The 144,179-nt window shown below is 44.7% G+C and overlaps 2 protein-coding genes across 15 annotated transcripts; one reads left to right on the top strand and one right to left on the bottom strand.

Annotated features, from left to right (window-relative positions):
• Positions 1 to 37,530: 37,530 nt before the first annotated feature.
• MPRIP (myosin phosphatase Rho interacting protein) lies at positions 37,531 to 121,959 on the top strand. Of its 9 annotated transcripts, none has more exons than XM_069984265.1 (25): positions 37,531 to 37,866; positions 53,780 to 53,857; positions 61,564 to 61,629; positions 79,502 to 79,650; positions 81,723 to 81,807; positions 82,689 to 82,884; positions 83,043 to 83,472; positions 91,281 to 91,416; positions 91,761 to 91,865; positions 92,659 to 92,715; positions 95,119 to 95,187; positions 95,269 to 95,358; positions 95,818 to 95,927; positions 98,684 to 99,254; positions 99,382 to 99,498; positions 100,722 to 104,222; positions 110,493 to 110,640; positions 110,763 to 110,880; positions 115,483 to 115,642; positions 115,726 to 115,833; positions 116,148 to 116,234; positions 116,361 to 116,523; positions 116,801 to 116,886; positions 117,856 to 117,917; positions 119,352 to 119,439. In XM_069984265.1, exons 1-24 carry the CDS (start codon positions 37,747 to 37,749, stop codon positions 117,886 to 117,888), a joined length of 6,783 nt encoding a protein of 2,260 aa, XP_069840366.1. In that variant the 5' UTR covers positions 37,531 to 37,746; the 3' UTR covers positions 117,889 to 117,917; positions 119,352 to 119,439. The 9 variants fall into 9 exon arrangements, with proteins under 9 accessions (XP_069840366.1, XP_069840369.1, XP_069840368.1 ...); XM_069984268.1 differs by lacking the exon at positions 117,856 to 117,917 and adding an exon at positions 117,616 to 117,653 and having other exon boundaries at positions 119,352 to 119,385; XM_069984267.1 differs by lacking the exon at positions 119,352 to 119,439 and adding an exon at positions 117,616 to 117,653 and having other exon boundaries at positions 117,856 to 117,913.
• On the bottom strand, positions 59,140 to 143,007 carry PLD6 (phospholipase D family member 6). 6 transcript variants are annotated; one of them, XM_069984274.1, is made up of 4 exons: positions 142,325 to 143,007; positions 140,348 to 140,843; positions 96,946 to 96,975; positions 59,140 to 59,849 (listed from the first exon to the last, which is right to left on the bottom strand). In XM_069984274.1, the coding sequence occupies exons 1-2, from the start codon at positions 142,719 to 142,721 to the stop codon at positions 140,593 to 140,595; spliced, it is 648 nt and encodes a 215-aa protein (XP_069840375.1). In that variant the 5' UTR covers positions 142,722 to 143,007; the 3' UTR covers positions 59,140 to 59,849; positions 96,946 to 96,975; positions 140,348 to 140,592. The 6 variants fall into 6 exon arrangements, with proteins under 6 accessions (XP_069840375.1, XP_069840377.1, XP_069840379.1 ...); XM_069984276.1 differs by lacking the exon at positions 96,946 to 96,975; XM_069984278.1 differs by lacking the exons at positions 59,140 to 59,849; positions 96,946 to 96,975 and adding an exon at positions 71,725 to 71,783.
• Between the last annotated feature and the right edge of the window lie 1,172 nt (positions 143,008 to 144,179).

The raw sequence follows: 144,179 nt of genomic DNA, 5'->3' as shown, positions 1-144,179 counted from the left end.
ATTCTGCGGACACTACAGGGGCTCTGCAAACGCACCTGGCGCTCAGAAACTTCTTCAGCAAAATCTGCATTAAAAAAGCCAATTGTCGCTCCCTTCCTTCTGAGCCCTGCTGTGTGCCCATACAGTGGTTTACACCCACATATGGGGTACCGTTGTATTCAGGAAAACCTGCATTACAAATTTTGGCATGCTTTTTTTCTCATGTTCCTTTTGAAAATGAGAAACTTTAATCTAAACGTTTATATTATTTGAAAATTTAAATTTTCAATTTTTTTACGGCCTGATTGTGAATACTTTCCTCCAGCCCCTGTAGGGTTAAAATGCTCATTATACCCCTAGATTAATTCTTTAAGGTGTCTAGTTTCCAAAATGGGGTCACTTATGGGGGTTTCCAGTATACAAGCCTTCTAAATCCATTTAAAAAAAGAACTGGTCCCTAAAAAAAAATCAGTTTTGGAAATTTTCACAAAATGTGATCATTTGCTAATAAATTTCTAAGCCCCGTAACACCCTTAAAAAGTAAAATATGTTTACCAAATTATGCCAGAATAAAGAGGACATATTGGTAATGTGATTTAGCAACTAATTTATGTGCTATGACTTGCTTTTTTAGAAGCAGAGAATTTCAGAAGTTCATAAAATGCAAAATTTTCAAATTTTTCATGATATTTTGATATTTTTCACAAAAAATACACAAAGTAGTGACCAAATTTTGCTACTAATATAAAGTGCCATATGTGAAGAAAAAACGATCTCAGAATCGCTAGCATACGTTACAGCATCACTGAGCTATGAGCGCATAAAGTGAGACAGGTCAGATTTTGAAAAATGAGCCTGGTCATTAAGGCCAAAACAGGCTTTAGAGGCAAGGGGTTAATATGCAGGGAAAAGGGGGCTTAGGGTCCTATTACACGGAGCGTTTTTAACGATTAACGATCACAAACGAGATTGTTTATCGTTAACATGAAACCGTTCACCATATTACACAGAACGATGGTTGTTATGGTGCGTTTACACAGACAGATTTATCTGACAGATTTTTTTAAGCCAAAACCAGGAACAGACTATAAACAGGGAACAGGCCATTAAGCAAAGACTGAGATTTCTCCTCTTTTCAAATCCATTCCTGGCTTTGATAAATCTCTCTGTGTAAACGCACCATTAGTTACAATCATTATTGCCATCTTAACTATGATCGTTTATTCCTTTTGATCCCAGCAAAATAATGAACAATGTGCAATTACACTGAACGGTTATTGAATGCGGAACTTGAGCGTACGAATGTGGAATTACAGCGAACGATAAACAAACGATTAACGATAATTTTAGGTTTAGATCTAAATCAACGATCAATGAAATACAAACGAATTTTCGATCAGTGCCTGCAATTACACAGAACGATTATCATTTAAATTCGAACGATATAACGATTTTTCACACGACAATTGTCCCATGTAATAGGGCCCTAAGTTGCGATCATCACATGTGGGTGACAACACTATCAGAGACTGTACAGCTTACGATCTTACGATTGTGACTTAGCCCCTCCATGTCCCGGAATGCTTACTTGGGAGCAGAAGGCCTCAGCCATCTTATGCTCATTGGACAACCCCTTTAAAGCGACTCTGTACCCACAATCTGACCCCCCCAAACCACTTGTACCGTCAGATAGCTGCTTTCAATCCAAGATCTGTCCTGGGGTCCGTTCGGCAGGGGATGCAGCTATTGTCATAAAAATAACTTTTAATCTGTCAGCGCTGTGTCTAATGGCTGGGGCTTACATTTGTATATGCATTAGGCTGGCACACCCTCTCTGTTGTTCCTTCCCACCCTCCTCAACATTTACTGCTGTTTGAGCTTTGCACAGGTGTATTAACAATCCAGCCCATGTTCATTATGCACGCAGCTGAGGAATAGGAAACAATCTGCCTGGAGCATTCCTAATGATGAGGAGGGTGGAGAGGAAGGACAGAGAGGTTGTGCCAGCCTAATGCATATACAAATGTAAGCCCCGGCTGTTAGACACAGCGCTGCCAGATTAAAAGTTATTTTTATGCTAATAACTTCATTCTGTGCTGAACAGACCCCAGGACAGATCTTGTATTAAAAACAGCTATCTGAAGGTACAAGTGGTTTGGGGGGTCAGATTGTGGGTACAGAGTCTCTTTAAGGTGCAAATGCACCTTCAATAGCTGAAGCTATAACCCCATACACATAAACACTTGATTCAGTTGTGCATTCATGTGTTCTAAATAGAGAGAAGGGAGTAGGCCGCTGTCAACCAGCTCTAGCAGCTGATAGTTCCCCTTTAAGTGTGTCTATGTCTACACAGAGGATTGGGAGCTCTGGATCAGAAAAACCTTAACAAAGATATTACAGGGAATCAATCATCACAGAATGTGACAAGGTGTTGAAAGGTGAAAAAAAAAGGCTGCAAAATCTATAATGTGACTTCTTTTTTATTTCGGGAACATTATCCTCACAATTACCTCGGTCCAGACTGCTGTGAGGACATGCTGGGAGTAGAAGTGCACGGTTGGGGAACACTGGCATACACTGTATATGCTTAAAGTATTACAACAGTGCTGATCACAACTGTGTAAGGGAACTGCCGATTGGCTCAGTTTAAGTGGCTATCCAGCGTTAGAAAAACATGGCCACTTTCTTCCAGAAACAGCACCACTCTTGTCTACAGTTCAGGTGCGGTTTGCAATTAGGCTCCAGTCCAACCTGCACCCAAACTGAATTATTGTCATAATGGTGTTGTCTCTGGAAGACAGTGGCCATGTTTTTGTAGGGCCGCATAACCCCTTTAAATTGTATTGGATTGGTGAGGGTCCAGAGATCAGACCATAAATCAAATATCATAAGGGTGCGTTTACACAGATTTTTGAAGCCAAAGCCAGGAATGGATCTGAAAAGAGGAATCAGTCTTTCCTTTATGACCTGTTCTTTATTTATAGTCTGTTCCTGGTTTTGGCTTCAGAAATCTGTCAGATAAATCTGTCTGTGTAAACGCACCATCAGGCAATATTCCATCACTTAAATTAGAGTAATGGTGCGTTTACACAGACAGATTTATCTGACAGATCTTTGAAGCCCAAACCAGGAACAGACTATAAACAGGGATCAGGTCATAAAGGAAAGACTGGGATCTATCCTCTTTTCAAATCCATTCCTGACTTTGGCTTCCAAAATCTGTCAGATAAATCTGTCTGTGTAAACACAGCATAAGAGGTGGGAGCACCATAAGAAGAAAGGCTGACACTTGTAGTACCACAGCTGTTAGAGTCTTATGGTGCGTTTACACAGAGAGATTTATCTGACAGATTTTTGAAGCCAAAGCCAGGAATGGATTTGAAAAGAGGAGAAATCTCAGTCTTTCCTTTATGACCTGTTCCTGGTTTATAGTCTGCTCCTGGTTTTGGCTTCAAAAATCTGTCAGATAAATCTATCTGTGTAAACGCACCCTAAACCATTACTGGCTTTGGCTTCATAAAAATCTGTGTAAACGCACCATTACAGAATATACTAACACTCTCCACAATCATAAAGTGTAAGTACTGGGACTTCTTGAGTCCCGACAAAAGCGAGACTTTGCCATTTTGGCCAGATACAAAAAAAAACAAACACACAAGGTGGGCAGGGGGTAGTGGGAACTTAATAAAGATGTTATACTTACCTGTCCCTGTGCCCCCGCAGCCGCAGCTCCACCACATCAGTCAGCCTCTGGTCTCCTGAATCTCCCGGGTTCCTGTGTTTTCAGCCAGTGACAGCACAGGTGTCCCACCTCAGTCACTGATTGGCAGAGCGGGCAATGTGGGGTTGTGCTGCCACAGGACCAGGAGGTACAGGACACTGGTGGGCGACTTTAGCAGTGGCGCTGCACTGGTGATGGGGAAGTATAAGGTCTTTATTATGTTCCCACTACCCCCTGACCACCCTGTTTTTTACATTCGGACGGAGTTCCCTCTTAACACTGACAGATTCATGCAGAGAGCTGTAGTGTGTAACCTCTGGAGGTAAGGTCACCACTGGCAGAACATGATGGGACATGTCGTCTTATAACCCCGCTCACAGATGGGTGCTGCCCCTCCGCCATCACATATGTCCATGGCGTCGTCCAGGTCTGGCACCTTCAGGAATATGTCTGTGTACATTAAAATGTATGAGGCCGGCCGTCACCTGGTGATGGACAGTGCGGCCCAGAAGACGAATCTGCACATGTCATTAGCGCTAATGAGGGCAGAATGTCACATCCACCGGGGAGAGCGGCAAGGAGACGGCTGGAGCCGTGCAAAGACCTAAAAATGTCACCACCGCATTACTAACATAGTCATTAGGCAAATGTGACCTTAAACCTGCACCGCCATCAACACCGCAATTAACTCAAATAATTAGTCCCGGTATTTACTGATCACAACCTGGAGACAAAGACGAAGAAGTTCACGCCAGTTTTTCTATTTTTTTTTTTTTTGCAGTTTCCCATAAGACCCCTGAGGGAAGCGGCTCGGTCCTCCTGTCCGGGGATCTCAGCTCCATAAGATGTATAAGTTGTCACAGATTACAGAAGACTCATCGGACAAGATGTTATCGCCTGGAGTCATCGCTACTGGAGGAGGTGGAGTAAATCTAGAAAATGTCAAACGCTTCAACCTCTTAATAACACACACACAGTACCTAATGCAAAAGTATGTGCCCCCTCTCCTTCTGATGAGGAGAATCTGACAAACAGCCATGTCATAGGTACATACAGGCCATGTGGGGAACTGGCACTATAAGGGTACGTTCACACTTACCGGGTCCGCAGCTGATTTTCTGTTGCGGATCCGCAGCAGATTCGCAGCATATTTCATTTGAATAACTGAACACAGCATCAAATCTGCACCATCAAATCTGCTGCGGATTCTGTAGGTGTGAACGCACCCTAAGGGGTCACCTTTCCTACAAGGCACCTATACACATTACAGACAAGGCGGCTGAGCTCACTATCTTAAGCAGGACTGTCTAATGTGTATGGCAGCATCCTGACCCCCCGAGAGAAGTGTTAGATGTGTTGGGCTTTAACCAGGGCTGTGGAGTCGGTAAGTGGCAAGGCAGTGACTCACAAAATTCTCCTCGGTGTGTGCAGTGGATGCAGCTAGTCTCCAGCCTCCATGTCCTGAACAACTCACAACTAACTAAATATCCACCATATACAAAGGAAAACTGCTAACAATGCCGGATACCTCTGATACAGGGGTCAGCCATAGGCCCAGATTTATCAGCTCTCTATAAGCGTCCGTGCTCCTGAATCATCATGGCCGCCATTTAAAGGCAAATAACAGCTGTTATTAAAAAGAAAAAAAAACAGTGTTACTGCACAACTACACGACCATAACTCCACATTTTTCCGGACGTGGTTCTACTGGGACCAATTCACGGAGACGGCTGAGTACCGGACTCTTCTGGCTCAGTGAGGTGCGGACATCCTAGCCCTTTCTTCCCCTCCCCCCCCTCTCTCTCCCCCCTCCCCTGTCCCGTTTCTCCCACTCCTTTTCCTTTCTCTTCTTTTCTTCTTCTTATAAGTGCTCCTTCTTGGTCATTGACCAAGTGGCAGCCCACTCCTCCTTCTTCGCTGCTTTCACAAGGTTGTGAAGTGCACATGTTCATTTTCGCATAAATGTTTGCCGTTGATGGATGTTCCTTCCATGTTTGTAACTTGCTTGTCATGATTGTTCTATCTTGCCCATTTGGGTATGCTTGGATTGGTTGTTTTTTCTTTAAAAAATTTGAAAACTTTAATAAAATTGAGAATTAAAAAAAAAAACAAACAAAAAAAAAACTGTTGCTGTTTTAAAATAACAGCAACTGTTTACCAATAAATGGCAGCCATCCACTCAGTTTTAACAGTGTGTGAACATAGCCTTTCAATCCACACTGGTTTTGGTAGCAAAATACTGACCAAAATACTGTGTGGGAACATAGCCTTGTACAGTATCGGGAGAGATCCCTGACGGCTAGACAAACACTTCAAAAATCAGGATGGGACCAAGAAGCCATGAAATGCATAGGGCCTGCAAATGGAGGCTGCCAAACTGTACCCAGAGTCAAGGTCAGGACCCAAGATGGAGCTTCATGGATGAGGTGCCAAAGCCAGAGGTCATTTGGGGAGGTAAAAAGCCATCAGCTCTTGCTCAGTGCTATATTGCACTTCATCAGCTGACAACCTGGGCTTCAGAGCCGGCTCCAGGTTTTTGCGGGCCCTTGGGCGACAAAGCCTCAGCGACCCCTCATCCATCCTCTATGCGCCCATCATCCACACACTAGACACTGCCTGACTAACACAGGCTCTGACTGACTGACACACACACTTAGACACAGCATACAGCTCAATCTTCTCCCTCTTCCTCTCCGTCAGGTGCTTTCCACACTGTGAAGTTGAGGACCTTCAGGTCATGTGATAAGGTCCTACACCCTTTTCTCTCTCTGTGCAGGTCCTGCTCCATCTCCTGTGTCTTTCCCTATAGAAGACTCTGGGGGAAAACGCTGTGATTTTTATAAATCTATTTCCCCGGTGACAAACAGCTGGCCAATGTGTTTGAGTCCATAAAAAACGCCATTCGACACATTTGCTATTTTTAGTGTTTCCCCCCTTCCCTAGAAAACCATCAGATCTATATGTGTTTGACACTTTTGCATCTTGTTCACCAAGGGGCGTGGCTTAAAGAAGAAAGTCTGGCCATTATTTTTTATTTGGCAGCCAGTAGGGGAAAACTTAATACAGAACTTGCGTCTCTACATGCCCGCGCCTCTGCACCGGCCCGGGGACCCCAGCCAGTGTAGCCTGATAGATTGCACGCTCAGCCAATCTGTGACTGCAGCGGCGTCCTGCCCCAGTCACTGATTGGCTGAGCTGGTAGTCAATCAACTGGGTTGTGACTTCAACTGAGAAAAGAACCCAGAGCCTGGCGGGGGTCACGGAGCCAGGATCCAATGCTGGAGAGGTACAGAAAGAGGTGAGTTAAGATTGTTTTTTATGTTCCCCCTGCCCCTGCCTTTTTTTTTTTTTTTTTAAAAGTCCCCTGGCCAGACTTCTCCTTTAAAGTTGGATAGATGTGAGAAGGACGGCACTTCCATCAGCAATGGTGCTTGAGGTGGTGGGTATCCAGACAAGTAGTAGAGAAGACAAAGAGTTCCACCGATTTTGCTCAGTGTGAACATACTCTTATAATCCAAATGGACAGAGGCCCAGAGGTATTCCTATGTGATGTCAGAGTCCCAGGGTGTGATTGGACCGGTCCTCTGACATCCAGACCACACAGATCACAGGCTGGTAAGAAAGGAATATGAGAGATGAAGGAACTGTCAATCACAACTAGTTAACCATCTGCTGCCCAGAAAAAAGTCAGCAGGACAAACAGATGGGCGTGGTGGACTCCAAGTAACAAAGCAAGGAGTGAAATAGAGCAGTGTTCAGACCAGTGCAAGACAAAATACAATATATGTATAAGATCACTGTCAACTGCTATTACGCACCCCATTACTGGTAATACAAATCCATTGTTTATCAAGATGTAAAGGTGTCTAAAACACACAATAAATTCATGAAAGTCATGTAAGCCAATTCTTACGGCTCAAATTTTGCCAAAATTCTAGCACATTTGCAATAGTACACCTGCCCCATAGTATCTATTTGTAGTTTCTTCAGCACATTTTTATTTACTCTTTTGCAATTATAGGGCCCCATAATCTAATAAATATATATATATATATATATATATATATATATATATATATTTATTTATTTATTCCTTAGGGTGTTGTGTTCGCTTTGTAACCCAAATACCGCCTCCATGTGGTTGGATAACTGCAAGACACACTAATGCATTATTTAGATATGTGGGCCGATAGAAGGGAACTTGACACCTATTTGTCTACACTGCAGAGGGCACCGTGGTGCGGACTCACCAGTCAGAGAAAAAAAAGAATGTTGCGCCTCCCATTTATTAGTGTAGCAGTCAGTGCCCACATTGAAGTGCTGTTCAGGAATGTACGGAAACAGCAGAAAGCCGCTCCTGCTGCACTCTCAGTCAGCGCCCACATTGAAGTGCTGTACAGGAGTGCATAAATCCAGCAGAAAGCCGCTCCTGCCACACTCACATTCAGCGCTCACATTGAAGTGCTGTACAGGAGTGCATAAATCCAGCAGAAAGTCGCTCCTGCTGCACTCACATTCAGCGCTCACATTGAAGTGCTGTACAGGAGTGCACAAATCCAGCAGAAAGCCGCTCCTGCTGCACTCACAGTCAGCGCTCACATTGAAGTGCTGTACAGGAGTGCGCAAATCCAGCAGAAAGCCGCTCCTGCCACACTCACATTCAGCGCTCACATTGAAGTGCTGTACAGGAATGTACGGAACCAGCAGAAAGCCGCTCCTGCCGCACTCACAGTGCCCACATTGAAGTGCTGTACGGGAATGCATAAATCCAGCAGAAAGCCGCTCCTGCCGCACTCACAGTCAGCGCTCACATTGAAGTGCTGGACAGGAGTGCATAAATCCAGCAGAGAGCAGACTCTGCTATAATAAATAAATTGTATTGTGGAAGCTAGACTGGCACACAACAGATAAGCACCATAACTGTATAGTGTACTGGCCTGGGACTCCTTGATAATGTGATGTGAGGGCCATGTAGGAAGGCCAGTAGGGGCAACACACAGTGACCTCCACTTTGGTTTGACCTCTGTATTTTCTGTATTCAGCTTAGCTGATGTCTTTGTATTATAATTATTATTCCTAATTCCACTAAGTGATTGATTATAAATTATATGATTAATGAGTGTACAAACTCTGTCTAGACAATGCCTTTTGTTTGTGAAAGGTTGTTCCTCCAAGAGCACTTCTCTTCATCCACAGGAGCTGGTCAATGTTTCACCGTTACCCAAACGATTTATTCTCATGACCTCCTCAGTTCTCCATAGTCACATATAGAAGCTTCTCCATTTGCCTTACAGCAGCTGCTCCTGCACCCATGGACTGCAGAAAAACCTCATGTACTGAAGAAATACGGTTGAGAAAGTGATGTTGTGTCGCCATCTCATGGCGGAGTGTGGAAATGCAGGGGTTTATTACATTTGTGCAGAAGGAGAGTGTGCTGTTTGGTTTATGGACCTATGCCCCAATACACTGAAGATTTCCATCAGACAGCCTGGATGTAATATTAACCCTTTGAAGACGGACCGAATTTTTGCACTTTCGTTTTTTAAAAGGCCATAGCGCTTGCTTTATTTCACCTACGGACCCACATGAGCCCTCCTTTTTTGCGACACCAATTGTACTTTGCAACGACAGACTTAATTTTTGCATAAAATATGCTGCAAAACCTTTTTTTTATTTCAAGGGTATTTTGGGTTTACACTGTTTGCCCTATGGTAAAGTTGACATGTTATTTATGTTCCTCAAATCAGTCCGATTACAACGATATGTAACTTATAACTTTCATTTTATTTGAAGGCTTTGTAGACTTTAAAAAACTTATAACGCTTTTATTCTTTGGTCTATGGGGCCGTGTAATTTTTTTGCGACATGATCTGTACTTTCTATTGGTACCTTGCTTGCGTATATGCAAAGTTTTGATCACTTTTTTGTTACAATTTGTCTGGATTTAATGTGACTAAAAATCTGTTTTTTAGGTATTTTTTTGCACTTACAACGTGTACCGTGCGAGATCGGGAATGTGATTAATAGTTCCGGCGATTACACATGCGGCGATACCAAATATGTTTATTTCTATTTATAAAATGGGAAAAGAAGAGGGTGATTCAGACTTTTTTTTGTGGAGAAGACATTAGTTTTTTTTTTAACACACTAACTAGAAGTTCCCCTGCGGTTAGGGCCCTGTTACACGGAACGCTAATCGTCCGAATCGGCCCTATCTGACCGAATATCGGTCTGTGTAATAAATACAACGATTAGCCAATGACAACGATCATCAGCTGATCGTTGATTTAGGTTTGGGCCTATAATTGTCGGGCAATGACCGTGCATCGCTACGCCTAATAGCGATGTGCGGCCAGCAGCTAACGTTTTGCAAAGTGCATACATTACCCATCCATGATCCAGGGCTTCCCTTGCGGTCCGCTGCTCCCCGCATCCTGCACTCTGCAGCTTCGGTGCAGCCTGTCTTAGCTGACAGACTGCTCAGCCAATCATTGACCAGGACCGGCGCGGCCAGTGATTTGGTGAGTGGCCTGTCAGTTAAGACAGACCGCTCTGAAGATGCAGGGCGGGACTGGGGAAAAGGGGACCGCAAGGGAGCCCTGGACCATGGACAGGTAATGTATGCAGATTAAGCAAGGGCTGCAAAGACATCGGTAACGATGTCCCTGCAGCCCTTGTTAAAAGATTATCGGGCCGTGTAATAGGCCCAGTAAACGAGTGCCGATCTAACAGATTGTCGCTCGTTTACAGTTATTATCGGGCCATGTAATAGTACCCTTAGGGTTATTCTCCTTGGGGAGATGTATTGCTCTGGCCTGCTGCAGCCAGGAACAATAAATCGCCAAGCAGTGATCAACGCCATTACAGGGCAGAGCCCCAGCCAAGCAAGAAGCAGGGGCAGTTCCTCCAGGTGGTTGTGCTGGTTTTTTTCGGCCACTAGACCACCAGGTATGAAGGAAAACCGCCATTTAAATGCAGCTGTCAGCTTTGACAGCTGCATTTAAATGGCTAATTAGCGGACCTCAGCCCCGGACCACAGCAGTTAAGAGCGCCTGAACTCCTCTAGCCCACCCAGGGTATACATGTACGCCCTAGGTCGTCAAGGGGTTAAAGCCAATGTACCATCAGATACATAGATTTTTTTTATTTTTTTTTTACCTTAATCGATCGTTGCCAGCACAGGGATGCTGGTGGAGCACTCCTTTTTTTTAACACCGCTCGGTGCTGGTCTTTTACTGAACATTGTAGCAATACGATTGGATTTCTCCAAATCCAATTTTTCTTTTTTTGATCTGCTTCTGACCATCTGTACAGGAGCAGGGACTCCTTTCAACAGGTCCAGTCCAGCAGGGGGTAAAAGTGAGAAGAGGGTCACCTCTTAGGGCCTGTCCACTCTTGATAATAGAAGGGAGTATACAGGGGCGGTCTTGGCATTTCTGGGGCCCCAAGCGAAGTTATGTCTGGGGGCCCCCCCTCGACACACGTTCCAAAACAATAGACCGCTGTGTGTTGCCCCCAGTAGTATATACCCCTTGTGTGCTACCGCCAGTAATATATACTCCTTGTGTGCTGCCCCCAATAGTATATACTCCTTGTGTGCTGCCCCCAATAGTATATACCCCTTGTTTGCTTCCCCCAGTAGTATATAGACCCCTGTGTGTTCCCCCAGTTATATATAGCCCCCTGTGTGCTCCCCCAGAAGTATATAGACCTCCTGTGTGCTGCCCCAGTTGTATATAGACCCCCTGTGTGCTGCCCCCATTTGTATATACCCCCTTTGTGCTCCCCCACAAGTATATAGGCCCCTGTGTGCTCCCTCAGGGGTATTTAGCCCCCCTGTGTGCTTCCCCACTTGGATATAGACCTCCTGTGTGCTCCCCCACTTGGATATAGACCCCTGTGTGCTCCTCCAGTAGTATATAAACCCCCTGTGTGGTTCCCCCAGTAGTATATAGACCCCCTGTGTGCCCCACCAGTATTATATAGACCCCTTGTGTGCTGCCCCAGTAGTATACAGACCCCTGTGTGCTCCCCCAGTTATTTATAGACCACCTGTGTGCCTCACAAGTAGTATATAGACCCCCTGTATTGTCCCACAGTAGTATATAGACCCCCTGTGTGCCCCACCAGTAGTATATAGACCCCTGTGTGCTCCCCCAGTAGTATATAGCCCCCCTGTGTGCTCCCCCACTTGGATATAGACATCCTGTGTGCTCTCCAAGTTGTATATAGACCCCATTCTGCTGCCCCCAGTAGTATAGAGACCCCTCTGTGAAGCACCAGTAGTCTATAGCCCCCTTGTGTGCTCCCCCTGTCATATAGCCTCCCTGTGTGCTCTCCCCATTTAAATAGACCCCCGATGTGCGCTCCCCCAGTTAAACAGACCCCTGTGTGCTCCCCCACCCATATAGTATATAACACAATAAAACAAACACTTATACTCACCTGGGTCCGGGCGTCTCCTCTTCTCTTCACTCGTGTGGCCGCAGGAAGGGTTTTACCCTGCGATCACAAGAGGCCGCACTCCCCTTGTCCTGTCGCCGATGCTCCAGTGATGTCACTGGAGCGCCGGCACCACAAGGACAAAGCTGCCACTTGTGACCGCAGGGAAAACCCTTCCTGCGGCCACACGAGTGACTGACAGGAAGGGAGCCAATGACTCCTGCCCTGTCAGTGCTGCTGCATGTAACTATGAGCGCTCATTATGAGTGCTCATAGTTACAGTTCAGATGGCAGCAGCGAGCGGGGCAGCGGCCCTGTCTTGAGCACAAGAGCGGGGCGTGGGGGCCCCCCTGGATGTTGGGGGCCCCAAGCGATCGCTTGGAGTGCTTGGTGCCAAAGACCGCCACTGGGAGTATATATACCCGTACTAAACACTTTCACCCTAACTCATACCATCTTCTCATATACTGGCTAGGAGTATAGATGGTCAGCGGGGAGGAGCACCATTGTCCCCGCACTTTATTGAACTTATTGGCACAACCTCTATTTTTATAGGTGACATATTGATATGGTGACGTAAGATTGATGAGTGACTTCCACTTTCTAATTGTAGGCGGCCTACTATCCATCCATCTTATAGCTATAGTTTTTCTAGCCATGAACAACACTTCCTTCAGGAATATTCTCTGGAGATGTGACCATTGTTCCTCATTTAAAATTCCAAACAGGCAAATCTTTGGGTCATATAACACCGGCATCTCCATTACTTTCTTCAGCACATCCACAGTCCAGAAGTCCTGAACCTGTTTTCTTTCATTTATTTCCTTATTCACATGAATGCAACTTAGAAACTGTCCACCAGATGGCGCCATATATTAATGAAATGAAGTGCCATAGAGTAAAAATATAAGGAAAATCCAGGAATTTGAGTGGTCACATAGCCAAACTTGTGGACATTAAATCTGCATTAGAGATGAGCGAAGCAAATGTTTGCTAAATTTGTTAACAAAATTTCCAAAAGAAAACTTTAATCCCCTGTCAATGCTCTGTGTTTTCAGCCATGAGCTCAGCCAGTGATTGGCTAAGTGGTCTGTCCCCCTTGTGTCTCAATAATGACAGCCCGGGGAGTAATTTTTTGCACCATGATCTCTAGTTTTTATTAATACCATATTTGTATAGATCGCATTTTGATCACTTTATATTAATTTTTTTTATATATAATGTAACAAAAAATCGGCAATCATGGCGTTTTTTTCCCTCTTTTCATTTACGTACAGGATGGCAATTGTTATATTTTAATAGATCGGACAATTACGCACGCTACGGTATATTATATGTTTATTTATTTAAATATTTTTATATGTTTTAGTTATAATATGGGATAGGGGGTTCATTTTAACTTTTATTGGGGGAGGAGCTTTGTGGTATTTTTAAAAACTTTTTTACTTTTTTTTTCTTTTACCCATTTTAGGTCCCGCCTGCCTGTGGCAGACTCAATCAGCAGAGCGCAGATCGGACCGCACGGAGGAAGGTAAGAGACCTCCGGCGGCCTGGCAGAACCAGTGTGACTCTGGGAGCCCGATCGGTAAGTGACAGGAGCTGCTTTTGTCACTTACACTTAAACGTGGTGGCATTTAAAAGGTTAATGAACGGCTGCAGCCGCCCACCACCTGCTTCATAGCAGGATATACACCCAGGACGTACCTGTGCTCCCAGGGTCGTCTGGTGAAAGGCGGCCAGGGCGTACAGGTACGTCCAGGGTCATCTAGGGCTTAAATGGCGCTGGGGGGGGGGGGTTGGACAATAGGTGGAATGATACTATATGGAGGCTGCAAGGGGGATTGATATTATATGGGGGTTGCACAAAGGGGCTAATACCATATGTGGGGGCTGCACAGGGTGGAAGGACTGATACTATATGGGGACTGCAGAGGGAGGTCTATACTATTCAGGGACTTTACTACCATATAAGGTCAAAAAGGATTCCTAACTATTATATGGGGGAACAGAGGGGCCTAACTACTATTTGTGCTGGAGCCTAAAATGTTTCTCTGGCAGATTCTAGAGAGCGGATTTATGGCTAGGAAAAGACTTCAAGATGGCCCTGACTGGATGAAGAGAAAAAGTAAAAGCGACAATCAGAGAAGATGCCGCCTGTGAGTCACTGAATGTACTCTCTTATAGGGTCGTCAGTGGTAGTGGTCATGGTGTCGCGGTATTATGTAGTGGTATCATTGATAATATCTTTTTTTTTGTTTTGCTCAGAAGCAGTGTGGAGGCCATATGTAATCACTGTATGGTTTTGATTTTTATCAGCTACAGTGTTATAAGAGAACTTTGTGTGTATTGGGGCTAAAGCTTTGGCTGTCCAGGCATGACGGGACTTGTCGTTTTGCAACAGCTGAAGGGCCTGAGTTGGACATCCCTGGTCTGGAGTATTATCACTTAATCTACAATGGTGCAGAGGAATAAATTTGAACCTATATTACAGATATTACAGACCCCAGTATAAGACCCCTAGCATATTATAGACCCCAGTATTAGATTCTCAGACCCCCAGCATATTATAGATCCCAGTATAAGACCCCCAGCATATTATAGATCCCAGTATAAGACCCCCAGCATATTATAGATCCCAGTATAAGACCCCCAGCATATTATAGATCCCAGTATAAGACCCCCAGCATATTATAGATCACAGTATAAGACCCCCAGCATATTATAGACCCCAGTATAAGACCCCCAGCATATTATAGATCCCAGTATTAGATTCTCAGACCCCCAGCATATTATAGATCCCAGTATAAGACCTCCAGCATATTACAGACTCCAGTATAAGACCACCAGCATATTACAGACCCCAGTATAAGACCCCCAACATATTATAGACCCCAGTATAACACCCCCAGCATATTATAGACCCCAATATAAGACCCCCAGCATATTATAGATCCCAGTATAAGACCCCCAGCATATTATAGACCCCAGTGTAAGACCCCCAGCATATTATAGACCCCAGTATAAGACCCCAGCATATTACGGATTCCAGTATAAGACCCCCAGCAAATTATAGACCCCAGTATATTACACACCCCAGTATAAGACCCTCAGTATATTACACACCCCAGTATAAGGCCCCCAGTATATTACAGACCCCAGTATAAGGCCCCCAGCATATTATAGACCCCAGTATCAGATCCCCAGCATATTATACACCCCAGTATAACACCCCCAGCATATTATATACCCAAGTATAACACCCCCAGCATATTGTAGACCCCAGTATAAGACCCCAGCATATTATAGACCCCAGTATAAGACCCCCAGCATATTATAGACCCCAGAATAAGACCCCCAGAATATTATATACTCCAGTATAACACCCCAGTATAACACCCCCAGCATATTATAGACTCCAGTATCAGACCCCAGCATATTACAGACCTTAGTATAAGACCCCCAGCATATTATAGACCCCAGTACGGGACTCCCAGCATATTATAGACTCCAGTATGAGTCCCCCAGTATATTATAGACACCCTGATATTAGGCTGGCAGCATATTATACACATCAGTATCAGACCCCATCATATAATGCACCCTCCTAAATCATAGCTAGACCTTGGGATAACATAATCACTAAAGTAAGGGTGTGTTCACGCATTCTCTACTAACTGTCCGTAGTACGGATCTCGGAGCTCCCCGCATCAGATGTCGGGAGCTCCCATACTGTTTTAATGTTCACGCTGGTGAAGGCTCACTGGTTGGGAGACACTGCTATAGCTGGTGCCACTAAGATAGTTCTTTATAGAAAGGATTTGCTGGCAGCTAGTGGTAACAAATGGTACTGCATGCTCTGTATAGAGATAAAAGTAAGATCATAGACAAGTCTCAGAAAATGTGCCTAGTTATGGAGTATACAAGTAGATACGGCAGTCAGTAGTATGGAAGCTATAATGGCAATGTATTGTATATATCTAGGGAGGAAAGACTCTTCACTGATTTTCAATAAATTTTACTTTGGATGGGAATTAGATTGTAAGCTCTTCTGTTACCAGGGTAGATAGGATAACTGAGTCCTTTGTACAGGACTACACAACAGGTTGGTGCCATATAACATATGACATTAATCAAGACTTACGAGGCCCATTCATCATCTCTGGGTAATTGCAGTGCGGCAGCTGGCGACATTGATAGAATTGTGCAGCAAGAGCTGACAGCCGGTAACCACGGATACCGCATGAGAAATGTATGTAAGATTACGGAGAATTCCGCCATCTTACAAGAAATCATCTGTTCTTAATAAGTGAGTGACAGATAATAGTTACTCGTATGATGGAGGGGAAAATAACAAAATCACAAGCCTCCCTCATCTAAAACCAGATGATGTATACTGTGAAAAATCACTGTTCCTCTGACAAGGCCCCAGCAGGTGCCGGATTATCAAGCGTTCCGGATCACATTAATAAAAAGATTCTGCGGACCCCAGGGGCAATAGAAATTAATTTTACTTACCAAAACTGACTCCTTACCCCAGAAAAAAAGACCTTAAGGGTGCGTTCACACCTACAGGATGTGCAGCAGATCTGCAGCAGATTTGATGCTGTGTTCAGTTATTTAAATGAAATCTGCTGCAGAAAATCAGCTGCAGATCCTGTAGGTGTGAACGCACCATAAAGGAGTATTTCGCAAAAAAAAACTTTTAAATCAGCTGGTGCTAGAAAGTGCCAGGGATTCGTAATTTTTTTCTATTCTTCTAAAAATCTCAAGTCTTCCATTACTTATCAGCTGCTGTATGACCTGCAGGAAGTAGTGTATTCATTCCAGTCTGACACAGTGCTCTCTGCTTTCTATAGGATTTCTATAGGGATTTTCTACTGCTCTGGACAGTTCCTGACATGGACAGAGGTGGCAGCAGAGAGCACTGGGTCCTGGGCCACTGCCTCCAGCTAGCTACGCACCTGACTCTTATCAAACATGAAGTAATTTTGCAAATAGCTCTCCTACTGATGTGTCTACAGCTCCTAAACAGATTTCTGTCTCCATGGTAACAGACTACAAACAAATCACGTGTAGTCTGAACCTGCAGTCTTGTGTAATAAGGAAGAGGAAGGGGAAGAAGAAGAAGGGGAAGAAGAAGAAATCATTGATGCTTTTCCAGAACACAGTGAGTATACTCCTGCCAGTAGATAGGGCATTCACTGCTCTAACAGTCATAATATACATAGAACAGCAGATATAAGCATGAAGAGTATACAGAGTATATATTGCATCCATTATCTGCTGGTATACCTGTGTAATAGCCAGCTGTATAAAGTCAGGGACAGATACTATAGAAGGAGAGGGGCCTAGTGTACATCTATCAGTACACCATTTCAGCACCAGTAAAGGGGGGGGGGGTTGTTTACTGAAGTAGGCTCCACCCCTTTCTGGGATTCAGCCAATAGCTTTTTACCAAGGACTTATACTTATATTAGGTGACACATCTTATATTTCTTGTTATTTTCCAGCAGAGGCGAGCAGCTGATAGCGACATGTGGAGGAATCCATGGACTCTCCATCTCGCGATTAGTAACGGCTATCATATTCACCTCCCACCATATAAAATCATAACAATAATCTGGGAGGCTCGCTGGGTGGCACAGAAAGAGAGAACATCACATGGCTGCAGAGAACAGGTGAAAGTCCACAATAGGCTTCGTGCCAGTCCCTTGAAGTGGATATGTGTGAAACGGAGCGATTCTCACCAAAGACGCGGTCCAGCTGGCCACAGATGTGCCCTGAGCGGCTACTATTACAGTTCACTAGAATGGCAAAAGGCTAGGATATCCCGCCAAGCCCCATCAAACCATGACTCTGCCTGAGCGCTACAAAAGCCATAAGACATCTGGATGAAGTTGGTGATGAACATGGAATAAAAACATCTAAAATAAGACAAAAAATATATCAACAATTAATATAGTCTACAACTACATAGACTGCGTGTAAAATGGAGTTCATCTCTATTTCTTCATATTTCCTTCTCTTTAAAAGAAGTCAATTGAGAAGCGTGAAGCAACGTCATCAAACTAATATTTTTAACGAAATTTATTACATACAGAGGCACAGCAGACTTGGTGGTTACAATCTCTGCAAAAGTGGTCACATTCACATCACATGATGCTACAAAATAACTAATAAATAGGGATATCTAATGGTTTATCTCCTCACTTTATTGCCCATTTAAAGGAATCGATAATTCGCCCAATCGATCGTTTGACGATTTGGAAGCAATAATTTGGTCTTTATAATGATCAGCGTTTAGACGAATAAATCGTTAGAAAAATCGTTATTGCAATCGTTTCTAAGATTGCTTAAGCCCATCTCACACATAGGGTGAATCTTTGAAAGATTTTTTGCGAACGGCCAACGACGATTTGAGAACATGTTAAAAGATCACTATGAACGATTTCTCACTCTTCGCTTGATCTTTCGCTGTGTTTACACGAGCCGATTATCGCTCAAATGCGATTGTTATTGCGAAAATGTGAACGATAATCGCTCCGTGTAAAAGCACCATAAGGGCCCTATTACACAGGGCGTTTATCGTTTTATTGTACGAATTTAAACGATAATCGTTTTGTGTAAATGCCGGCAACAATTAAACGATCAATGAGAAATCGGTCATTGTTCGTTTGGTGCTGACACCAAAATAATTGTTAATCTTCACTAATTGTCTTGTTTGCTGAAATTACACCTTCGTTTACTAATTGTTCAGTGTAAATCCACATCGTTCCTTCATTTATTGGGATCAATCGTAACTAACGACTATTGTTCTGTGTAATATGGTGATCGATTTCAGTTTAACGATAAACAATCCATTTTGCGAACGTTTATTGTTAAAAAAATCTATCTATCTAATAGGACCCGAATGGTACGTTCACACGTACCGGATCCGCAGCGGATTTCACGCTGCCAGTTTGCAGCGAAATCCGCTGCGGATTCAGTGCTGTGAAGCTGAATGGGTCCCATACATGAAGCATATCCGCTGCGTGTATAGGACCCGGCCCGGGGTTAAAGGGGCCGGGTCCCATACACGCAGCGGATCTGCTTCATTTATGGGACCCATTCAGCTTCACAGCACTGAATCCGCAGTGGATTTTGCTGCAAACTTGCAGCGTGACATCCATTACGGATCCGGTACGTGTGAACGTACCATTCGGGTCCTATTAGACAATTTTTTTTTTTAACGATAAACGTTCGCAAAATGGATTGTTTATCGTTAACCTGAAATCGTTCACCATATTACACAGAACGATAGTCGTTAGTTACAATTGTCTGATCCCAGCAAATGAAGGAACAATGTGGATTTATACTGAACAATTAGTGAACGAATGCGGAATTGCAGCGAACGAAACAATTAGCGAAGATTAACAATGCCTTTAGGGTCAGCTCCAAAGATGCGATCAGCGACATACAATTTTTTTCGATCATTCCCTGCATTCACACAAAACGATTATCATTTAAATTGGAAGGATATAATGATTTTTCACACGATAATCGTCCCGTGTAATAGGGCCCTTACTGAGCCTATAACACAGCTAATAATCTTCCAGGGAGCTGCATAGACGTCGCTTTGAGGGTGTAAAATAATGGAGATGTTACCTCCCACCTTCCTCCTGCCATGGATCTTCATCTCCTGCTGCCTAGGGATGATCGAACTCGAACGATTGGCTTCCCATTGAAAATGAATAGGAAGCCGATGGTTCGAGTTCGAACGAACTTTAAAAATCCCGATGTTGGATCATCTCTACTGCTGACCAGTGCCTGAGCAGTGACAGTCCGCTCAGCCTGAGACGGAACTGCACTGCGGTCAGTGATTGGCTGAGCATGCTGTCACTGCAAAGATGAGATTTGGCTACGGTCAGCCAGGGATGCATCGACGCGCCAGGACACAGGGGGAGCATGAGGAGGTAAGTATATGTGGCGTCGCACAATGGGTGTTTTGTGTTTCTTTAGTACACCTGTCACAAAAGCCTCTCGTTCGAGCTTTTGTGGTGATGTAGCTCACTTTAAAGTTTCACCACCAGATGTCAGTATTTTATATGTATTCTCCTAACCTATAGGAGATGCTCTCTACTCTCAGCCTATCTTCTTTCTTTGCACACATTCTTTTCCACCACTCACAGGGTAAATAACACATCCCCTGAAGGAAGTTACTTCGTGGGAGGAGGTGTAGCGTCAGTTCTGATCCAGTCTCTCTTGGAGGAAGGACACTCATAGCAAACGTCACTGCTGTAGCCAAGCCAGGACCTGGCTCTGCCAGGACCCTCATCCGGGTCAAGTCAGTACATTGTGTTAAGTGAGTTGGTAAGAGACACACGTGTGGTCAGATGCAGCTAGAGAAAACTAGTTCTTTTAGTACTTATCCTATATCTACTATGCAGTGCTAAATGCTACAAAAGGGAGAAGAGTCTGGGAAAAATCTAGCCCACTCTGTGAACCACTCTAGAAAGTGCAAAACAGTATCCTGATATCCAAGAGGAACTAGCCTGGATAGGACAAAGCAACCAGAGGGTCTATGTATCCAACCCCGGGAAGACTCGGAAACTTAGCCTCACCCAGGTATACCAGGCTGGGGCTTGTATCACCCTATTAGGATGAGTACCTCGACACTGTGAGGCAGAAGGTGGTCAGACTATAGTCTATACACAGGTACAAGTAAACTTATCACTTTAAAGTATTCTCTTCAAAGTTCCGGCAGAGCACATTACTACATTGGGTTGGGACTTCCTTGACAAACTCCTCTCCTCTCCTCTACTCAACTCTTCAAGCACCGCTACAACTACTTCTACTTTACTCTATGTCCTCAAGCATCTTCTTTGCACAAACAAGTTGAAGCACTACAGTCTATGTAAAGATCTATCTACTGCTACCAAAGTGTTATGTACTATTGAGAGACTGTACAGTAATGCTGTTATATTTTTACATCACCGGGACTGGGTCATTATTTCCTCCGCACCAGCACCTATACACACTAGCCGCACACACCTTGGGTTATTTTTCCTCTTCCTGTGGGCGGTAACAATAGTCCGAGTGGGTCATTTGCCATTTTGACGTGACTCTATGGCTTACAGTCATGTCATCCACCCCCTACCATCTCCTCCCTGCGATATAACAAAGAGTGAATAAAGTTTGTATACTTCTAAAAAGACTTTAGAGAAAACACTACCACGGCCCATACGAGCAGCGGAGCTACCAGTTTCCACAAATGGGCGCAACCGAAATATCCAGAGTAAATTAAGGTCCAGTTCACATGGAGCGGTTTTTCTATCTATTGACGCAAAGCGTTTTGGCTCCGGTATCAAGCGGTGTCTTCATCAGACATAACCAGCAAAAAAAAACAAAAAACATACACTTAAATAAAATCCCCAAAACCAAGATACCAAGATACCAGAGCCGAAACGCGTTGTTTCAATAAATAGAAAAAAATATCCATATGAACTGGACCTTGATTTACTGTGGATATTTCGGTTGCACCCATTTGTGGGATCTGGTAGCTCCGCCGCTCATATGGGAACGCAGCTGTGGGAACGCTGGTTTTGTCCCTCAAGGTGCTGCACGGAGTTTTTGGAATATGCTGTATAGAGTTGAGCCTATCAGTTGCACAACGCAAAAAGTTGAGTGTAGTAGCTTCACCTTTCCTCCAGCCTATATCTGGTTAATGTATGGTATACCTACGATAATACATTAGGAAGCGCCCCTCGCTCCTTTCCTTTCTCTAAGAAGACTGGTGAGTGCTGGAGCTATTTCGCCTCATCTTCATTCTTAACTGTTACCGTTTTCTATCCGTGCACCACTGATTATAGAAGTGACTTCATCCACACGAATAGCGCCTCGCTGCATGCCGCAGACCAGAGGCGGATTAACTTTACCATAGGCCCTGGGCTGTTCACCAAACCTGGGCTCCCCACCCCCCCGTGGTCCGGTGCGTGGAGCAGCACCAGGGAGCAGGGGGAAGGAAACAAACTTTTTTTTATTTTTTTAATCTTCCACCTCCAGTTGGCTCACATGAGTCCCTACACTAATCCAACACCATGTCGGTCGGCGATCACCAACCCCGCAAAGAGATCACAAGCAGGTCCTGGCCCTGTGACATTGGGGTTGCAGGGCCATTCCGTGGCCTCTCCTTTCTGCTTGCGCCTGCTTTGCGGTCGCTGACTGAAACAGTGTTGATTTAGTGTATAATCTCATGTGGGCCAGGGGACCTGCACGTGGTACATGGGGCAATATGGTTTGATCAAATTATATACCAACATCCTGGCATTAAATGTAGCCGAGAGGCATTAGTGTCAGCCATAGGTGTGATGTGCAGCAGCTCCTTTCTCTCCCTGTCGTATAACTACTATAATACTGCTACTATATACAAGAATATAACTACTATAATACTGCTCTTATATACAAGAATATAACTACTATGATACTGCCCCCTATATACAGGAATATACCTACTATAATAATGCTCCTATATACAAGAATATAACTACTATAATACTGCTCCTATATACAGGAATATAACTACTATAATACTGCTCCTATATACAGGAATATAACTACTATAATACTGCGTCCTATATACAGGAATATAACTACTATAATACTGCTCCTATATACAGGAATATAACTACTATAATACTGCTCCTATATACAGGAATATAACTCCTATAATACTGCTCCTATATACAGGAATATAACTACTATAATACTGCTTGTATATACAAGAATATAACTACTATAATACTTGTCCTATATACAAAAATATAACTACTATAATGCTGCCCCAATATACAGGAATATAACTACTATAATACTGCCTTCTATATACAAGAATATAACTACTATAATACTGCCCCTAAATACAGGGATATTACTACTATAATACTGCCTCTGTATACAAGAATATAACTACTATAATACTGCTCCCTATATACAAGAATATAACTACTATAATACTGCTCCTATATACAGAAATATAACTACTATAATACTGCTCCTATATACAAGAATATAACTACTATAATGCGGTTCAGGGAAGAAAAAGCGCTGCACCTCACACCTATGTGTGGACTTAGTGTAGGGACCCATGTGTATCAGATACCGGCACGAGGTACATGGGGCAGTGTGGCTTGATCAATTCATACACAAAATTCTGATGTGTTTTTTATTTAGCCTAGGGGCACTAGTATCAGCCATAGGTGTGAGGTGCAGCGCTCTTTTTTTCTTCCCTGAACCGCATTTTGTTTCTCTCTTTTCTCCGTGTTTTGCACTCCTCCTGGTGAGACCCACATGACCGCAATTAGCAGGAGACACCTGAGTGCACATGGTTTTAATCCCTCCTGTCTTTTCCCATTCTGTTTGCAGCAGCTATGGTGAGCGCAATACCTCATCCAGACTTGTGCTGTTTGGGGGCAACCTTCTCCGCCGGCGGTGCTGGCCGGGTTCTGGTGTGGTGTTTTTGGGTCTGGTCCTGTGGCATGGGGGTCGCAGGGCCGTCCCATGGCCCCCGTTCCCTGACTGTGCACGCCTGCGGGGTTGGTGGCCACTGACTGGCACGGTGTGGACTTAGTGTAGGGACCCATGTGTATCAGATACCGGCACGAGGTACATGGGGCAGTATGGCTTGATCAATTCATACACAAAATTCTGATGTGTTTTTTATTTAACCTAGGGGCACTAGTATCAGCCATAGGTGTGAGGTGCAGCACTCTGTTTCTTCCCTGAACCGCATAACTACTATAATACTGCTCCTATATACAAGAATATAACTACTATAATACTGCTCCTATATACAAGAATATAACTACTATAATACTGCTCCTATATACAGGGATATAACTACTATAATACTGTTCCTATATACAAGAATATAACTACTATAATACTGCCCCTATATACAGGAATATAACTACTATAATACTGCTCCTATATACAGGGATATAACTACTATAATACTGCCCCTGTATACAAGAATATAACTACTATAATACTGCTCCTATATACAGGAATATAACTACTATAATACTGCTCCTATATACAAGAATATAACTACTATAATACTGCTCCTATATACAGGGATATAACTACTATAATACTGCTCCTATATACAGGAATATAACTTTGTGTATTTGTTACATAATGTTTCAGTATCTCCTCTATACGTCAGGCTGCCCTTTGGTTACTGTAATGTACGGTGTATTTTGGGGGCACATCAGGTGTTTTGCAGGGTATTGTGATGGTACGTTCCTGCGGTGAGCTGGTGTGTAGTTATTATCCCACTCATAATCCATTCCTGGTGATTCTCTTGCGGCATCTTAACTCCCATTTCCGTCATCTCCCTTAGGAGTCTCGTACAATAGGTTGAACCTGTTCTGTTTATTATGAATTTGGCGTCTGACGTGGTCATGTGACCTTGTGAATCACGACTATTTGCGTCTGTACCAGATGCAAACGTAATAAGTGGAGCAACATGAAACCAACTGATATAAAAACAATATTTTACAGCGAGCAACATAAACATGGATCCCTCTCTGTACGGATGAGTCACCTTCCCCCAGAGGCAGAGATTTATTGCTTTAAGTCTAATCCGTTACTTTACACAGAAAACCATTTCTCCCAGAGCATTTCCAGTCAGAGACGAAGATGATGATGTGGTAGATGTTCCAAAGTTACACTGGAATGACATGCCTCAGACAGAAGCACAGAATGTACAACCTCTGTATCCTGGAAGCAGCTCTGCCTATACTCAGTATCGCCCCCTGCTGAGCAATGTGTGTGTATGACATAGCAAGAGGAGGAGGAGGAGGGGAAGAAAAATTAGAGCAACAATAATAAGGGCCCTTTTACACAGTCATTATGCTAGAGCATATCGGCGCTCGCATACACTGCTTATTGGGCTGTGTAATACGGCTCTAAGTGTATTTTGATCACTAAGTCACTAAGTTTCTTTAAGGTTCTATCCCAACAAATTATACAGAATTTTGTTACTCTGCACCACTATGAGGCTGGGTTCACACACAGTATATTTCAGGCAGTATTTGGTCCTCATAGCAACCAAAACCAGGAGTGGATTGAAAACACAGAAAGGATCTGTTCACATAATGTTGTAATTAAGTGAATGGCCGTCATATAATGGCAAATATTTGCTGTTATCTTAAAACAACGGCCGTTGTATTGAAATAATGACAGTCATTTACCGTTATATGGCGGCCATCCACTCAATTTCAACATTGTATGACCATAGCCTTTCTGTGTTTTCAATCCACTCCTGGTTTTGGTTGCTATGAGGACCTGATATGAGGACCAAATACAGCCTCAAATATACATAGTGTGAACCCAGCCTTAATACTGCTCCCCATGTATAATAATATAATTACTATAACACTGCTCCTACCGTATATACAAAAATATAACTACTATAATACTGCTCCAATATACAAGAATATAACTACTATAATACTGCTCCAATATACAAGAATATAACTACTAAAATACTGCCCCCTATATACAGGAATATAACTACTATAATACTGCCCCCTATATACATGAATATAACTACTATAATACTGCTCCTATATACAAGAATATAACTACTATAATACTGCTCCCTATATACAAGAATATAACTACTATAATACTGCTCCCTATATACAGGAATATAACTACTATAATACTGCTCCCTATATACAAGAATATAACTACTATAATACTGCCTCCTATATACAGGAATATAACTACTATAATACTGCCCCCTATATACAGGAATATAACTACTATTATACCAACTGGAGAGAATGGAACGGCTGCACATCCCATCTATGGCTGATACTAATGCCGCTAGGCCTATATTAAAAATCAACACCAGAGTGTCTGTATATGAATTGATCAAGCCATATTGCCCCGTGTACCACCGCGCAGGTCCTCTGGTCCACACGGGTCCCTACGCTAACTCCACACCGTGTCGGTCAGCGACCGCCAACAAAGCGTGCACATGCAGGGAAGGGAGGCCATGGAACGGCCCTGCAGCCCCAATGTCACAGGACCAGACCCAAAAAGCCCCACCAAAACCCAGCCAGCACCACCGGCGGGGAAGGCTGCCCCCAAACGACACAAGTATGGATATGGTATTACACTTACCATTGCTGCTCTTACAGAATGGGGAAGCCTTCCCCGCCGGTGGTTATATACAGGAATATAACTACTATAATACTGCTCCTATATACAAGAATATAACTACTATAATACTGCTCCTATATACAAGAATATAACTACTATAATACTGCTCCTATATACAGGAATATAACTACTATAATACTGCTCCTATATACAGGAATATAACTACTATAATACTGCTCGTATATACAAGAATATAACTACTATAATACTGCTCCTATATACAAGAATATAACTACTATAATACTGCCCCCTATATACAGGAATATAACTACTATAATACTGCTCCCTATATACAGGGATATAACTACTATAATACTGCCCCCTATGTACAGGAACATAACTACTATAATACTGCTCCTTTATACAGGAATATAACTACTATAATACTGCTCCTATATACAGGGATATAACTACTATAATACTCCCCCTATATACAGGAATATAACTACTATAATACTGCTCTTATATACAAGAATATAACTACTATAATACTGCCCCCTATATACAGGAATATAACTACGATAATACTGCCCCTGTATACAAGAATATAACTACTATAATACTGCTCCTATATACAAGAATATAACTACAACTCCGGTAGTATTAATAGCACATCTCTAATAATAGTACAGGGTTGTGGGGTGTTCCATATATTGCATCAGGTCTGTACTATATGCGTCACTCAGCGAGGTTATATTATATATATATATATATATATATATATATATATATATATATATATATAATAGTACGGTTGGTTTACAATGCAGATTAGTGTAGTTGATGCAGTGCGGTATTCTAGTAATGTCACATACAATGCAATGAACTGTAGATGACCCACACATTGTGTTATAGAGGTAGTAATCTACCTGCACATTGAATCGCCCTGCCCCACAGCTATGTGGTGTATATAAACACTGTACTGTTGTGGAGGTATACATTATACTGTGGATGGATCTAATAGTTGCCTGAACATAATATTCTATTGTGCTGGGAATCCTGTATACAGTTATGTACACAATGTAGTATATAGCATACAGCGTGGAATGCAATAGGGGAGATTTATCAAACATGGTGTAAAGTGAAACTGGCTCAGTCGCCCCTAGCAACCAATCAGATTCCACCTTTCATTTTCCAAAGAGTCTGTGAGGAATGAAAGGTGGAATCTGATTGGTTGCTAGGGGCAACTGGGCCAGTTTCACTTTACACCATGGATGATAAATCTCCCCCATTGTATATACAGTAGTGATGCACGATGCACCGAAATATCGATAGTAGTATCGATATTTCGGGCAGAAAAAAGGTTCGGTACCAGGATTTCCTGGTATCGATACTTTATGTTAAACTGCCTAATAACGCAGCTTAACATAAAGTATGGTGCAGAGAACACGGCCGGCGGCTACCTGAGCGCCAGCCATGTTCTCTGTGTGCCGCCCCCTGCCCCCTGGTGTCCCCTCCTCCGCCCGCGCGCTCTCTGCTCCCGGCGGCGCCAAATTTAAATAGCCGGCACATAGCGATCGCGAGTGCCGGCTATTTTACAGGGTAGATGCCGCTGTCACACCTGACAGCGGCATTAACACCTCCTGAGCCGCTCCATATGCAGCGGGAGTCTGCTGCATATGGAGCGGCCCCCACTGCTAATGACTGCGGCCCGCGACCTCGCGGGCGGCAGTCATTTAACTATTCCCCCCCCCACTCAGGACCCACTGCTGCAGCCGGGTCCCCCGTACCCACCAGTTCCCGCTGCTGCAGCCGGGTCCCCCGCGCCGCACCACCCCCAGGACCTGCCGGTGCAATGCGGTCCCTCGCACCATCCGGTGTCCACAATCCTGCCCTTCCCTCGGGGTCCTCCGGTACAGTGGCACAGCAACTCCCAGCATACCTTCTTGTGGGGAGTTGTTGTGCACAAGGAGGTATGCTGGGAGTTGTTGTGTCAGGAGGCTGCTAATGCACTACAACTCCCAGCAGCACACCTTCTTGTGCACTACAACTCTCAGCATACCTCCTTGGGCACAAAGGTATGCTGGGGGTTGTAGTGCACAAGGAGGTATGCTGCTGGGAGTTGTGGTGCATTAGCAACCTCCTGACACAACAACTCCCAGCATACCTCTGTGTCCACTACAACTCCCAGCATACCTTCTTGTGGGGAGTTGCAGTGCACAAGCAGGTATGCTGGGAGTTGTAGTGCACAAGGAGGTATGCTGTTGGGAGTTGTTGTGTTAGGAAGCTGCTAATGCACTACAACTCCCAGCAGCATACCTCCTTGTGCACTACAACCCCCAGCATACCTCATTGTGCACTACAACCCCCAGCATACCTCTTTGTGCACTACAACCCTCAGCATACCTCTTTGTGCACAATGAGAAGTTGTGCTGCTGGAAGTTGTGTCAGGAGGTTGCTGCTGCACAACTGCAACTCCCAGCATACCTCCTTGTGCACTACAACTCCCAGCATACCTTATTGTGCACTACAACTCCCAGCACACCTTCTTGTGGGGAGTTGCACACAAGGAGAAATTCTGGGGATTTGTAGTGCACAAGGAGGTATGCTGAGGGTTGTAGTGCACAAGGAGGTATGCTGGGAGTTGTAGTGCATAAGGAGGTATGCTGGGAGTTGCAGTTGTGCAGCAGCAGCCTCCCGACAAAACATCCCAGCATACCTCTTTGTGTACTACAACTCCCAGCATACCCCCTTGTGTACTACAACTCCCAGCATACCTTCTTATGCACCACAACTCCCAGCATACCCACTTGTGCACTACAAATCACCACAAGAAGGTATGCTGGGAGTTGTAGTGCATAAGAAGGTATACTGGGAGTTGTGCACAGGGAGGTATGCTGCGGGGTAGAGAGGAATTAAAAAGTGTTTAAAAAAAGTTTAAATTAAAAAAACAATAATCATAATAAAGGTTCTAATAATCCCTGTTCCCTTTTAAAAAAAAATAAAAAATTATATTTGTATTTTTACATATTTTTTTCCAAACTTTATTTAGTTTCGAATTAGTATTGAGTATCGAAATAAGAAAGCTGGTATTGGTATTGGTAAATTCTGGTATCGTGACATCCCTAATATACAGTGTATGGAGAACAGTCATGGGCTTGGCTCCTAACCATTGAGTTCAGGGGCATAACGTCCATCTCTGATCGATGCAGGCGCCTTTACAGACATTGGTGAGAATGGGCCGTTCTATAGAGCTCCCTGATACCAGTGCAGGGCTGTAATAGGAGTCACTGCCGCTTAAGCGATTTTAAACGATTAACGACTAATGATAAACAATCGCAAACGAGATTGTTTATCGTTGACCTGAAATCATTCACCATATTACACAAAACTGACAGGCCGCTCAGCCAATCACTGGCGGCTCTGAAACTGGAGTGTGCGGGACCCAGGGAGAAGCGGACCGCAAGAGGAGCCCTGCAGCCTGGATAGGTAATGTATGCACTTTGCAAATCGTCAGTCACCGGCTGCGCACCGCTATTGAACGTAGCGATGTGCGGTCAGTGCCCGACAATTATAGGTCCAATCGGCTGATCGTTGTGTTTATTACACAGAACGATAATCGGCTGGATAGGGCCAATTCGGCCGATTATTGTTCCGTGTAATAGTGCCCTTAGTTCCTAGGATTTCTTCCCTCCTGGATCTTCCTCCATCAGCTGTGAGTGATATAATAGAGAAGCGGAAGCGTTCAGGAACTGCAGCGACTGAGCACCAAAGTGGAGACTGCGTAATGTTACAGAGCGGGGTCACCGAGTGCTGAGAAGCAGAGAGCAGAAAAGTCACCAACACTCAATGACTGCGGAGTCCAAACCTCATCTGGTATCAGCACAAAGACTGTGCCTGCCAGGAGCTTCATGGCATTGATGTCCTTGGCCGAGCAGCTGAATGCAAGCCTTAAAGCCCTATTACACTGGATAATCAGCACTCGCTTGCTCCTCTTTCCCCGCTCCTGCCCGCACTATTACACGCACCGACAGCGAGCATGTAAATGGAGGGGGGAGCCCATAGGAGATAGCGGCGGTCTGCTGCTCCTGTTACATGGAGTGACGGCAGCAGATCATTGCTATCCCCGTCTTTTGTCTTTCAACATTTTGAAAGACAACAATCAGCCGACATCGTGCATGTCGTCTGACTGTTGCCTTTTATTACATAAAGCGATCGGCCGTGATGGCCGATAATTGCTTAGCCTTTACATCCCCAAGCAGAGTAGAGGTGTACAGCCGCCACCACTGGATTCTGGAGCAGAGGAGACATGTTGTGTGGGGAGATGGATCACACTCCTCTATCTGAACGTTACCTGCCTGACTGCGTCACACTGGATGTATAGTTTGGTGGAGGAGGGATAATACTACGGGGCTATTTGTTAGGGGGCAGCCTCAGTCCCTTGTAAAGGGAAACCTTAAAGGGTTAGTTCCCAGCTCAACTAATACAGTTATATTAGTAGGACTCGTCCAGGTAAGTATTTTTGCATATACTTTCATTTAGCAAACTTGTCTCCTTCCCCTGAAATGCCGCTCTTCCCCTCCCATTGTTGACAGCTTGTTGTCTAGGTGACCCACCACCACTCTGCTCTAAAAACAGTGCTCTGTAACCTAGACAACGAGCTGTCAACAATGGGAAAGAGCAGCATATCAGGGGAAGGAGACAAGTATAACTATATTAGCTGAGCTGGGAAGCAGGGGCGGATTAACTTTACCATAGGCTCCGGGCTGTTCACCAGGCCTGAGCCCCCCCCACCCCACTGTAACTATGGCAGCGCTAGCGTAGTGTTCATAGTACAGGATAAATAATGCCATTGTGCCCTGATTTGTACAAAATTGCAGTAAAAAAAAAGCAGCATTTGTTTGCAAATCATGGCAGAAATGTAGCCAGGAGACAATACATCACTGAAAGTATAAGTCTTTTTGGGGGCCATGGGCCCCCCAGGAGCTCAGGGTCCCGGGCTACCACCCGAAACTGACCTATTATAATCCACTACTGCTGGGAAGAGATGAGAACAACTGGAGCGTGCCCGTGTCCGATTGTTTGGCATTTGATTACCGGTGGCTGAAGAAGATGGATGCAGCTAAGACTGCCTGGAAAGCATGGATACAGATATAGGCTATGTTCACACAACGTATGTTTTGTATGAATCACTGTGATTTATACAAAACAAACATTGTATGTGAATGAATGGAATCCCAGCCAGAGCGTATACACATAGTCTACGCTCCAGCCGGATTCTATCCCGCCGCACGAAAAACTGACATATCAGTTTTCTGCGTCCGCTATTCATTGAATAGCAGCCGCAGATAACATGGCAGTTCACACAATGGAGCATGCGGCTCAGGCTGCACGCTCCTTTGTGTGCAGTGGTGAATTGGGATGTGGGCGTGCACGAATGCGCCCACATCCGAATTCACCGGCAATGAAGATCATCTGGCCCATACTGCAATCTTTAGGATGATCTTCAGTAACAGCGGCCGTTCTGTGACCCGGCCGGGTCTCAGAATGGCCGTTGTTATCTGTAGTGTGAACCTGACCATGGGCTGGATCCATGTTTTCCAGGACTCCCTAGGGTGGCATCCAACTTCTTCAGCCACCGGTAAATGCCGAACAATCGGACACCAGCATGCTTCAGTAGCGCTCACCTCTGATCACAGCCAAAAGATTGGGGACAATTTTCGCCTCCATCATTTAACGATTAACAATAAATCGCAAACTAGATAACGATAACGTTCACCATATTATACAGAATGATAGTCGTTAATTACTATGACCGTTTATTCTATCTGATCCCAGCAAAAGAAGGAACAATAAGGAAGGAATAATCAATGAACGATGAACGATTTTTCATCGCCTGCATTTACACAAAACAATCACAGTTTAAATAAGGACAATATAACAATAATCTGCACGATAAGCATCCTGTGTAATAGGGCCCTTAGTTTCATACAGACACAGAGGGGAGTCTGGAGGAATATGACCCCCACATCATCTAACACCTTAACTATAATGGAGATTATAAGTCCGGCCCCTCCCCAACATTAATGTCTGATCTCACTAATAGTCAAAATCCCCACAAACACCTCCAAACTCTTATAGAAAGTCTTTCCGGAAGAGCGGAGACTGTTACACCTGCAGAGGAGGAGCGACTCCATATTAATGTCTACCGTGCTTCCCTGACAACAAGACAGTACCGTATATTATTTTTTCCTCCCAAAAAGGCAACATGTCTTATTTTCGGGGGGAGGGTGTCTTATTTCTTTCCCCCGGCCTCCCCCCTTGGATCTCTCCCCCCCCCCCCCGGCCTCCCCCCCTTGGCTCTCTCTACCTCCCCCGGCCTCCCCCCTTAGCTCTCTCTCCCTCCCCCGGCCTTCCCCCTTGGCTCTCTCTCTCCCTCCCCCGGCCTCCCACCTTGGCTCTCTCCCTCCCCCGGCCTCCCCCCTTCTCTCTCTCTCCCCTCCCGGCCTCTTCCCACGTCTCTCTCTCCCCCCTTGGCTCTCTCTCCCTCCCCCGGCCTCCCCCCTTGGCTCTCTCTCCCTCCCCCGGCCTCCCCCCTTGGCTCTCTCTCCCTCCCCCGGCCTCCCCCCTTAGCTCTCTCTCCCTCCCCCGGCCTTCCCCCTTGGCTCTCTCTCTCCCTCCCCCGGCCTCCCACCTTGGCTCTCTCTCCCTTCCCCGGCCTCCCCCCTTCTCTCTCTCTCCCTCCCCCGGCCTCCCCCCTTCTCTATCTCTCTCCCTCCCCCGGCCTCCCCCCTTCTCTCTCTCTCCCTCCCCCCTTGGCTCTCTCTCCCTCCCCCCTTGGCTCTCTCTCCCTCCCCAGGCCTCCCCCCTTGGCTCTCTCTCCCTCCCCCGGCCTCCCCCTTAGCTCTCTCTCCCTCCCCCGGCCTTCCCCCCTGGCTCTCTCTCTCCCTCCCCCGGCCTCCCACCTTGGCTCTCTCTCCCTCCCCCGGCCTCCCCCCTTCTCTCTCTCTCCCTCCGCCGGCCTCCCCCCTTCTCTCTCTCTCCCTCCCCCGGCCTCCCCCCTTCTCTCTCTCTCCCTCCCCCGGCCTCCCCCTTGGCTCTCTCTCTCTCCCCCGGCCTCCCCCCTTGGCTCTCTCTCCCTCCCCCGGCCTCCCCCCTTGGCTCTCTCTCCCTCCCCTGGCCTCCCCCAACATACTCACAAGACACCAGGACGTGGTGCAGCAAGACCCCGGGACATGCCCGGGGGGCGGGATGTTCGTTGGTGCGGTGGGACCTTGGGACGTGCAGGCCATGGAACAGTGTGTCTGCATCGCCTGCTGACAAGATTCACGAGGGCATTAGGAGAGGGGGGGTCAGGTGGGTGGTTAGCTGCCTTACTTTTAGGGGGTGCCTTATTTTAGGCCAGTTGGTAGGATAGTGGGAAAACGAGGAACACGGTATGCATATAGACTAGAATGTTTTGGAAGATCTTGGAGGTGGAATGTAGAGAGGACAATACTTCCGTCCATATAAACACATCATACCATTTAGTATATAGATAGTATATAGTATGTAATATGGTGTATACATTGCAGTATATACCCTCTTTCTAGCTTGATTTTGCTGGGTTTTTCGAGGCGACATGAAATATAAACCTTATAGTCTCCGCCTCCAGCGCTATGTGATGTCACAGAGATGGAGAATAGGCGTAGCGTAGCTCTGCAGGGCAAAACCCGCTCACCCGCCTCCGAGTCCCGCAGATTTGGGAGGAATCTATGAATACTCCAAGACAACACGAGGTCAAAAAGAAAAAGCTTCTCTGTGCAATACGAGAAAGGGATGGAGCATAATGGGTGATTGTCGTTCATGGAAAATATAAGCCCTAGCATAGGGATAAGCAACATCTGGGGAAGTTGGATGCTGCCCTAGGGCTGCCAGGATAACATCGATAGAATGTTCACACAACGTTTTTTCAGCTTTTTCAAAATGACGTCCGTCGTTCTGAGTGTAAAATAACGGACGTCATTTAGCAGCCTGGCCTTCCCTTAGTGTAATGCCTGGTGTTTTTACATTATTCTAATTTGGGGTTACTGATTGGCCTTTGGCTGCGGCTTAATTGAAAACTTTCTTGAATTTAATAGTAAAAACAGAGAAAGAACGGTGACAAAAGTAAAAACTGTGTGTGAACAACTAATAAAAAACCTATCGCTGTTTGCGAAAGACGTCCGAAAATAATGATCATGTTCATTATTTTGACATCTGCTGTAAAAACGTCCATTATTCAATGCATTGGACGTCCGTCATCCCATTGCGCACGGATGCCCCGCAGCAGAGCTCTGCGGCCGGAAAGATACTTAAGTATCGGCCGAGAGGATCCGGCCAGAGACCGGCTCTGATGCGGGCGCATCCGTGCGCATGCCCGCATCAGAGCTTCCCATAACACACAGTGAAGCGAGCGGCCGGAGCCGCTCGCTTCACTGTGTGAACTGATAGGCCTTTCTGCGGCCGGAATTCAGTGAATTCCGGCCGCAGAAAACTGACCTGTCAGTTATTTGCGGGGCCGCACAGATCCCGGCCAGAGCGTATACGATGTGTGTACGCTCCGGCCAGGATCCCATTGCTTTATAAGCTGTGTTCCGCTGCACAAAAACTACGGCCGTTGTTGCCATCGGCAACAACGGCCGTAGTTTTACGTAGTGTGAACATAGCCCTAGGGAGTCCTGGAAAACATGAATACAGCTGTACCCAATGTTCACACAACGTCAAAAAGAGAGAAAAGGCATCCGATTTTGATATTTAAACAAACGTCCGTTTTTATGACTGCAATGCATTGAAGTCAATGGGATGACGGACGTCCAATGCGTTGAATAATGGACGTTTTTACAGCGGATGTCAAAATAATGAACATGATCATTATTTTCGGACGTCTTTTGCAAACAGTATATACAGTAGATTGCAGTGCAGTATATAGATTACAGTGCAGTATATAGATTAGATGGCAGTATATAGAGTACAGTGCAGTATATAGATTAGCTGGCAGTATATAGATTAGCTGGCAGTATATAGATTGCAGTGCAGTATATAGATTAGCTGGCAGTATATAGATTGCAGTGCAGTATATAGATTAGCTGGCAGTATATAGATTGCAGTGCAGTATATAGATTAGATGGCAGTATATAGATTAGCTGGCAGTATATAGAGTACAGTGCAGTAGATAGATTAGCTGGCAGTATATAGATTGCAGTGCAGTATATAGAGTACAGTGCAGTATATAGATTAGCTGGCAGTATATAGAGTACAGTGCAGTATATAGATTGCAGTGCAGTATATAGAGTACAGTGCAGTATATAGATTAGCTGGCAGTATATAGAGTACAGTGCAGTATATAGATTAGCTGGCAGTATATAGATTAGCTGGCAGTATATAGAGTACAGTGCAGTATATAGATTGCAGTGCAGTATATAGATTGCAGTGCAGTATATAGATTAGCTGGCAGTATATAGATTAGCTGGCAGTGTATAGATTAGCTGGCAGTGTATAGATTGCAGTGCAGTATATAGATTAGCTGGCAGTATGTAGATTAGCTGGCAGTATATAGATTGCAGTGCAGTATATAGATTAGCTGGCAGTATATAGATAGTAGTGCAGTATATAGATTAGCTGGCAGTATATAGATTGCTGTGCAGTATATAGATTAGCTGGCAGTATATAGATTGCAGTGCAGTATATATATTAGCTGGCAGTATATAGATTGCAGTGCAGTATATAGATTAGCTGGCAGTATATAGATTGCAGTGCAGTATATAGACTGCAGTGCAGTATATAGATTAGCTGGCAGTATATAGATTGCAGTGCAGTATATAGATTAGCTGGCAGTATATAGATTGCAGTGCAGTATATAGATAGCAGTGCAGTATATAGATTAGCTGGCAGTATATAGATTGCTGTGCAGTATATAGATTAGCTGGCAGTATATAGATTGCAGTGCAGTATATAGATTAGCTGGCAGTATATAGATTACAGTGCAGTATATAGATTACAGTGGAGTATATAGATTAGCTGGCAGTATATAGATTGCAGTGCAGTATATAGATTAGCTGGCAGTATATAGATTACAGTGCAGTATATAGATTGCAGTGCAGTATATAGATTAGCTGGCAGTATATAGATTGCAGTGCAGTATGTAGATTAGCTGGCAGTATATAGATTGCAGTGCAGTATATAGATTAGCTGGCAGTATATAGATTGCAGTGCAGTATGTAGATTAGCTGGCAGTATATAGATTACAGTGCAGTATATAGATTGCTGTGCAGTATGTAGATTAGCTGGCAGTATATAGATAGCAGTGCAGTATATAGATTAGCTGGCAGTATATAGATTGCAGTGCAGTATATAGATTATCTGGCAGTATATAGATTGCAGTGCAGTATGTAGATTAGCTGGCAGTATATAGATTGCAGTGCAGTATATAGATTAGCTGGCAGTATATAGATTGCAGTGCAGTATGTAGATTAGCTGGCAGTATATAGATTGCAGTGCAGTATATAGATTAGCTGGCAGTATATAGATTGCAGTGCAGTATGTAGATTAGCTGGCAGTATATAGATTGCAGTGCAGTATGTAGATTAGCTGGCAGTATATAGATTGCAGTGCAGTATGTAGATTAGCTGGCAGTATATAGATTGCAGTGCAGTATATAGATTAGCTGGCAGTATATAGATTGCAGTGCAGTATGTAGATTAGCTGGCAGTGTATAGATTACAGTGCAGTATATAGATTGCAGTGCAGTATGTAGATTAGCTGGCAGTATATAGATTACAGTGCAGTATATAGATTGCAGTGCAGTATGTAGATTAGCTGGCAGTATATAGATTACAGTGCAGTATATAGATTGCAGTGCAGTATATAGATTAGCTGGCAGTATATAGATTACAGTGCAGTATATAGATTAGCTGGCAGTATATAGATTGCAGTGCAGTATATAGATTAGCTGGCAGTATATAGATTACAGTGCAGTATATAGATTAGCTGGCAGTATATAGATTGCTGTGCACTGTACACAGACCCCTCCCCAGCAGCTGTCACTGGATCCCTGGGGAATGCTGCGCGTCCACCTACCCTGCCCTCAGGCCCCGCCCCCTGCTTTCACAGCCTACCCTGCTGGCCGCTGCTGCTCGGCTTTCTTTTGTTATCCTGCAGGATGAGGGGGTGGGGGGAGGGGGCGGCGCGCTGTGATTGGCTCTCCTCGCTGTCACTCACGCTGCCTGTTGGCCCCGCCCGCCGCCTCTCGCCCGGTTCGTTCCAATGTCTCAGTAAGCGGCGGAGAGCAGAGCGGGGGGCAGCGGCCGGGATTATAGGAGCAGCTCGGCTCCCGGGGATGTGAGTGCGGCCCCGAGTGATGGGGGAGGACCCCTAAGTCTCCTCTCACCGTACCGCAGTGCGCTGCTCTCACCCCCGCCCCCACCGGCCTCATCATGTCGGTGAAGGAGAATCCTTGTAAGAAGTTCCAGGCCAATATCTTCAATAAGAGCAAATGTCAGAACTGCTTCAAGCCCCGGGAGTCCCATCTGCTGTCAGACGAGGACCTGAACCAGGTGAGCGAGCTGCCCGCAACCCCCGGGCTCCAGGCTGCCATCTGGCGGCCACCGGCTGTGTGACAGGACACGGCCAGCAGGTGGCGCTGACTGCTATGCGCCCTACAGCTGCACCCCACATCCTGCTGAGACTGGGGGGCTGTGTACAAATGTGTGGGGGAGGCCTGATACTCAGTGTATAGGGTACCCCCCCCCAATGGTGAGGGGCTGTGTACAAATGTGTGTGGGGGGGCCTGATACTCAGTGTATAGGGTACCCCCCCCAATGGTGAGGGGCTGTGTACAAATGTGTGGGGGAGGCCTGATACTCAGTGTATAGGGTACCCCCCCCCAATGGTGAGGGGCTGTGTACAAATGTGTGGGGGGGCCTGATACTCAGTGTATAGGGTACCCCCCCCCCAATGGTGAGGGGCTGTGTACAAATGTGTGTGGGGGGGCCTGATACTCAGTGTATAGTGTACCCCCCCCCCCCAATGGTGAGGGGCTGTGTACAAATGTGTGGGGGAGGCCTGATACTCAGTGTATAGGGTACCCCCCCCCAATGGTGAGGGGCTGTGTACAAATGTGTGGGGGAGGCCTGATACTCAGTGTATAGGGTACCCCCCCCCAATGGTGAGGGGCTGTGTACAAATGTGTGGGGGAGGCCTGATACTCAGTGTATAGGGTACCCCCCCCCAATGGTGAGGGGCTGTGTACAAATGTGTGGGGGAGGCCTGATACTCAGTGTATAGGGTACCCCCCCCCAATGGTGAGGGGCTGTGTACAAATGTGTGGGGGAGGCCTGATACTCAGTGTATAGGGTACCCCCCCCAATGGTGAGGGGCTGTGTACAAATGTGTGGGGGAGGCCTGATACTCAGTGTATAGGGTACCCCCCCAATGGTGAGGGGGTGGGGGTAATATTCCCACCTGGTATGGGGTAATCCCTTATGGTATGGGGGTGATACTCCTAACTGGTTTGGGGTAATTCCATCTGGTGTGGGGGTGATACTCCTAACTGGTTTGGGGTAATCCCATCTGGTGTGGGGGTGATACTCCTAACTGGTTTGGGGTAATCCCTTCTGGTGTGGGGGTGATACTCCTAACTGGTTTGGGGTAATCCCTTCTGGTGTGGGGGTGATACTCCTAACTGGTTTGGGGTAATCCCTTCTGGTGTGGGGGTGATACTCCTAACTGGTTTGGGGTAATCCCTTCTGGTGTGGGGGTGATACTCCTAACTGGTTTGGGGTAATCCCTTCTGGTGTGGGGGTGATACTCCTAACTGGTTTGGGGTAATCCCATCTGGTGTGGGGGTGATACTCCCTAACTGGTATGGGGTAATTCCATCTGGTGTGGGGGTGATACTCCTAACTGGTTTGGGGTAATCCCTTCTGGTGTGGGGGTGATACTCCTAACTGGTATGGGGTAATTCCATCTGGTGTGGGGGTGATACTCCTGGTATGGGGATGGTCCCCCTCCTTTCCTATTTGACCTGGGGTTCCCCCTGTTACCATCCCCTATGACACATGGGGTAGCCCTGTCGGGGGAGGGGGGCCATACTGATACGTTGCAGCCTCTCCCGCTCTTACATTGTATCCCCTCCCTCATAATATTGTGATTGTTTCCATTGTTGCATATATAACATTAACCGTCCTATCATGTGACCTGTCGGTGTATTCTGGGCCTCCAGGCTTTATTGTTCGGCCTGAACTTCGGCTCTGCATCTGCTACAAAACTACAACTCCCATCTTGCTCCCCGGCAGCTGGGGGATGTGGCGGCATGCTGGGAGTTGTAGTTTTGCAGCAGCTGGATGGGAAGCCCTGGCTTAGCAGGCGGACGGGCTGCGGACATGGCTCCGGCCTTGCATTAGGCCCCTGCTTGTTTACCCCCCTTCCTCTTTCTGGCATCTCAGGAGTTAATCCGTGACCCTCCAGCCTTGAGCAGCTTTATGGGTCGCACTTAGTGGTGGAAATTGCATATTTCCTGGATGTGCGGCAGGATTTCTGTTTGGAGCTGGAATCATCATCATCATCATCACCACCACCATGATTGTACAGGGAGGATTCCTCTGTCTATACTGAGGAGGAGGATGATCCGGAGCCAGCGACCATTTCATCAGCTACGTCTGATCGCTTCCAGACTACTTTTCTCTTTTTTCCCCCCTCTCCTTTTGGTGTCTGTATTTTGGGGCCTCCCTGTGATAGGAGGCGGCTGTCAGGGCATTGTGATGGCATGAATGGCTGTAGTCATGGCGCCTGCTCTTGTCTGCCTGTATGCTACATGGGGTCTGGTGACAGTGCAGGTGAAAGGAGGCCAGAGGCGGCTGCTGTAATGTTATAGCTGTCATGTATGTCATGTATACAGCCGGGTCATCACATGGGCCCGCTCATCAGCTACCGGGGACTTTTCTCTATTCTAAAGTATTAATGACAAGTCCATCTCTGTAACAAAAGATTACAGATTATGTATTGATTTTAAGCTTTGTAATATACCTGAATTACTGATCCTGTATTATACTCCAGAGCTGCACTCACTATTCTGCTGGTGGGGTCACTGTGTACATACATTACATTACCAATCCTGAGTTACATCCTGTATTATACTCCAGAGCTGCAATCACTATTCTGCTGATAAGGTCACTGTACATACATTACTGATCCTGAGTTACATCCTGTATTATACTCCAGAGCTGCACTCTCTGTTCTGCAGTCCCATTGTATGTGGATGGTGTGGTGCTCCCTGTCAGTATATCGGCAGCCATCATCCCTTCAGTATCAGGTAGCGGTGTGGAGCCCCCTGGAGGCAGAGTCGTCCTTAGCATTGACCCAGCATGCATTAGGTGACGTGTCTGGTGCCCGGGGCGCTGTATACTCGTCGTGCCCCCACAGGCCCGCTCTGTATTCTCACACCTGAGCCGGGCGCCCGGGGACAAGCAGAGGAAGCATTACCAGGGTTGATTGGCACGGCCGCCTCTGTACGCTGCCATGACTCCAGGAGTTACATAATGTTATTACAGGAAACTATGAGGAATACAGTTTATTGTTCTCTGTTATCAGCCAGCAAGCTTTCTATCACTGTGACGGTGACAACCACTATGGGCCCAGCAGATGACATCCCTATAGAAGCAATATTGGATGCCATGTGATAGAAATGCAGACAATCGGTTCCACACCCCAAAAATAATGATTTATTATTCTGAATAACGTGTAAAACAGATGAAACAAACAATGAGAATCAGCAGAATATGTGATATTATAAGTTACTGTACAGTATAGCAATCAGCATGTGGTATATAATGTATAGTAACTGTATAACCCTGATAACACAGCTGCAGCTGGATATGTGATATGTTACTGTACAGTATAGCAATCAGCATGTGGTATATAATGTATAGTAACTGTATAACCCTGATAACACAGCAGCTGGATATGTGATATATAAGTTACTGTACAGTATAGCAATCAGCATGTGGAGTATAATGTATAGTAACTGTATAACCCTGATAACACAGCAGCTGGATATGTGATATATAAGTTACTGTACAGTATAGCAGCATGTGGTGTATAATGTATAGTAACTGTATAACCCTGATAACACAGCTGCAGCTGGATATGTGATATGTTACTGTACAGTATAGCAATCAGCATGTGGTATATAATGTATAGTAACTGTATAACCCTGATAACACAGCAGCTGGATATGTGATATATAAGTTACTGTACAGTATAGCAATCAGCATGTGGTGTATAATGTATAGTAACTGTATAACCCTGATAACACAGCAGCTGGATATGTGATATATAAGTTACTGTACAGTATAGCAGCATGTGGTGTATAATGTATAGTAACTGTATAACCCTGATAACACAGCAGCAGCTGGATATGTGATATATGTTACTGTACAGTACAGCAGCATGTGGTGTATAATGTATAGTAACTGTATAACCCTGATAACACAGCAGCTGGATATGTGATATATAAGTTACTGTACAGTATAGCAGCATGTGGTGTATAATGTATAGTAACTGTATAACCCTGATAACACAGCAGCTGGATATGTGATATATAAGTTACTGTACAGTATAGCAATCATCATGTGGTGTATAATGTATAGTAACTGTATAACCCTGATAACACAGCTGCAGCTGGATATGTGATATATGTTACTGTACAGTATAGCAATCAGCATGTGGAGTATAATGTATAGTAACTGTATAACCCTGATAACACAGCAGCTGGATATGTGATATATAAGTTACTGTACAATATAGCAGCATGTGGTGTATAATGTATAGTAACTGTATAACCCTGATAACACAGCAGCTGGATATGTGATATATAAGTTACTGTACAGTATAGCAATCAGCATGTGGTGTATAATGTATAGTAACTGTATAACCCTGATAACACAGCAGCTGGATATGTGATATATAAGTTACTGTACAGTATAGCAGCATGTGGTGTATAATGTATAGTAACTGTATAACCCTGATGACACAGCAGCAGTTTATAGATACAGGATGGAGCTGCAGATCCCCATTATGCAGTTGTGTAGTACAACAGGCTAGAATAGAGAAGCAGGGCTGCTGTCAGAGGTCTGTGTGGTCACATGACAGCAATGGGGAAGGGGGTGTGTGTTCAGCATGGACCAATCAGGAAGTGAGAATCACAGAGCTGTGCAGGAAGACAGTGACATAAACTTTATATACAGTAGTGTGAATGGCTGAGTGTAAGGGCAGCCACATTATACCAGTAGTGTGTATAGCAGAGTGTGAGTGCAGGCAGATTATAGCAGCAGTGTGTATAGCTGAGTGTGAGTGCAGGCAGATTATAGCAGCAGTGTGTATAGCTGTGTGTAAGTGCAGGCACATTATAGCAGCAGTGTGTATAGCTGAGTGTGAGTGCAGGCACATTATAGCAGCAGTGTGTATAGCTGAGTGTGAGTGCAGACACATTATAGCAGCAGTGTGTATAACTGAGTGTGAGTGCAGGCACATTATAGCAGGAATGGGAAACAAAAGGGCTGACAGATCTGCTATGATTTGGAAGGTGAGGGAGACTTCCTGGGTCAGAGTACAGGGCTGTAGACCCCGCTATGCAGACCATGTCCCTCCCCCACTCCCCCTCCCACCCAGTACAGGGAGCTCTTACACCAAAGCAATGCTCTTAAACCAAGTTACAATTTTGAAAATCTGTGAGCTCTTCTTGCAAAATGCTCTTAATCCAAGTTACTCTAAAACCAAGGTACCACTGTCCTCCTGTCGCAGCCTCTTATCCCCTATAACGCTACAGCATGGACGTGGCCCCGGCTTTCTATGGGATCCTGACATGCCGGCTTTGTTGTTATTTCCTCCTTCCTGCAGAATCCGGTTGGGAGTCTTTGATCTGGCGATTATTTTGGGAGTGCCTCTGTTGCGGCGGCCTCTGTCTCTTATCCGGGAGGATGCACAGTGTTGGTGGGTGTCACGTGATGCTCCGAGGAAGGATATGCTGGGATCGCTAGTTCCCCCAGAAGCCTCGGCAGTGGTGTAAAGCCCTCTGTTTACTTAGGACGCTGTTGGCGATCTATCTTGTAGAAGGTGGATGAGGATTATGCGCGTTGGCAGAGACCACTGTGTACATAGCGTGTCAGTCATCCCCTGCAGCTCCTGCCAGAACAGGAAATACTATACGGAGCTGCACAAGTAATCCCGGGCATTACTGTACCCGGAGCCAAGACATTGTGCACCGGGGGGAACCGAGCTCCTCCTGACTGTAAAACATCCAAACAAATATAGTACAGCCCACCAACGCGTTTTGCCTCAAAGCGCTTTTGCCCCGTTATTCAAGGCACCGCTGACGCGTTTCTGAACTGAAGCCTAACTTATAGCCGTAGAGTTAAGCCTAAATCATCTCTGTGATGGCCGCTGGGATTATAGACTGAAACGCATTAGATTTTTGGTTTCCTATGTGTTCTGTTTTGGAACAAGTGCTGACACATACGTCAGATATTGTTTAAAGCACCAAGGCATTTTGATTATTGATTATTGTCGTCCTAAGTGCTGACATGTTTGGATCCTTGGTTAATGTAGATCCAAGCGCTGACGCATTTCATTTATTGCAATTCTAAGCACTGATGTTTTGTCCTTATTGATGAGAGATTTGGATCCTAGGTTACTGTAGTTCCAGGTACTAATGCGTTTTAACCCTATGTTTTTGTAGTTCTAGGGCTGGTATTCTACGGGCCAACTGAGAGGAGCTCGTTCCCCGCTCGCTGCCACCTCTATTCCACGCGGCAGCAACGAGCGGCTGAGTCCGTGAGGGGCCGCGGGGAGGTGCAGGGGGGCTGTCCGGGTGGTCTCTAGATCGCAATTCCACGGAGCAACGGCAGCAGATCGTTGCTGTATGAGTCGTTTGCCCTTCATCATGTTTGAAAGACAAACGATGCAACGATCAGCCGACATGAACGATGTCGGCTGATCATTGCCTTCTATTCCACGGGGTGATTATCGTCCGTAGCGGCTGATATCGTCCGAATGCGGCCGATAATCGTTCCGTGGAATAGGGCCTTTAGTGCTGATGTGGTTGTAAGCACTGACGCGTTTAGACTATAGGTTAATGTCATTGTAAAAGCCGATGCATTGGGACCCCGGTTATTATGATTTTAGGGACTGACGTGTTTGGACCCTAGGTTATTGCGGTTGTAATGGCTGACGCATAGGTGGACCTATCACTTGTGCAGCCTGTTCAGCAGCACAGGGGCCCGCCAGGCTCAGACTCTAAACTGTCAGCTCAGCTTGGCACATGTCTGTAGTGCCCCCCCAGGTGGCATCAGCACCGGGAAAGTGCGGGCCCCATGGTCCTTTGGGGCCTCTTTAGTGACTGGATTCTGTGCCCGGTCGGGGCTGGTTCTTTTTCCTCCTCGCCTCCTGCACGCTACTGCTGCTGACAGCCCCTCCCCCTCCTGTGCTCCACTGTCCGGCATACCTTGTATGAGGAGGAGAGAAGAGAGAGCATGTGGTGACAGGGGATGGCGGGATCCTGCAGGGTTATGGCTGCCAGGGAGGGGACTGTGAATAGGAGCAACAACAGCAGCTCTGATAATGAGTGATTGTCAGTGTGTCTGTCAGGCTGCTGGAAGTTGTAAGATAGAAGGTGGGCTGTGGAAGAGAAAACAGAGCCCCCCACCCTCTGATGCTATATGTTTTATCATAGGTTTATGCCTTTTAGCCAATATCTGTGCCCCCTCCCCCTGCAGCATGGTTGTATTTCTCTTTCATCTCCCGGTGCACGTATCCCACCTGTGCAGCCACATGCGGTGCACGTATCCCACCTGTGCAGCCACATGTGGTGCATGTCTATAACCCCTGCATCAACAGTCATTAATTATGGGCCCCTTTGTTCTATCCCGTATTAGTGCTGTTCTGGGGTCACTTCCACACTATATATATATATAATATTCTCACCCCCCACACAGCATCCAGTGTATAATGCATCCAGGACCCTCCAAGTACAACAGCTGCAAACACTACAACTCCCAGCATTTACTGCAGTCTGCAGCCCTTAGGATGTGCTGGGATTTGAAGCACAAATGAGCAGACAAGTCAAGGGGTTGTCCCCTTAGAAACTACAACTCCCAGCATTCTCTGAGAGCTTCATAAGTGTAAGGCATTCTGAGAGTTGTAGTTATTGTTATTCAGGGAGTTGTAGTCACAGATACATCAGTACAGTATAGGACCAGGTCAGCATGTCACTTCTGACGGGTTCTTTATTTGGGTGCCCCCCATGATCAGTTCTATTAGTGGCCACAGATACCCCAGTCCCACACTGGGGCCAGCACAGACTGCAGTACAGTCCTTTAGTGGGCCCTGGTATCTGTGCTGTAGGGCCCTCCCGAGAAACCAGGACACATGTACCGGATACCTGGGCGTACATTTGTGTGTGCCTTCAAGGCAGAAAGGTGAAGAAATGAATGGGTTATGGGGGCCCAAACACATTTTTTGCTCAGGGGCCCTTTACAGTCTCTGTCCGCCCCTGGGCTGACGCGTTTGGACCCTAGGATATTGTGGTTGTAATGGCTGACGAGTTTGGACCCTGGGTTATTGCGGTTGTAATGGCTGACGCGTTTGGACCCTAGGTTATTGCGGTTGTAATGGCTAATGCGCTTGGACCCTAGGTTATTGCGGTTGTAATGGCTAATGCGCTTGGACCCTGGGTTATTGCGGTTGTAATGGCTGACGCGTTTGGACCCTAGGTTCTAGTTCTAAGCCCTGACGCATTTTGCACACGTTCCTATAGTACTAAGCTCTGATGCTTATACGATTCCATAGCGTTTGGAGGTAACATTGTCCGGGATCATAGGACCAGTGTTTAGGCATGAAACGCATCCGATATTTACGTATTTTTTTTTTTCAGCTTTTGTAAATGCATATTCTCCCTGTTATCAGCCACTATAGTCTTTATTATAGCTTCATGTCCTGAGCTGCAGCAGGTTGGGCAGAGGCTTTTATTATAGTGTTCATACGTTATATAACATTATATATATATTGCTCCGGCTCCAATATAAGTCACTGTGGCCCTTTAAGATGCTGACGGTGGTGATGGAGGTGAGCTCTGCGTTCCTCTGGCTCTCGAGGAGTTGACCAGATATTGAGGAGGAGACTCCCATTTTGCACTTCTGCTCCGTCGCTCCTTTAGGATGGTTGGGGTCGTGGGTAGTGGTCAGGAGGGTGGTGGTCGGGGGTGGGGGCGCTGTCTCCACCGTTCTCTGGTTTTCTGTGTGGGCCCGGGCCGGTGACATAACAGCGTAATCCACTCTGGTGATGTAACCTGTAATCTTATTGCTTTAATGGGTCTCTGCCAAGTGACTCACTCAGGGAATGTTGGCTCTCGTCTCCGCTCTGGGCGGCTCGTAAGAGATCTTGTCGTCTTTTTGTTTTTCTTAATGGGTTAAGTACCTTTAAATGTTTAACTCCTTTGATGCTGAGGTGAGGTGTCGAGCCAGCTAGTATTATAGCTATATAGCTGCTGTGATATTAGGCTGCACTTGGGTGGAGGCCTGGTGCTGCAGGGGTGAGCGCTCTACCGCTACATTGTGCTCCATATGGCACCGCAACACCTAGAAATACTAACATGTCCTTCATACAGTATCAGATGGGGAGTTAAAAGGATTGTTCACCATTTTTTTTCTTTCAAATCAACTGGTGCCAGAGATTTCTTCTTAACTTCTATTAAAAAATCTCCAATCCTTCCTGTACTTATCAGCTGCTTTTTGTCCTGCAGGAAGTGGTGTATTCTTTCCAGTCTGACACAGTGCTCTCTGCTGCCCCCTCTGTCCATTTCAGGAACTGTTCAGAGCAGCAGCCAATCCCCATAGAAAACCTCTCCTGCTCTGGAGAGTCCCTGGCATGGACAGAGGTGGCAGCAGAGAGCACTGTGCCAGACTGGAAGGAATACACCACTTCCTGCAGGACATACAGTAGCTGATAAGTACGGGAAAACTAAAGATTTTTTAATGGAAGTAAATGACAAACCTCCGGAACTTTCTTCCATCAACTGACCTGAAAGTGACTCTTTAAGAAATACAGGCTTTAAGGGAGTTGTATTCTCTGAGAGAGAATGAAAGGGCAGCGCTGACCCCCCCATTCTTGTGGTCGCAGAGGGTCCCAGTGGTTAGACCACCATTGATCAGATGCTTTCCGCCTGTTCTGGAGATTGGGGAGAAGTTATAATTTGGGATAACCCCTTAAAACAGGAACGGGGAACCTACGACCCTACAGATGTTGTAAAACCACAATTCCCTCAAATCTGTCACGGCATGATGGGAATTGTAGTTTTGGAACTGAGCTGCAATACTACACATAGACAGAGGACAAGAGTGGCGCTGTTTCTGGAAGTGAAGTGTCATGTTTTATCCAATCTTGGACAATCTCTACTTAGGCCTCATGGACTTGTTCCATGAATCACTGTGAAGCTTTCTCCCAGCATCATGTAGCATTATGATGCTGGGAGCGCCAAAAGTATATAAATCTTTGCTGGAGTGTACACAGCCATACATGATGCCAGAAGGTCTGGGATTCCAACCTCCAACTTTACGGTCCGCACGTTCTGTGATTTACGGAATCGTTCATTTTGATCTTTCAACATGTTCTCAAATCGTCGTTGGCTAAAAATTCGCAGGTCGATACGTCCAAGAGTCTTTCACCGATTCATCCTATATGTGAGATGGGCTTAAGTGATCTTACAACGATCGCAGTAACGATTTTTTCAAACGATATATAGTTCCGTCTAAATGCTGATCGTTACAATAAACATCGTTATTTCAAAATCGTTAATCGTTCGATTGGGCGAATTATTGCTCTGTGTAAACGCTCCATTAGGGTGAATCTTTCTGTGTATATCAGAGTCACCTGTAGGGTGAATCCATAGGGCCGGGGCTGCTGAGTGTCCCGGATTAGCATAATGAGTGGTTTCAGGAGCCTCTTAAGTGTCTCATGTCACAGTAAGAAGGTAAGCGTGGCTCCTGGAGAATCGGGAGAGGTAGAGGAAGCGGTGACACCATCGTGTGCGGACAAGAGCGATGAGACGGGGACGTCCAGGTGATAAGTGCGTAAGTGTCGCTATATGCAGTGGAGCTCTCTTTAGCGCACACTGAGAGTTGTAGTTTTGCTACAGGTTGGGGCACACTTTGTATGTGTACAGCTGCAGTTCCTGATCAGTGGGTCAGCGCAGTTCTCTTGACACCTTGACGTGTGCCATTTAATTCCAGGTACCTCACATGACCTTCACTTATCGGCTAAAGACATCTGAGCTTTTCCCTCACGTTGACTTATAGATTGTATATGTATAATCGTGGCTCCAAGTTTTCTCTCCTGCAGTGTAAAGCAGGAAGGACAGAGCTCTGATGAGGCTGGAGAAAATACCAATGCATCTAGGTTGGAGTCTCTCGCTCCATATTAGAGGAAGATGCTTCTTGCAGCTTTGTTGGATATAAGTTTAAGGGGTTCTTTAGGATTAGAGAAAAAAACCCTTCTTTTTTGCAACAACAGCGCCACCCCTGTACTCAGGTTGCGTGTGGCATTACAGTTCAGCTCCATTCACGTCAATAGAACTGAACTGCAATAACACAACCAAACTGAGGCCAGGAGTGGTGCTGTTTCTGGAAGAAAGTGGACATGTTTTTCTACACCTACATAACCCCTTTAACAGCAGAATCTCCAGCAGCTGATGAGGGTGGTGGTCCTCTCTGGGTACACAGAGCATTTACAGCCAGGGGTAGCGCTCACATTGTCAGGGGACGTCACAAACCTTGTTTTCTGCACTTCTCCCATTCCCTGTCTCCACGTGAAGATGGTGGGATGTATCTTACACAGTAACCTCCTATCAGTGTTTTTAGGGTGTTTCTATGGCTCCTCAGCTGTTGCAAAACTACAACTCCCAGTATGTCCAGACGTTCTAAGGGTCCTATTACATGGAGCAATTTTTAACTATAAACGATCGCAAACGAGATAGTTTATCGTTAACCTGAAATCGTTCACCATATTACACAGAACGATTGTCGTTACTACAATCTTCATTGCGATCGTTACTATGATCATTTATTCCATCTGCAAAACAATGAACAATGTGCAATTACACTGAACGAGTAGTGAACAAATGCGGAACTTGAGTGAACGAATGTGGAATTACAGCAAACAATTAGCTAACGATAATTTTAGGTTCAGATCTAAATCAATGACATACAAACGATTTTTTGATCGCCTGCAATTACACAGAACGATTATCGTTTAAATTCAAACGATATAATGATTTTTCACGATAAGATTTGTAGTTCTGCAACAGCCAAGGGTTACAGACTGCTAGTGTATCCCACCAGTGACCCTAGAGAATGAGATTATTAACCAATAACTGTCTGGGCATGCTGGGGCTGGTAGTTTTGCAACAGCCACACGTTGGATACCATTGTGGTATCTCAGTAACACAATCTCAGTCGGTCCCAGGGAACAGGGGGCAATACGTCTTTCTGGCTGAGCTTGCTGGGAGTTGTTGTTTTGTGACAGCCAAGCGTTGTAGACCACTGTTCTATACCAAAAATTATCCCGGGGACTGGGAGTCAATGCGCCAATGACTGTCAGAGCATCTTGGGAGTTGTAGTTCCGAAAGAGTCACATAGGATCCAGGGCACAGGAGACTATGCTCGCTGGGAATTGTAGTGTTGCAACCATTGGGAGCCACAGGGTGCAGACTATTGCCCAATATCTTAGTTCAGGGATGGGGAAGCTTCAGCCTTCCAGCTGTTGCAAAAATACATTTCCCATCATGCCCGGAAAGCCAAACCTTTTAGCTGTTCACGCATGATAGGAAATGTAGTTCGTTCTGCAACAGCTGGAGGACTGAATGTTCCCCATCCCTCTCAATGGTTCGTAGGGCATGGGAGCTATGTGGACATGCTGGGAGTTGTAGTTTTGCAGGTTGGAGTCCACTGCTCCATACCATAACTGATGGGGGGGCGGGAAATAACATTTTTAACTTTTTTTTTAACTTAAATCTGAGCAGCCTTGATCCATGTGCTGTGCGGGTGACCTGTACTGGAGGCCATATTGGTTGTCACCTTGTCTGTAGGCTTGTTAAAGGGTATAAAGTGATGGTGTGCTGCTCAGCATTATGAGATGGGAGTCCATATGGTATATGTGACACAAATCATGCTGGGGCTCCCGGAGAGGGTCCGGCCTTAATTCAAACAAGATGGGTGGGAATCGGCCCTAAAAGGGGTAGCAAGTGTAGGGCCCCAATTCACGTTCGCACATGGGTCCCTCTATCTTTGGGGCTGGTATGTACGGCGTAGGCCTCGCTGTGTGGCGGCATCATTGTTCTAGGGATCCCATCATGTTTTCCGATGACACCAGCTTTCGGCAAAGACACAAATTGTATATGGATTTTTTTTTTTCTCGCTGCCCTGACTCATGTGCAGTGAAGCTGTGCACATTACGTCAGCTTCAGAGCGGCGCTCATTGTCTGCTCAGCTCTGGGATGTGTTACCATGTAGCAGAGCTGAACTTGTCCCTGTCCGTCACATAGAACACTTGTTTTATCACAGCTGAGGGTTTGTTACTGTTGTATCCAGTCTAGACAATGCTCTGTGAGCCTAACCCATCTCTTCTCTCCTGATGTGTATGAGTGCTGATACAACATGGAGGATCCTGTACTGGCCTTGGGGGTGACTAGTAGACGTTTCCTATGGTCGCCCACGGGGTTTCGCTGTAAGTGATGCTGGCGTCATTTATTTATAGCGGTGTTCTTCAGATGGTTTTATGGTGGGGCTGTAATATCAGCGGTGATGGAGCTTCTCCCATTCTATAAATGTTAAACACCTCACAAATATTCCCGGCGGGTTTCACGACTCCTATAAATGCTGTCACCACCTTCCTGTCACTGTACACACTGTACAGGAGATGAGGGCCGTGTACCACATGTTAGCGCCTCTTGTAAACCTGCCTGGGTGGATCCTGCTACTTTACTGGGGTGTAAGGTTATAATGTATCAGACGCATTTCTGGCACTGTGTCCGTTTATATGGAGGCGTGGCCTAAGTAATAGCGGGGGGGGGGGGGCATAAAACCAACAAATACCTTAGCCTCATAGTATGGCCAGTGTTATGTCAGTAATGACTAAGATGGCTGCTATCTTCCAAAAACAGCGCCACCCCTGTTCTCAGGTATTGTGTGGTATTACACCTCATCTCTATTTACTCTATTCAGTGGCTGCAATACCACACGTAAACTGAGGACAGGTGGTGGTGGTTTTTTTTTTTTAAGAAAGCGGCCATGTTTTTCTCATCCTGGATAACGTCTTAAGTGGACCTGAGGAGTGAGGATTAGGGGAAGCGGCGCAGAAATTCCGTTCGGAGGCCTCGCGGGCCTCTGCTCTCCGCGTCTTTCCACTGAAAGAATTGACATAAGTGGAGAGGCGGAAAGAGCGGTGCCAAGTGAAGCCTTCCATTGAATGAGATAGCAGGTGGGATACAGAGCCGTTCCGCAGTGTGAACGGGCCCTTACAGAGAAACGGCACAACGTAAAACAGTAAGAATATATGTTCTATATATATGATATGTTCTAAAATTGTTATTCATGCTGGAATAAAGTATTTACTAAAACGGGTCCTGACCTAATTCTTATCTTAGGGTTTGTTACTGTCTGGTTTGTCTCTGTGTGTGTGTATACATATATACATTCTGTCTTCTGTGTGTCTGACGTCACTCTTGTAGATGGTCAGTACTAGGCTCTTGTATGTGGAAATTGTAGGGTTTCCCAATAAGCCCCTACATAAAATCCTGCGGGCTGAATCACCCTATTCCCTCTCTACGTCTGCCCTTAGTGCCGCCATACTGGTTCACTGCGTCTTTTGCACATAGTTTATAATCAGGTTTTTTAATGATCTTGCTGAGAATAGAAACTTTATGGCACTGACTTTTTATTCTCTAATCTGATGAGTAGTTAGAATCGTATCCAGTCTGGACAATGCTCTGTGAGCTAAACATAGCAATAATGAATCTGTCTCTTGTCCTGAGGGTTTGTTACAGTGTGTCGGCCCAAGCTTGGGATACAATTGAAGCAAAGGCTTTGCAAGGTCAGGTCTGCAAATGAGAATATTCCAGTTCACGGAAACAATAAGACAGTAAGATAAAGTATATTGGATTTATTTTCTTAAGACTGAAAAAGTTCCTGTAATGTTTTTTGGGTCCTTTGGAGTTGCTGACAGATCAGGTGAAATGATCTTTAGCGTTTACAGGGATCTGTCACAACATGGCGGCCTCCATTGTGTATAATGCACTAGTGCTATGGTCTGTGAGCCGCCTGATACCAGCATGTAGCCTGCAGAGGAAACATAAGACGCGGGTAAAGGAGGCGACTGCCTTCGAGGATGTCAGCTGTCAGAGAGGTCTGCAGACTGGTGACCACCATCTCTATCCGTACCCCTTTAGGATTGTATGTGATGTGGACTATAGATGTAATATAAACATATAAAGAGTCTTATAACACTTATAACACAGTTGTCAAACTTACGGCCCTCTGGCTGTTGCAAAACTACAATTCCTATCATGCTAAAGCTTTGGCTGTCTGAAATTGTAGTTTTGCAACAGCTAGAGAGTCATGAGTTTGACACCCTGGTCTTACAGTAACTTATTTCCCATCCATTCACTCATTTTTCAGCCAAAATGCAGGTTTCATCTCCCAGAAAGCCGCAGCTAACCTTAACTTAGCCCAAAACATTTGGGGCCTGTGTTAAGTCTGGTGATGCCGACTCACCGCTGCGGACGTCTTTAAGTAAACAGTTTATGTTGAGCACGCCCATCACTTTTCCCTTATATAGTCATGTGGTGCCGGCCCAGACCCCAAGGTGACTGATGGATCTGAGGTGCGGCCTCCAGGTTTTACTGTACTACCCCGTGAACAGGTGACTTGTTATATCCCCCCATACTTCGGGATCTAGGACGGCGGCCATGTTACCCAGCACCAGAGCGGCTGCTGCTCAGGATCACTATGGCAGATCTTCCTGTTACGTATAAACTAACCCTAGGACTTCCTGCTGGCCTTTCTCTCACTGTCATCGGCTGGCTCGTGTTAAGGTGATTCTGTCACCTCTGATTCTGAGCAGGCGCTGACGCTGAGCAGAGCAACCTCCCAGCGCACACTGTTATTAATACCATCCGTCACAGTGTCTGGTTATCGCTCAGCTTTCCCAGAACACTGAATGGCTAACCCGCCTCATTATACAATATTACATCTCGTACGGCCTATCTCTAGGAATGATTGGTCACGTTGATCACAGTGATCCTAGGAACAGTACAAGGTCGACCGCTGGCCTTTTCCTGCGCATTTGCCCATCTGATATGCTTTGTCTGTTGTCGGCCTCGGTAACTGACTGATCCTATAATTCCATTTCTTTTGTGTTTTACAGGCCAAGCCCATTTACGGAGGATGGCTTCTGCTCGCACCAGAGGGCACTGACTTTGACAATCCAATGCACAGATCCCGGGTAAGAGAAAACATGATTCAAACATTCAATGGCTGTAAAGTTTTTACGTATGACCTATTGTCCGCTCCGCTTACGGTGGTGAGGTGGCTGCCCATGCTTGATCACTCTGTAAGATAGCAGAGATATCATAATTTCATTGGAAAGTAGATTTTTACTGATCATGTGATACTTGGGGGTTCCAGTTGTCAGACCTCCACCAAACACAATTTAAAGGAATTATCCGGGGCTATTTCATAAATGGCTTAATCCTTATTCAACTGCACTGGAGACAAAAAGATGAAGGAACCCTAGGGGTCTTGTTACTATTGGTTGGTCTTGGTGGAACAAAGACCTTAATGATTAGCTACAACGTTATAAGATCAGATTATCCCATAAATAAGACTGTAAGATTCAACAATGGCAAACATAGTGGTCATTTTGTCTTGTCACAATGAAGTCTAAACAGATGAATTTGCCTAAATTCTTATTAAAAGTGGTAAAGGTTGCCCCAAGGTATTTCCTCCGATCCTCATGACCCTACTCTTCACGCTTGGTTTTGCCAAGTGTGCATGCTTTCTATATGTGAAGAGAGGAAGGGGCTACTGCCAACAAATATATTGGGCATTGAAATTGAACATGCCCGATCGTCCTGTTTTCTGAGACCATCTTTGGGATAGTCAGTACAACCCCATACACAAAATTGTTTTCAAGGAAGATAAGCCACCACACCAGAAGTGTCTATTATTCTTGTCGCCTCCTTTATAAGGGTGGGTTCACACTGAGGAGTTCTTGAGGAAATGTAGAGGAAAGTTTTCTGCTTGAAATTCCTCGCCTATTAAGCTCTGGCAGAGTAGAGGTGGGCTCAGACTACAGAATCTGCTCGGATAAATTCTGGCTGATACCATTGCTAGAACGCGCTCACGGCCGTGCTCCTTTCCGCCGGTTCCATAGATGCCATTCTATTTGCGGGCCTATTCCGCTTTCCGCCGAAAGAATTGACATGTCAATTCTTCTGACGGAATGTGGAGTCCACCCGTGCCTAGAATGGTGTGTATGGAACCGGCAGAAAGGCGCACGTTCTAGCGATGGTATCCACCGGAATTTATCTGGGCGGATTCCGTAGTCTGAACCCACCTCTACTCTGCCAGAGCTGAATAGGCGAGGAATTTCAAGCATAAAACTTTCCTCTACAATTCCTCAGTGTGAAGCCACTCTTATAAAGGAGGCGACAAGAATAATAGACACTTCTGGTGTGGTGGCTTATCTTCCTTGAGAACGATTTTGTCCGGCAGTAACTTCCTTTAGAAGAAGTGTGTTGGGTGATGAAATCGGACTTCTTCTAATTTCATCTTCAAGGTAGAGTAGAAACGCCCCCAACATAAGGGGGTTGATTCACTTAGACCTTTATTTAAAAAAAAAAAAATCTGATCACTATGGCAGAAAGGGGTAAAGTCCTGGGGTAACAGCCTCCTATCTATACCCTCTGTTTAGTGAATTGTTCCCACAAACTGAAGACCTAAATAAACTTAAGATAGTATTGTTGCCTGTCAACTTAAAGGGAATCTGTCACTATATGAGGGCAGCATAAACTAGGGATATAAATGCTAAAGAGATCGGTGTATTACTTACATTTTGTTTAGCTGGTCTTCTAATATGCAGGAAAATAGGATTCTTGCCACACCCCTCCCCCTCGCCCGCTAGTTGCTGATTGACAGTTGACTGCCTATACACAGCATGGATAGATAACTGCCAATCAGCAGCTGGTGGGCGGAGTTTTATGCTTCTCATGAATATTGAGTATTACTGAGCTCATGCACATAATGGAGAGGACTACTTATTGTCCATGTTATTCAGGAGGAGATCCCTGGGTCAGCTGCACAGAACAATGTAAATGGTACATCATTCTGTTCAGCTTCTGTCACTAATTTATGCTTATGTTAGATAGGGCTACATGAACCTGCTGACAGAGTCTCTTTAAAGGTAGTGTATACAGAGCTGGCTTGGCACAGTGCTGACAGCAGAGAAGGCAGCAGTCACACCATGACATTGCCCATCTCAGCTGGCTTTACTTATAAGATTTTTCTACTTAGGAAGACAGGAGATCAAGTCCATTATCTCTGACCTTCCTGTTGGGGATTCGTCTTGTGTGAGAATGTTGCGCTCTGACATCTGCTACCAATTGTGTAAGGGTTAATGCCTTCCCTGCTTTTCCCCTTGGAGATGTTAGTCGGAGAAGTATCCCATCGCGTTTCGCCTGCGTATTTTTCCTGTCTCTGATCTCATCGTTTAATAACAGATTAAATATAGAAGGTTAACCAATAGAAAACTCAATCATTTGGGGATTAGAGGACATCAAACAGGCCCAGGAGCCAAACCGGCACAACGCCATAGGTTTTTCAGCCGCTCCGGCACGCTGGGAGTTAAATGCTGCGATTTTCGTTTATCTCTCACATAATCTTCCGACACGTTGTGTGAAGCTTGTGTCATTCCCAAAAATAGCAGCGGAATATGAGAGACTTCGCCTTCTGATTAAGGTTTAATAAAAGAAGCACGGTCTATAGTGCACAAGAAAATATTCTCTTATAAGGAAGAAAGTGCGCCCCTGGGGGAAGGGGGGTCCGGGGCCACGTAGCCATCATTATAAGATTACTCAAAGGGTATTTCTGTGTGATTAGGAGTTGATTTCTTTCTGTAGTTTATGCTTGTGGCAAAATCAGATCTTTTTGTACTTCAAGGGCGATGTTCTGCGTAGCCTCGATCCGGTCACATTGGGACTTTCTTGGCAGGACTTAAAGGGATTTTCCATTTTCATGTGAATAAAGATTATAATTGTGTAGTGAAAAGTTCCGTAACTTTCAAATTTTTATTGGCCTGTTAAAGGGGTACTCGGGGCTAAGGTGGTTTTAACTGTATGGCCAGGGAGGGGTTGGATATAGACACCGCTGTCCACTTACCTCCCTGGTTCCATCTCCGGGTCTTGGACCGCGCCGCCCTGCTCTCCTGTCCCGTTGCCACTTCCTGGTCTGAGCTGCGACTTGAGATGTGATTTCTCAAGGCAGCTCAGCCATTCAGCGGGCGAGGCGGGATCCCACGACGGCCGCTGGATATCTGAGCTGCCTTGAGACGTCACGTCTCAAGCCACAGCTCAGACCAGGCAGCGGGACGGGAGAACGGGGTGGCGCGATCCTGGGACCCGGAGCTGGAACCGGGGAGGTAAGTGGACGGCGGTGTCTATATCCAACCCCTCCATACAGTAAAAAGCACCCCAGCCCCGAGTACCCCTTTAAGGTAGCCCAAGCTGGGCTGTAAATGAACGCTGATCTAGGAGAGGTTCACTATTGTTTGCCAGTTGAACAATGGCCCCAATAATTGAGGCCATATCTGACTCTTTGCACCAGAAAAGAAAAGTATTAAGTTAAACAAAAATTTCCCACCTGTAACTTTAAATAGTATGCATTAAAAATCCCACTTTTTATACTATTTTCTAAGATCCCAGTATCCAGTCGCATCCAGTGGCAACAGAATACGATATGTACCATGTAACGTGCACCACAAATGCAAAAAGTGAGGTGATGGTTAATGATAAAACCAAAACACCACCCTAATACGTAATTCAGAAACAGAATAGTAGGGTAGCAGGGAGCATAATTGGGGTCTTCTATTCCTCCAGACCCTTAGTCCAGACCACATTCCAGTCTTAAGTCTTAGACAAGCAATTCTGGATCAGAAGCCTGCCCTATGTGCTCTTCTCTCACTCACCCTTAGCGGAGCACCTGCCCTAAAAACGGCAACACCGCAAACCATTCCACTATTATGCCCCTACTCTCTCCCTAGTTTACACCCAAATGCGATTCTTCCCATGATGTGTGGGAATCCTCTGTGGATCAAACAGAGTGAATTTTAGCAGCACTAGCTGCCAACAGTCGCATATCATATCGCTCGGGTCGCCTATTTTTAGGGTAGATGCTCAGGTAAGGGTGAGAGTGAGAGAAGAGCACATAGGGCAAGCTTCAGACCCAGAATTGCCTGCCTGAGACTAAAGACTGTAATGTGGCCTGGGCGAAGTGTCTGGAGATGACCTGAATTATGCTTCCTGCTACCCTACTGATCTGCAATGTACCAGTAACGTTCTGAATAACATACTGGGGTGCATTTTGTGACCCAGGTACATGGTATTAGAAGTTACATTTTAAAAGTGGGGGGTTGTATATTTATTTTGGAAGTTGCCCCCCCTGAGTTATGTTAGCTGAATTGTTTGCATTATCTATAAAAGGTGCCATGTCTCATTGACCTAATAGCTATCTGTTTCAGCAATTTGGAATGTGAATTTCAGCTGACAGATTAACAGACTATACGGGACATGTCAGTCCCCTATGATATCTATGAAATTCTTTGAGGACATCAGTGCGGAGCTTCTTAAGGAGGATTGTGTATCTAAGCAGAGTTGTTCTGGCAAACCATGAGAATATGTCCTCCCCGCAGGGCCCAGGACTATGTATTGTTGCTTTCTATACAGCACTACTGTACACATTGGCATTTGAAGAGGATATTGTCTTCGTGTGAGTGAAGACGTCCCTCTGGTTCGGTTGTATGTATATGTACCCCCCCTCCTGTGAACCCAAGGCTTCTGTTGGTGACAGATTGCAGGTCTTGCAGTGTTATGATCTGGAGAGCGATGTGCTGCAGCCTGCGATGTGACCAGGTGATCCTCGCCCCCCTCCCCCACCGCTCGCCTCGCTCTCTCTCTCTCTCCCTCAACTAGAAGAAAGTTGAAGCTGCAGTTTATTGGAGCAGAATTTGCCTCCTGGATAACGCTGCCTTAAATGGGCATCAAAAGAGCAGCCAGCGCGGGCGAGCGCCCAGAGGGGCCTGTGCTCTATCCTGGGTGGTGACACACAAACCCCAGCACTTGGAGCCACAGCCTCAGCAGCAGATATAGGGTTAAGCCCTTGGCTGTATGCTACCCCCCTCCCCTCCGCCTTCCCCCTAAAGGCAAAACGGGGTTATTCTAGGGAAACTGACGACTTTCCAAGAATAATATGGATCAGTCAATTGCATTTACAGTAGGCAGCCTTCTCTCTGCCACAGCTCTGCATTTGTGCAAATCATTATCCAGCCACGCTTTACAGGCAAGGAGACTGCCGGCAACAACAGCGAGGCATGACGTACCTCCTGCATATCACTGTAAAGAGGCCTGACAGATCCTTTAGCCACATAGTCCTATGTCTTGGTGGGTGCGGGGGCAGGTTGGTACCTTCAGCATGGGGGAAGCATGTTATTAATTTGTAAGGAAAAAAAAATAATTTCAGGTAAAAACTGGAATTTACCAATTTCAGTTTGCCAATGACTGACATCATAGAATGAAAGCTATTCGGTAAACCTAAATTTGTGGCATGGCTGTGCCCCCTGCCTCTTTCTGGCCTATATTATTAATGGCCCCTCTTGCTGCCGTCCGCTCCGTTTCCTAGTTGTTGACACTCAGTAATATTCAGGTGATGTATGGCGCTGCCTCCTGCCAAGCGGGTTCTGCCGATGTGTTATTAACAAGTCCGGTGTCTGCTGCTCCCACAGATCGTCTGCTCAGCCTCAAGATGACAGCCATGGCGGCAGCTCCATAGCACCGGGGGGGTGCCCTGCTATCAGTATAGGGGGTACAGGACCCCACCTGTCGGCAAAATTGTGTGCCCTATAGGAAGATAAATAAATAGAATATATACTTTATAAGAGGCTGCCGCCCTCTTATCCTGGGGTGCAGTATAAAAGATTGGTTAGTGTAAAACCCAGCGATCAGGTTTCTATATATTGGTCTCAGTGTGAATTCACGTTAGGTGGGAAAATCCAGTAATCTTGGAGTAAGGTCTGGTCATCGGGAATAGACTAGCCGGGGCCAGGATCTTACTGCCAGCCAAGTCGGCTTTTCTACTGTAATGGTTCCATGGGTATAGGGATAATGGTGCAGAGCGTATACGGAGAATGGTGCGATCAACAGGAAAAACTTCCGGAGAAAGGGATCCTGTGAATAGAAACAAACAAAAAGAGATCAAACGAAAATGATAGAAATTGTTGTGAGGAGCAAAAAACTGCAGCTGAATACAACACTAGTGTCCAAGTCCAAACCCACAATTCTCTGCTCAGGCTGCCAGAGCCATTGGGGGAAATTTATCAAGGACTTTGCACCTATTTTTAGGTGAATAATTGGATTTTTCACCCATTTTTGGTCTAAGTCCTATTTATATTCAACCGGCGAATATTTTTTAGCTGCGACTTTTAAAAAAAAACGACCTGTTTTGAGTATTCACCAAGAAATTCGGATAATCTGGGATTAGCGCCCAATTTATCATTTGCGACTTTTTAAAAAGTCGAACACACAAGTGCAGGCCTACGTTTGGTATCAGGTAAATGTGCTTGCACACTTTTTTCATTTTTTCGCCTTTTTCTGTGCCTTTTTACTTTGGATACATTCACTAAGACAGTACAACGTTTTAATAAATCAGTCACAAAATATTGGACCAAAATATACACCAAGAATAGTTGAACACATTAGACTTGTTAGTAAATGTGCCCCATTGTGTCTGAAGGAAGCAAAGCAAAAATAGTATGGCTGAGGAGTGGAGAAACATGGCCGGTCATATGGATCCAGATCTCTATGGAGAGACATGGCCGATCATATGGAACCAGATCTCTGTGGAGAAACATGGCCGGTCATATGGATCCAGATCTCTATGGAGAAACATGGCCAGTCAGATGGGTCCAGATCTCTATGGAGAAACATGGCCGGTCATATGGATCCAGATCTCTATGGAGAGACATGGCCGATCATATGGATCCAGATCTCTATGGAGAAATATGGCCAGTCATATGGATCCAGGCAGAAACATGGCCGGTCATATGGATCCAGATCTCTATGGAGAAACATGGCCGGGTCAGATGGATCCAGATCTCTGTGGAGAAACATGGCCGGTCATATGGATCCAGATCTCTATGGAGAAACATGGCCGGTCATATGGATCCAGGCAGAAACATGGCTGGTCATATGGATCCAGATCTCTGTGGAGAAACATGGCCGGTCATATGGATCCAGATCTCTGTAGAGAAACATGGTCGGTCATATGGATCTAGATCTCTATGGAGAAACATGGCCGGTCAGATGGATCCAGATCTTTGAGAAATATGGACAGTCAAATAGATGATTGAGTCATGATTCACACGGCCATATTGTCACCTGTGGGCTGCCCACAATCACAGACTGTCCAGTGTGAAGAAGGTCTAAAGTCTGTAAGTCTATGGAATCCACAGTCTTGTCCATCAGCCCATAGACTAGACTAATGCAGGTCTGTGATTGGTCGCTACTGTGGAAGAACTTGCCTGTGAACCCTAGCACCCAATCAAAGCTCAGCTTCCATTTTTTGAGCTGCTCTGCAAAACTGAAAGCAGCTGTGTGATTGGTTGATATGGGTAACGTGGCCTGATGACCTCTGTGAACTTGCCCTAAGGACTGTTGCCTACACTAGTGATCATGGGGTCAGGAAGTTCGTGGACTTCCTTCTGTTCGTCCCATTGAAGAACACTATAATCATTGGCTGACAACAGAGAACGATAGAATGTATTCAGAGCAGTCTGAAGTGAGAATGTGGGTGCGCGGCTGGTGAGGGTTGTCATTGTGATGTTATCCATGCACTTTGTGTTTCTTATGCTAATCCTTCCTCTTCATTATGTTCTCTCCTCAGAAATGGCAGCGGAGATTCTTCATCCTGTACGAGCATGGCCTGCTGCGGTACGCCCTGGACGAGATGGTGAGTGCCCCACCGTGTACGCAGCACCCGCTGTCACCTAATGTCATGTTAGTGCAGGGACAGGGGAATGTTTGATGTTCTTAGTAATGTATGGCATGTAGGGAACGCGTCCACCGAGTAACCTCACCAGGAGCCGGAGGATCAGGTTTAGCGCTTGTGTTGCTCACTACAGGTCGCTGCGGTATTTACTTTGAGGCTGTTATTATAGGGCGGCATTGTGTGTGATTTCCTGGTGTCATCAGCTCGGTGCTGCTGCTTTTGTTCCATTCTGGTGATTGTTCCACTCAGGGCCCATGAGAATTACCTGTGAGCGTTCTGTAGAGGGGTGTGTATAGGTATATACAAGAAGAGTGTATGAGAAGTCTGTATGCGTGTATAGATGGGTATATACAACAACAGTGTAGGAGAAGTCTGTATTGGTGTATACAGTAAGAGTCCATGAGAAGTCTCTATGGGTATATACTGTGAGAGCCAATAAGCATTGGATAGAGGAGTGTGTATAGGTTTATACAGGAAGTGTCCATGAGCAGACTATATAGGTATATACAGTGAGAATCAATGAGCTGTACCTATAAGTATATAGATGGGTATACAGGAAGAGTCTCTATAGGTATATATTATGAGAGCATATGAGCATTCTGTAGAGGTGTATAAAGACAGGTATGTACAGTGGAAGCCTATTCTCTAGAGGTGGTAAATAGATGGGTATATACAGAAGGAGCCTGTAAGCTTTCTCTAGGTATGTATATAGATTTATATACTAAGAGCCCATGAGAATTACCTTTGAGCATTCTGCGGGAGTGTGTATCGGTATATAGAGTAAGAGCCTATTAGAGTTTAGTGTTGGCATAACCTAGGATAGATAGATAGAGCCTATGAGAATGACTTGTCAGCCTGGCGCTGTATTTCTGCGCTCTTCACAGGAGTTTCCATTCAGAGACTTGGAGCACTCCGGCGACTATCAGGGCATGATGGGAATTGTAGTTTTGCAACAACAGAAGCAGACATGGTTGTGGTTGTATCTGGTCTGCACTATATGGCCCAGACAACTAGAAGCATGCAGATTAACTCTCATGTGCCCTCTGTGTTTTCATTCACTGATGGAAAGCTGAGGGCTTTAAAATGCTGAAGAATGGATAAACCCATAACAGTGCTCAGTACCATGACTTTGAGAACATAGCGGGGGCCTCATCCTAGAGGTTGACGGTGACTTTGCGGTGTACAGCGGCAGGCGTTTTGGTTGCCCTCAGGCGTGGCCCCCGGACCCCTCATACAGTGGGGTCCCTGCTCTCTTGTGATTGGCTGTTTGCAGGCTACGTGTACGTCTCTTCTCTGCTTCATCCTCCTGACAGATGGTGAAATATTTTCACGCTAACGTTATGTTGTGACTGAATTTCAGTTGTGCCCCGGGATAGAAGATGAAGCTCAGACTCAGCACTTACACATACAGACATGTTCTGGATTTCTGCCTTCGGATGGTCCAGTGCTCTATGGGTGCATACAGCTCAGTGACTGAAGGACTAAAACTCCCAGCATTTGGGGGATATCTATAATGCCACTTTCCCCAAACTTTGGCTCTCGGGGAATGTTTGAAGTTGTAGTTTTGCAACAGCAGAGAGCCATGGTTGGACAGCACAGGTATAGTCAGATCTAGAGCAGGATGAGAGTTGTAGTTTGTTGTGGTTGGACCAGTGTTGCCCAAGCTGTGGTAGTCCGGCTCTTGCATACTCTAGATTTAACAAGACCTGTATTTTCCAACCCATAGGTCTACCACAACCCTCAGCATGCCCTGCAGTTTTGTATAGTATTGTAACGATTGGGAAAAAACCTCTTTACTGCATGGCGTTCCAGGCTGGCACCATTGGTACCACTACCCAGCCCTGGCTGCATGCACCCTCTATACTACATACACGGTGGGGGTTGGCCTGAGGATAGCAGGTCTGGAATAGTTTGGTGACACAAGGTGCATGGCGATATCAGTGCTGATGTAGAAGGTCATTCAGGGTCGGTGGAAAGTCGGGTGATAACGCCCTATTAGAAGCACCTTGTTTGTCAGGACATTTTTGGAAATGTGCTTTACAGATCCATTGAGGGACAAGGGCTGGATGTGAGGGGGTTAAGCAGTTTTATTGTCTCCAGCAGATACGGTGAATAGAGAGGCGTGTCGCTACGTGCCGCAGCCAGTGTATAATGTGCATTCCTCAGGCCCTGTGTTCTACCTGAGTGGCGGCATTTGTCTGTAGGCGCCAGCCACCCAAAAATGTGTCGGCCCCACAAGAAATAATTAAAAAGGGGTCAAAACAAAAAATATATACTCTTTTCTCTCATCTCCGCTCTGCAAGAACTGAAGCCACAACACTACAGAACTACAGATCTGGGACGACGCCAACTCCCCCTCCCCCACCGCTGAGAATACTATACCAATAGCAGCCAGGGACACTCTACAAGGGGTTGACAAACTTGTCTAAATGATTAATGATTTGTGTTGCTGTGCACAATGATGCCCTATAATAGCCTCCCTGTATCCAGGCAACCAGGGACAGGTAACAGGCCATGATACCAGGGCACCAGTGACCCATCATGCATGTCTGAGGCGAGGGGGGAAAAAGAACCCAAACCTTTGTATAGTATTTCATCCTCTTCAATGATTACTGTAATTCGGCAGTTTCTCTTTTCATGAACCAGGAAGCTCAGGATGAACACAGTTCCAGTTGGTTAATAAACAGATTCAGGAGAGAATAGCAGCAGAAAATCGTGGGTGTGATGGTACCAATTACCCCCCTGCCGTGTCAGTTTCTGGGCACAATGGGTTCCCGTCCAATGTTTGCTGCAAACAATATTTTTTCTGTCCTGTGCAGCTCGGTTGTAGTAAATAACCCGGGGCGCAGCCATTCCTGCCTCTTTCTTCCTTATGCATGGCATGTAAATGAGAGGGGGAGAGACTTATAGGCAATTACGGCGACGCTGCACGTACAGTCGTTTTGATAAAAGAAACAAACAAACGGGTAATTATCAGCGCTCATCCCCCTTTTATAGAGCTGTCCTTCAGACGACTTAATAACTTGTTGTTGGTATAGAAGCGGCATACACTTCTGGAGTAATAGGCGTCTGTCCAAATAACCCAGCAGAATTGCCTGCAAAAGACTTTTGTTGTGGCCCCGGGCCCGTCCGCCTTTTTAATCTTGGTTCAGACAGTGTTGTGTAGACAGAATTCACAGTCCTGGTGTAAAGTTACCTCATCTGTCAGATAGCATGCCAGTCTATAGCTACCAACTGCACTGTGTCCTGGCATTTAAAGTGTACCTGTCATTATAACTTTAAAAATCTAAATCAACAGTAGATGTGATATAAAGCAAGTTTGCAATATACATTCATTATTGTTTTTGTTGTTATCCTGCTATAAAACAAATCTTAACTTACTAGAAATCCAGGTCCAGTCTCCTGAAGGCAGATTTTCTGACTTAATGCTGGTTGAAAAAAGAGACTTCCAGCCAGTACATGTCATATAACGTCTCAATGTGTCCGTCAGTCCCATGTTTGCCTTCTCTCTGTGAGTGCTCAGATGTCCTGGGAAACACTGGACGCAGGAACAGTTTTCTGACTGTTTACTGTTTTTTGAGAAAAAAAGTCAGAAAACAGGAATTGTCGTGTTCTCCATGATGATAAAAAAAACAACAACACTTAATTGCAGACTTTCTTTATATCACATCTACTGTTGTTTTAGATTTTGAAAGTTATAACGACAGGGACACTTTAAACACGCTGAGCCTATTACATTTATATCTTCTCCAATGTACAGGAATATAACTACTATAATACTGCCACCTATGTACAAGGATATAACTACTATAATACTGCTCCTATATACAGGAATATAACTACTATAATACTGCCTTCTATATACAGGAATATAACTACTATAATACTGCTCCTATATACAAGAATATAACTATTATAATACTGCCCCCTATATACAAGAATATAACTACTATAATACTGCCACCTATGTACAAGGATATAACTACTATAATACTGCTCCTATATACAGGAATATAACTGCTATAATACTGCTCCTATATACAAGAATATAACTACTATAATACTGCTCCTATATACAAGAATATAACTACTATAATACTGCCCCCTATATACAAGAATATAACTACTATAATACTGCTCCTATATACAGGAATATAACTACTATAATACTGCTCCTATATATAAGAATATAACTACTATAATACTGCCTCCTATATACAGGGATATAACTACTATAATACACGGAAACTGGAGAGAAATAACGGCTGCACATCCCATCTATGGCTGATACTAATGCCGCTAGGCCTATTTTAAAATTCAACACCAGAGTGTCTGTATATGATTTGATCAAGCCATAATAGCCCCGTGTACCAACGTGCAGGCCCTGGAATGGCCCTGCAACCCCCATGTCACAGGACCAGACCCAAAAAGCCCCACCAGAACCCGGGCTTTTGGGTCTGGTCCTGTGACATTGGGGTTGCAGGGCCATTCCATGGCCTCCCTTTCCTGCACGTGCACGCTTTGCGGGGGTGGCGGTCACTGACCGACACTGTGTGGAGTTAGCGTAGGGACCCGTGTGAACCAGAGGACCTGCGCGGTAGTACACGGGGCTATTATGGTTTGATCAAATCATATACAGACACTCTGGTGTTGATTTTTAATATAGGCCTAGCGGCATTAGTATCAGCCATAGGATGTGCAGCCGTTCCTTTCTCTCCAGTTTCCGCGATAACTACTATAATACTGTACAAGAATAATACTAGTCAGGTGTGTAGTGAACAGGGAATAGTGTTGTGGTGCTATATCGTAGGATTATGCACTTTATCAGCAAAGAGAAGTCTACACATTGCTGATAATCTTTGACTTTATGACCTCCTATGATATATGGGTCTCTCAACCTCTTAGTCGGTGTTTATTGGGAAGTGACAGTCACTGTCATGGATTATGAAAGTCTCTTTTCTCCTTCGGTCGATGTGTTTATCATGGGAGTATTCCTGCTGATAAGCTGCGTTACCCAAGGACTTTGTATCCATCCTGGTTTGTAGCCTGGTATTTCCTGGTGCCTTTTAAGGGCACAGTCTGCAGGCGCAGTCGGTGGGCAGCCATATGCTTTATACCCCCTGTAATTGAAATCAGATGGACAAGAGCCGAGGAATCTGACGTCCCCACGTCCGTCCCCTTCTCCCATCAACCGCAGGCCTGTGCATCGTGGGAGCATCTGCCTCACTCACTGGGTTAATAGTGGACTCTATATCTTCAGCTGCTTCCCATGGACTGTGTGTTGTGTCTCCAGGAAGTATGGGGGAGGGGGTCCGGCCCTGAATAGTTAAATTAACACACAGTCTATATATAAATCGAATAGATGGCAGGCGCTCCCAGGATGCTGCCGTATTTTCATAGGTTTTTACAATGATTCGGATGAAAAAAAAAGTTCCAGAATTTATCGTTGAAGTGATCTGTAGGGAGGCTCCAGATCCGGGGCTGCAGTATATGAGGAGGACAGACGAGTATGGGGCAATAACCCACAGCATCTGTAGGCATACTGACAATAAGCAACCCACCGTCCCACGCACATGGGGTAAAGAAGTGACCTAAAGGCTTGGCAGGACTCTGAGTAGTAGGATTGGGCAAGCAAGGAAGATTTTGCCAGATGAGCACTTTGTTGCCCCCTCGGGACAGTTTTAGAGACGTCTGCTCCTGTGAACCTCTGGCACTCTTCGGTGCCTAAAGATGATTTTATGCAAAATTTCCCATAAACTATAAAATATTTGCCAGTAACTACCCGGTAATGTTTTGGACTCATCGTCGTCTTCCATCACGTTGTTAAATTCTATTCAGCCCTTTCTTATGTCTTTTTCTTCCTTGGCTGTTAGCTGCCATTACAGTGCCCAGCCTGGACTTTCGTCAGCTGAAGTAGGCACATCTTCTATGGTTGGCAATCTGTGTTAACCTGCTGAGGGTGGAGTAGACGGGGAGCTCGGTATAATATTGGTACATCCTTATGCACGTCCACATTAGACATTTGGGGGCTACAGGAGAATTGAGTATCGACCCCCACAGGTGATGATGTAGTAGCTACACAGTTAGCTGGCTATACACATCCAACAGTGGCCACCTATCATTTGTGTGTTGGAATATAGGGAAAAGGGAGAAAACCTCATCTGGTTAACTTTGGCGAGAGTTTATCAGGAAGAAAACCAACATTCAAGATGTCGGGACAGTTGGGAGGCCGCCAACACATGGTCGCTCTTGTCCACACCACAGGGTTTGGCTGATACGTCTAATGTGTATGGGGAGCCTTTAGGTTGATATAGGCTGTTTGACCACTGATTTGCAGTTGTTCAACCATCATCGGCTGGAAGATCATTTTGTAGACAGGCCTTGATTTCCATGTTGGCTGTTAGTTGTTCAGAGTGGCGGTATATGATCAGTGGCTCCAGGCAAAAGATGACTTTTTGTGGGAATGTACTGAGACTGTTCCTCCTTCATGGATTGTTGATTGATGAACCAATTATCGACCGAAAAATATTGGGAGTCAGTGGTCTGTCTTTGGATGGCTAAAGGTAGCCGCACGTTAGCTTGTGTGGTGCAAGTTTATGAGGCCATGCCTGCCAATATTCACCATTCTCCTGAACACTCTGGTTCAAATTGGAGATTGGAGGTGCTAGTCGCTCTCTGACCTCATCCCTCAGGGTAGAGTCATCAGATGGTTGAGTGGTCCTGCAGAAATTGGTACATTTGTCCGAAACATGGCTATACACATTAGCAGTACGGTTGTCTGGCTGTTTACTGTTTATGGCAGCCTACCAACTCGACTTGACTAATGATTGGGTAGAGGAGGACTGAGCTTGTTAGATTTCAACTGCCTGAACCTTTCGTGTTTGGTGAGATAAGCCACTGCCAGGGAATCTGGCCCCCTTCTTCATTCAGAACACATAAATGCTTGGCTGAACGCAAGCTGAACATTCATATGTATGAAAGGATTGATAGCTATAGTTGAGCAGACAGCTATCGCATGAATGTGGGTTCCTCATTGGAGGCCCTTTAAACAATCATTTGAGATGAGAAAGTTTACAGTAAGTTAGGATTAATCTTGGCCACAGTCCTAGCAATCCTTACAGTCTTATACCAGGCCTTGATGTAGCATTAAAAGCCTTCTCCCCCCCCACACACACACACAGAAAATGAAATCAATTGCCAATCCGTTCCGGCATAGTTGCTGGTTTATTTTTATATTTATTTTTTTTTATTGACATTGTCCGTCATCAGCTTTAATGTGATGTGTAAGGGCACCTTAAGAAGTGCCTGATCATTGCAAATCAAAGGTTGAGATTTACAGGTTTTTAGACTCTTACAAAGAGACCTAAAAAGCCTTTGAGCGTTGCGCTCATGTGTCGCCCATGTGTCCTGCCCAGCGAGGAGTGAGGGAGTTAAACCCTGATGTCATTCCTTCACCTCCATCTGGTCCTGGTAGCAGAAACAGCTGTTCCTCGCCTGCGTCTGGGAGTGTGAGACTCCTTTGGTAGCTGCTATGTGTAATTGCAGTGGAAAATCGCTCCCCGCAAAGTCCTCAAAAAACGCCTCTTTGAACCACTTCCCGGCCATTCTTGGGCAAATTGCAGCAAATCCTGTGTAATAAGTGAGAGCTTTCTCCTGTTATGGGCAAGGTCCCGCGCTCCGGGTCATGACGTTCCCATTCCAGAAGCTAAACACGAATTGCTGGTTCTAGACTCCTCATCAACTTGGGAGCTGCTTCTTCTTTTATGTGTAAAAGTCTACAATTAGGCCAATTCAGGCAGATATCGCTCTGTGTAAAAAAGACAATGAACAGCTAAGGAGCTAACCTTTGGTTGGTCGAGGTCTTTCAACATGTTGAAAAATCATTGGCTGCGCATCACTATATGTAATAGTCGCGGCTGACGAGAATGAATGTTTTGGTAATGCTTGGGGCGGAACTTGTGTTATTTCCAGGGTACTTAAATGAGCAAAACTGATGGAGCCATTACATTGGGGAATTGCTTTGTAGGCAGTTGCCTGGAGGGATCAACCCTCCCTTATGATCTACAGAAGAATCATCAGTGCTATGGACGCCCATATAATAGATGCGCTATTTGCTATTGCTCATGGCTGGGACTCTACTTTATGGGCAGAATTGTTGTTGTAGCCCTTTAATTAAAGGTGTATCCCACTTACTGAGCAGGTTATTATAGCCATTGTGTTGCTTGCTGTAAAAGAGAAGAGTCATCTTACGTTCCGGCTTCCAGCATTGTGCACTTTTTTGTAGTCAAATACAACACATGTATATGTTTGTGTATGTACGTGTATAATCTGGTGCTGGACATTTTATGCACCGACATGCGGGTGCATTAGTAGGCCCACAGACTTGCACACATTCCCCCCATCGGGTCTGGCTTTCTTATGTAGAATTCTCTGCTTCGGCTCGGTTGTCTCTGCTTTGGTTCTATTAAATTTTTATTAGTGTAAAGCCTTCAGTGTCCCAGGGACCAACCCCGTCGCCCCCCGCTGTCTGTGGGAAGCCTAAGCCTGAGGCTCTATTCTCAAGCATTCCTAAATTCGTATATATATCCCCCTTCTACTGGCAACATGCCTAATTGTTCCGTTATTTGTGCTTTTTATCCCCCAGTTGGAACGGGCCGAGGAGTGGATATCCTCAAGCTCAGTGACTTCTAGAGCAGGGCTCTTTGTGACACCACCTCGGGGCCAGAGGATGTGGAATCTGGATGTAAGAGCTGGAAATCAGACCCCGAAGCCTATAGAACTGTGAACTCCAAGATGGGGCTCTTCAGCTGTCGCTAAACTCCTATAATGTACTGACTGCCAAAGCTGGAAAGGACATTACAGGAGTTGTAGTTTTGCAACAGCTGGAGAGTCACAGGTTGGTAAACAGTCATATGGCACAGATTGTGGTTGTTGTGGAAAAGATGGTCAAGGCATGCTGGGAGCTTTAATTTTGCCACAGGTTGGAGAGCACTAGGACATACCAAATATAAAGGCATTGTTGGTGATTTTTTTGGAGATGGCAAAGGCTGCTGGGAATTGTAGTTTTTCAATAGCTGGACAGCCATAGACTGGGAAGCATTAAGGCATATTGATGGTGGTTGTTGGGGATGCCAAACACTGTCAGTACATGATGGGAGTTTGTATTTTTGCAGCATGCTGGGGAACACTTCAAGAAAGCGACGTGTATAAGGAGGTGCAGTGATGACTGCACAGTGTCAGATCTAACCTGTGCCATCCGGTAGTAGTCACCCAGCATCTGTTACCCATATAGGAAACCAAGGCTTATCCAAAATATGGGCATCTCTTGACAACTCTGGTGCTTTCAGAAGCGATTACACTGAGGTTTTTGTGGGTTTGATCAACCAGATCTCATCCAGGTTCACTTACTGTGTCTGTGATTTGAAATCCCCCGCAGAGCTCGCAATCTACATCGGCAGGGGCAGCACATTCGGCTTAGATTAGTGGGGTTGGCCGGGTACATTGTGCTATGCAGCAGAGTCGTATTATCACAGGAGTAGGGAGCAGTTTCTTGGAATATTCGCAGCGGTGGCAAAGTGAACCCCCCTCCTTCATACACGTCTTTACTTACGAAACAGAAGCGGAATTGCACAATGCGAGGAATGAGGTCTTGCCGATAACACCTGGATACAGTCAGGAGGCTGCCAGCATTGTCACTCTGGGTGATTTAGGGGCCGAACTACTGCCCAAGTCTCGTCTCCTGTGGAGCCTTTGCATTAAAGGGACAGGAGGGTGGGCAACGTGAAGAGAACAAGGTCCATCAACCTTATCGGCCTGTGATTTTCTTTTCCTTCTCCTCGGCTGACGATGCTATTTTTACCTGTTTTTTTTATTTTTTTTTAGGCTTCTCTGTTTTATAATTTAGATTGTGGAAATTAATTTTCTGAACATCCTGATCACAAGTCCAGTGCCTACTTTAGGAGGCCACATTGTGTCTGCGTAGATTAAGCGCAGCCCCTCCCGTCCTCCGCCCAGGAATGAATTCACCGGCCCATGCTTTGTCTCATTGTGGCCTTGGTATATTTTGGATATTCAACGCCAGGCTCACAATGTAGATGTCTGACAGCAGCCGCCGCCTGTGGGAATAACGGGAAAGGAAGAGGGGATTGTGTTTAGACATTTTGACATTTGTTCAAGATGGTGACAGTGAACCCCCCACGTCCCTTCGAGAAACGTCCTTTGTATGAATTAAAAACGCATTGAGAACACTGTTTGCATTTTTATTCGACTTCCAAAGCTGCATTCACAATTGTGTTTCATGATATCATGCAGATAGAGCAGACCAAGAGGTTTTTTTAGGACAAGGAGCAGAATTTACCTGTAAGAAAAGCTATAGTCACAAATTGGCATAAGCTTTAAAAAGTAAAAAAAAAAAATCTCTATTACACGTAGGAATATTTGCTGTATATAAAATGTAAAAAATTTGAGTTGGCTTTCAATGACTGCTTGCTTTGGTGACCGCAAAGCACATTCGATAGTTGTCGGCTGAACCCTATAATTTTGCCAACCATCTGATGTCTGTAGGGGGCTTCCAGTTCTCTGCAGACAGATGATGTCTGGGGGGATCAAGCCAGTTGGAATTCAGCTGCCCAATCCTTCCCTCCATTACCTCGCTACATGCACACTTGGTTGAGCTGAGCATGCATGTGTATGGAGGAATAGAGAGAGTGATAGCTGTCAGCCAAACAGATACTGGACTGACTGCTATCTTATGCGAAGGGCCAGTTTATCTTGACTGTCTTCCTTACAATGTAAGCAGTCCACCTTGAGCTGAACTTAAAGGGGATTTCCAGGGATAATATTTTCTTTCAAATGAAATGGTGTCAGAAATTTACATATTTGTAATTCACTTCAATTTAAAAATTTCCAGTCTGACACAGTGCTCTCTGCTGCCACCTCTGTGCGTAACAGGAACTGTCCAGAGCAAGAGACGGTTTTTTTAATGGGGATTTGCTTCACATACAGTCAGAGGTTTCTGTCACATACAGTGGTGGCAGCGGAGAGCTCTGTCAGACTGGAAAGAATACACCACTTACTGCAGGACATACAGCAGCTGATAAGTACTGAATATTTTTAAATCTATGTAACTCTCTGACACTAATTAGTTTGAAAGGAAAATCATTTAGCTGGAGTTCCCCTTTAACCGCTGCTCAGTCCTGGAAGCCAAACTCTTACATACGGTGACATTGTGATAAACTGCAGCTATGTGTTTCCATGCATGCATTTTTCCATTCACTGATTGCAGATGGAGATCTCGAAAATAGTGAGAATTGAAATGGAGAGAAATTTGCGGGACGTCTATTTATACAATGATGAAGCTTCATGTGCCGGGCAGTACAATAACAATGTATAATCTTGAGGAAATAGAAAGCCTTATAAAGCGAGGGCCACGCGTGTAGCGTTTTACAGCCTGCCGAGTGTTTATCCGGGGCCCGGGTTACAGTCCGCTTTACATGCCTAGTAAAAGTCGGCACCTCTGTAACCGCTCCCTCTGTTCCATCATTCATGGTTTATACTACATATACTATACAACCCTCGTATGCCAGCTAATGCAACCTGTCAGCAGAGAGAATCCGCGCTAGATACAATTGAAGGAAACCAAACAAAAATGGTTCCGTTTGGTGACTGCAAGCAGAGGTCTTAACAATGAAAGAATAGAAGTTGTAGAACTGTCTGCACTTGCCTGCTGTTGTGGGCGCACTGAGGGCGATGCACGGTTGGCCAGTTATAGAGGAGGCCGTGGTGTGCAGAGATTACAGTGTTATGAATGTAGCATTGTGCTGCAGATCAGGGCTGTGTGATGTGGGAACCTCTGCTAGTGAAGGTCAGGGGTATGAATGCTTTGTTCCCGCCCGCACGCCCTGTGCATATTTCTCAGCGTACACACACAGTCGTCTTGTTGGCATGTTGGTGTTGACATCTGCTGGCACAGGTTCGTCCTGTTTCAGTACTCGAGCTTATACCTGTACGTCACTGATCCGACCGGCACAGACTACTCCATTCATGCGCTGCACACTGACGCTCACTACAGCCATACTGGCCTGGCTGGATTACTGCTACATAACAGGCAGGTTGAGAAGATCATTAGCAGATTATATCGAAAATGCAGAAAATCCATGGTTGATATAATGCGATTTAAAAACGGTGAAAAAAATTAATAAATAAAATCTGTCATGATGGACACTAATATGCTCAGCCCAGTACAGTAAGAGTGAGGGGCCATGTTATGGCTGCTGGGTGTACTTGTTCATGCACACATGATGGTGAATGGGTGTATGATTTTGCTGTTATAACTCAGTAGTTGGATCCCCCATGTGAGTGCAATGTAGTTCTCATGCAACAGCTGCAATATAGGCTACAGTCACATGTAGGGCTGTCTGTAGCCATGGACCTGTAAGTATTTTTTTGCAACATGGATCATAACTAATAACACTCATGGGAGGTGTGAATGGGGCCGTTCAAGTGGGTTCCGTCGTCCGTCAACAATTGAAGAAAGAAATTACAGACGTAAAAAAGTAGCATTAAAATAAGATGTCAGCCAAACACACGTCTGATGGCCATCTTTTCTGATCCCCTGACATCTTCTCCACTCATTGAAACACCTTCCAGGCTGTCGTAAGCCATTGGAATCTTTTGTTAAATTTGTAACACGCAACCAAGTTTGGTTGGTTAAAAAAAAAATTGTGGATATGAATATTTACAGGCTTAAAAGGGTTAACATCAAGAGGCTTCTGCATAGATCGGAAAGGAAGTCTACAATCGGAGGGCCTGGGGGCATCAGAACTTGGTCCAACTGGAAGGAGCGCGACCCTGGATGAGTTACATGAAGGGCAAGCGAGTCTGTGATTGAGTAAAGAGCAGCGTCTGCCGGTTAAGTCCTCTCACATAATAGCCTTATAAGGACACAGACGGACCCGCTACGCTGGTGGAATCTTAACTTTTTTGTGTGCGCTTGAAGCAGACAGATTAGTTATTTTGGGTATAAGGTCGTGTTCCAATTACACCCTCCTTCCCAGGCATTTGTTTTAGGGAAATTTGGAAAGGGGGGGGGGATTTAACCCCTTTCAGACTTTAACGGCTGTCTGAAGTCATTGGCCCGCAGGCCAAGTCTCTACATCAGACACTTTAAAGACAAAATATATAAGTGATAAATGAGTGCTAGGTCCGGTCTGAACTGTAGCTACTGGCATCATTGTATGGAGATGATCTCTGGTGTCCCAAGCCTCGCTGCACCCTTGTCTCCAGTGACTTTCCCTGAGATAGCCCTGATGTCTCCTCCACTCATTGAACTCATGTCACTGCATCTCAATTGCTCGCTTCCTTCACGACGCCTTCACTTACCAAAGGAGAAGCACGTCTGAGTTTGCTTTCATACTTAAGACTGTCAGCATAAAAAATAAAAAAGCAATATGCATGTCTCCTCCTGCGAAGGTTTTTTTCTACTCAGACTTAGACTTCACTTTAAAAAAGTTGAAAATTTTTTTTTGCTCCTAGAACCTTTATTCACGTTTTTTTTTAGTGACAATATATCCATTTCTGTGGAAGAAAAGGGTTAAAACCAAAAGATAGAATCTGAACCAGTTGCATAATCTAATTTATCAGAGACCTTTCGGGGGACTGGAGGGAGCCTTAATATTGGTGGGACATGGCTGAACCTTGGGGGGGGGGGGGGGAGGACATGGCTGAACCTTGTGGGGGGGAGGACATGGCTGAATCTTGTGGAAGCTACCAGCCAAAAACTAGACTAATGCCTATAGCTAAGAAGCAGAGAAGATGACAAATCGCCAATCTAAATGGTCAGCTTGCTCACATTTCTGGAATATCATGTAAAGTAGTCTGCTCTATACATAGTATATATTTAGGTCACTACACAAGAATGTCACTAATGTTGTGAGTATATAGGTCACTCAATGGTTGTTATGCTGTAGTATCTCCCCGAGGGAAGCTTTCAGCGTGGAGTGTCTCAGCTGATGGTGCTGGTTACGGATCATTGATGATTGCTCTCACGCCATAGTATAATTCTCCTGGACCTGGGTAAACTTTCTTGTCTTCACCTTGTGTCTTGGCTTGTATTGAGCATTGCGCATAGTGATGTCCATGGGGTACGGTTGATGGAACTTACATGGTGGTCAGCCCTACGTCACAGAGTCCTAAATCCGTCTGTTTGTACATGACATCTCTTTTGGCCAGGGTTAGAGGAAATGCATGCTCAGAAAGCTCATTCTTTGCCTAAGGCATTGCTGGAGATGTTACTGAACTCTCACGCTCTTCAGCCATTCATCATCTCCACTTCTGTCTAATAAAGAGGCCTCTTCCCCGTAGACTGCTTCTTGACACACTGAATAGCAAGTTCTTCTACCTTGTTACCTGTGAACCTCACTTCTGGTTTCTAAATCTGTATGACTGCCGCTGGTGCAGTCTCCATGGATGTATGAGAGTGACTGTATGTGTTGTAGACACCTGACTCCTCAAAGAGGTGTGTTGTTGGTGACTAGGACAGTAAATCATCTGAGTGGAGTGACTACACCGACCAGCAACCATGACACAACACCGAAGGAGCCAACTGTGTGTGACCTGTCAGCACCAAGACAGTGGATTATATAATCCTAACTAAAGTATGTGATGACACTGTGACGAACCTCCTGCTCTATTACACTATTACAGGTCTTTTGTATGACGGTCACATATATCTGACCTAATATCACCTTGGGTGACCCTGGATTAGTGCATTCCTGATGGCAATGTACATAACTAGGTAGTTAAATGCAAATAACAGGATGATTTATAGGGATTGTTGGGACGCTTAAGATTTTTTAACTGCTCGGGATGATGTAAAATAAAATTAATTTTATCGATCCTCTTATGCTCCACTACTGTGGTCCTCCCACTGGTTACTATATTTCCCATTCTCTCTCAACACAGCCATGTGACCACTGCAACCAAACACTCGCTGTAGTAGTGGGTGACAGCTATAGGCAGTGGTTGACTACATCATCCCTATTCTGTACATGTGTACATAAATATAACTACTATAATACTGCCCTCTATGTACAAAAAGAATATGACTACTATAATACTGCCTCCTATATACAAGAATATAACTACTATAGTACCTGTCCTATATACAGGAGTATAACTACTATAATACTGCTCCTATATACAGGAATATAACTACTATAATACTGCTCCTATATACAGGAATATAACTACTATAATACTGCTCCTATATACAGGAATATAGCTACTATAATACTGCTCCTATATACAGGAATATAACTACTATAATATTGCTCCTATATTCAGGAATATAACTACTATAATACTTCTCCTATATACAAGAATATAACTACTATAATACTGCTCCTATATACTAGAATATAACTACTATAATACTTCTCCTATATACAAGAATATAACTACTATAATACTGCCCCCTATACACAGGAATATAACTACTATAATACTGCTCCTATATACAAGAATATAACTACTATAATATTGCTCCTATATACTAGAATATAACTACTATAATACTGCTCCTATATACAAGAATATAACTACTCTAATACTGCTCCTATATACAAGAATATAACTACTATAACACTGCTATATACAGGAATATAACTACTCTAATACTGCTCCTATATACAGGAATATAACTACTATAATGATAAGGTAGGAGAAAACAAGTTCCGCACTCACCGGATCCAATGCAATCAGGCAAATCTTTATTGTGTGAACTTACACATAGCGGGGAGGGGATGGAACAGGGTGCTCAACGCGCCTCTTGCGGCGACGGCCGTTTCAGGCTATACCAGCCTATCTTCTGGCCTAAGAGTACTCTTAGGCCAGAAGATAGGCTGGTATAGCCTCAAACGGCCGTCGCCGCAAGAGTTGCGTTGAGCACCCTGTTCCATCCCCTCCCCGCTATGTGTAAGTTCACACAATAAAGATTTGCCTGATTGCATTGGATCCGGTGAGTGCGGAACTTGTTTTCTCCTACCTCATCATTGACTGTTTGCTAGCCTCTGCTCCGAGCACCCCGGGAGTACGGCATCTTATAATACTGCTCCTATATACAAGACTATAACTGCTATAATACTGCTCCTATATACAGGAATACAGATAAATATTGTATGTCTGACTGCAGTTTATTGGTCCCCGGGCTGTAGGTGGAGGAGCATGAGGATGGAAATTACGATTGTACTCTTAGAATTGTCAGACGAATGTAAATTTTGGCGTCTTTGTGTTGGTCTCTCACAGTTGGTCTGTGTCATGTAACCAGGGATTTCTCTGCAGACTTTCATCTTCCGTACTAAAAAGGCCGGCGAGCTGGATTACAATAATAAAAGCTTTATTCAGCCCCCCCAATTCCTCCAATCTTGCTGTTTATTTCGCCCCCTCCCTTTTCCAAGCTTGCTCTGGTGAAACCTTGTTGTTCGGTGTTGGACTCAATTCCAAGTCAGTTTCCATGTATAAGGCTATGGCGGCTTCTTGGCTGCTGTGTGTGAGGTAGAGCAGGCTGGACGGTGTGGAAACGCTGCCGCTTCACTCCATATGACCTTTCTTGGAAGGAAGAGGACGATGTGTTATAGCAACTCATATGGAGACTGTAATGATCTGTGTAGATGCTGCCATGCATGACACAGGCTTGTAGCATCTGGTACCATTCACCAAACCTGTTTGTCCAGTTTTGTTTGGGAACTGCGCAACTCCTGAGCCGCTGCTTCCCCTTTGCGGCAAAGACCGGTATCTGATAATCTCAAGCATCAGTTTATGTGCACTATATGGCGCATCTTGGTATAACATGTATAACCAGTAAGGTCCCAAAGGATTGCCATTACTGATAATAAACCAAATATTCGTCCTGCCATTTCAGTTCCCCTTTTCTTTCCTCTCCTCCTTCAATTCTATAAACTATTTAGTCAGTATTATAGTAGTTATATCCTCGTATATAGTAGGCAGTATTATAGTAGTTATATTCCTGTATATAGGAGCAGTATTATAGTAGTTATATTCCTGTATATAGGAGCAGTATTATAGTAGTTATATTCCTGTATATAGGAGCAGTATTATAGTAGTTATATTCTTGTATATAGGAGCAGTATTATAGTAGTATATTACTGTATATAGGAGCAGTATTATAGTAGTTATATCCCTGTATACAGGGGTCAGTATTATAGTAGTTATATTCTTGTATATAGGAGCAGTATTATAGTAGTATATTACTGTATATAGGAGCAGTATTATAGTGGTTTTATAGTGGTATTAAGTTGTTTTAAAAGCTGGGTTACTGCAGGCAATGAGAACCATGACAGCTTTCATTGTCAGTCAAGTAAGATTTTAAAATTGTTGCGTCATTGTCCTGTTTGGATTGAGGTTTTGTCTTTCAAAGTCTTTTTTTATATATTGCTTTACTTTCACTGTAGGGCAAGAGCCACGTGTCTCACGCCACGTTCTTAGGTTGACCTAAGCTATCTGAGCTATAGATAACACAATCAGCTCATTACAGACTTAACAGGTTTAGCTGTACTTCAGGCTGCCGTGAGGTGATGGTGTGTGGTGCCCATACACATTACAGGATATTGCAGATCTGGCTGAAACTATCTAATAAGTCTGTGTGTCCTCACTTTTTCCTAAAGGAAATGAAGGGTCAGGTCTTTTGTATAATATAGCTATGGGTGAAGTGGTCATGATAAACAACCCATTTAGGTGGTCCTCCTTTATTCTGCCTGGTGTATAACGTGATATCATTGTCTATTGTTATTGAATATGTCCTTGTGTTCTTGTGTAGCCAACAACTCTACCACAGGGGACCATCAACATGAACCAGTGCACGGACGTCATCGATGGAGAGAGCCGCACTGGACAGAAATTCTCCTTGTGCATCATGACCCCAGAGGAACACTTTATCAGGGCGGAGAACAAAGAAATAATCAATGGGTGAGTGACAGCCGGACACATCATGGACCCTCAGAAAGAGGAGGTCTGCTGCCTATAAGAAGTGAAGAGGCTTATTTATCTCCATGACGTATATGCCTTTGCTGCTGGAGGTTCTTGACAGTATCTTTGGTTGCTGTCCTGATCCCTCCTGACGCTAAGGTTTGATATGCCCATTGCTAGTATATATGTGTACGGTTGGTTACAGGCTTGATGGAATATAGCCGATGCTCACTAGTCTCCTGTATAACACTAGAAGCAGTGTGTGCAGGTGTGCTGGGTCTACTCCAACTTGTGCTCGCCCGCAAGCTCTCTACAATAGGGACATTGTGTCTGACGCTTTGTTCTTTGGGAGACACCCACAGATTATGAGCTGCACTGCGACTGCTTGTACTGCCAGCCACAGCCAAAATACACCTCTCTATCGGGATCCTGAGACGAGCGCCCACCTCAGTATCTATCACCTGGACAGTGTGCCCACCTCTAGAATCACTGTGCCCTATGAACAATATATCCACTTTCCTGTGCCCACCTCTCTAGCCTTCCTAATGCTCCATGCCAACCTCTCTAACCTACGTCATACCCTGCGCGTGGCTCTCTAACCTTTCTCATGAACCGTGCCCACCTCCATAACCTTCCTCATGCTCTGTACCCATCTCATTCTCTCCTACACTGTGCACCTTTCTTGCTCTCTTATGGTGTGTGCCCACCTTTTTGTATACTGACCTATTGGTAATCTTTTTCCTTAATTGTATTGTCCGCTAATTCCTCTGGGCTGTGTGCCTGTCTCTCCCATGGCTTCCCATTTCTTTTGTGGTCTCTTCTTTGCTGGGAGGCCAATGTCATCTCTCCCACTATACTCACCTCTCTATCTGGTACTGTGCCCGCCTGAATTTCTCAAACAATTTTTTTTCACACTTTTATATTTCTTTTCCCCCGTTGTCCTAGGACACATGGGCTTCTTTCTACCCCACTCTGTGCCTCCCTGTCTCTCAGGCCCACTTTCTCTCCGTCCTCTGCTCTGTGTGTTTGTGTTTGAAATGCTTCACCACACGTTGTATAAATCTGCACATCTATTTCCATGGTCGGATGTTCCCATGTAAATTCTCTTAACAGTCTCCTCTTCCTGCCTCTATAAAATCTTCTACACCTCTCTATCTCCTTACTCTATTTACCCTGTCCTCCCATTGTTCACTCTCACCTCTCATACTTTATTTACTCTCTTCTCTTGCACTCTATTCTCTCTGCTTTATCTCTGTACTTTCGCACATCGTAATGCAATATCATAATCAGTACAGTGTGTACGCATTGTATCATATAGGCTTAGGCTGGGTTCACACTGCGTTTTTGCAATCAGTTCTACGTATCCATTTTCAATTGGCTACTTTTAACGGACAGAAAAACTTAGTCAACACCACTTTTGTGTCCGTAAAAAAAAAAAATGCATCCGTTTCAATCCCCTTTTTTTTCTTATATTGGAAGTCAATGGAAAAAACTGATCCAAACGAATGACACACAATTGCATCCGTTTTTTCCATAAAACGTATACGTTAAACGGATTGCAAAAACGCAGTGTGAACCCATCCTTATTCTTATAAATACATTGGTTAGCCATAGTTTTGTAACAACATACATATCACCTTAAATAATGACGCTGCTGGTCTGCTGCCGCTGCCCCTATTCCACGGAGCGACAGCAGCAGATCGTTGCTGTATGAGTCGTTTGTCTCTCAACATGTTTGAAAGACAAACGACGCAACGATCAGCCGACATGAACGGTGATTGTTGCCTCGGGATGATTATCGGCCAAATAGGGTCTTTAGGCTGTGTCACTGCCTAGACTTCTGAAGCCTGGTTTAAATTGTGTGTACTCCGAAATAGTGGTGCTGCCTATTTCTCAACTCCACCATTATAGTAATTATATGTGTGTACATAGGAGGCATGCATATTGCAGTTATGTTCTTGTCTATAGAGGCTCTAATAAAATACCAAGCTGCTGCAGCTTTGAAGTGGCGTATGTGAAGCATCCTATTTATTGTTGTATATTCTGACTACTTATGTACCCATTTTGGCCAGGTGGCTGGAGATGCTGATCGTGTACCCCAAGACCAACAAGCAGAATCAGAAAAAGAAGAGGAAAGTGGAGCCCCCCACTCCACAGGTAAGCCAGAAGTCACATCTTTTTGTTGCGTGAGCCTCTTGGGCTGTCGTACAATTACAACTCCCAGCACGTCAGGTGATGCTACAAGTTGCAATGGGTACAGCAGGTAGATACTCCATGTGGTCACAGACAGCTGTGCTGTGCGTTGTACATTGGAGTAGCTGTGTGCAGAAATCGTTAGCTTGTGCAGACTGTAGTGCAGCAAATAAGGAAGTTTAAGGTTCTAAACAAGGACTCGAGGCACCATCTCTTCTTCCTGATAACATGGTTGGGGGAGTAGGGGAACTACAGCGAAATTTGTCATCCCCCTGCAAAAGTGAAGTCAGTAAGGGGTCTCTGTGTCCTGAGTATGGCTCTTACTATACATGGTATTAGGGAACTGGCTCTTTGACTGCTGGTGCTGAAGATCCAGTTCAGTTTCATGTCTCGGTAGGATGGTGCCACATGACAGTGATGTGCAGATCAGATGCCAGCACATTGCATGTGATGAATTCCAGTTTCCCATTATTTCTGTACAAATGAATGGCTAGTTTGGTTTGATATATTTCTATCTGAAGGTGTCTATGTGGTAGGTTGGGTTCAGCATCTGTCCCCACAGGTTGATCATGTATTGCAGTCACTCGATGGGTTCTGCAGCATAAGGGCTCTGATCTTTTCTGCTTATTTAGCATGTCTAAAATCAGACAACATCAGCCAGCATCTTTTAAAAAACCATTCAGCCACTAGAGGCGTTGATCTTTTAGTTTGGAGCTTGTCACCTCCATGTTTTGTTGGATTGATCAGGAGGATAAAGACTAGATTAACCATTTATTAATTTGCTCACCATCCTGTATCCTACTTTTTTTTCCTCTATATTCTCTTGCGTCATTTTTATATCTCAGGAACCTGGACCAGCCAAAATGGCAGCCACCAGCACAGGGATACCCAACGCAGAAAAGGTTCCAGCTACCAAATCCACACTCTGGCAAGAGGAAGCGAAGAGCAAGGATGGGCAAGAGAGCGGTAGCAACAGTCCCATCCAGAGTCCAGTCCATATGCCCTCTTCCCCAAATGAGCCCACACCAGACAGTAAAGCTGGTCAGTATATGGATGGAGTCTTCTTTCATCTGTGTAATCTTGTAGGTTGTCTTGGTGTCCTGTCATGTTCTGATCCTGTGGGGCATCAATAGCTGCATTTCAATGAAGTCTAATAACTATATATTCTTTCTTTATTTTTTCTTTCTGCCCCACCTTAGATGGAAGCTTGGTGAATGGAGACCGCGTTGATGGCGGACGCAAGACCCGAGTAGAGAGTGGCTATTTCTCTTTAGAGAAGACTAAAGACTTGAAATCTGAAGAACAGCCATTACAGACTCCGCCTTCACCTTCCACCCCTGATGCGCCCACCAGGTATAGTGTCTACAATGCATTCGACCAGGAGCAAGATCCCTTTTTTCCCCCAGGTAACGTGCACTGCCAGTCTCGGGAACCTCATATTAATCATGGAATCCAAACCACCCTTCACATTGCCAATCGGGACTATGCCATCCTTGCTGATGTACCCCGAGCACGCCGGATCTCTCACAGGGAAGTTTTCCAGGTAGAGAAGAAGCGACTGGAACAGAAAACTCGGGCACGGAGCCCAGGCAGAGAAGAGGTGGCACGGCTCTTTGGCCAGCAGAGGAGGTGGGTTCTCATGTGTATTTCTAACAATATATGTATACTTTTTGGGGAGTGTATGTAGCAAGGGAAGATGGATGAATGTCTATGGTTTGAGTTTTGGGTTGTGTTAAATGTATTAGTCTACAACAGATCACAGTGGACCAAGGGATGTAGATTTCTAGCGACCAGCCCAACATCCCTAAATGTATGCTATTAATTATATAAGACCTTGAAGACCTTTTATGTGATGATATGGGAGATGGTCAGATTGGAGTGTTAAACTTTGAGTGGTTCGAAGCATGGGCAACCAAAAGGTTTATGAGTAGTCCTGGATGATATGGTCCTAATTTTTAATCATTACTGCCTGGTTCATTAGTTTGAGAGGTCCTATCAACGATGGTGCTGGCTGTATCAGCCGCAAAAAGTGACAATGGCTTGAACATCAGACAGTCTGGATACTCGGGCAACATTACAACCTTGAAAATTGCTTCTACAGAGAATCTTTGCAGGAGAGTTTTCTGCCCCTTTCCAACTGGACTGTCTGCTCTCCTGCCATTGGGTAAAATAATATCATAGACTTGGCTCCACATTACTGATTACAAAAGGCAGACATTGGTTGGACTACTAGCCAGTATATGTAGGCTTGATGATCAATATAGGGATAGACTGGACAGTTTTTATGCAGCATTCCCACAACCAAGCTGTTTCAGAGGATGTTGCTCTTGTAGGCATTGCCTATACCCGTTCTGTGTGTGTATCCATAGAATCAGGCACAGCTAACCTGGTGTAGGCTCTCGTACAATAGAGAGCTGCAGCTGTAATATGGGACGGATATGTCTCTGATCCCTACATCAGCCACGTATTTCCACAAATTGGGGAAACTGGATGAAAATTGTCCAAGGGGTTAGATCTACTTGTATTATGTTGATTTATATCCTATATTACTGTTGGTGTATATATGTCTATGTATTCCCCCATCAATGGCAAAACTAAATTTATGCCGTGTTCTGCAACCAGTGCATCTCCAATGAGTGTAACACTACAACTCCCAGCAGCTGCCAGTGAGTGCTGGGGAGTCGCTGGATGCAGACCACCAATATAGATATACATATCTGTGTACACATGCGCCTTACTTGCTGATGAGTCTGGTATTAGGTAACGAGGTCATTGAACCTCTGGCCTATCCATAAGCACAAGCTGTTGTCACTACTAACCCACTAACTCCTCCTACTGCGCCGCATTAACCCTTTGATAACACCTTTCACTGTTCACTTATCTAACCCACTCTCCCCAGAGTCTAACAAGCGCTGCTGCTCTACTAACTCAGTGACATTCATCAGCATGCATGGTTTGCTTTCCAGGTGTTGAGGCTCTACAGGTCTCAGCAAGTTACCCCCCACAGCAAACCGGAGGGGGAAAAAACGCTTGTTCTATAAGCTTCAGCTAATGTACCCTGAAGGGTCACTATCTAAACAGATACGTTAGTACGATGGGAACAAATTCCCCAAACTCAGTACAATGAAATATTATCATCTCTGGTGCTTCAGTAATATGGGGCAGACACCACGTTTACATGAAGCCGGCGCTGTTGTCCCCTTCTCTCACAGACAAACACTGTGTGCCGGAGCCGAGATATTTAGAACACAGCATTGTCCTTCAGCACCAGTTGATGTGTGTCAAATGAAGGGGGGACGCAGACTGCCACAGCGAGGGTCACGATTATCTGAGACACCCTGTGATGTCTGGGAGACGAAGTTACAGGTCACAGCTACGCAGCTTGTAGCTCTGCAGAGGCAATGCGGTTCTCAGCAGATCGCATAACCCATCACCTAAATCTACTACTTATCATCTTAAGGGACTATTGTACTTTTTCTGCTTTGCTTCCTTAGTTTTGCTTTCTATATGTCTTGCGCCTTTTTAGAGCCAGAGAATAAAAGTAAATAAAAAAAAAATAAAAAAAAGTTAGCTATGGCAGACAATGGTGATACAGGACTATACTCAGGTCTGTCTTTGTAGATCTACATATGTAGATTATATTGGCATCTCCTCATGTATAACTGGCGCTGAAAAGGCTTCTAATTGTTTTATGTATAAAAGCAATGTCCGCTCTGCATAGTGCCTGCCGCCATCTTGCATATTGGACCAGTACATTACCTATTCAGTAACCTTCCCCATGCATTGTATATATGGGGTGACTGGATTTTGCTCATGACAATCAAATCATTTTAGATCTTTTTGGATGTGGAATTTAGAAGGTAAAGACAGTATAGTTGTCGTAAGTAACAGCAATGTCTATATGACTGGCTGTGAACTGATAGGCGGTCAGATTGCAAGATGGCTGCTCCTGTTGTCAGCAGCTTTCCACATAAATCGTGTGTCAATTTATGAATGTCTCTTTATACATGATATAACACAACGTAAGAAGTTGAGTCACTTCAGAAATAATCACATGCCTTGCCTGCTCAGCCAGTCAGTGGCTGGGTTGGGACACAGCTAAAGTCAGTGATTGGCTGAACAAGCAATCCAATAGCCAGGTCGGAATTTTTCACCTGAGTCGTCAAAATGCCTTCCGGTGGTGGTGGTGGTGGCGGGCCTGGGGCCTGTGATGCAGCTCTTCACGGGCATAGAGAAAGGTAAGTAATTATATATATGTTTTCCCCTGCCGGCTTTCAATTTTTGAAAACTGATGGACTTCCCCTTTAAATTGTACCTGCATTATGCTCCAGAGCTGCATTCTGCAGATTGCTATGAAATGTTACCAATCACTTAAGCTAAACTGAAAGTTGACAGCAGGGATGGGGAACCTTAGGCCCTTCAGCTGTTGCAATACTACAATTCCCATCATGCCTGGGCAGCCAGAGCTAAAGCTTCGGCTGCCCAGGCATGATGGGAATTGTAGTTTTGCAACAGCTGGAGGGCCGAAGGTGCCCCATCCCTGGTTTACAGTATAGAGAACAGACAGGTTTTTATTTCTGTGGATGGCTGTATAATTTCTGGTGTGAAGATAACACTTCCTAGAATACAAAGAACAAGAATTAGAAGGTCTGTGCAGACACTGGACAGGCAAAGAATTCTGGGAGATTTCCTATATAAAGCCATGTTAGATCTCCAGTTGCAGCTCTGGAGTATAATACAGGATGTAACTCGGGATCAGTACAGGATCAGTAATGTAAAGTCTGTACACAAGTGACCTCACCGCAGAATAGTGAGTGCAGCTCTGAAGTATAATACAGGATGTAACTCAGGATCAGTAATGTACATACACAGTGACCTCACCAGCAGAATTGTGAGTGCAGCTCTGGAGTATAATACAGGATAGGTAAGCTAAAATATTTACAAAGTGACTCAATTTCTTACATGTAAACTGTAACTGTAAAGGGGCATACACTTCTAATAACCTGTGGTCTCAGACCTTCAGCAAGACAGGTGATGATCATTAGCCGCTGCCTATGAGCGTGTCTGTGTATAATGACAGCGTCCCATGTCCAGACTAATGAGAATCTGCCAATAACACCACTAGATGTTTTGATCGATGATGATTATGCATTCGTAATATTAATATTGATGATTGCTCTGATAATTGATAACTGTTGATTTGACGCCTTCTTGTTTGTTTTAGTCCATACACTCATTTTCCAGCCTTGTTCTATTTCCAGGTCTTATTGCTCTCCACCTCCTCCTCCTGCTGTGCTGCTGTGCGAGATGGCCATCTTTTCTGAGCCCGCTTCGCTGCCATCTCGTCTTAGTGTCCGAATTTATGAGACAAGAGATGTGACTATTTTCTGTCTCCTAGGAAAAACAAACCCGTCTGTTTTTTCCTCCCTCCCCTCCCTCCGAAAATCTGCTGTCTCTTCTACTGACTCACTCTGATTTGTTTAAACTTCTTTGGCTGCCTGGGAAGGCCGGTGCTGAGTTACTGGAATTAAAAAGACAGAAATAAAGTGCCTTTGTTGTTATGTTGCCATTGAGAATTATGTCGGGGGTAATAAAAAGGCTTCTGTTTAATGCATGGTACTAACAGAGCGTGTTCCATAACTCATAGCAAGCAGATCTCTGGCTCTTCCCTTTTGGACCTACCGTGTCCATGTGGGCAAAGGCAGCAGTAGAGCTTACAGGGCCATTTTGGGTACATCGTCAATATCTAACAATCCCTACTAAACTTAAAATCTTAAAGGGGAAAAACTTTTTCTTTAAAATCAACTGGTTTTGGAAGTCTATATAGATTTGTAATTTACTTCACAGTGCTCTCTGCTGCCACCTTTGTCGGAGACCGGAACTGTCCAGAGCAGGAGAGGTTTTCTCTGGGGATTTGCTGCTGCTCTGGACAGTTCCTGACATGGACAGAGGTGGCAGCAGAGAGCACTGTCAAACTGCAAAGAATACAACACTTCCTGCAGGTCATACAGCAGCTGATAAGCGCTTAAAGTCTAGAGTTAGTTTGAATAGAAATAATTAAAAAAAATCTGTATAACTTTCTGAAATCGGATGATTTTGAAAGAAAGATTTTCACTGGAGTACCCCTTTTAGGGCAATACAGACAGAACTACTTTTGTTGTTGGCCTGTTTGTTGGATTTAAACAGATTTACTATATGGTCACTCAACTTTACATTTAAGAAGCACAATCCATGTTAGATGCTGTAATCTATGGGAAGCTAATAAAGAAGCCAGCCAGCGACTGTCAGGGCATCCTAGGAGTTGTAGTTTCTTAAGAGCCACACAAAGTAAACCACTGTTTTACAGCAGAGTTGGTCATAGACTTGAGATTTTCCTTGTGCCGAGAACACACGCCAATAGTTCCCTTCAGTTTAGATAGGGATTCGATCAACTGAGGTTTTAACCAAAAGATCCTTGGCTTTCTTTCTAAATAAGTGGAGTGAAGTTACTTCTTCCTGCATACAAATAACTCTAGAACAAGTATGTTAATGCAGAAGCCGGTGATGATATACAGTAGCTGTCAACAGAACAACTGTTCAGCTGTTTAGCAGTGTTATGTCTGTGGCCAGTCCTTGGGAATAATCATTAGATAACTTGATACTCATGAAGGCATTTACTACACCATAGTCAATGTAATATTAAGACTATAGCCCTCTTCCCATCGCCTGGTCCAAGCGATCATATAGTCCCCATACACATTAGTGAAAAGTCCAGCTGACTGTCTAATGTATATGGGGGGGCTCCCCACTTGCTCTCTATCGGATGATATCTTGGGCCTGTTGGATTTCTACTTTTCGTTCTGGCAGCTGCTCCTTGTTCCATTGAGATCATGAGGTCTTTTGGTCAAGCCAAAGGTTCACGTGAATTGGATGGATAGTAGAGAGAGAGCCGTCACCAAATGATTGTTCAGCTAGTGAATGTGTTTGGCCCACGAACCATTCCCCCCCCTTTTTAATCTCATTTTAATTCTGGTGATAGATATGCTATGAGTTATGGAACACATGTTTCTTTTCATAGATGTTGATAAATAGCCTGGATGATGGTTACTTTTTACTTGTTATTTGTCAATGAATCAGAAGGAAAAGACAAAAGTGCTCTGCTCTGTAACTCCCATTCAGAAGGTCTGAATCCACCAAGGACAGTCCTGTTTACGCTTATAGGGAGGTTTTGGCCAAAATAAAGTTAATTTGGGTGGTTTACAGAAGCAGGCCTAGTCCAAATGGGTCCACGTTTAGTCCACGTCAGAATCTGCAACAATACATGTCACTTCCCAATTCCTAACAAATCTGCAGTCAGTCTGTTAACATATAATGGATTAAAAAATTCTGCAACACAGGTCAATCGCATGGGAATTTTATATATCTCATCCATACGCAACACATCACTTACGGTAAATGTTATAAGTCCTCAGTTACACAGTATAAAGAGTTTGCAGTCCTTAAGGTGCACTTGTCCGTATAGCCACTGCCAAATCAGCAGTGATTTCCTCTTTTCATCTGGAAGTTTGGGTATGCATGGCTCAAACCATGCCTCCATTGGATCAGAGCGGAAGTCATGCGCATTTCTATCATGGTGATTTGTAGTCTTGGATACCTGAACTTCAGGATGAAGAAAGGGATTCAACACTGATCTGGCAGTGGCCATGTGGACAGGCACACTTTAAGGTTGGCTCACTGGAGCAACTAAAGACTTGTCTCCTTTACACACATTTGCCTATATTACAAATTGCGTTGCACTTTTAGTTTTAGTCCCCTATGGGGTGTCATCGCTATAACGGCAGGTCATGACTGGAGTTCTTCCTTTAAAATTCAGGAAATAATTTGTTCTTCGGATTGCACATCCATATTGCGGTCAGTAAGGGGAATGCCATCCAGGTGGTCTTGCTTTATTACACAGAATCCCATTAAATAAAAATGTAGCTCTCTCCATGACGTTGAGCCGCTGCCGTGTTGTGCGACATCCCACTCTGTGTTTCGTAAGGCACAGCTCTTTCCCGCAGGGAATTTACCAATTGTTTAACAAGTGGCTCCGGAGTACAGGAGTAGACGAGGATTTAATGGCTTATAACTGTGCAAGATCAAAACGTTTGCAGGGAAGAGACAGACGCTTCATTAAAGAAACCTTGTGATCTTGTTAACTGGGGAGCGCTGCCAACAACCTCCGGCTCCAGGAGCGCGAGCGACCGACGATCACAACACAACCGGGCTATGTTCACCTAAGAACTTGGCACTGACCAGCTCAAGTCACACATTTCTTTACAAACACTTCCAATTAAAAAAAAAAATTACTAATTTGGGGGCTAATTAAACCTAAGGGAATAGAATCCCGCGACATTCTCTCTTCCTTTTGATGTTTCTGTAAATGCTTAATGAAAAACACCCCTTGACTCTAGACCTTGGATCGCAATGTGGGAAATCACAGCGCCGCACTTTTGTCTTTTCATCTGTAAAGATTTATACAGAGAAGTACAGGCCTGTGTTACACACTTTGATGTCCCTCACACGCTATCTGGACATGTGGTGGAGGTGGCCATTTTGTGGGTAAAGCCAGTAAATGGCAGTATTGTAATGGAGAGAAATATTTCCTCTTCTGTTGAGTTGTTAATTCCATTCAACTCTTTTCTCAGTCAGATTTATCTCTGTAAAATCACCAATGTGCTTGCATAACTTACATTCAAAGTAAGTTATGCAACCTGTAGTGGCAGCCATTGTGGTTGTCACACAGCTATACTATAGACAGGACAAATAGCAAAAGAGGGGATTTTAGCAACTCAGCAAAAGAGGACCACTTTTTGTATAATATACAATATAAAGATGTTTTGAACATGTTTAAAGAGTCTTTTAAACGGTGGTGGAAGGATAAATACTAATATGGTGAATTTGTAAATGCAAGCAACGCCAATATATTAGCCTATTACATCACTAGTGTAAGTCCAGTATTGTGCTTTTTGTTGTACATATATATTGAATATTTAGTTGGTCTGCATATAACCTAAACTCCCAGCATGCTTTCTCTATGGTACAGACTGATCCCCTATACACAGATACACTTAAATGAGCATGCATGTGTTGGTCTGCAAGAGGATGCTGGTAGTTGTCGTTTTGCAACAGCTGGTTGCAAATTACTTGAATATACCAATGCACCCTCCACACCAGATGTCTCGGACACAGTATATAGATAAGATTCCAGACAGTAATATTGGCCTGGCATCGGTCAGACATTATGGAATGATAGGGACCATAATGTCCTCTTAGTTGGCGTTTCTTACATTTACTCAGTAAGACGGTGTTATTTTTTTTACTATATTCTAGTCTTAGAAGTATACGTATTTAGCTTATATGTGACTGTGGATTTTTTAGATCCTTTTTTTTTCTCCTCTTTTTTTGGTCTTTCTCAGGCGTTCTCTGGTCATTGAGAAATTTGAAGCTTTGGACATCGAGAAGGCAGAACACATGGAGACCAGCTGTTCCACCGCCCTCAGCAGTGATGTCCGGCAGGGCCGCAGTGAGAAACGCACCTTCCCAAGAAAAAGGGTAAGAAATGAAAATAGCCATTATTAGCACCATATTTGTATAGTCTTTTCCTTTTAGGTAGAGACCTAAGCTGCTCATAGATATTAGATGTGTGTCAATAAAACCAAATAGCCATCAATGTGTATGAGGTCCTCCTGAATCTTCTCACCTCACCATCCTTTTCTCCAGTAATGTGCTCCACATGAATTAAGTATGGTTTTATATTCACATATGCAGCTTGTTGCTCATCCTATTACAGCTTTGCTCTACCATGTAAAGAATAATATATGGCAACATAGCAGTGCTTCTAGGCTTCTTCTGTCATTTCACAAACTTTTATAATCTCTTTGCACCTCTTATCATAGGAAGAGACAGGGGGGACCTCTATTCCCGATGTGTCAGCTTCCCCTATGTCACCATATCGAAGGGCAAAGTCACTGGATCGCCGGTCCACAGAATCTTCAATGACGGTGAGTGAGCACAGACTGATCCAGAGCAGAGTGACTGCTGCGTCATCTAAATCTCATCACGCGTTTACAAACATCCCCCTCAAGCAGTTCAAGAAAATCCTCTCATGGTCTTCGCTCCTACATACAAACTGACCACAGCTGTTCTCCATCAGTCACATAGGCTTCTCATGTTGTCATCCAAAGGAGTACACAGTGGATGGGACTCTTTGTTCCACAATTATTTTTTTTTAATGTAAAGATATCTTAGGCACGTCTAACTCGTACCATCAATACTGTGCCTTGCAAATAGCTGTCGCGCTGCGTTCTTGGGGTTCCCATCACAACGTCTGCGCATTTCAGCCTTGTGTCTATTCACAAGGGAACCAAATTCAGACCTCAACATTGCAGAGGGTTATTGGTTGGTAAATAGAATCCTTTTTCGATTTGACAGATTCCCTTCTACAGACCCCCTCCCATCATCTTATCCTTTATTTTTGGTATCCTTGGGAAAGGAAGGTTATTCTAGGATACTGGTCATATGACAGTCTTGTGTGTGTATATATAAGAAGCAGAGGTGATAATTCAACGTTCAGAGTACATGAGTGAATAGGGATCATGAAGCTGGTAGGAAGAGATCAGGTTCGTAGGTTCCTGTAGTCTCAGGAGACCCATGTGTTCGGACTGTGGCCATAGTATGGTACCTATAAATTAGTACTATAATGAATTCATATGGGTTCCTGGGTTGTCAATTACATTTAGCCTGTTTGGAATTTTACACCTGGTATAGTAATTCCCATATTGTCTCTTTTTACAGCCGGACCTTCTAAACTTCAAAAAGGGGTGGTTGACCAAGCAATATCAGGATGGCCAGGTGAGTTTCTGGTGAAGCCATATTAAGCCTGCGCAGTGGATGAGTGTTGGGGGAGACTCGTATAATAATGATGTAGCTGTCATCCAAATGTACACTTTTCAATAGCAGGGAGCAGAAAACGAAACTGAACATATACAAGTGCCTTACTGTAAGCTGCCTGTATGTACTGTGAGAATGCCAGGTCCTGACATCTAGTGGAGTGGAATGCTGTCATGATGGGGGTGGGGTGTACTGACACTTCTAGAGAGGCCATACACATTCAATATGAAATGTTGAGTACACATGCACACTGTATTCAGTGTGAATTTGTTCTCAGTAGGAGAGGAAAGTAAGCAGCTGACAGTCACCTCTGGCTGTGGCTTATCTCCCTCGAGAACAAAGCAGTGGACATGGTAAATTGTAATTTTCCTCCTGACATATGCTTAAACATATGACTGGCCACCTTAACTACAGCTTTTTACTGTCACAGATACATGGTTTAAAGGCAATTGGTTGGCAGTGTAGCTTTTTAGATGCTTCATGCCATCTGCACATGCTGCTTCTTATTCCCATCCGGTTAACAGCTTTTCCTTCAGTCTTACTAGAAGTTTTTCTTTTATCCTTTCAAAGTGTCTTTAAAATTCCTACTCAAGTCTATGAATCTGAATATAATACTGCGATAATACTGGAAAGTGGTCAGTGATAGATATGCAACAAACTATTCCATGTTATTGCATAGAAAAGCATTGTAATAGTTCTAAGGAAGAAAAATATGACTGTACTTGTCATTCATCCTTCGTGGCTGGACAAGTTCGCGTCCTGTTGTTGTTGGTGATTTACAGCCATCACTTCACCAGGATTCCCCTTATGTGTCTAGCTGCAAGGTGTTGGCAGGAGATGGACAGTAACCATAATCATATGTATAGCTGTGGTTTTTTCTACCAGCCAGTGCCCAGCATGTTACTACCTCATTGCCTGGGACAGCGGCCCGTGTTTGGGTTGGTCTTGTGTTGTAATGGTGGTGCATGCAGACATCCTTGGCAGGCTCTGTGCTGCCCAGGGCTGAGGTTGTGCTTGTTGTGATGCGATCTGGAAGCTATGCGGGCTCTGTGTTTACAAGCAGAGACAGTAGGGGAAGTGTACTTACTTCATGACCTTATTCCAGCTGCCAGCTGGGGCCCCCCTGGGACGCTGGGTTACTGGGAGATGGGGAGGGATCCGGTTACAACATTAGCTGCCTCTGTGAGATGGATTTAACATTTGCTTGGATCACAAACAGCGTTCTATTTTGGTGGATATCCTCCTACCTCCACTTCCCCTCTTTCATTCAGTACTTAGTGCTTCATTGTCCATGGACACCATAAAACGAAATCCTGATGTGCACATCGGTGCAGGGGGAATTCTCTGCATTGTTCAGGGACATATTAAACAATGGGTTTGCACCTTTACTGGCTTCAGTCACCCGGTGTGACTTATGTGTAGATGGATAGTTGCTAGTTGTGCATGCAGATGGATAGTTGCGAGTTCTGAGCCCATTTTCTGAGCACATAGATGGGAAATCTTTAAAACTATACACACTAATATATTTTTACATAAAATAAACCCTACCTTTATAGAACATGATCTTCTCACCTCTTACCATGAAACCCATTGCAATGAAATCCAAAAGATTTTTTGCCATAAAGCCCATAAGCATCAGATTTATGTTACCCTATGTGTATGTACTCATTGCTATCGTGAGCTGTCTACTCTGCTTTTAACAGCAACACCAGCAACAAGGCCCTTTTTACACAGTACCATTAACAGATTAATGAGCGTTTCAGCGATGAGCCGATGAACAAGCAAATGCTGCTTCCTCTGCAACGCGTCTTTTGTGCGGCTAATAAAATCGCCCTGGGTTAGTAGGGGATGTGTGGCTAGTAGATTATAAATTTGAAGGGCTAAAACAAAGATGTTTGAATTTAGGTTGTGAATCCCAATGGGTCCAGGAACAGATTTGTGTGCTTTACAGCACTGTGGTATATGTTGGTGCTATATAATTAAAGTAATTGTTATTATATTGATAAGGGCGAGACGATTAACGAATGCAAGCAAACAGGTGCCGATCACAGGGATCAATGCTAGTCATTTGCAGCCCATCGGTTAAAGGGCCACTACAGGACAGCTTTGATTCTTTCTGTATACCCACAGTAGTATGTGTGCGCAACTTAAATGTATAGAGCAATATCTACAAGCTTCTTGTCCAGTTTTGGCGATTGTTGCAGTGACATCTGCTGGTCCAAGTAGGTAGTGTCCATTGTTCTAGCAGACTTTTTTTTTTTTTTTTAAAGTTGATTTATAGTAACACCAAATCATGAACATGGAGCTGGCATTCTTCTGATGATAAAGGTGCTTTGTATGCTAACCACATCTTATATGTTTCAGTGGAAGAAGCACTGGTTTGTGCTGACCGACCAGAACCTGAGATATTACAGAGACTCTGTGGCGGAGGAGGTGAGTAATATCCCAGCTGTCTCTTAGGTCTGTATTCCCATTCAGCTACTTAGTCTCTTCACTTCTCTCATTTTTGCTCAGGCTGCTGATTTGGATGGAGAAATTGATCTGTCCACCTGTTACGATGTCACAGAGTTTCCGGTGCAGAGAAATTATGGGTTTCAGATTCACGTAAGACACTATTTATTGCTTTTAGTATGTGCCTTTTTTGTTCTCGGTGGTATCATTTGTTTGTTAATACATTGTAGTTATTTAGTCTAAGAAAGCATTCTTCCCATTGTGCTCAGTTTCTTTTCTGCAGCCTTCAGTGCAGGCTGCCATATCCTGTTGCCTTCACATATAGAAAGGTTACTTTTTATGGAGGGTTTGCTTGTATTGTCCTCGTCCGTAGCACTAGGGTGGAGTCTTATACTAGGAAGCAATTCATGTTTATTTTTATGGCGATACTTTTGTGGTTGCTAAAAATGCGAGTTCTAAGCCATGTAAGGTGAAGCGTGAAACATGGTTAGCAATCAGTGGGACTCACAGGCGCGGAGATCCTCTTACCCAATTCTTCTATTTCAGAATTTTGTTAAAAAAAATTCAACAAGGCAATGGTTGATAACCAAAAGTTCTTCTTGATTTATCCAGACTAAAGAAGGGGAGTTCACTCTATCTGCAATGACCTCTGGTATTCGGCGGAACTGGATACAGACCATCATGAAGCATGTGCGACCCAACACTGCCCCAGATGTCACCAGGTGAGGACCCGCCAGTACACTAATGCATCTCTGCTTGATTCTGATCTGTACATCTAAACAACCAGCCAAATAGACCTCCGGCTCATCGACTTTCGCGTTTATATTTCTATGAGTGAACCTTTCATATCCCGACTTCTCTCTCCTGCCCTTTCCCTTCTTCCTTTTCTCATTTCGCCATCTCTTTAATTTCCATGCAAACCCCAGGAAAAGCTTCTCTCTGAAATTGTCTGTGCTGAAGCCAAGGTTGGAAAGCTGTGTTCTCTCCTGTATAAACGTCTTGTGGTTTGTATTCGTTGTGGTTCACTGCATGCAATGCTTCTCATATCCCGAGGTTCTCTCCAAGTAGGTTCTTCATGTGACCTGCACCCAGTGGAGACCGCTGGATGTGGCATCTTAAGCCCCTGATTTGTTCTCAGTTATGCTCCTGAATATTGAGCCGCCTCCACTGTGTGTAGAAAATGGATATAAGTAGATAAAATTACATGGGGTCCTACACAGCTAAATAATGCACAGAAACAGGTGGCCTAGTCACGCTTGTTGCTTGTATGCAATGTCCCTACATCCCGGCATGGCATTAGTGATCTGCCTGCTCTCCCACAATCATGCAGCACAGGTATTGGAGAATATTTTCTTGTTTCCAGTTGACTTGCCCATCTTTTCCAGAAATGCATGATGTGTGCTTTTATCCCTTGTCTTCCACTCTAATAAAATCTCCTTTTAGCATGGGTGATATGGACAGACTGCCTACCTCATTAAACCTATAATCTGTGGGTTATAGACATACTGACTGATATTTAAAAAACAAACAAACATGTAATATATAAATAAAAAAATTATGTATTGTTTATCCCCACACTCATCCTGCCCCATACAACAGTTTTTTCTTGTGCTTCCCATACAATAATGTCTAAAAATATCAATTTCCCCATAAGAAACAAGGCTTCAAATAACTATTAAGATTAACAAATAAAAAAAATTATGGCTGGAACAGAAGCAAAAACTAAATCCACAGTGTCACCTTGCAGAGTCCCCAGAGACCAGCTGTAATCTGTAAAAAAAAAATGGCAGTAAGTGCACAGTTTTCCTGTAGCGCCACCACATGGGAAATTAAGCTTTACACAGTGCCCATTCACATAAAAAGATTGCCTGAGTAATGCAGGGCGAACAGGTTAGGTTTCCTAGAAAGAGAGAGAGGCATGTTTAAGATTACTACTTTGTAAATTGGCCAAGATGTGAAGATCCTTAATAAAGTACACCCCTGCCCCCCATCACACACTTTTGGGTGTATGAAAATGGGTTTTTTAAACTGGATAAGCACTTTTAAAGGTTAAGAGATTTTAACTTGCTTTTCAAGGTTTATTCTTAAAGCGGCACTATCAGCAGGTTCAGTCCAATGAACCTGCTGATATCCCGCAGTAGATCAATGCCTGAAAAGAGCAGAGCTGGAACTAAATCCTGTCTTCTGCCCCGCATTCGTAAGTTTGCCCCTATGCTAATGAGGGGTTTAGGAGCATTTGGGGCGTCACCCTAAGTGCTGAGCACCAGCGTGGCCCACCCAGTCCACCTCCCCCCGTGACGAACCCATCCCTCCACCACCACCCCCCCTGGCCACTCGCTATGCATATATGAATATGCATAGTAGGCGGCACAGAGAAACCCCTCGGTCCGCCCGAAGCAACCCCCTCCCGTGCTGCCTAGCCCGCCCCCTCCCGTGCCACTATGCGCACAGTGGAGGGGGGAGGACAGGAGATGCATGTGGTGTGCTAGTGAGGTGTGCGCAGCCTCAGGTGGGGACCCCCTATAGCTGGCGGCACAGGAGGAGCCCCTCACAGCTGACGTCATGGGGATGGAGCATTGCGGCAGCTCGTCTCCCCCTGGAAGCAACAGGCCACATTCTGAGGGTCCTTATCCCTTTGTTCTCAAACTAGTAAGTGAGAGCTGCAGCCCGGGGTGTTATGGCGCAGCCGGACACCGTACAGCTCTGTCAGCATGTGGCCTGCTGCATCCAGGGCGAGACGAGCTGCCCCAATGCTCCATCCCCATGACTGCCCCTGTGAGGCTCTGCACACCTCACCAGCTCGCCAGGAGATGCAAAGAATACAATATGTTGAAATCCCATAGTAGGTTTTTCTTAGCTGATAAATGCAAGAAGGGAAGTGTGGTGCAGACTTTGGGAACCAATTTCCACAATGTTAACAGGCCTTGATATTCAAATAGTATTCTCTAGATCAGTGCTTCTCAATTCCAGTCCTCAGGCCTCACCAACAGGTCATGTTTTAAGGATTTCCTTAGTATTTCACAGGTGATATAATTATACTCTGGTATCTGGTATTCTCACAGGTCTTCTTTGTATGGGATATCCTCAAAACATGACCTGTTGGTGAGGCCTGAGAAGCACTGCTCTGGATCAGTAGTTTAACTTGCTGTTTTGTAGTTTTTGTGCTTTCTACACTTAGGTCTTTTCTATGGAACCCTATTTTATTCCTTCACATAATGCCCCTCTGGTGTAACTTTTTTTCTTTTTCCAAAGAAACTCACTCCTTCTTTTGAATACTTTGATTTTCCCTGAATCACCTTGTATAATATGAATCTATTGCAATAGATATATATTGTAATATTGGAAATGTTTACTGCCTGCTTTTTCCCATCCTGCACTGTCCAAGCTGATAAGGTCTGCTGAGTTAGTAGTTCTCATTTGTGAGTCGATGCTGGACCTGTCCGATTAACCTCATGTGTTTTTGTTCTTTTATCCCCAGCTCTTTGCCTGAGGAGAAGAGTAAAACCGCATCTTCATTAGTCTCCAGCTCCATTCAGAGTGAAAAACAGGACTCGGAGCACTCAGATGCAGATGGAGAGCAGAAGAGGAGCCGGGCACGAGAGAGAAGAAGAGAAGGACGTTCCAAAACCTTTGATTGGGCAGAATTCCGACCCATCCAGCAAGCACTGGCTCAAGAACGAGCTCAAGCAGCTGAGGTCACAAAGTCAATTTCTTGCTATGACACCACTGATTCCAAGAATGAGTTTGGGGAAGTCGAAAGGGAGCGAACCCGGCGGAGAGAGGAACGCAGGAAAAGGTTTGAGAGCTCAGACTCTGTGGAGGAATCTACAGGTGAAGAATCCTCTCGCATGGAGGTAGACCGAGGACCAGCATCTTCCGATTCTATTGACATGAGGCCAAATGTTCAGGTGGAAATTGAACAACGCTGGCAACAAGTAGAAACCACTCCACTAAGGGAAGAAAAGCAAATACCCATCGCTCCACTTCCTTTATCCAATGGGTCCCCTAAACGCACTGCAGAAGACATCACAGTCATCTTGGAAAAACAGGTAAAAAGAGATATTCATACATTCAGTTACTTTAACTCAAGTTGTACAATTCTGATATCTCTTCTGTTTAGATCTATAAACCCACTTGTTTTTTTCTGTCTTTTTGTTTTTTCTATCCATGGTCCAGCTGGACCAGAGTCAGAAAGAAGTGACTGATCTCCTGGCTGAAAACCTAGTACTGCAACAACGACTAAAGGAAGCCTTGGAGCAACAACACAATGCCAGAGATGGATATGTGTTACAGGTACCAATGGCACCTCATAAAGTTCTATTGAACCTGTCCATTGCCACTGTAAAGCACACTTGCTGGCAGTGGAGAGGTTTACTTGTGTAGTATAGGAACATTAGGTATAGCTATGCATGCTCCTGTCAAAACTTTACCATTGGTCTTCAGCTTGCTTCTTCTGAATTATACAAGATATAATTGACACACAATAAAAATCTGTTATGGTCACAACACTTTAAGCTATATTTCATATGCTTCCTAAAGACAAGCTGAACTCCATTGCTTTTGCAGTCTCTTCCTGCCCATCACAGTCACTATAAGTAGAGTTAGCACATTTAGAAGACGTGAAGGATTCAAAATGATCCCTCCTCTGTTATTTACTGCATTTCGACAAACGCAAACCTAAAAGCATTTCTGAGTTCATCTTCTGTTCACGACTATAATTAGGCCATAGGACTCTTCTCACTAACACATCTTTGGTGGCTTGTGCTGCATGGTGTCATTTTATAAGCATGGTTTACAGCTAATATTTCACTGAGTGTCACATCTGTGGGCTTTTCCTACCAGCGTTAAAAAGGTTCAGGCTAAATTCTCCAGCTTCTGGCGGTGCTTCTGTCTGTCCTGTGCCGTATTTATGTACGTCTGCATGCCTCTATAGTAACCTTCTATTATTTGCTCTCACGCAGATCTGAAATCTAAGATGTGGCTTTGTTTGTTTTTTACCCTCCTACTTCTGATTCATTTGCTGTAATAAAAATGCTTGCAATAAAACAAATCAAACCTTATTTACTGTATCTTTTATATATTTTTATTTTTTGTTCCCCACCTTGCATGCTGTAGGACGACATTCATTTCCTGTTTGCTTCATGTGATTTTGCTAAGAAAAACAATTGTTTTTGATCTGAAAAACAATGTTAATCGACAAGCTGTTCTTCTTTGCTCTGCTACCACCCTCCTTCTCACCGTTTATTCCTGCTCCCTCCATTAGATTCAGTCCACTTTTCCTAAACTCCTCTTTTACAATCTTTTATGCATACTTTTTTTTTTTTTTTTAATGTTCATCCACCAATTATACGGCCAAACTGAACTAGCCTGAAAGTAGAAAAAAATGCCCTGAAATGCAAATTTTGCTGCAAAAGAGGCATGGAGTTATAATATGGTCCTTTCTGACCAGAGGTGTGACACTCAGCCTTGTCAAATGAGAGTGTTACTAATATCCATGTTTAATCGATTTTTTTAAGACTGAATTGGCAGATCCATCTTCGGATGCCTGGCAGAGACTCCATAAAGTCAATGAGGACCTTCAGAATGAGCTAGAGGCGCAACATAAGCGTCAGGAAATGCTTAACCATCAGCTACAGAGTATCAAACACAGTTATGGAGAAGCCAAGGATACCATCAGACATCATGAGGCTGAAATTCTGAATCTTCAAGCCCGTCTTAGCAGCGCATCTGCTGAGCTTTCCATAAAGGAACAAGCTTTGACCAAACTAAAAGCGGACCTAAAGTTGGAAAAGGAAAAGGCTCATGAAATGTTGGAAGAATGGAAAAATAGTGAAATGGCACTAAGCGCGCAGCTTAAGGTCAGTCAGCAGAGGCTCAAAGAAGTAGAGTCTCTACTCTTAGAGAAAAGGCAGGAAATTCGTGAGCTTGAAATGCAGCAAGCTCTGCAAAAGGATTATCAAAAAGAGGCACAAAGGTTGCAAGACAAGCTAGCAAGCCTGCAGGTTCAGATTGATGTAAGTGAACAAGCTCAGATATTAACAGAAGAAAGACTTCATATGAATTATGAGGAATTGCTTGACAGCTATGAAAAGGAAAAGCAACTATTAATCCTTAACTTGAAAGAAACTGAAGCCCGTCTTGTAGAATATGAAGATAAGCTGCAAGAGAAAGACCAGGTGATGGAGTCTTTACAGAAAGAGAAACTCAATAATAGTGCTGAAGCTAGCGTCTTAGTCCACCACCTGGAGGAACAGCTGGTGGGGAGGGATGCTACTATTCAGAGACTTAAAGAAAGTACCAAGGAGCTGGAGTTAGAACGGGACCAGCTTAAAACAACATGTCAAGAAATGGTCCAGCAGATTGCCGGATCAGACTCTGACATTTCCAGTTTACAAAACAGAATTAAGGTTCAAGAATTGGAGTACAATCAGTTAAGGAGTTCCTTAGAAAAATCAACTGAAGATATTCTGAAGGTCCAAGAGTCTCTGAGAGCCAAAGAGGAAGAACTGAAAAATGTCTATGAGGCTCACAGGAGGCTTATGGGGAAAAAGGATCAGGACATTAATGAAGCTCTTATTAAGATGGCAGCTCTAGGGAGCAGCCTGGAAGACACAGAGACAAAACTGAAAGCCAAGGAAGAGGCCTTGAAGAGCTTGGGTGGGTTATGTTCAGAATCACAAGCAAAAGAAATTGAGTCTGTTTACCTTCAGTTGGAAACGGCAAAACGTAGAATTTCAGAGATGGAGCAGTGTCTTCAGGCTGAAGGTGGAGACATGTTTGGTGAAGTCTTAAGAAGAGATTGTCTCATGGAAGTTGGCCATGATGTACCTCTTGCCTCTGATGACCTAACTGCTTCCTCTGCCTTGGCAGAAAAAGGACAAGACACAGGAGTAAAAAGGCAGAGGATACGGTTTTCCAGTATTCAGTGTCAGAGATACACACCTCTTGATGGCACTGAGAAAGCATGGACAGGCAGTCCTCCATCTGACACAAACCAGGAACAATCTTCCTCTGAAGGAAGTACCTCGCCTGAAATTATGGCTCCATATCATTCTTCGGCGGCTAGTGACTTGGATAGCTGTTTGTCCATTATCCATTCTCTAGAAAGTAAGCTATGTCTAACAGAGCAAAATCTGACGGATATGACCATAAAGCTGGAAAATGAAAAGGGCAGTCATCAGGAAACCCTTTTGGCTCTGCATAGTCAGTGGGAAAATGCCGAAGCTTGTCTTAGGGAGCAGCTTCAAGCTAGTATATATCAGGTCAACTCTATGGCCAAACAGATAGAAGAGCTGCAAAGAGGGAAACTTAGTCACCACTTAAATATGACTGAAAGGCAAATTGTTTGCTGTTTAGAAGCATGTAGTAATCTTCAGGAAGAATTGTGTAACGTAGATGAATCACAACCAGCTTCTTACTTATTGTCCAGCATTAAGCATGCTCTGTCAGGACTAATTCATTCCCTACAAAAAGCTCTCAGTGATTCATCAGACCCCCCAGGTCTGGATAAGGGTTCCCAAGCTGAATCTATGTTGCAGTCTTCTCAGGATCCCATCCATAGACTTTCAGAAAAAATTAATTTCCAAGCTCAGTTAATGTATAGAATGGTGGAGTCCCTAAAAAAGACAGTCTTTCAATCTAGCCTTCAGGTGCAAGAAGGCGAGTGTGAACCAGATTGTTTTACAGATTATCTAGTAGAGGTATTTGCAAGGAAAGTCAAGCTAGAGAGAGATTTCTGGGACCGGGTAGATCAGATTGGAAAAGCTATTGTGGGGGGAGAAGGGGTGGGAACTCCTGTGGAGTCTGAGTTAAGCCTAAGTTCAAGTTCTGATCTACTCCAAACCTTGGCAGACAATACACTACTCAAAGCAGAGCTTGTTCTGGCTATTCAGAAGTCAAGGGCTCTAGAAGCCAATCTTAATAAAGCAGAGGCTGCATTTGAAGGATTATCTGTTGAAGACATGGAAACAAAGCCACCTGAATCTCGGAAGATAGGACACGATCACACCATTGACCCTGCATCTGGAAGTGCAGAGAGCACCAACATAGCATGTTTTGAAGCCCTATCATTACATTTAAAGGAAAATGCAGATGAACTTAAGAGAATCTCCAGTGCCCTTTTGTCCATGGCAGACCCTGACGCTATTCAGACCCTATTGCAGGCAACCCAACAGATTTCTAACTGTGCTCAGTCTAGCAGTTTACCACTGCTCCTTGTACAAGATGCTGTCGTGCAGGCACAAATGTGTTATGTCACTTGTAAAGCAAAGCTTGAATATCAGAGAGAACTGAGAAGGAGTATGAATGCTTTACGCTTGGCTCACTCTGAAACTTTGTCCAAGGTACACCAAGACTACCAAGAGAAACTACAGCAGAAGCAGAGTGAACTCTTAGAAGTATTAGAAAGAGAAAGAAGTGCAGCTGACGCTGTATCCACAAGGGTCCAAGATGCAGAGCGACTACTTGGTGAAGCCGAAGCTAAATTCAAAGAAACCTTGTTACAGCTCGATAGTGAATACAAGAAGGAGATGCAGAACATGATGGAGGGCTGGATAGAAAAGGAGAACACTTTGAAATCACAGCAGCTAGAGCTGGATGCTAAACTTCAAGCTTCAGAACAAGAAAGGGAAGAGGCAGAGAAGGTACACTGGGAGAAAATCAAGCTTTTAGAAACTCGGTTGCAAGAACAAGTTCAGGAGCTTGAAGGCATTCACAGAAATGAAATGAAGACTTTGGAGGAGCGATATACACAAAGCATCCAGCAGCTTCAGGATACACTTGACAGCTATCATAGAGATCAGCAATACACACCATCACCTGTGGACTCAACCACTCGCAGTATTGCTTCTGATCAAGAAACCCTCGAAGACATGGACTCCATGAATGTTCTGAAAGGTCGAATTCTAGAACTGGAAGCCCAGATGGACATGATGAGAGAAGAACTGGAACAGAAACATCCTGAGGGCAATATGTCCTCCATAAAGGAGAAATACCAGGCAGACTTTGAGAACCTGAAGGTCTTGTCAGATTATATTATTACATCTTATTTTACTTTCATCTCATTATTGCTATTTCTAACTCTTTAAGTAATAGGGGTGACGTGTGATGCCCAAGATAAAACTTTTGTGGCCCTCTCCTGTTAGCTTTGTTAGGTTTTTTTTTTTAGAAATATAAAATATGAGTCACTCATGTTCACACACTGTATAACAACACTGTTAAACTGGACGGACAGTGTTTCCATGTTCCTGCGACCGTCGGCAATCTGACAGCTGTAAAAACATTTATTTCCAAATGGCCCATATGGGGTGTGTCTGTAAATCAATTAAGCCTTGGTTTTCATACACACCAGGGATGAACATCCGTGTGTGCATGGAAGATTAATAGTGGCTGCTGTTCGTGCAACAGCGGCCACTATTAATTAACATGAATAATTTTTTTACACAGCTGCACCGAATGCCCGTGTGTGCGGCGTGTGTGTGGAACGGGTGGCATTGCATTTTTTCAATGCAATATTGCCAGGGCTGGAAAGAAATGAAGCTGTTTTCATTGAAAACCGGCCGTTCTTTTGAAAGAATACATTGTGTGCACATATCTTAAAGGTGCAATAGGCATATAATAGCCCTGAAACACCATTTAGATATTCTGTGAATAGTCATGCACTTAACTGTAGACTATGACTTATGTTGTGTAAAGTCCTGTCTTTGTTTTCCTATAGTATCAGTAGTTGGTGTTTAAAGGGAACCTGTCACCCCCCGTGTCGGGGTGATGGCCGGCTGACCCCCCGCTAGAGCCCCGGATACTTACCCCATCTTGCCAAGTCCTGCTCCTGGAGCCGGTCCCGGGACGGAAATATCCTTGTCGGAAGCCCGGCGCACACGCTACATAGATGAGTCCGATGCCCATAGAGAAAATATGGAGCCGTCATTCTCTGTGGGCATCGGACTCATCCCTGCAGCACGCTCGCCGGGCTTCCGGCAAGGATATCTTGGTCCCGGGACCAGCTCCAAGAGCGGGACTTGGCGAGATGGGGTAAGTATCCGGGGCTCTAGTGCGGCCTTTACCCCCGGCATGGGGGGTGATAGGTTCCCTTTAAAAAGTCTGATTTTAGCGGTCACCCTGTAATAAATCCACCACCTATATTTTCATGATGCCTGTATCTCCTCTGACAGCCACTTACTGTGTAGGATCAGTAGATTTGGTAACATTTTCACAAGACTTACCAGCATCTATTCTAAAGACATGTAGGGGGGATTTATCAAAGGTTGTAAAATATACAATGATGTAAACTGCCCATAGCAACCAATTACATCTCAGCTTTTAGCTCTTGAAAAATTTAAGTGGAACTGTGATTGGCTGCTCTGTGCAGTTTACACTAGCCCATATTTTACACCCTTTGAAAAATCTGGGCCTTAGTGTCTTTAGGGATAGTTAGATTTTTACCTTTCAGAAGAAGTATGTATCAAATTTTTTTCTTTTCCACTGAGAAGTTGCATAGATGAGGTTTAAGTTCCTTGATGTAATTATGGTTTTGTGGTGATGTCCACCCTCATACCTGTATGCAAGTACAGTTTGCCCTCTAGAGTGTGTGTTTAAATACAGTGGCACCTCGGTTCTCAAACTGCTTGGAACTCTAACTGTATTTTCAAGGAAAGTTTGCTTTGGTTCTAAAACTCTTACTCTGTTCTCAAACACTTTTTGGGTACCCAGTCTCGAAGTACTCTGTATCGAAACATTTTTGCGAGTGTGGATGGTGGGTTGTACCAGGAGAGTTTAGCACTGGTGAGGCTACACATATAGTACTGTACTGTATAAGACTGCTGGAATGCATATACAGTACAGTAGTAGTACAAGCAGTGCACCACCATCTCCCATCCTTTACAGTGTTGGGATGGGGGGGGGGACTCTATACAGTAAAGGATGAGTGAGGAGTTAGTGACTACTTTACTATAATTGCTAGTTTTGTTGAATGTTTATTGTGTATAATGTACTGTACAGTATAGTGCTGCTCTGTAATGTCCTGTATAGTGCTGTTCTGTAATGTATTGTAGAGATTACACTGGGCACTTTTCAATGTAATACATGAGTACTGTAGGTAATTATTGGTGGGTGCTGGAACCAATTAAACACAATGACATTATTACCTATGGGAAGACACTGCTCGGTTCTCAAACTGCCTTCCGGAATCACTAGAGAGGAACTTTTCTTCTAGTTTGGGTATCACTTCCCCAGGAGCATTATCTTTAAGGCTCCCAACCCCCCTCTAGAGCCCCCTATACTTACCTGATCGCGCCGGTTCCCAATCCGGCCCGGTGACGGACATTTCAGCGCCCGAAGCACGGCGCACGCACTCCTGAGAAGAGTCCGATGCCCTTAGAGAATGAATGGTGAGTCCGACGCTTTATTCATACTCTATGAGCGTCGAACTCATCTCAGGAACGCGCGCCGGGCTTCGGGCGCTGAAATCTCTGTCACCAGACCGCATCAAGAAGCGGGACCATAGGCGATCAGGTAAGTATAGAGGGCTCTAGCGGAGTGTCGGGAACCTGTCACCATGGCACGGAGGGTGACAGGTTCCCTTTAAGTATTGTATTGCACTACAGTCATGGTCAAAAGTTTTGAGAATGATACAAATATTAATTTTTACAAAGTCCTACTGCTTCAGTTTTTAAAATGGCAAATTGCATATACTCCAAAATGTTATAAAGAGTGATCAGCTTAACAGCAATTACTTGTAAAGTCAATATTTACCTAGAAAATGAACTTTATCCCCCAAAACACATTTCAACATCATTGCAGCCCTGCCTTAAAATGACCAGCTAACATCGTTTCAGTGATTGCTCCATTAACACAGGTGTGGGTGTTGATGAGGACAGGGCTGGAGATCAATCTGTCATAATTAAGTAAAAATGACACCACTGGACACTTAAAAAAGAAAGGCTGGTGCTTGGCATCATTGTTTCTCTTCTGTTAACTATGGTTATCTTTAAAAAAACACGTGCAGCTAGAAAGAATGCACCTCAGTCAACAATCTATTGCATCATCAAGAACTTCTTCAAGGAGTGAGGTTCCATTGTTGCCAAAAAGGCTCCAGGGCGCCCAAGAAAGACCAGCAAGCGCCAGGACTGTCTCTTAAGTGTTTCAGCTTCGGGATCGGGCTAACAAAAGTGAAGAGCTTGCTCAGGAATGGCAGCAGGCAGGTGTGAGTGCATCTGCATGCACTGTGAGGCGGAGACTCTTGGAGCAAGGCCTGTTCTCAAGGAGGGCAGCAAAGAAGCCACTTCTCTCCAGAAAAAACATCAGAGACAGACTGATATTCTGCAAAAGGTACAGGGAGTGGACTGCTGAGGACTGGGGTAAAGTCATTTTCTCTGATGAATCCCCTTTCCGATTGTCTGGGACAGCTGGAAAACAGCTTATTCGGAGAAGACAAGGTGAGCGCTACCACCAGTCTTGTCTCCTGCCAACTGTAAAGCATCCTGAAACCATTCATGTGTGGGGTTGCTTCTCAGCCAAGCGAATCGGCTCTCTCAGTCTTGCCTAAAAACACAGCCATGAATAAAGAATGGGACCAGAATGTCCACCAAGAGCAACTTCTCCCAACCGTCAAAAAGTAGTTTGGCGATCAACAATGCCTTTTCCAGCATGATGGAGCACCTTGCCATAAAGCAAAGGTGATAACTAAATGGCTCAGGGAACAAAACAGAGATTTTGGGTCCATGGCCTGGAAACTTCTCAGATCTTAATCCCATTGAGAACTTGTGGTCAATCATCAAAAGATGGGTGGACAAACAAAAAACAACAAATTCAGACAAAATGAATTGAATGTGCAAGAATGGACTGCTATCAGTCTGGATTTGGTCCAGAAGTTGATTGGGAGCAGCCAGGGAGAATTGCAGAGGTCCTGAAGAAGAAGGGACAACACTGCAAATATTGACTTGCTGCAGTAACTCATTCTAACTGTCAGTATAAGCTTTTGTTACTCATAATATGATTGCAATTATATTTCTGTATGTGATAAAAACATCTGACAAACACACATATAAATCAGAGGGCAGCAGATCATGGGAAAATATAATATTTGTCATTCTCAAAACTTTTGGCCATGACTGTATTATGTAGAGACTATGTAAGCAGTTTTGTTTTGGCAATGACTTCAGGAAAGAGTGGTTTAGGGGTAGTCATATAACTGAGACACGTAAAATCACCATTGCAACCAGGCAGTGGGGAAAGCTTATCGCATGCTGAGCTGTATATTTAGAGGTATAACCAGTAGGAAAAGGGAGATTGTGATCCCGCTGTATAGATCTTTAGTGACACTACATCTAGAATACTGTGCCCAGTTCTGTGGACCTCACCTACAAATCAATAAAGTCTGAAAGAAAGAAGGGAAAGGGGTGGGGACCTGATCGAAACCTTTAAACATGTTAAAGAACTAAATGAGGTTCAGGAGGGTCATGATCAAAGTTTAGAGGAAAAGATCAGAAACAACCCATGAAAAAATTTATTTACTGAAATAGTAGGTGCTTGAAAAAAAGTTTTCAGTAGCTGTGTTTTAAAGGACAACTCCGGCGGGACCCCCCCCCCCCCCCCCCCCCCCCCCCCCCCCCCCCAAAAAAAAAAAAAAAAAAAAAACAGACACCATACTCACCATCTCTCCGGTGACGATCGCCACTCCATTCGCCCGCCGTCCGCCTCACCGTCACCGCCGTCCAGCGATGTCTCTGACTTCCAGGTCCTGGGGATGGAAAAGGCTGCCAGTGCGCTTGCGCACCGGCAGCCTTTTCATTGGCTGGAGCGCATCACATGGCTTCCAGCAACCTCAGCCAATCTCTGACTTCCGGGTCCTGGGGATGGAAAAGGCTGCCAGTGCGCTTGCGCACCGGCAGCCTTTTCATTGGCTGGAGCGCATCACATGGCTTCCAGCAACCTCAGCCAATCAGGGCTGAGCAAGCTGGAAGCCATGTGATGCGCTCCAGCCAATGAAAAGGCTGCTGGTGCGCATGTGGGGGAAGGGGGACAGACCGGGTATTTAACCACATTACAAAGTTATATAACTTTGTAATGTGTGTTAAATAAGCTAAAAAAATATTTCGCCTGAGTTGTCCTTTAAATGTACAGTAACTGAGTGTAAACCTGTCTGGAATAAACATATATCTATTCTAGGATAGTTTTAAAAAAAAAAACTAAAGGAGATACTAAAGGGAGCAGACTAAAAGGACAAGGTGGTCTTTTCCTGCTGACAATGTTTCTAGGAACTTTTATGTGGTTGGTTTTGTGTGTTGTTCTGTGGCACCTATAGAATTTTTTTTTTTTTGCACCTACAGTATTTTTTATTGTCATTGGTAATATCTTTCCCAAATGCCATTTCTTCAGTGGTTTTTCTTCAATGGAGTACTCGCCATTTTTTTTATCACTGTGTCCTCCAGAACGTGTTGCATGTTAGTTTTCACAGCCCTGTAAAGATTCTTCTATTGGATAATTCGTTTTAAGCTAGACTATGCTTTTTTATCCTTTATCTGACTACACCATCTACTTAATGTAACATCAATGGCTGGGAGGTTTTGTGAATACCAGGAACAGCAAAAGCCTGAGATAGCAAAACTACTCACACCCTACTCATTGTCACAACATTGGTCTCGCACTACAAGCTTTTCCTGGGTCCGGTCGATCACTTCACCCCTTTTGTTCTGCCGTAGACGACTTTCCTTCCCCTCATTAGTTAGAGAAATCTCTGACTTTGATGAAATCTGCTCTGCCACTTAAGACATTTTCTTAAAAAATATTAACTCCTAACTAAAAACGTCTGAACTTTCTCTTAAGTCTCTGCTGTTTTTCTTTGTAGTTATTCAATAACATATTAGGCAAGCCATAGACCATAGATGAAAGTCTGCCGTAATAAGTTATATAGGAAGTTTCAGACAGAAGTTGCTAAATGTTTGTTTTTGAGGCCAACACCTTAAATACTAGTTTGGATTTCCTTGGCCAGTTGTCTTAATCATTTGCCCTTAAATACACACATTTAAAGGCAAGCCTTTTCATGTAGAGCACCATATAAAGTATACTTAAAGTTGCTGGACAATGGACATGTGATTCCTGAAAGTGGAAGACTTTCCTATAATGTCTGTGGCCTTATTTATCACTTGGTTAGTCAACTGAATTTTTTTCACCTTTTAGACCCAACTATTGGTTAATCCATTCATATCAACAACCTATCTACCTTCTATTACTCACTTTCCTTAGTGACCTAGGTTACAGAGTCATTTTAAAAGGTTTTTTTTCTTCTGCAGGCGACATGTGAACGGGGTTTTGCTGCCATGGAGGAAACCCATCAAAAGAAGATTGAGGACCTCCAAAGACAGCACCAGCGAGAGCTGGAGAAGTTGCGTGAGGAGAAGGACCGCCTCCTAGCGGAGGAGACTGCAGCCACCATATCAGGTACATGACTGATGACTAATCATGATCCTCTCTATGAATTATTATGTGTTGTGTTATGACTTAACTTAAAGTTACTCTTTATTAAACTAGCTTTATTTCCATGTAAATATTTTCACTTATAGCTATTGAAGCAATGAAAAATGCACACCGTGAAGAACTTGAGAAGGAGCTAGAGAAATCCCATCGCTCTCAAGTCAGTAGCATCAATGCGGACGTACAGTCATTGCGGAGGCAGTATCTGTAAGTTTTATCCTTCAAACTTTGAATGAACATTTAGGTGATTTCTTCTAGGAAAGCTGTGTGTGGTGGTTGCTTTATCTTCCTTTTGGTACTTTTATTTCTATAATCTTAATGCCATTGTAAACATTTGTTGCAGACTCCTTAACGACATCGGGCGTAAGTATACGCCCCCGCAGGGTGGGCTTTAACGCAAACGGGCGTATACTTACGCCCGATGTTTCCCCGATCGCTGTGTGTTCACACACAGCGGTCAGGGAAGATGGCCTGCTATAATGTATAGCAGGCCATCTCTGCTCGTCGGCACGGGGGCTTATCGCATGCTGTGCTGTATATTTAGAGGTATAACCAGTAGGAAAAGGGAGATTGTGATCCCACTGTATAGATCTTTAGTGACACCACATCTAGAATACTGTGCCCAGTTCTGTGGACCTGACCTACAAATCAATAAAGTCTGAAAGAAAGAAGGGAAAGGGGTGGGGACCTGATCGAAACCTTTAAACATGTTAAAGAACTAAATGAGGTTCAGGAGGGTCATGATCAAAGTTTAGAGGAAAAGATCAGAAACAACCCATGAAAAAATTAATTTACTGAAATAGTAGGTGCTTGAAAAAAGTTTCCAGTAGCTGTGTTTTGTACAGTAACTGAGTGTAAACCTGTCTGGAATAAACATATATCTATTCTAGGATAGTTTAAATAGTGACAATGTTTCTAGGAACTTTTATGTGGTTGGTTTTGTGTGTTGTTCTGTGGCACCTACAGAATTTTTTATTTTTTTTGCACCTACAGTATTTTTTATTGTCAATGGTAATATCTTTCCCAAATGCCATTTCTTCTGTGGTTTTTCTTCAATGGAGTAGTCTAGGCCATTTTTTTAATCACTGTGTCCTCCAGAAAGTGTTGCATGTTAGTTTTCACAGCCCTGTAAAGATTCCCGTGCCGACGAGCAGAGATGGCCTGCTATTCCTTATGGGGTGTAGTTTCCAGAATGGGGTCACTTGTGGGGGGTTTCTACTGTCCTGGCAGCACAGGAGCTTTTTAATTGCGACATGGCCTCCATCCTCCATTCCAGCCTCTAAATGGCGCTCTGTCTCTTTGGTGACTTGCCCTGTGCCCATATGGCACATTATATCCACATGTGGGGTATTTTCGTACTCAGGGGAAATTACCCTACACGTTTTGTGTTCACTTTCTTTTTTAACCCCTTGTTGAAAAGGAAAAAATCAAGGCTAGACCAACATTTAGTGTAAAAAATGTTTAATTTTTACACTAAATCATTGATCTTGTCTTGATTTTTTCATTTTCACAAGGGGTTGAAAGATAAAAAAAAACACTAAATGTGTAGAGCAATTTCCCCTGAGTACGGAAATACCCCACATGTGGACATAAAGCGCCATGCGGGTGCAGGGTAAGCCTCCAAAGGGAAGGAGCGCCATTTGGTTACTGAACCCCTTGTTAGATTTCTTGAGGGGTGTAGTTTCCAGAATATGGGTTCACTTGTGGGGGTTTTCCAGTGTTTTGGCAGCACGAGGGCTCTGTAAATGCGACATTGCCCTTGAAACCCATTCCAGTAAAATCCAGCTTGTAAAGGCCAATTGGCGCCCCTTCCCTTTGGAGGCTCGTCCTGCGCCCGCTTGGTACTTTATGTCCACATGTGGGGTATTTCTGTACTCGGGAGAAACTGCGCTACACGTTTGGTGTTTTTTTTTTTTTTTTTCCATTTATCCCCTTGTAAAGATGAAAAATGAAGGCTAGAACAACATTTTAGTGTAAAAAATAGAATTTTTCCTTTATTACACCACATTGTTCTGAAAATCTGTGAAGCAACTGTGGGGTCCAGATGCTCACCGCACCTCTTGTTACATTCCTTGAGGGGTGCAGTTTTCTAAATGGTGTCCCTTTAAGGGTGCTTTTTAGGTTTTGGCACCCCAGAGCCTCTGCCAACCTGAAGTGGTACGGTCAAAAATGACCAAATATAACGGAGGCGTTGAAATTCACTAGGCGCTCCCTTATATCTGAGGCTTGTGGTTGCGTCTAATAGCGCAATAGGGTCACATATGTGGTATTTCTATAAACTGCAGAAACGGAGCAATCAATATTGGGGTGCATTTCTCTGCTAATAGGTTTATCATTATGAAAGATATTGGATTACAATAAAATCTCTGCACAGAAAATAAAAATTTTCAAATTTCTTACACACAGCTTTTATTTCTGTGACTCCCCTAAAGGGTTAAACTTTCTGGATATGCTTTTGCAGAGTTTGGGCGGTGCAGTTTCTGAAATGGGGTGCTTTGTGGGGCTTTCTAACATACAGTCCCCTCAAATACACTTTGAACCTGAACAGGTCCCTAAAAATATCTGATTTTGAAATTTTACTTAAAATTTGGAAAATTGCTAATGTTTTAAGCTTCCTATTGTCTAAAAAAAAAAATGAAATATAGTTTAATAAAAGCTACCAACATAAAGTAGACATGTTGCTAATGCTATTTAATATATAATTTATGTGGCATAACCATTTCTGTATAAGCAGAAAGGTTTCAAAGTTGGAAATATGCATTTTTTCACAATATTTTGGTGTTTTTCATAAAGATTTGTTATGAGTATCGACTCCATTTTACCAGAAATGTAAAGTACCATATGTCACGAGAAAACAATCTCAGAATCGTCCGGATAGGTAAAAGCATCCCGAAGTTATTAATGACTAAAGTGACACAGGTCATATTCATAAAATTTGTCTCTGTCCTTAAGGCCATTTCAGGCTCTGTCCTTAAGGGGTTAAAGGAAATGTGTCTTCAAAAATTACTTATTGCTTAATCTCTTAAGGACGGAGCCAATTTTCGTTTTTGCGTTTTCGCTTTTTCCTCCTTGTGTTTAAAAGGCCATAGCAGTTGCATTTTTTCACCTGGAAACCCAAATAAGCCCTTATTTTTTGCGTCCCTAATTGTACTTTGCAATGGCAGACTTAATTTTTGCATAAAATATGCTGCGAAACCAGAAAAAAATTATGTGCGTTGTGAAATTGAAAAATAAACACAATTCTTTTTCTTTGTTTTTTTTTTTTTTCGTTTTTACGCTGTTTGTCCTATGGAAAAACTGACATGTTATACATGTTCCTCAAGTCAGTATGATTACAACGATCTGCAACTTGCATAACTTTTATATTATTTTATGGCTTTTAAAAAAATAAAAACTTCTAAACTTCTACAGCAGAAAAACGTTTCCTAAAATTGCTCTATTCCCAGGCTTATAACTCTTTTATCCTTTAGCCTATGGGGCTGTGTCAGGTGTCATTTTTTGCTCCATGATGTGTTCTTTCTATCGGTACCTTGATTGCGTATATGCGACTTTTTGATCGCTTTTCATTACGATGTTTCTGGATTTGATATGACCAAAAATGCGCAATTTTTGCACTTTGGCGGGTCTTTGCGCTAACGCCGTGTACTGTGCGAGATCAGGAATGTAATAAATTAATAGTTCGCGGGATTACGCACGCACGCGCCGATATCAAACATGTTTGTTTATTTTTATTAATAAAATGGGAAAAGGGGGCCGATTCAAACTTCTATTAGGGGAGAGGGCTTTTTATTAATGGAAATAATAAAACTTTCACTATATTTTGAAGTCCCCCTGGGGGACTTCTAATACAGCTACACTGATCTCTCATAGAGATCAGTGTAGTTGTATAACACAGCACCGATCCATGAGATTGGTGCTCTATTGCTTTGGCCTGCTGCAGGCCAATACAGTAGAATATCGAGCCAGGATCAGCGTCATTACGTCGCTGAGGCCCGGTAAGATGAAGGGATCCGCCCTCCGCGATCGCATCGCGTGGGGGGGTTCCGCCACTAGACACCAGGGATGGGCTGCATTTAACACTATTTGATGCAGCTGTCATGTTTGACAGCTGCATCCAACGGTGTTAATTAGCGGGAGCGACGTTCGGACCGCTCTGGCTAATAGCCGCAGTCCCGTGCTGCAGATAGCAGTCGGGATCGCGGCAGTTCAGAGCGGGGTCGTGGCGCGGCCCCCCTCTGAACACCTCTTGGGGACATATGACGTACGGGTACGGCATATGTCCCTAAGAGGTTAAATGTTTTTGTCAAACTTTTTTTTTTTAAAGAATTTTTGGTGACATTTTTTCTAATTTTCCATTTTTCTGTCTATTTTATTCCAATCATTCTTACCACTAAGGCTAAAACTAAGCTGAGACTTGTTCTCTCAGTAGTGATAAGAGGAGGCTGTTGTACAGTGATCTGTACAGCATCGTAGCGACATGTGACACCAGTAGATAGTGGAAACAACAGCAGCTCCCAGTGGAGTTACATTTTCAAAGGTCCTCAGTAATGTTTTAAATTCAACTGAAGGGGACATACTGCGTCTATTGTAGTCTGTGTCCATGAGTCTTATTGTTAAGCATGTCATTAAATGCTGGTAAAAACAGCCCAGGCAAGATGGCAGCCCCCATAGCAATGTAATAAGTAAAATTAAAAACAAGTTAGAAAATAAACATCAGACTAAAAGACCATGTTTTAGTGTCTGACTCTGATCTGTAAAAGAAAAGTTAGGTCATATATCGCCTTAAAGTCTTCCTGGTTCTTCTTACAGGGAGGAGCTGCAGTCTGTGCAGAGGGAGTTGGAAGTTCTTTCGGAACAATATTCTCAGAAGTGTCTTGAGAATGCCCACCTTGCTCAAGCCCTAGAGGCTGAACGCCAAGCTCTGCGCCAGTGTCAGAGAGAGAATCAAGAACTCAATGCCCATAACCAGGTGAGTGGAGTCATGGAGCTGCCTCATCTGTGTTGTGTTGAGCGCTGCATCACTTACTATGTCTCATTGATTTTATTTTTTAGGAGTTAAATAATCGTCTGGCCAGTGAGATCACACGGCTTCGGAATTTAGTAACAGGAGATGGTGAGGTATCGCCTCTCACCCAGGGGAAGGATGTCTATGAGTTAGAGGTAATGCTTTTCTTCCTATGTACTTCAGCTTTAGATTCATTGTATTAGGGGCATCCTTTCTGTGTTTTTGTGTCCACGACACTTAATATACTTGCTTTCTTGTAAAAAAAATAAAAAAAATAATAACAGTAAGATATTGATATTATCTGCTGGCTATATAGCTCTCCATCAACGTCACTGGATCTTTGCCACATTGCAAGTGGCAGATACATCACATGCTTTTACGACATGAGCAGATACAGTTGTACAGCCTTTGTTCACCTTCAGTATATGGTGTATCTTATGACTTTCTTATGGTCTGTTCCATTTTGCAGGTCCTGTTACGTGTAAAGGAGTCTGAGATCCAATACCAGAAGCAAGAGATCAGCTCCTTGAAGGATGAGCTGCAGACAGCTCTTAGGGTAAGACGTCATGCAGCCTCAGATTATGCATTGAATTATATCCAATGTTTCTGCCTATTTTTAAAGGATAAGAGATTGTAACTCCCCCCACCGTGACTACAGCTTTTATCTTCTTTTCACCGAAAGGATAAGAAATATGCCAGCGATAAATACAAGGACATCTACTCTGAGCTGAGCAATGTAAAGGCCAAGGCCGAATGCGACATCAGCAGGCTTAAGGAGCAGCTGAAAACGGCCACCGAGATGCTGGGGGACAAAACCCCTGAGAATGCGACGGTGTCTGGATATGGTGAGAAGTGAACATTTACTATTTATCAAAGTATATCTGCTGTCTACAAACATTAGAGCAGTGGTATCCAATCTGTGTCCTTCCAACTGTACACCTTCATAGGGGGTATATATTCATTCTCTATTATAGTCAATAATACTATGATAAAAGCAAAACTTCTATGCTGTAGAGTAATGGTTAAGCCTTCAAAATAGACAACGCATCAAAGCATCTGTCATGCTCATTCATTGCCATGCAGGATAAGTCCATTACCTAACCACGGCTTGTGTTTTTACAGATATCATGAAATCTAAGAGTAACCCAGATTTCCTGAAGAATGACAGGTCTACCATCAACAGACAGCTGCGGAACATCAGGTCCAAGGTATGCTGGTTTTCGTACTTCAGGGAAAGCAAGATCTGTCACCCTAAGACTTCAAGAAATATGGAAGTCTGCCTGATTATAGAATTACTTCATTAGGAAATGTTTTTGGTTCTTCACCACACACACTCTCACACTCTCGTATATTCCTTATGCAGGATCAATAGATGGGACCTGTTGGTTGCTAGGGAAAACACTGCCTAGTAACCAATTTTTCATTGATGTCAGGAATGTGTGCCTAGGAAAAAAAAATTTTATATTAAGTAAGTTGGCACTGCTCAAGACAAGACTGTCACTTTACGGAGGGTCGGGAAGACGTTTTCCCTTATCCTATAAACCCTATTAATGCCTCAGGAGTAATGCTTGTCACACGTTTCAGATAGCTGAAGGGAAGAAAGCTGCTACCCTCCTGATATTTTTCATTGTAGGAAAATTGGAGGCTACCATACACATTACCTGCTGATTTTTGCATGTGATGTGTATGGCCAGCTTTGGGGACGTGATCAGACAGGCTTCTATTAGAATTCAAATAAATACCCAGGTATATAGCAATATTACTATTATAATGATGACCAGCTCTTATAACACAGTACACATCTTTTAATACCCCCCCCCCCCTTTTTTTTGTACAGTCAAGACTTCCATTTTTAAATTACCTGTTTTTGTAATGTTTTTCAAAACCCCAAGCGTCACCCATTATCCTGCCTGATCCTTGTGATTTTATCTCCCTAGTTGGTCACACCGTATAGGTCATAATTGTCTGCCTGTTAGTAAGTATATGTGAGTGGTCGTCATCTCACGGGTTAGCCTATGTCCGTGCAGGACTCCTGCATGATATCACACATTTTACCCCCCTCCTCCGAAGTTTTTACGTTGTCCGGGGGTGATGGGGGAGGGATTTGTGCACTGTCACATGGGATTCATGCGCTTTCTTTGTCTGTCTGTGTCTGTGTGTCCCTTTGTCCATGGAAGTCCGTAATTGAGCAGGTCTCATGGGATAACTGAAAAGTTCCACGTACCAGGTTCCCTGACATGTAGGTAAAATCAAGGCCAACAAACTCTGCATGCACAACTTTTCTCTCCATCCTGAGTGCCGCCATCGCCGGCCTGTTCCTTTCTTATAGCTGTAAATTGCACTCTGTATCAAGTTAAAAAAAAAATATGAACGCAAAGCATCCCAGATGATGATGGCACGTCTCCCAGAATGCTTCATGTTGATATGTTAATAGTTTAGGGTAACCCAGGTTCTATTGGATTTGCTGAATGCTAACTTTTGAATGCTGTCTATGGTCATGAACATATACAATGACCTTGCATGCTACACACTACTGAAACCTTTCTCAGTAAAACCCTGACGATTTCTCTGATACATGGGGTAACCATATATGAACATTGTAATATATCCTGCGTCGTCACGACCTATAAATCTAATATGCTCTTAGAAAATCATCCTGTTCTGTGTCCTGTCCCTGACACTTTACGGTAGAATGAGGTAGCATACTATACATATATTTCCTGATGCAGCAATAAGAAATCCTGTTTGAATAGTGAATCAGCAAATACTGGCAGAGAGAGAAGGCACAATATGTAGTTTTATACACTGTTGTATGTATCTCAGACACGGGCATTTTAACCCAGTTTGCCATGAACCACAAATGATTTGAAAATACAGCCTAGTTCAAACTATCATGAGAAAAATAAAAGTTATATCTTAGCATAGATATACAGAACATATTGCTAATATGTGATTACTGTGCCCTGAAGAGATCATAGTGGTGATTGTCTTCCATCTGTACCGCTTTCTGCTGCTGTCCTGTAGTAAGTAATTTATATATAGGCCATTGTTTACTCTTTATTTTCCCTGGATAAAACATTTTTGTATTCACACATCCATTGCTGACTGGGGGAGATTGCATACAGTAGGGAGATATGACATGTCAAGCAGATAGAAAAGATTCAGCAGAATTTATAATTTATTTAAACCTCCGCTTATTCTGGCTCAGTGAGTGGCCCTCCTCACTGACTGACAGCCGTCCCTGTATGAGTGGGTCCACCCACTAGACTCCTAAGCCCAGAGTGCTGTCTGCAGACTGGACTGTGATTTGATGGATTCCCTTTAAGACAATTCTCTTTATTTCAGTCCCTTTAAGCTTGAGCACAGATTCCGAATCTAGCTTTTTTTATTTCTAGTGGGATTGTAATACAAACCCAGTAACACTAGTAGCGTAATTGTCACTTAACCCTGTATTGTGACCCACGGTTTTGGTCTCTCTTCACTACTGTTTTTTGCACTCCCCTTCCTCACATCCATCTGTCATGTGTGACCCTCCTACCGAGACACCCCTATCGTCCCCCAGCATGCATAACTAATTTTTTCCCATGTCGTGTGCCTGCTTATACACTGGCTCTTGCCTAATCTTGCCATATCCTTGGCTTTAACATTTGTCACCTTTTTCTCTTCAACACAGAGCCTGAAGGAGGGGCTGACAGTCCAGGAGCGCCTTAAAATCTTCGAATCCCAGGACTTCAAGAAACACTAACGTCTCCCAGTTTCTGCTGTGTGTCCCTAGGATGTGGAGCAGAGATACATCGCCCCAGATCCATCGGGCCTCAGGGGACTCTGATGTGCAGTTCTTTGCATATCACGTGGCTCTTGAAATGTGCAAGACCATTCAGGTGTTGAAATGGTTAATTCCTGTGGGTACCTCTCCAGCTCAATGTCTTTCCCTAACCCTTACCCCTTTCCTGGATTAGGGCACATTAACTCGCCTTCTCCATCTTATCAGAGCTTTAACTCTCATTCAGAATTGTCAGTATTATGGCACTGCTGCCGATCAATAAGCTATCAGGTGTGACACCATTGGACCTTCCAGGTCCCGTTGTGTGATAGATGTCACTGTCTGCAGGAGAAGAGGTGAATCGCAGACAGGGAAACGTGACAGGGCCTACCTGCCTGAGTACAATCGGCTCAAAACCCCTCACTCTCTTCCAGCAATGTATGTAGTTATTTATAGATATGTTTGTGTGTATAAGATGGGAACTGCATAAAATACTAAATTCTGCTCCTCTATTTTGCTGTGCGATCTCCATTAGGTACTTAGATGTCATGGATATGATTTGCTTGATGCTGTAGCTTCAGGGTGTTCTCCACTCATCCTCCCTTTACACCAGGCATGGCCTCACATTGTTTGCTGTGCTATACTGATAACTTTGGGTCATAAGTTTGGAATTGGTAACATGTGAAGCATCTCCTCTTTGCTGATGTTACCTGTATCTTGCCTATGAGTGGCTGGGCCAATAACATGTCACTTTAAATTAGGCCATTTTTTTTTTTTTTTATTAGTATGCCCGTGTAAAATTAAAATATACGAATAAAGACTTTGAACTTTTTGCAGCCTGTCCTCATACAGTTTAGATAATAAGAACATTTTGCAAATACAACTTTCTGTACCAAATGGATACTCTGCTGAATGTCCAGTTGTTCCATGTCAGTTTTTAATGCTTTAGTTTGTGTTTTGTCATTCAATGGCATGTTAGTTCTCCATTAAAGGGGTTGTCCAGCTCAGAATGGTGTAAAAGCCGTCATTCTCCCTTAACAGACATTTAATGCTTCCTGGGTCCCACTGGTCTATACTTCCAGATCCCTTTTGACACAGGGAAGTGACAACTGGATGTACAGGTCAACATATGCAGAACCAAGAACTAGAGACAGGTAAAGGGGATTTGGGAAGTGTTGGAGTGAAGCATGTGTGAATACTTTTATTATTTTGCATTATTCTGGCTAGTACAATCATAAGGGTGGACATGACTTAAAATGTATTGATTTTTGAGGAAATGCGACAAGCTGTTGCCAACCTTGGGAGACACTTTTAATAGTATGTTGTACAATAACTTAAAATTCAATTTTATATATTATTACATATGGGAATTCCTCCATTTGGCAGCCAAGCGTGATATTACTATTATACATGCAGCTTTCCCTATGGCAGTCTATAGTCTGTAAACAGGATCCACACTATAAGACTTGGACTACTTTTCTTCATACAGTTAGAACATGTTATGAAGCTATTTGGGTAAATCCTTTATATATTATGTAAAGTTGCTACAAACTAGAGCTTTATTACTGTTTCCTCTGCCCCATGGAAATGTAGCCTATTCATTCACCAAAAATCAGTGATGTCACAATGCATTTCATGGGCCCAAATAATATTAGTGAAAATGCAGCCTATCCATTCACTAGGACTCGATCACTGATTTTTGGTCTAATAATGGAGCTTCTTTTCATGAACATCGATCTAGCTAGGGAAATGGGTACTGGTAGCAGTATGGATATACATAGTGCCTAAGGGCTTTTCCCCAAATACCCACTAGTGTCTGGGTTGGGGCTCCTAGGAGGACTTGGCAGGTGAGATATAACTTTGGAAGTATTTTGTTAAGTGATTACGTCATTTACCTGCTTCAGGTGTCGTAAAGTGACTTTATATTAGAGAGAGGGTTTGTGTTAGGTTTTTTTTGTGTTTGTGGTTGTTTTTCAGAATGTTTTATTTTCTTTTGTATTGGAAAATATGTTTGTTGGAGGCTTGTTGGGAGGATAGAACCGGTGACATTGTATCCTCATGTATACAGCCTCTTGTGACAATAGAGAGGTCTCCGACGACACTCATAGGGTTCATTATCCATCAGTAATTCCCTTTGAAGGGAGTTTTGTAAGTCTAAACCCAGCAGAGTGTCCAAGGGTTCAGAAAGTAATGAATTGAGGACTATAGAAGGTGACATGTGTCGTTGTTATGTGCAGTCAGTCTTGTGATAGTATGTATGCCGATGGTGGAGAAGGTGGAGAGGAGCTGAGCACTGTTAATAAGTCGCGTTTTAGTCATTAAGCCACAAGTTAAGTAGAGAAAAAGTCTTTGTAGTTTATGCTATAGGGTAAAATCCTCCATACGTAATCATATAAACTAAAAATATGTATTTCTTGTTCAGTGTCTTATGGAGCAACTTGTATTTAGGTCATGGCAGCCATTTGGTACAGAAATATTTTTAGGGTACAAACCCACTTGACGTATTTACTGCGTGAATCAGTCTTAAAAATAAGCAGGCAAAACGCAGGTTGGCTTTATACAATTGTTCTGCAATAAAATACGCAATTGCGTATTTTTGAAGCGTGAAGCTACATGCGTTTTTCACACAGGTTGTTAACAACTGATGCTTTGCTAACAACAAGCTTCACGCTTCAAAAATACGCAATTGCGTATTTTAATGCAGAACAATCGTATAAAGCCAACCTGCGTTTTGCCTGCTTATTTTTAAGACTGATTCACGCAGCAAATACGTCAAGTGGGTTTGTACCCTTAAAGTGATTTAACAAATGTAAGTAGCAATGAGAGCTTTGTAATTAGAAGTCCATAATATCCCTAGCAAACTTTTGCATGTCCCATTGCATTTACATATGTCTGTCAATCTGGCATAGATACCCTCCACTGTGGTGCCATCGGTTAAAAATACTGCAGCATTTTACAATCCAGAAAGTTAACAGGTCTGGCACCGTGCCTTATTTTAGCATGTGGCATGCCAAATGGGATATCGGGTTTAACACCTCTAGCTTCTTGCATCCTGTGTTCTCATCCAGGGAGGCTCCCGTTCACGGACGTACGTGAATTAGTCTTTACAAATATTTAATGTCCATTACTGTGTCACTAGCACCACCTGGTGTCTTGATGCTGTCAATGCAGAAAAGTTATATCAGGTTTAGACAAGCTTGAACGTCCTTTTAATACTCCACATAATTTTAGATGTTAAAGAAAGACCTCTTCAAAACAACAAATTGAATCTAACCTATAGACTTTATTTAGGACAGTGTTCCCAAACCTGTGTCTCTTTGGCTATTGCAAAACTGCATCTCCCATCGTGCTGTCACAGCTTTTTGCATGATGGTAATTGTAGATCTGCAACATCTGGAGAACCACAACTTGAGTATGCAAATTTGCACTTACTACTTTAAAGAGAGAGACTGTCAGGGCATGATGGGATTTTTAAGTTACAATCAGAGAGTCACAAGTTGGGGAACCAAGACTTGGGTCAAAGAAGTCAATAAAACCCCCAATAATTAATCTAAAGCAGTTTCCTTTCTTTGCTGTATTTTTCTGTTTGCTCTCAGGGTCTTTGCGGTGGAATTACTTGTGTTTCTTCTGCACTTTGGCAGTGTGGATGTCATCTGTTATAGTCATGCTATGTTTTAACGTATTCTGAATCCCTTTATGGTGACAAAAGCATTGCTGTAAACCAGAGAAATAAGGAGATGGCCCCACAAGACAGCTACATGTTACTGGCCCATACATTCTGTTCAAGCTGTTAGAACGGAATACTGCATTGATGAAGCGACCATGTTCTAGTATCCGTGTGTTACTCAGATTACAGGTGTCCAGCGCAATCTGGTGTTGCCAAACTGTAGATGTCCAGCGTAGAAATAGGCAAACAATTCTTTCGGTATTGGGTTGCACACATCCTGCAATATCCTAGTTATCTTGGAATCATGGAGAATTGTCACAGCAAAACTTAAAGCATTCAGTCAGTTCGATCCCTGTATACATAGTGTACACACTTTATTTTTATTTTTTTCTTAGAGGAGAGTTTGAGGGGGAGTAGGTTCAGTCCTATCATGTGCTAGTGTGTATATGGTCGTACTGTATTTACTTTTTTTTTGCAATTCACCCCTTTATCCTGCAGAGGGTGCATTTTGGGACCGTGGCGAAGGTAGAGTTAGTGCATGCACAGGTCCCGCCTATGAATCACTTGTCTGTTTTAATTGCCAGATAATTTAAGAAAACCTGTATAGTATTCAGAAAACATTTTGTACATATTTCTTAATTCTTGAGATAGTGAGGTTTGTGTCCGACTTGTGTTTTTAAATCTTAAATCCCCAGATGTTTTTTTTTTCCTTTCTTTCTCTTTCTTCCTTTTTTTCTTCTTGTGGATTGAGTGTAACATTTGGAGTTAAATGACCCTGTAAGTTTTGATAATGTTTTAGAACCTCACCGAATGTCCTCACCGAGTCCTGCATTTTTCTGTCCCGTGTAATATATATAAATATACGTTGTAGAGGATTGTACAGCCGGCCTCTGACCAGTATTCCACATTCCTCCAAGTGGGTGTCCGGTTCTTCTCCCCGGAGAGAAGCGGCGCTAGCTGCCGAAGTTAACGGAGTCTTCTGTTGCCTGTGGGTTCTGCAGCATCGATGTGAAGAGGAGATAATGTATTGTGTAATATGTAAATAACACGCACACTTTCTTTTCTGTAACATAATCCAGCTCTAGGTTTATGACTGTTTTTGGCTCCTTTGCTGCCAGCGCTCTACACTGTAACTGGTTCTGGCAGCGAAAGGGTGTAGGTGCCACCACGAACCTTATGCACTGTTCTGCCGTAGAACACATCCAACCAAAAGATTGTTTAACCTACAACATTGTGGCGTTCATACCACACACTACAATAGGCTTGTCAAGTTCGTTCACAAATTGTTAGGTTATTTTCTTCATGGTATTAAGTTTTCTTGTTTGTCCCAAATATTTATCCAAAACACAAAACTCAACATCCTAATGTGATTCTAGAGCTGGTAAAGCAAAGGGGCCCCCTGCAAAAGGGCCCTTGAGGATCAGATGGTAGTGAATTGCACTTCCTAAAATCTCCAGCAGCATCAGTCATTGGCATTTGTAGCACTTAGATTGCAGACAATAGCACTATGGCTAAGGCTGGACTACAGATTACAGCAGTTCCTGTCTCAGCTTGGAGTCTTGCCACAGCGATGGTGCCATAGTCTTCCTATCTTTGATTATATACAGCCCCTACCCCAACTTCTACCATCTGCCTTGGCCACACCATGTGAACTCCCAAGGGGCGCTCACTGGACAGCCCAATAAAATATGCAAGAAACAACCCAACTCCAGAATAGACAGGGATACCAGAGAGACATAGTTCTTCTGTCTGGATGTATATCGATGTGTCATTCTCAAAATTACTTTAACTTTTTATTATTGTTTTTATGACGCCCTCTGCTATCTTCTGGTTTAGTAAACCCTCCTGTGCACCGCCGCGGTCACCAGGGCTGCAGGGTTTATTGCAGGCAGCAGATGGGCTTTAAAGTACATTGATGATCTTGTCTCTCAGTACAACATATAGTATGAATGCTTTCATATTTTTTCCCTCTTTTTTTTTTTTTTATTTGTGGTGATATCTTAAGTTCGTTCCTCGATTTGCCTGTTCCCTGCAGCTCACTTTGTTCACGTTATTTCTTCCCGCCGGATGCGTGCGACTCGCTAGGTTCCTGTGGATGTAGCTGATCATTTTTATTTTGTAAATATTATTACTTAACTTTACATAAACTATATCGTAATAAACTATTTTTGCACCACCCTTTATATGCTGTCTGTTTCTCTTGTATCATACTGAGCAGTGGTAACAACATGAATGTAGATTTTCTGCAAGAACATGTCCACCTAGATTCATTCTGCCAAAAACGATTGGCGCCCTTATCTAAATGTGTACATCTATGCCTTTTATTTTAGTTCCCTTTTGCTGCTAAGTGGGAGATAAAGTAAGGCGGGACAGTAGACACAACATCTGGTATAGTCTTAGGGCCCTATAACACAGTGCGACAATCGGCCGCTTATAGTTCCATGTAATAAAGACAACGATCATCGGCTGATCGTTGATATAGGTTTGGACCGATAATTGTCGGTGTCGGCCGTGCATCGCTACGTGTAACAGCGGTGCACGGCTGGCAATTTCCAAACTGTATACATTACCTATCCATACTGCAGGGCTCCTCTTGCGCTCTGCTTCTCCCCTGGTCCTGCGCCCTCCAGCTTCAGAGCGGACTGTTTGAGCTGACAGGCCTCTCTGGAGCTGCAGCGCGTGGGACCCGGTAAGAAGCAGACCATAAAAAAAATAGTTTTCCAATATATCCATTTAGATTAAAGTTTTCTAATTTTCAAATGGAACATGAAAGGAAAACGCACCCCAAAATTTGTAACGCAGGTACCCCATATGTGGGCATAAATCACTGTGTGGGCACACAGCAGAGCTCCGAAGGGAAGGAGCGCCAATTAGCAGTTTCAGTGCAGATTTTGCTGAAGAAGTTTCCAAGTGCCCGGTATGTTTGCAGTTCCCCTTGTAGTGGCAATAAATATAAGTACACCTCTCTAAGAATTCATCTTGGGGTGCAGTGAGCATTTTGACCCCAAGAGTATTAGAGGAAAGTATTCAAAATTAGACAGTAAAAATGAAAAACTATAATTTTTCCAATAATGAATGTTTAGGCCATAAAAAAATTAAAATTTTTCCAAAATATATCCATTTAGATTAAAGTTTCTCAATTTCACGAGAAAAAAGCCCACCAAAATCAGTAACGCAGGTTTTTCTGAGAACGGTACCCCATATGTGGGCATAAACCACTGTATAGGCACACAGCAGGGCTCAGAAGGAAAGGAGCACAAATTAACATTTTTATTGCAGATTTTGCTGTAGTTCTCGAAAGCAAGGTGCGTTTGCAGTGCCAATAGAATAAACTTCCCAGACGAAGAGGCCACTCTTTTACTTTTTATCTCCTGTCACCAATGATTTATTGTGACGGGATAAAAAGTGTTGGACAGCACATGGAACAAGCAATCAATGGTATATAGTATATACCGCTGATCGCTTGTGCAAGGACCACACAGGGTCGTCCCTAATAACTGCCCCATGCTTTACGCCACCTCCGGTGGTGGAGAGAATGGGGCTTTGATTGGTTTTTCTTCTCCATCACTGTAAATAGACATAGTCTGCTCACAGTGATGGTGGTGGCCATCTTGGATGTGATGGCTGCCTGGGGAGGGTTAGTTACTGGCCACTAGGGGGGTTAATCTGGGGGGTGGGGGAACCATTTTTTCATCTCCTCTCACCATGGATTCACGGTAAGGGGAGATGAAAGCATGCAGCGTTGCCGGGACGGATCCCACACACTGCCCCGACCCCTCAGCTTCCTCCTGTAGCCGGGAGGAACGGGGGCGGGCATTACCAGCGCCACTGCACTATTCTGTGCCGTAAAAAGCTGATGGCAGCTAAAAAAAAAACAAAACAAAAAAACCCCTATCAGTGACCGCTGTAAAAAGCTGTATAGGCAGTCACTAAGGGATGAAGTTTAAAATGAGCAGGAAAACCATTTTTAGGTAGCTTCACACATACCGTATTGCAGCGGATTTTAAAGTGCGGATTTGATGCTGTGTTCATTAATTTAGTCAAATTCGCTGTGATACAGTACATGAAGCTACCCTTAAGATGAATCTACATTGCTACTTATGTGGAAACTTTTTTTGCACCTCAGTTGTGAAAACCTTAAAACCCTTTAAGGGTTTTGACTTTAATTATATTCCCTGCTGATTCAGTGGTCCCCAGTCTTTGCCTGCAGCAACAGTGGTTGCACATGTCATCCCTACAGTAAATTCGTTCATCTCTAGTTTTTAACAAAAAAAAAAAAAATTTTTTTTTTTTTTTGCAGAAAACTAAAAATTTTGCGCAAAAGTCAAAGGGTTTGCTTAAAAGTTTGCAACCATTTTATACCGAAGCCTTAACAAAAACCATGAAAATTCCCTTCTATATGAATATACCCTAAAACCAATGGCAAATAATTTTTATTTTGGGTTGGATAAATCAGGCAGCAGGAGATCAGTCGGTTCTTTAAGTTTATGTGCTGTAATTAGAGTAAGTTCAGACGAACCCAAACCTGATTGCTCAGCTGTTGATTAATACTGCCCTAGAAGACCAGGATTTTAATGAGACAGCTGTCAATCATTCTGAAGAAAATGTGGCGGCCTGCAGATACAGCAGTGGTTGGAGAGAAGGGGGCACAGACCCACCTCTGATAAAAGGAAAAAAAATGCTTTTAACTGAAGATGCCAGATCACATCGCATTAATAAAACACAGTTTGCAGGAATCTATGACCTGCAAACTGCATTTGTTCTAGGGAATAGGTAAGCCACCTAGCAACAGCTGATGGGTGCCGGCGGAGCCTCCCGAAGTCCGTCGGAAAATGACCGCGGCCGCGCTCCGTAGCGGCTGTGGTCACGTGGGGTAAGCTTGTGCTAGCGCAGGCTTACCTCAGAATTTTTCCCGGAAGGCTTGGTGACCTCACCTAATCACTTTATAACCCGTTGTTGTTATGTTTTATATATATATGTATATATTATTTTGCTTATTTACTCATAATAAGACCATAAATGCTTCATGAATTTATTTAACAATATAACGTGTTGTGAAGAACAAGATGTATTATCTCTCTATCCTTTTCTTCTCCTTTTAAACAGTGTAAAGATTATTTATCTTCTTGAACAAGGCTTTCGTTCATTTCGTGGAACGCAAAAAAATCTTCCTGACTACGGTTCATTCACTTCTTGGTCTCGGTCTGCCCATGTTGTATATTCTGTTTCTGATTCTTGGTGAATCTTAGAATAAGGAGAACATGAATAAGTATCGTTCAGAGAGCACCTACCAGGATTAATCTGGGATTGGGGGGGGTGGGCGCTGTTGCTAGGTGGCTGACCTATTCCCTAGAACAAATGCAGTTTGCAGGTCATAAATTCCTGCAAACTGTGTTTTGTTTTTTCGGGAGGCAGCCACCTAGCACCAGCTGATGGGTAGATCAGCACACACCTGATGGTTGCTCTCAAAAATCTGATTCTCTGTCTCTGTCACAATCTGATGGGCGCCAGTAATGTTTTATTAAAGTCCTTTCGGACTTCCATCTGGCCGATCTTAGGATTGTAATTAGGGCAACCCCTTGTGCTGCCGCTTGTGAGGCAGCAGCACCTCTTAGGGAGTGTGCTTTGAATTTTTCTGTGTTTACCCCACCGCTTTTCATGGCCTGAAGAATCCAGCCTCTGATAGTGTTGGAGGTTGCCTTTCTAACTGGGGGCCTTGAAGTTAAGAACAAATTGGTAATGATTTGGCGTGTTGGAGCTGTCAAGTCCAGATATTGTTCTATTGTGGTGACCAGACATAGTGACTGGTCTTCTGAATCTTTGATTAGATCTAATTCTATGAGTACTGTCTATACTAGTAGTTTTTACTGGTCCTTTAAGAGTAATATGAAACCCTTTAGGAGTGGGGCGAGAGCCACGGTTCGTGAATGTCAATTAGGGTGAGTTCCATGGATCTGGCCGCTAATGCTAAGGCCAATAAACAAGCCAACTTGATGCCTGTCATTCGTACAGACTTCTCTGTAAGTTTGGCTAAATACTTTTAACAGTCAACATCCCAAGTAGAGTCATATCTTGGAACTATAGGTGTAGCCGCTACCGCACCTTTTAGGAGTCTGAGGTATAGCTTATTAGTAGTAAGGTCTGGTATTATTACTGCTAACGCTGAACCTATTGTTTTTAGTGTGTTTGATGCAATACCTGATTGAAACTTTAACGTTAGGTATTTCAAGGTTGACCACAAACTCGGTGGAGTTTGAGTATTGTCGCTACTTTTCTGATCTTCATTTTTGGAACTCCTGAATGATAGATCTATATCTGGATCGCGTTTTTGGTCTGAGTGACCAATTTATGAGATTGTTTGCCTGTTCTGTGAGCTGTGGGTAAGCGAACAACTGACTGATGCCGCTATCCACATTAGCTGAGGAAGTTGTGTCAGTCTGTTATAAGCAGTCTGACGTCAGTCCTAAGGGTAGCTTCTTCTGTACTACCATGTTGTGGAGTTTTGGATACCACGGTCTGGAGGGCCATACCGGATATACCAGAACTAATTGTGAAATCTGTTCTTTCCCTATTTTCAGCAGTATCTGAAATAGTAATGTTGGAGGAGGGAATGCATACAGATTCTGGAGGTCTAACCACGGGAAGGATAGGGCGTCTATCCTCCATGCCCCTGGGGACCATACTCTGGCCACAAATTTCTGGCACTTTGCTGATGTCTCAGATGCAAAAAGGTCTATTTCCCTCTTGCCAAATTTCTGGTTGATCATTAGAAACTTCTCTTGTGTGAGTGAGGCAGTTGTCAGTGTCAGCTTCTGCCTGGACAAGGCATCCGCTATTTTGTTCGTGTGGCCTGGGACATATGTTGCTCTCAGGTCTATTCTGTTGTTGAATGCCCAGGCCCAGAATTCCAACGCTTCTAAACATAGTGTCTTTGACCTTGTGCCCCCCATCTTGTTTACATACGCGATTGCAGTCTTGCTATCCGTTTGGAGGACAGACTGCTGGTGGGGACGGCTCTGTATTAACTTTTAACACGTTAATCTCGCTGCCCGAAGTTCTAATACATTTATATGGAGGGACTTTTCTTTTCCTGACCAGGTTCCTCTTATAGCAGAGTGTACTGAAAAAGCTCCCCATCCTACTAAGGATGCGTCTGTTGTAACTGTGACGTCTGGTGGCGGAGCTCTTATTGGACACGGTAGAGGGTTGTTTAATGAAATTATGTAAACCCATTATTCTCGTATCTCTGATGGGAAGGTGACTGTTCTGTTCCACTGAATTTTTTTTCAAAAGATTCCCTAACCAGATCTGTGTTCGTCTGCAGAGGGTGGGTGCTATTTTGAACCCTGGCTGCATTGCTACCACTTTCCCTATTAGACTTGCAGTCTCTCTGAGCGTTACTGTTTCTTTCCTTAGGCCCCGTTCCCACTGAGCAAAGCTAGCGGAATTCCGCGACGGAATTGTCCGCCGCGGAATGCCGTTAGCCTCCCGCTCATAATGGGACTCTATGGGAGGCGCGCGCTCCTGCCCTGTCCGCGCTGAAGAATGAACATGTTCATTCTTCAGCGCGTATAGAGCAGCAGCGCGCGCCTCCCATAGAGTCCCATTATGAGCGGGAGGCTAACGGCATTCCGCGGCGGACAATTCCGTCGCGGAATTCCGCTAGCTTTGCTCAGTGGGAACGGGGCCTTAGGCTTCTTTTTATCGTCTCTTTTATGTTGTCCCACTTGTCGGTGGGAACGCTGATCTGGAATGGTGTGGTTTCTATCTGGAAGCCTAGGAATACTACCGTTCTGCACGGTTCTAGTACTGACTTTTTTGTGTTTATGGTAAAGCCTGTTTGGTTTAAAAGAGAAAGTATGGTTTCCCTTTGAAGTATTAGGTGTTCCCTTTGTTTGTGAAAAACTAGTATGTCGTCCAAGTACACTATGTATACTATGCCCCTAGCTCTTAGATGGGTAATAACGCTTTTTAGCATTCTTGTAAACACATAAGGCGCTATAGAAAGGCCAAACACCATTCCAGTGGTATAATTGGCCCTTCCAGAAGAACTGTAGTAGTCTTCTGTGTTTTGGCGCTGTGGCAATGGCAAGCGTCTTTGAGATCTATTTTTATTAAAAACATGTCTGTTTCCAGGAGTAGTCTTAACTCTGCAATGCTTTCCATTCTGAACCTCTTTCGATTCAGAAATTTGTTCGGGGTTTGAAGTTTAGGACCGGTCTTACTGACCCGTCCGGTTTTATGACTGGAAAAAGGTGACTTATCCAGCTTTTCTGGCTTGAATCTGTCTTTGCTATTTTTCCCGCCTGTAACGCAATAATGGTAATTGTAGGCCGTTTTTTATTACATCTATGACCCAACGGTCTGTAGTTATAGCCTGCCAAGAGCTTATATACACCCGGGATGGGATTAAAGTTAATGTGCTCACCTGAGGCTGGTCTCTTTGTGGAGGATGTTCTTTTAAAACCTCCCCTGTGGTTTTAGTTTGCTCCTCTAGCATAGAACTTTCAAGATTGTCCCTGGTTGTAATCACGGGCCTGTCCCTGGGACTTGTAAGACCGGCCCTCCGAATGAAAGGGTCTCTTGGGGTAATGTGTTGGTTTTTTAAGGTCTGAGAAGGATTTGCGGGCTCTGTATCTGCCCTTGACTTCTTGTATGAAGTCTGGTCCAAACAGATTTGATGTTTCTAGGTTTGGGAATTCGTGGCTCTTTGGGGCTAAGTCAGACATGCTTGTGGCTTTTAGGAGAGCCATTTTTGAGGAAAGTAGGGCCTTGGGATCATATGTTGGATCGCTGCCCTCTTGCTCCGCTTTCCAGAGTATTAGCATAAGAGGTCCCACTGCGTCAGCAATTTTATATTGAATATTTCGCATTGTATTGTCTGTAGTATCATTCGATACTGGGTTCCCTCTAATGGACAGCAGGGCTGGGTCAATCTCAGGAGCTATTAAAGCCTGTATGTCCGGAATTCCGATGTGATTTCTAAGGACTAAATCGTCGTCTTTATTGAGAGTGGCTCTAAATGCTAATTGGGCAAAGTCCTTCACATCAGAGGATTTAGCAATGGCTCATCTCTGTGAGAACAATTTGTTAGGGGGTGTCCTGCCGGACAGTCCCCCACTATTCATTTGTAGGTCACAGCGTCGACCCCTCTCAGACGAGGCGGCCCGACCTTGTCACTGTGTCACAATCCCAGTCTACAGTAGTCTGACAGTTCCCTTTATGAAGCGTTTGCTTCACCTATGAATCCCTTTGTGAACTAGTGCTCAAATGAGGGGACAGCAGTAACATCTTTATTCATGTGAGTGAGGAAAGTGTTTTGTGGCACTTTCCTCAGGTTCTGACTCTGTTCTGTCTGAGAACTGGTTAATACTACTCCCAGCTCTCTTTTTGTTAGGGGGGAATGTCCTCTGAAGATGTGGAGGAGTCGTCCAATAAGGCTCTCTTGCGGCGTGTGCGTTGTGGAGATATTTCCCCACTTGCAAACGCCGCTATGGAGAAGCCGTCCTCTTCCATTGCCGCCGTAAAAATCCTGAGGTAAGCCCGCGCTAGCGCAAGCTTACCCAACGTGACCGCAGCCATGGTCATTTTCCGACGGACTTCAGGAGGTGCCACTGGCACCCATCAGCTGGTGCTAGGTGGCTGCCTCCTGAAGAACAAAGGTATGTATGCACTGCTCCTGTTATAGACATCTGGACACTGGATAAATAAATATTTATGCTCTGTTTCACTTTAAGTCATACTGGTAATGCCTTGGCCACACTTTGGAAACAGCTGGAAGAACTTAAAGGGGTATTTCCCTCAGGAGCAAAAAAATTTTAATGCTAAATAACCTTGCCAATCATACACACCACCTTCTGAGTAATTTGAGCCGTCTCACGCCTCTCTGTGTGCAGCCGTTCTTGCTTTTGAACTTTTCTCTGAATAGTGTACAGCTAACATGGCACTGCCCTGGAAACTACATTTCCCATCATGCATTGCGGCGCAGTCATTGGTCCACATGTGTACCGCCCCCAGCTCACATGCAGCATATTGGAAAGTAAACAGAGAACCTTCACAATAGTAAAAAAAAAAAAAACCCCAATCCTGCACAACTCCAGCATTGGCAGCAGCATCTTCTTTTAGCAGCCCCCCCCCCCCCCCATCCTGGACAAATGTATCAATTAGCATCATCTCCTCCCAGCCGCCAGCCCCTCACTGTATGCTGGTCTCCTCTGATCAGCCTGGGTGAAGGCCCCCCCAACCCCCCACCCCACCCCACCCCACCACACCACACCACACCACACACACACACACACACACACACACACACACACACACACACGTACTTGTCCAGAAGCTCCTCCTCCCCCTCCCTCACACAGACGAGTGTCCAGCAGCCCCTCACTGTATGCTGGTCTGCTCTCATCACCCTCTGTGCAGCCCCTCCCCCCCTCCCACACAGACAAGTGTCCAGCAGCATCTCACTGTGCTGGCTCTCCCCTCATCAGCCTCTGTGCTGACACTTGTCTGTGTGAGGGAGGGGGAGGGGGGGCTGCACAGAGGGTGATGAGAGGAGAGCCAGCACAGTGAGATGCTGCTGACACTTGTCTGTGTGGGAGGGCCATGTTGCGGTGGGCCAGGGAAAGATGATGTCGGCTGATACATGTGTGACGGGGGCTGGGGCACAGGGCTGTGATGCCCAATGGGAAAAAAAATCTTCTCAGATGCTGTTGAAGAGGTTTCAGAGGTCACATGATCATTCTATGGCTTCCTATTGGCTGGGTTAGCTCTCATTGGTTTGCTGCCCTGCCCATGCATCACATGGCCCCGCCTCAGCCGGAGGGAGGAAAAGAAGAGGAGCGGTGTCAGAGTAGATCTGGAGAGGAGCTGATTGCATCAACTGAGAAGAGGAAACAGCCTGGCAAGTGGAGAAACGGTGCAAAAATGAAAACAGAAGCATATTACACAATGCTGGTAAGTATGCTTCTAGATTTAACTAACTAATAAAAGTTTTGAGGGGAATACCCCTTTAATAAAGGTATTGACTAGAGATGAGCGAACCTGGAGCATGCTCGAGTCCATCCAAACCCAAACTTTCGGCATCTGAGTAGCGGTGGCTGCTGAAGTTGGATAAAGCCCTAAGGCTATGTTGAAAACATGGATATAGTCATTGGCTGTATCCATGTTTTCCAGACAACCTTAGAGCTTTATCCAAGTTCAGCAGCCCCAGCTAGTCAAATTCCGAACGTGCGGATTCGCATCCACTTGAACCTGGTTCGTTCATCTCTAGTATTGACTGTTTTTTTTTTTCTTTTTCTAATACTGGTGACATTAAAGCCAAGTCTAATCCCTGGAGCTGCACCTTACGGATTGTAGAATCTACTGCTAATGTCTTTGTTGCTATAAACGACCTACATGCAAAATCAAGGCCTTAATGGCTCAGTGCTGTTTTAGTGGCACAAGGGAGACCATAATCTCAAGCAGGAGGTTTTAGGGTTATGACTAGAGATGAGGGAACCTGGAGCATGCTCGAGTTGATCCAAACCCGAACTTTCGGCATTTGATTAGCGGTGGCTGCTGAGCTTGGATAAAGCCCTAAGGCTATGTGGAAAACATGGATATAGTCATTGGCTGTATCCATGTTTTCCAGACAAGCTTAGATCTTTATCCAAGTTCAGCAGCCCCAGCTAATCAAATACTGAACGTTTAGGTTCGGATCGACTCGAACCCGGTTCGCTCATCTCTAGTTATGACTAGTGTTGAGCTGATCTGTCAAAAGTGTTCGAGTCGGCAACTGAAAGACTCAGTCATTTGATTACCAGTGGCTGCAGAGATTGCATGCTGCCCTAGGGCTGCCAGGAAAACATGGATACAACCTACGGTCTCAGCTTTTCCTAGGACTGAATCCAGCTGTTCCCAGCACCCTGGGAGGAGCAGTAGTGAGTTATAAGGCAGTCAGCTGATTAGTGGATTGCAGAGATAAAGCGCTTTGCTATTACTGGAAATTTACTTATCTCTATCTATGGCTGATCAGCAGAAAGCTCTGACATACACCACTATATAGGCATAGAATAGGATTATTCAGTAGTGTTGAGCGAAATTTCAGTTTCTGTCTAGATTTATCAACTTTATCCAGACGTGGGGAGTTAATTGCAGAGCATTTGGGTCTGGAGAAGTTCACTCAGTACTATTTTTCTTCCGGTTAAATTCCACCTAAGAGCTAAAAAATTAAATGCTCCCAAACCTAACTGGTTTCTAGATGTTGCCATTACTGAGTTACAAATTTTTCTAAAAACCGATCTATATCTAAGATGGCACCAGCTGGGAAACTACATTTCCCAAAATGCATTGCATCTCTGAGCCAACTGCCAAGTATTTACCTCACCTTGTAGTATCTGCCCATCGTCTCATTCTGCGTTACACTGTAAACTAAATATCTATCTTCATCCTAAATGAATTAGGAAGAGATAAAACAACTGTTTCCTTTCCCCTATACTGCCCAGGAGGCGGTCACTGTTCTATTATTTCCCTACCCCTTTGCCCCGGTGCTCACTGATTGGTATGATGTCAGTGGTGGGTGAAGTTACAGCTTGCCTGGTAACAGAAGAGACAGATCCTGTGACTTTGGTCTCGGAGAGAGGCAGTTTTTTCTGCAGCTCCAGGTTGTAAGTCAGGATTCCATTCCTCCCTCCCCCGTATATACCTGCCACACATTACTACCCCTTGAAGCAGGGATGGGGACCCTTCGGGCCTCCAGTTGTTACAAACCTACAATTACCTTCATGACTGGACAGCTGAAGCTTCGGCTGTCCAGGCACGATAGGAACTAGTTATGCAACAGCTGGCGGGCCAAGGGTTCCCCATCTCTGCCTTAGGATCTGTTCACATGTATAGACTCGCAGCTGCAATCTCGCTGCGAGTTTTGCGTCAAGACCCTGGCAGGTCCCAGTACTACATACTTGCAGCGGTCTGAAAGACCGCTGCGAGTATGTAATGCAGCCGCCCCCTTAACCCCTTCTGCTCCCGCTCCGCTGTCTGTATATACATTACCTCTCTCCTGCACGGGTCCCAGCGTCCTGCTCTCCTGCATAGCCAATCAGTGGCTGCAGCTGGGCAACACACTGATTGGCGGGAGAGCAGGACACCGGGATCCAGTGCAGCAAGGAGAGGTAATGTATATACAGACAGCAGAGCGGGAGCATAAGGTGTTAAGGGGCGGCTGCATTACATACTCGCAGCGGTGCATGTAGTACTGGGACTAGGACCTTGACTCGTAGCTGATCTCGCTGCAAAACTCGCAGCGAGATTTCAGCTGCGAGTCTGTACGTGTGAACAGACCCTTAAAGGGTACTAGGGATGGTCCGAACAGAGTTCGGTTCGGGTTCGTACGGACCCGAACTCTTGGTAATGATTCCCGCTGTCTGCCCGCTCCGTGGAGCTGGCGGATCCAGCGGGAGGACCGCCTGGAAAACTGGCATACAGCCATAGCCATAGGCTGTATCCCAGTTTTCCAGGTGGTTCTCCCGCTGTATCTGCCCGCTCCACGGAGCGGGCATACAGCGGGAATCTGATGCCGAGCGTTCGGGTTCATACGAACCCGAACCTCGGAGGGTTTGGACCATCCCTAAAGGGTACCAGCAGGCAGTAGTCGATAGAATGATATTTACCCTTTAACCGCAACTGCTTAGACAGTGTTAAACACTGCAAAAGTAGAAAAACCATTAATTTGGCTTCTTTAATTTTTTGTAGCAGTTTTTTTAAAATAAATGCAGCACATATCACATGAAACTGCAATGCCCTGCTATGACACAAGTGCACATTTTTAACAAGACATATCAAACACAAATTTTGTTAAAAGCAAAAGGCACTTAAAGGGGTTATCCAGGATTAGAGTGTCCTTGCTCCAAGGGCACCGACAAGGGAGAGAGGTACCTGTGCATCTAACTACCTCCTCCCTGCTCGGTGCTGTGGGACGCATATATACGGTACTACTCCTCCCATCATCTGCTCATAGTATGAGCAGATGATGGGGAAGTAGTACCAGGGCCATCCCCATCACCAGCACCCCCTGCACTGCAGTTCACATTCCCTGTCGGGGACTGCAGAGCTCAACCCCCCCCCCCCCCCTCCCCCCGTGTCTTGCCGACTCGTTTCCTGTTGTCACCCGAGCTTCCGGGGGTGACATCAGGGAACAAGTCGGCAAGACGCGGGGGCAGCGGTGAGCTCTGCAGTACATCAGCAGCAGGGGGGTGCTGGTGACGGGGATAGTTCTGGTACTACTCACCCATTATCTGCTCATACTATGCCCAGATGATGGGAGGAATAGTACAGTGCATATGTGGGGGGGGGGATTGGGATGGCCCTGGTACTACTCCTCCATCATCTGCTCATACTATGAGCAGATGATGGGAGTAGTAGTACAGTGTATGTGTGTCCCACAGCACCGGGCAGGGAGGAAGGGGGGAGGTAGTTAGATGTACAGGCACCTCTCTCCCTCCCTGCTCGGCGCCCTTTAAATGTAATGAATATTAGAGATGAGCGAACCTGGAGCATGCTCGAGTCAATCCGAACCCAAACTTTAGCCATTTGATTAGCGGTGGCTGCTAAAGTTGGATAAAGCCCTAAGGCTATGTGGAAAACATGGATATAGTCATTGGCTGTATCCATGTTTTCCAGACAACCTTAGAGCTTTATCCAAGTTCAGCAGCCATTGCTAATCAAATGCCGAGCGTTCGGGTTCGGATGGACTCGAACCTGAACCCGGTTTACTCATCTCTATTGAATATATTTATGGAATACTTTGGGGAGCAAGGACACTTGCTCCCAAAAGTATTCCATAAATGTATTCAATCAATAAAGCATAGTGTACATTACATTACTTTACATACATCTCCATTAACACAATACAGTGCCATAGACTTCTACATATAGTGCGCCCCCTGCTAGACAGTCCATATGAATTACAGCTGATTCGTGACATCACAGTTTTTTTACAGAATCTGAACCCTGCCTGATCTACTAAATTAAGGGAAATAGCACTATATGTGCATTTCCCATAATTTATCTACATCTGTCCAACTTTCCATAAGTAATAAATAAAAAAATATGGTCCAGGAGAGAAAGAAGCGCTGCACCTCACACCTATGGCTGCATATATAAAAAAAAAAATTAAAGGACACCTGTCAGGCTCCTGACCCCGTTAGATCCCCCTATACTCATGTGATCCCGCCGGGTCCCGCTTCCTGAGCCGGTCGGGTCACGGAGATATGAGCGCCCGAAGCCCGGCGCGCGCTGACAGCAGAGTCAGATGCCCATAGAGAATGAATTGGGAGTCCGATGCTCAGTCATTCTCTATGGGCATCGGACTCATCTCTCAGCACGCGCCGGGCTTCGGGCGCCGATATCTCCGTGACCCGACCGGCTCAGGAAGCGGGACCTGGTGGGATCACGTGAGTATAGGGGGGATCTAACGGGGGGGTGACAGGTCCTCTTTAAAATCTCAGAAGTTTGTGTGTAAATTGATCAAGCCACACTGCCCCATGTACCAACGTGCAGGTCTCTGATACACATGGGTCCCTACGCTAAGTCCACACTGTGTCGGTCAGTGACCACCACCCCCACCAGGCGTGCACAGGCAGGGAAGGGAGGCCATGGAACGGCCCTGCAACCCCCATGTCACAGGACCAGACCTAAAAAGGCCCCCCCAAAAACATCCAGCCGGCACCACCGGCGGAGGAGGTTGCCCCCAAACAGCACAAGTCTGGATAAGGTATTACACTCACCATAGCTGCTGCAGACAGAATGGAAAAGACAGGAGGGATTAAAACATGTGCACTCAGGTGTCTCCTGCTAATTGCGGTCATGTGGGTCTTGCCAGGAGTGCAAAACACGGAGAAAAGAAAGAAATACGGTCCAGGAGAGAAATGGGGGTTGCAGGGCCGTTCCATGGCCTCCCTTCCCTGCCTGTGCACACCTGGCGGGGGTGGTGGTCACTGACCGACACAGTGTGGACTTAGCGTAGGGAACCATGTGTATCAGAGACCTGCACGTTGGTACATGGGGCAGTGTGGCTTGATCATTTTTTTTTTATATGCAGCCGAGAGGCAATAGTGTCAGCCATAGGTGTGAGGTGCAGTGCTTCTTTCTCTCCTGGACCATATTAAAAAATATGTTTTGGCCACAGTTGTCCTTTAGCCTAACGGCTATCTAATGGGGTCAGCAGTTTGGAATCTGACAGATTCTGTAGAACATATTAGGTACGTTCATAGAAGCAAGATTGGTGTGTGAAAAATCTGCAGTATGTGTAAATTCTAGCAAGACAGATGACATTTTAAAGTGTCACTTATTAATAAAATAAAATGAAATAAAAAAAAAACAAAAAACAGAGAGACATGTCAAAAGTTTTGATCAGTCGCGTTCAGACTGCGGCCAATTAGTAGAAACAGAGAATTTCACATGCAGCGCATTCAATCTCCGCTCCGTGTCACGTGACCGTACAATGCAAGTCTATTGGGTCCATTCAGGTGTCATATAAAGAGTAGGGAGTGGAGATTGTAGTTTTGCAACAGCTGGAGGGCCGGAGGTTAACTATTATTTTGCCTCAGTGGCAGTATACACAAATGTACCAGCAATTCTGGAGCAGCAAGCTATAGTCAATGGGAAGTTTCAAGGTCCATTCGGACGTATAGGATATGTTGCTGGATTTTGGAACCTGACGGATTCTGTAGAACACATCGGGTATGTTCAATGAGGTGAGATTGGTGTTTGGAAAAACTGCAATATATTTTACTACCAACAAAACAGATGGGATTTTAAGGCTATATTCACACACATGTAGTGCAGCCCACGACACGAACTACACTACGAATGTGCATCTGTAGTGCTCTGTGCTTAACGGAGCACTACATTCAAACTTCATTGTCATAGCGATCCGGGTGCTTTAAGCATTACAATATGTAAACTCCCTACTGCCAATTGTTTCAGTGGATTTATTTTGGGGAGACAGGCCACACTCCACACAAGGCAATCTACACCAGCTTCGAGCTGGCATATGTTTCCACTATATTTACATCAGGTCACTGATGTAAACCATAGAAATCCTGGTAGACTGCCCTGGCCACGCTTTTACACAGTGCACGGCATATTTAAAAAAAAAAAAAAAAAATTAACAATGGCAGATCCCATACACAATAAGCAGATAGGATACAGAGCCATGAAATAACGTTACAATTCTTAGTAACATCTACATACTGAGTACCTTTTCTGCATCATGTTATTGCGGAATGAAATGTGCCCTATGCTGATCCATGAAGATGGTCTGAATACACAGATGCTGACGGATCCTGATATACAGGTTGTATATACATCCATGTCCTCCAGTATAAGACGATACACTGATGCTCCCTGGCGATCTCTCAATAAAACAGTTTAAAAGTTAACTAAGAAACTTCGAGCCTTGTAAAACAGGACTGGGTTGTGACAGGAAATCACAGCAACAAGGCATCAGGATCCATTCTCATCTTCCTCTGGGAAAAAGCTGTACCCAGCGGGGTCATACTCCTCCCAGAGACGCTCAAACTCCTCCATGTAGGCCTGCACACACACCCCATCATCTGTGATAAGGAGGTTTTCCCTGTTGGTCTGGATGGCCTGCATGGTCCAGTTCATGGAGCCGGTGATCACAACGCTCCTGTCCACTACCGCAAACTTATGGTGCATGAACCCAGAGGACTGACTGTGCCGGACCGCGACCCCTGTAGAGCAAAGGAGCCAATTATTATAGGAGCCATAGGTCTGCTAACAGGCTAAACCTATCGCCACAGGTCACTACAGCCCCCCCCCCCCCCATGTACTGTGGCCCCTCCAGTCACCACAGCCTCCCCCCATGTACTGTGGCCCCTCCAGTCACCACAGCCTCCCCCCATGTACTGTGGCTGCTGCAGTCACCACAGCCTCCCCCCATGTACTGTGGCCGCTGCAGTCACCACAGCCTCCCCCCCATGTACTGTGGCCCCTCCAGTGACCACAGCCTCCACCCTAATTCACCACTGGGCCTCCCATGTACTTTGGTGCCCCTTCCCATGTTCCATCATCCTGTCACCACAGCCCAATATGCCCCCCCCCCCTCTGTACTATGACCCCCCTCCCCCGGATACTACACCCCACCAGTCACCACAGCCCCCCCCCCCCCCCATGTACTGTGGCCCCTGCAGTCACCACAGCCTCCCCCCCATGTACTGTGGCCCCTCCAGTCACCACAGCCTCCCCCCCCCCCATGTACTGTTGCCTCTCCAGTCACCACAGCTCCCCCCCCCTATGTACTGTGGCCTCTCCAGTCACCACAGCTTCCCCCCCCCATGTACTGTGGCCCCTCCAGTCACCACAGCCTCCTCCCCCCCTATGTACTGTGGCCCCTCCAGTCACCACAGCTTCCCCCCCCATGTACTGTGGCCCCTCCAGTCACCACAGCTTCCCCCCCATGTACTGTGGCCCCTCCAGTCACCACAGCTTCCCCCCCATGTACTGTGGCCCCTCCAGTCACCACAGCCTCCCCCCCCATGTACTGTGGCCCCTCCAGTCACCACAGCTTCCCCCCATGTACTGTGGCCCCTCCAGTCACCACAGCCTCCCCCCCCCATGTACTGTGGCCCCTCCAGTCACCACAGCCTCCCCCCCCCATGTACTGTGGCCCCTCCAGTGACCACAGCCTCCTCCCCCATGTACTGTGGCCCCTCCAGTCACCGCAGCCTCCCCCCCCCTATGTACTGTGGCCCCTCCAGTCACCACAGCCTCCCCCCCCATGTACTGTGGCCCCTCCAGTGACCACAGCCTCCCCCCCCATGTACTGTGGCCCCTCCAGTCACCACAGCCTCCCCCCCCCATGTACTGTGGCCCCTCCAGTCACCACAGCCTCCCCCCCCCATGTACTGTGGCCCCTCCAGTCACCACAGCCTCCCCCCCCATGTACTGTGGCCCCTCCAGTCACCACAGGCTCCCCCCTAATTCACCACTTGGCCTCCCATGTACTTTGGTGCCCCCTTCCCATGTTCCATCATCCTGTCACCACAGCCCAATATGCCCCCCCCCCCCCCCCCTTTGTACTATGACCCCCCCTCCCCCGGATACTACATCCCACCAGTCACCACAGCCCCCCCCCCCCCCCCCCCCATGTACTATCTTCCACAGTACCGCACCCTCTATGCAGTCCCCATTCACACAGCGCGTTATCTCTCACCCGCCTTCCTCAGGGCTCCGATCTGGGATCCAGAGGCCGCCATGTAGTCGCTGTCGGTGATGACCCGCACCCGGACCCCGCGATCATGGAGCAGGAGCACAGCCCGGGCCAGCGGGGGACTGGAGAAGGTGAAGACGCAGAGCTCCAGGGAGCGCCGGGCCTGGAGGAGCCGCAGCAGGAGGCGGGAGAGCGGGCCGTCCATGCTGTGAGGCAGCGGGCAGGAGCAAAGCAACCCGGGGCTCAGCAGCGGCTCCGTACAGATCAGGGGGGTCGGGAAGAAGAGAACCTCCCGCTTTGGCCTCCTCCTTCTCTGCAATAAGCGGTACATAAGCTCCAGGCCCAGCGACACCAACACTGCCGACAGCCCGAGCAGCCGCCATGACACCGCAGGGACCATGACAGGATGCGAGGTCTAAGAGATGGCGTAACTGTCACCTCAGGGGAAGAGCGCGGGAAAGTGGGCGGCCTGCTGCGTGAGGGGAGGAGCGCGGGAAAGTAGGCGGCCTGCTGCGTGAGGGGAGGAGCGCGGGAAAGTAGGCGGCCTGCTGCGTGAGGGGAGGAGCGCGGGAAAGTAGGCGGCCTGCTGCGTGAGGGGAGGAGCGCGGGAAAGTAGGCGGCCTGCTGCGTGAGGGGAGGAGCGCGGGAAAGTAGGCGGCCTGCTGCGTGAGGGGAGGAGCGCGGGAAAGTAGGCGGCCTGCTGCGTGAGGGGAGGAGCGCGGGAAAGTAGGCGGCCTGCTGCGTGAGGGTTGGAGCGCGGGAAACCTGAAAAATGGCAGACGCTACTGTGAGGAAAACCTGTCAGTAATAGTCTGCGGGGGCAATGAAGTCAATGACCCACATGTATTAGAATAAACCAAGTCAACATTTAGATGATGTCATTTCCACTTCAAGACTGGTCCAACTTGTGCCTTAAAGGGGTACTCTGGGCTGGGGGGCTTTTTTTACCTATGGCAGGGGAGGAGGTGGATGAGGGCAATGACGTCCCCTTACCTCCCCGGTTCCAACGCCATGTCCCAGATCGGTCCGTTCCACACTGCCCGGCCGCTTCCTAGTCTCTGACGCGAGCTTGAGACGTGACCCCACCTCGGCCACTGACTGGCTGAGCAGACTTGAAACGTCACGTCTCAAGCCCCTGCAGAGACCAGGAACCAGCCGGGCAGCGCAGACCGAAGCTATCCAGGACACAACGCTGGAACCGGGGAGGTAAGGGGACGTCATTACCCTCATCCACCTTCTCACTGGCCATAGGCAAAAAAGCCCCCCAGCACGGAGTACTCCTTTAAAGCAAATGTACATCAGTACATTCACTTTAAAGCGACACTATACCCCCAATTTGACCACCACAAACCACTTGTACCTTCGGATAGCTGCTTTTAATCCAAGATCTGTCCTGCAGTCCGTTCGGCAGGTGATGCAGTTATTGTCCTAAAAAACTACTTTTAAACCCGTACGTCATATGTCCTCATTAGCACTTCAAAGCGGGGCCGTGCGTTGACCCCGCTTTAAAGCGCCGCGGTCCCGGGTGCCGCGTGTAGCCCGGGACCGCCGTGCCTGCTAATTAGCTAATCGGAGGCAGCTGTCAAAGATGACAGCTGCCTCCGATTACTGGAGGCAACCGTTCCCTGGTGTCTAGTGGGGGAGAGCGATCTCCGTTACTGATGCCGGCCGGGGACTCGTCCAAGATGGCGCCCCCTAGGGGGGCTTCTAGTATATGTGTAAAAAAAAAAAAAGTGTTGTTTATTGTAAAAAGCCCCCTCCCCTAATAAAAGTCAGAATCACCCCCCTTTTCCCAGGTTTTAAATAAAAGTAAACAAATAAATAAACATGTTTGGTATCGCCGCGTGCGTAATCGCCC

This window comes from Dendropsophus ebraccatus, chromosome 9 (genome assembly GCF_027789765.1).
Source record: "Dendropsophus ebraccatus isolate aDenEbr1 chromosome 9, aDenEbr1.pat, whole genome shotgun sequence".
Lineage (NCBI taxonomy): Eukaryota > Metazoa > Chordata > Amphibia > Anura > Hylidae > Dendropsophus > Dendropsophus ebraccatus.
The sequence above is the reverse complement of the archived record's forward strand: the minus strand, read 5'-3'. Positions and strand labels throughout refer to the sequence as shown.

Coding starts and splice junctions, on each gene's coding strand:
- MPRIP (XM_069984264.1), top strand. CDS start 37,747: ATGTCGGTGAAGGAGAATCCTTGTAAGAAGTTCCAGGCCAATATCTTC. Junction 61,630..79,501: donor GGTACGCCCTGGACGAGATG/GTGAGTGCCCCA, acceptor GTTCTTGTGTAG/CCAACAACTCTACCACAGGG. Junction 91,866..92,658: donor CCACAGAATCTTCAATGACG/GTGAGTGAGCAC, acceptor CTCTTTTTACAG/CCGGACCTTCTAAACTTCAA.
- PLD6 (XM_069984274.1), bottom strand. CDS start 142,721: ATGGTCCCTGCGGTGTCATGGCGGCTGCTCGGGCTGTCGGCAGTGTTG. Junction 140,844..142,324: donor CGGAGCCCTGAGGAAGGCGG/GTGAGAGATAAC, acceptor TTTGCTCTACAG/GGGTCGCGGTCCGGCACAGT.